General features: G+C 41.9%; 2 protein-coding genes and 1 long non-coding RNA gene across 7 annotated transcripts in view; 1 reads left to right on the top strand and 2 right to left on the bottom strand.

Moving 5' to 3' along the window:
• The window catches only part of wscd1b (WSC domain sialate O sulfotransferase 1b), a 19831-nt gene extending 6372 nt beyond the window's left edge, over window positions 1-13459 (top strand). The window contains exons 3-9 of the mRNA XM_086307833.1: window positions 1391-1505; window positions 2601-2785; window positions 8899-9020; window positions 9837-10014; window positions 10430-10594; window positions 10701-10901; window positions 12643-13459. Coding sequence (XP_086163959.1) covers window positions 1391-1505; window positions 2601-2785; window positions 8899-9020; window positions 9837-10014; window positions 10430-10594; window positions 10701-10901; window positions 12643-12995 — 1319 coding nt within the window. The 3' untranslated portion in view covers window positions 12996-13459. The remainder of the gene's footprint in view (window positions 1-1390; window positions 1506-2600; window positions 2786-8898; window positions 9021-9836; window positions 10015-10429; window positions 10595-10700; window positions 10902-12642) is intronic.
• Window positions 13460-40265: 26806 nt separating this feature from the next.
• LOC147320036 (uncharacterized) lies at window positions 40266-85494 on the bottom strand. The gene is made up of 3 exons (XR_015131197.1): window positions 84955-85494; window positions 54682-54754; window positions 40266-42116 (listed from the first exon to the last, which is right to left on the bottom strand). It is a non-coding gene; the product is annotated as an uncharacterized LOC147320036 (long non-coding RNA).
• Window positions 85495-105534: 20040 nt separating this feature from the next.
• On the bottom strand, window positions 105535-143893 carry usp25 (ubiquitin specific peptidase 25). 5 transcript variants are annotated; one of them, XM_086307820.1, is made up of 26 exons: window positions 143645-143893; window positions 134364-134441; window positions 133935-134079; window positions 131341-131464; window positions 129613-129775; window positions 127728-127814; window positions 125483-125620; window positions 122566-122642; window positions 122061-122134; window positions 120457-120608; window positions 117879-118006; window positions 117685-117780; window positions 117353-117517; window positions 116600-116838; window positions 116384-116454; window positions 116078-116306; window positions 115503-115766; window positions 114604-114743; window positions 112545-112718; window positions 111380-111475; window positions 110936-111114; window positions 110193-110271; window positions 110015-110094; window positions 109618-109741; window positions 107482-107674; window positions 105535-106432 (listed from the first exon to the last, which is right to left on the bottom strand). In XM_086307820.1, exons 1-26 carry the CDS (start codon window positions 143684-143686, stop codon window positions 106260-106262), a joined length of 3510 nt encoding a protein of 1169 aa, XP_086163946.1. In that variant the 5' UTR covers window positions 143687-143893; the 3' UTR covers window positions 105535-106259. The 5 variants fall into 5 exon arrangements, with proteins under 5 accessions (XP_086163946.1, XP_086163948.1, XP_086163947.1 ...); XM_086307822.1 differs by having other exon boundaries at window positions 112608-112718; XM_086307821.1 differs by having other exon boundaries at window positions 122566-122639.
• Between the last annotated feature and the right edge of the window lie 286 nt (window positions 143894-144179).

Genomic DNA, 144179 nt, shown 5'->3' with positions numbered 1-144179 from the left:
GGCGCCGGCGGCTGGTGACTCAGCCTGACTCCAGCACAACAGGCTGGACGAGCTTCAGAAGACATTGCAGACTGATTGAATCACAAATTCGATACGGTGATGCTTGGCCTGCCAGAGATTTCACAGCCCATTGCGTGTTTCTGTCTTGTCTGCTCACCTTGCTGCACATTCCATCAGTCCCCGTCACATGCACCTCCAACACTTATTAAATCCTCTCTTTGACCAGTTGGCATCGGCCTATTTCGCCGCTGGTAGTAAAGTGAAAACAGAAAGCCAAGCCCCTCGTGTCCTTAAAACCTATAAACATCGATACACGTAAATTCATGTTAGGGATTGCAAAATAAACCTAAAAGCCAAGTATGTGCACGCACTCCATCCACCAAAAACTCAGTTCCTAAAGGACTAACAACATCTAGCATGTGGCCTCAAAACATAATAGTGTCAGACTCGAGGAGGAAGATGGAAATTAAATCTGCACACAAAGAAATGCATCAGCTCCCTCGCACGCTGAAAATTAAATTTATAAAGAAAACTTTAATGTGTCAGCTGAGCAGAGTTTGATGTTGCAATGTGGCAAAGACAGGGATTACATCAAAGACTGAATCTGGGTTACATCTTATATGGTGCCTTAATCTTGTCAGCACATCATAATAGTCTGCTGTAGCCTATTATGCGTTACATCCTTCTTTCTGCACGGGTGATTTTTATTCTAGTGGAAGTAAATAGGTTCACAGTAATGCAGAAATACCAATCATCTACATTGCTGGATAAATCAAGCCTTGCCATGTTATAATTTAGTTGGATGTTATGGCTCACGATACATGCTGCTGTGCATAATAACCGTGAGTAAGTGATGACGCAAAGGCTGTTTTGGTTCTGCCAGTCTTGGAGAATGTGTCCGGAGCCAAACCGAAGATGCCATATCAAGTTGCAGAGGAGTGTGTCAACATGTGTGTGTGTGTGCAACATGGACCAAACACAAACATGGACATACACAATTTGTCTCATTTCTGTTTGATTTTAAAAAACAAATGTGTTCTAAGTTTGCGAGGCACTACGTAGGACATTATTTAGTTTGTCAATGGTGCTAATGGTGAGTATTTTTATACCTTATGAGTCTGTCACTCAGTTTAATTTGGCCAATAAAGGATGATAGGCGAAAACTAAGGGAAAATTCCAAGGTCAAATCAAAGAAAAAAGAAATGCGTTGCTGGAAATCTGTCCGATTCTTGAATGACAAGTGCCCGATTCCTGTTTTATTATTAGATTTGACCATAAATGTGTACTTTTCATTCAGCTGCCTTGGTTTTGTGATTGCGCACGCTGAGTGCCACCACAGGACTTTTCTGCCTGAATGAATTTTAATTTCACATTTCTTTTCTTCATATAGGAACCTACATCGGATGCTTCCTTCACAACGCCAGCGATCGAGCCCTGGGAGGGACCATGCTTTACGACCTGCGCAAAATGACCAGTTCTTTGTGTCAAGACACCTGCTCGGAAAGGTAATGCGTTCACAGCGGGCTCCTGTGAAGGGACCACAGAAAGCTCGCTGTGTGAGTAAATGCTTTGGATCTCAGTCTCCTCCATGAATGCCTCCTGTGTTTTGAGCTATAGCGGAGAGCCAGGTGGCTGGATGACAGTAAAAGATGAGGGGGTGAGGAGTGAGAGAGGGGAGAATGAAGAGCAGGCCAGGACAGAAGGCTCGATCTGTTGCAGAAAAAGGAAGAAGGGAGGTGTTTGTGTGTGTGTTATAGAACGCTTAATGAGCTGAGTCCAGCAGTTGGTGAATAAATCAGTGGTTAGATATGTGCTTTTCCTGTGGACGTGCTGTGGTGTGGAAGTCTCTGACTGGGTCAGTGTGAGCCGAGTAATCAGCGCTGCCACATCCTCAACAAACCTGTTATTAAACATGTAGAGACAGGTGGAATTTTTCAAACACAACTCAAGGAATGACCTGCTTGAATTATTCCTTTTTATATGTTAGCAGCCAGGAAGCAGTGCATCCCCAGTGAAACGGGAACAGCCGAGGACAGATGGATGCTGCCAGGCGGATAGCTGGCGCTTCCATCTCAAATGCAAACCCGCCCTCTGCCTGTCCACATGGAAGGCAGTCTCGTTACCTGAGCGAGCCAATTACCGCAATGAGCAAAAGTAAAAAGTCAAGGCAATTTATGAGCAAGCTTCAAAGGACATACATGAAAAGGTCAGTTTTGATGAGGTCTCTGTCTTTCCCAAGGAGCCTGGATAAAGGAAGAGGAAAGGGGGATGAGTCACAAGAGCCTTGATATGTAAAGTACAGATCAGAGGTGACTGCACTGCAGCCAGAAGAAGGCATTACACAGTCAGGAGAGTGCAGAATGAAAAGCACTGATGGCTATCACGGGGAAACTGTATGTGTAAGCCCAGTAACTTTGAGTTAAATGATAAGTTTGAAATGTTATCGAAAGTCCTGTGGGAGAGCATAGCCAGAGGGCAATAGCTTCAGGTTATGGATTGCCATTGGCTAGGGCAATAACTATCAGTGTGTGTGTGTGTGTGTGTGTGTGTGTGCGTGTGTGTGTGTGTGTGTGTGTGTGTGTGTGTGTGTGTGTGTGTAGTGGTTACCAGTTTGCAGGTCTGGAGTACGGAGCCGAGTGCCACTGCGGGAATCGGATTAGCAGCCCTCGGGCTCCGGAAGAGGATTGTAGTCTGGTGTGTCGGGGTGAGAGGGGGTCTCCCTGTGGCGGCGTGGGCCGTCTCTCCATATACAAGGTGGAGGAGCAGCTGCCAGGTCACAGAAAATGTGAGTTGACTTCCCTCAGGGAAGACACGGCACCGTTTACTATTTATACCCTACACGGGCTCCGCAGATGAGTGAAGAAATGACTGAAGTTAAATTCTCAAAACACAACAACACAGAAAAGTTAAAGCTATGCACTCCCCACACCACCATCTATAACGCTGCCACATGCCGCTGTGCAACCAAAGCCTTATACATACAGCACATTTGATTCCTCTGTCCAGGAACTAACTTAGAGAAAGCGCCAACAATCAGATGACTGGTATAGATAGCAGTTGTGTTATTGTAAGGGTTGACCTTACCACATAAAGGACCTTGTTGTGATTTGGTGCTGTATGAATTCAATAGAGTTTAAATTGAACTGAATTTAGTACCACAGGATCCAAAGTTTCTACTGTCTCAACTCAACATTTTCTTCTTTGGTGAATCCAACGTTTCAGAGGTATACTGCCATCAGTTTTTGTTGTTTTCTTTTCTCTAGTGCAGGGTGTCCAACTCCCACACAGCTGAATCAAATGGTTGGATTACCTCTTCAGCATGCCATCAAGTTTGGCAAAGGCCGGGTAACTAGTCATTCATTTGATTCAGATGTGTCGGAACAAGGATGTGTCTAAAAGCTGCAGGACAGTAGCTCTCGAGGACTGGAGTTGGACACCCCTGCTCTAGAGATGTTGTCAAGTTGGTCAGCGTGTCACTTCCACGGTGCATTATTCATATTTTGTTGGTCAGTGAGGATGCATTGTCGATGCGATGAGGGAGAATTGTTTTGGAGACACAACCAGAGAAGCATCTTTCACATTCATCATCTTTTGTCTGGAACCACCCAACATTACTCATATTTTGAAGGTTTTATCGTCATTTACTTCCTCTAAATGTGTCTACATATACTTAACCATAACTTTGCTTTGTCTAACCCAGTGTTGGCCAATTACTTGAATAAAGTACTTAGTTACTAATTGTTGATTACATCTCCAAGAAAATAATCCCATTACTTTACTGATTATTTATTTTCAAAAGTAATTAGTTACTTTATTACTTAGATACTTTTTAAAAACATGATACACAACCTGAATAAGTAATAAAGCATTAGGCCTTTCAACCCAAATCGATCTTTGTCTGCATAATCCATCATATAAAATTGAATCAAATGGAAAAGTCACTTTTAAAAAATTGTTTTATTAGTTTTAAACTTTTATGCATCAAGCAAAAATTAAATTATATCCAACAGTCTCTGATTGTTGCATATAACATTTAAACCTATTTTCTGCATTTTCCAAGATATACAATAAAATAATGTTCAGAATCAAAGATTCAGCAGCACTAAGTCCTGTCGCTCTTGAATCTATTTTCAGTTGTTTAGCAGGAGTGGGGCCTGTGGAGGTTTGCCCGGAGCCGCTGCGGTCATGTCATGGAGGGGAATGGGAATTTCACATTCCCGTGGTGGCGTGCTGGGTGCTTGATCAGATTTGAAGTTAAATTTTTCGCTGTTCCTGCCACGGACATCGCACGCTCGTACGCCATTGTCATGAGACACTTTCACAAACAAAATCATGGTTTAGTAATGCAGTAATGCAGCGTGCTTACTAGAAAGTAACAGTAATCTATTACTTTATTCCAATAGTAATCACTTACTTTACTCATTACTTGAAAAAAGTGGTCGCATTACAAGTAATGCGTTACTGCCCATCTCTGGTCTAACCTAACCACTCCGGAAAAAATGAAAGCGTCTGATATGAACCAAAGAATCAGATAACTTTTGGGATTCACAGCTAGGAGCAAAGAAGAAAGTTAAGTGAATTACAATGAAAAGCACAGCAGGATAGGATAAGGATTTGTCTTAGTGCACAGTGTTACAGAAGGAAAGGGGAAGGTGTGTGAAACGGTGGGGGCTTTATTCAAGAAAGATTATCATAAAAAGGTATTTATCAGCCCGCACATCAACACGCACACACACACACACACACACACACACACACACACACACACACACACACACACACACACATATACACACACACACACACACACACACACACACACACACACACACACACAAACAGCTTGAGCTGATTTGCATAAATGAACCGATGCCACTTGTGACTAAAATGATGCATTGTGTTAGGTTTACACCTAATGCAAACGAAATTAAGTAATAAATGGAGCAACAGCGAGCACATATTTAAACCATGAATAAATAATGAGCAAACATTTAATATGCTACTAACAAAAAAAACAAAAAACTGAACTCCTTCCGTAATAAAATGTAAGCATGTAATAGTGTTTACTCTCCACTCTAAAAGTCCTTGTCTGAGTCATCTCAGACTGTGTGACAGACTGGCTGAGATGTGTCAGCATTTCTTTGGCTGATGTTTAAATTGACAAATCCTTCCATCGCCGTTCCTGCGGTCATCATATTTGTCTGATGCACACCTAGAAAGCGGGCTGCATTGCTGCGACAGCCATCTGCGAGTTGGTTCTGGTATTGTTGTAGTATTTGTAATGCAAAATAATAAGAAAAATATAACACAGCAACATCCTGTTCTTTGTTATTTTTCATGCCATTGCTTCCTCTGGGAAGATGGTCTTGACAAAATTGTGTTACTGTGTAACTGGCAACTGTGCTTTGTTGTTATTCCACTCCTTTGCTTCTTTGCAGTATTATGCCAAGTGTAGCTTTAAATGGTGATTTTTTTGGAGTCAAGTCCAGTTCTTGGGTTTGTCACCCCCAAACATGTCTCTTTTCATTATGGAGAAATAGCAAAAGTTTTGATGTGACCATAATAGTTTATCTCTGTGATCATCTGCAAATTTCAGTTTGAAGAAGCAAGAATTTCTTTCCTGGTCGACACCGTCTTAGACCATGGCAATGTGAATCTTGCTTCACTGTAGACAGTGACGCTGGTGTTCCAGCGGTTTTCAGTTCATGACAGGTTTGAGCGTTGGTGGTTACTGAATACACCCATTCGATTTCCTCTCATATGCCCACATAGCAAAATTGGAAAGGCCCGGATCTGGCCCACACAATGTGCTTACACATGGTCCACATACTGCAAAGAATGACGGCCCTTTGTTGGCCCAGATCTGGTTTGCCAGAGGTGGCCCACACATTGGCCAGCACAAGGCCAGTTGCAGACACACTGGTGGTCCTGTGCTGGCCCAGAACAGTTTCAGATCTGGCCCCAGATGTCAGCCTAACGTGTACTTGAATCAGCCCATATGATAACAACATGTGCCAGAACATAATAGTGCAAAAGTAACATGACAGTGAATCTTATATAGCGCTTTTCTGCTCAAAGTGCTCTATACAACATGCCACATTCACCCAATCACGCACTTTCTCTAAACTGAGAGCTTCCTAACTGCATTCATACACATTCACACTCTTGACATGCCGACTGGAAGAGCCAGGGATCAAACCACTAATCTTCAATTCAATTCAATTCAATTCAATTTTATTTATATAGCGCCGAATCACAACAAAAGTCGCCTCAAGGCGCTTCATAATCTTCCGATCAGTAGGTGACCTGCTCAACCTCCTGACCTACAGCCAGTGTTGGGAAGGTTACTTTTAAAATGTATTCCATTACAGAATACAGAATACATGCCTCAAAATGTATTCTGTAACGTATTCCGTTACGTTACTCAATGACAGTAACGTATTCTGGATACTTTGGATTACTTAATATATTATCATGCTTTTTACAACTACGTGAATGTACTATTGCTGTGTGATTTATTACTATTACTGAAGGTCCGCGGCTCCGAACCGTAGTAAAGGGACCTCTGGCTAATATGTCGGGTTCGTGTCGGGCTCATAGCCGAAAAATAGCTTTACTTTGTTGTCTGGGTCAACTTTGCTAGCAGAGACAGAGAGAGGCGTTGAAAGGCTCCAATGGAACTTATTGTTTTCGGAGGAAAACACGAACACTGTGTACAGTCGAGTCTTAATAGCTTACTTACAACTGGGCTCGTCAGGCATTCTGTTTGGCTGCAGTGGTTATTATTATATTTACATGCTTCCAGCTCCCGTTTTTGCTCGATGACAACTCGTACTTTTCCTTTTTCTCCCTCCTCGCGCTCACAGACACATAACGTGTTTGGCAGTCCATTCTCCCTGCAGCACGGACTACACTGCCCATGATGCTACATTCTTTAGAGCTATGCTTGTAGCATTCTGCATGTTAGCTTAGCACAACAACAACAAAAAGGCGCTCTCTCACCCAGGAAACACAGAGAGAGAGCGTCACCCTGTAACCATGGCAACCGTAACGCTGCCGCCTGGAACAACGGCACGTAGCTGTCAAACAAAACCCAAACAGTCCTGACCCGCGAAAAAATGAAACAGGGAAGTACCGCAGTGTAATCCATTTATTTCAACAAAGTATTCTGAATACCACCTTTTTAAACGGTAACTGTAACGGAATACAGGTACTCATGTTTTGTATTTTAAATACGTAACGGCGGTACATGTATTCCGTTACTCCCCAACACTGCCTACAACTACCTGGTGATGAACATGAGTAAACCCTCACTAGGTTTTGGATAAAGTGTACACTCACAAGCCTGTCAAACCTGCATTTGAAACCATACCATAGCAGTATAGTATTGCAACATGGCATTTGGGTCTTCTAACTAAAATAGGAAAATAGGAACATAAATAGCGCCATCATTGCCAGACCTGGCCCACATCTGGTTGACATACACCCTGCCATGACACCAGTCAGTCAGAAGAGCCAGCTTGATGCCGGATCTGGGGAAGACCTGCTTTCTATGAGCCTGGGCCACATAAACCAAACCATGGGCCTGGCCCATATCTGGATGACATACCACTTACCATGCCAGAAGTCAGCCAGCAGTGCCGGCTTGAGACCAGATCCGGGCCAGACCTGTCTGCTATGTGGGTGAGGCTGAGAGTTTAGGTCTTCTTCCATATCCTGGCAAAGTGGTGACACATCTATATAACTTGTACATAAAATTGTTTGAACTGATGATCTTGGAATGTGCAGTTATTTAGAAATGGTTGTAAGAGACCATGCTACTCATGCTGATCTACAGCTCCCCTTCTTGCTGTTATCGCTGTGAGTCTTGGTCAGTCCAGTCACGTCTGTCAAATTAAATCATTTTTGTGCTGGCAAAGAGAAACTACCAGTATAGTCTACCATGATTGCTAGCAAAGAGTTAATTACATTGGTCTTGTTAAAAGTTAAAAATCAGCATAGAACTTTTAGCACCACTTATTAAAATATTTAAGAGTATATATCTACGTACTTCAGCCTGTATGTGTACTTTTGAGTCTGTGTGCATTAGGGAAAATCCAAAATAAATGTAAACTTATTTTTATAGTCATTAAAGACGTATCCTTTATTCCACCCTGAAAAACAAACAGTTCAAAGACATCATTAAAAGCTTCAAATTACCATGACATTCATGCCCATGATGAGTGTACATAAACCTCTGACTGTATATTATTTGACATTTATATTTAAGTAAATACTTAAAGTTGTATTATCTTAGCAGGATGTTGCACAAAGTTAATGTGCCACTTTTAAAATGTCAAGCTTTTAACCTGTGTTGCTGTTCTGGATGGTCCTTAATGCTTCATTTTAAAACCTTTTTGACAGCTCATTACTCTTCTTTGTTTTATGACTAAACTCTTGACTCAACTAAACTAATTGTGTATTAGCCCCACAATGACCACGACAAATCCAGCTATAATGATTATCCATAACTTTTTCTTATAAAAACAGTTTTCACTTGTGTAAAGATTTGCTCCCTCCTCCTGTTGCAGTCAAGGGCGAATCTATTATATAAGCAGCTGATGATCATAAACAATATTAATATTCATGACTGGAAGCTTCGGCGTCTCTGGAGATTTGCAGCTGACTTGTGAATGTATTACACTGTGTACCAGAATTCAGCCAAGTATGGAAAGATAATTATCGCAGAAACCCTTTGCATGTACATTTCTTTGAAAATCTGACATTTGCTACTTGTTTGTATAGAAATAAATGCTCCCCAATGTTGACCAAAGCAAGGCAAACCCTTCAAATGTGTTTTGCAGTCACTAGCAGAGCGCTATTCCTTATCATCCCCGTGTGCGTTTTTCCTCCTTGCAGTCAGAAATGTGCACTACCGGGGTTGCTTCAAGTTGCTGAAAAGCATCATCGGCACCTTCCCCGTCTACTCCTTTCAGCCGAACCTAACCACGCAGTCCTGCATCGAGACGTGCACTGATAAGGTTTGAATTTCTCCTCTGCAAATTACAGCAATGATGATCAATTTATTGCACACTCTACTTGTGGTTCTCCACTCAGGGAGCTGTCTTCTCTCCCTGGAGAACACATGTAGGAGCACAGAGCTCTCTGGATTTTTGCTGAATATTTTAGGTTTAATGTGTCTGTAATGAGATGTAGATACTCTGCATCCTGCACTGAGATCTTACTCTGTGCAGCTGTGTCGCCTCCAAAAAACAGAAATATGGATGGTAGAAATATTGGCAGTGACTGCAATATGATTAATTCTCACCGTGCGGTGTGTGTTTATGCATGCATATCAGTTCCAAAAAAGTTTCACTCCAGTGTCCTCGTGTTGTGACATTGAGCATTCTAACCTCCTGCTACCTGGCAGAGTGAGGAAAAATAAGAGAGTTGGGATGTTCTGCAGATTCAGCTGAGTAAATGGTAAATGGACTGGTTCTTATATAGCACTTTTCTACTCTGTCTGAGCACTCAAAGCGCTTTACACAACGAATTCATTCACCCAATCACACAAGCACTTCTTCTAAGCTCTTAAATGCTCTATCTAACATTCACACTCCGATGGATGCATCGGAGAGCAACATCGGGTTAGTTTCTTGCCCAAGGATATTTGGATTGCAGCCTGGGCTTGAACCACCGACCTTCTGGTTAGTGGCTGACCTGCTCTGCCACCTGTCAGGTGGCATCTGAGCTGAGATGACAGATCACCCTTAGCTAGATTAGAAGTCTTTGGAGAGAAAAATTGGTGTGATGAGTCATATGACAACCTGAAGAACATTTGTGCTTTTGGTTTGTAGGAGCTCCCACTGGCTGTGTTCAAGAAACCCCACTGTTTCTGTACATGGACGTCATCTCTTTTCAGTCTCAACCAGCAGTCGGACAACCAGCAGTGTGTGGGGAACCACACCATCGCCTCTGCACTCACAGCGTCCACAGAGCCTGACCACTACCAAGTTTACCATACCCCTGTGCTTGGTGAGATATTTGTTACACAATGCAAAAATGTGTTAGTCATCTGCACGTGTTTTTATTTGTAAATGTATTATTTTGAGCCCATCCCACTGTGCCGTGTCAGTCATTTTTTGCTGATCATGCAGTGTAGCTAAAGTTCCAGTCTTGCATTAATTCTAAGTCCCAACTGAGAGACTTTCTGTGACCACTGTGTTGTTTTCTTGGGGTCAGATGCTTAGTAAAAATGAAAACAGTCTTCATCCCAAATTTCAGCTCTGATCTGTGACTTGTAATCCTACTGCAATTTGTGCCACGTAAAGAAAAAACTCCATTTCAGGCTCTCTGCTACAATACTTACTATATATTCTCATACATATTCTGATATATTCTGATATTCTGCTGATATACAACAGCTGAAACAAAAAAACTGTGCTTCCAGACTCCAGGTGCAAAGAGAGGATGTTTCTGCCTCAAAGATCCAGTTCCCTTGTGGCTCTCTCTAGTTTTCCCGGGGCAGGCAACACCTGGGTACGACACCTGATCGAGCTTGTGACCGGCTACTACACTGGCAGCTTCTATTTCGATGGCACGCTGTACAACAGAGGTGGGGAGAGCACAGTCCGTGTCCTGAAATGAGAGTTTAAGTGGGTGCTTGATGAAATATTGCCCTACAGCTGACTGTTATCTATTCATTTATTCATTGGTACCAGGTTTCAAAGGCGAGAAGGACTACTGGAAGAGTGGCCGCAGCATTTGCGTAAAGACCCATGAAAGTGGGCAGAAAGAAATTGAGATGTTTGACTCTGCCATCCTGCTGATTCGCAACCCTTACCGCTCCTTAATGGCTGAATTCAACCGCAAGTGCGCCGGACACTTAGGACACGCCACAGATGCCCAGTGGAAGAGTAAAGGTGATGTAGTCCAATAGAATGAAGTGGTTTATGGCTCAGCTGAAGGTTGCTATAGTTACTGCTGCATAATGTCCTACTGTTGATGATACAACAAGAGTAGACAAGAGATGAATGTCGTGAAGCACCTTTATATTTACAGGCCAGCACTCAAGACTCACTCCTGAGCACCAGACAGCCACCCTTTAAGAAAAGTCAAACTTTGTCTAAACTTTGTTCAAAAGTTGTCTTTTTACTTTGTTCCACTAAACAATTATCTGTTGAGTAAAGTCTAAAAAATGGAATGTAGCATTCAGGCATAGCAGACATCAGATCACACCCTTCATTGTGTCTCGTTTGTGGCTTTTTGGGCGAGTCTCTGCATGGTCATATTGTTCCCACGTACTTGGGCGGTATAGCGAGATTTATGGTCGAGCATAGGTGATGTGTTCACTGTCCACTCCAGCCAGGAGACCGCTTTCCAAGCAGATGCTTGCGTTACCTGTGACAATCAGAAGCAATGGGAATCTTGGAGGGCTGGATAGGAGTGGTTGAAACCGTAAACGTGTACGCAGACGGACCTTTGCGGGATCGTAAATCTCGTTATTGGCGCCGCTGCGGTTAGGGTCGTCATTTCACAGGAAGAAGGTTCTTGGTTGGTTGTAGCTTTATGCTTTTCACGTCTCTTTAATATCTCTCCTCACAGGTTTTAATTCAACTTTTTTACAAGTCGCTTGAACTGAAATGAGTTTACGGGGACTACATTCACCTATTTAATAGTTTTTATTTGCTCTGAGTTTTTAAATGCCTTCTCTCCATACCGTGGGGTTAAAGAAGACAACATTCATGTTGCTCACAGCACTGAAAATATTTGATTTTCAAAAGACAGTGAAAAAGCAGTTTCTTGGTCCCACTGAAAGCTGTTGACAGAGTGTTCTGAGGATAATGCAGAATACAGATGAGTGTGGACTGAAAGCTACTGCTGTGGCATCATGCTGCTAAACCATCACCATGCTGCACTACTTCTTGACAGTTTTTTTCTTTGTTTCTTACAAAATGTAACTACAATGTCTCATGTATAGTTTAAGAACGTAATGAATGTTATAGAAAAAAAGTTAAAATATCTCATTTCAGTCACAGTCTCAAGCTTAAAAACACCTCGATGCGCTCATCAACCCTTGTATGTGGCTATTGGCTGCTCTTACACAAAAAACGCAAACAAAATAAAACACCAGTTCCAACAACCAGTTAGTTAGAGACCCAACAACGAGCCAGCCTGTCTATACCACAGGCATATACACACACATGCTGCATTGTCTCCTCTCTGCCTGCTTTCTGGCTGACATTCCAGTTTCTCTTTTTTTTCACACGATGATGAATGATGTTTATCATCTGATTGCAGTGCATGAAATCATTTGATTTATAGTCTTCACCTTGGGAGTAACTATGTTGAAGTTGTACTGCCGTTTGATATCCACACAGTGGAGCTCTCCACAGTTTTTATGCATATTTTTTTCCATAGTTTGTGTCATAACCAGTTGAGTCGCGTCTTCCACATTCACACAGATAAACATTCACTCAGATGATCATTTGGGACACGTACATTTTTTTTACTTAGTTCTGCAATCAGTTATTCAACACTGACACAGACACAAAAATGAAAATTCTCAGAAGCATGCAGTATATTGATAAAATCCAACGTCTATGTGTGATTCCTGATCAAATTAGCTAAAAATAATCCAACTGTACCCTCTTTCACTTGCAGAATGGCCAGAGTTTGTCTCCAGCTATGCCCCCTGGTGGGCATCTCATGCTGTGAGCTGGCTGAAGTTTGGCCGTCGCCTCCTGGTGGTGCATTATGAGGAGCTGCAGCGAGATCTCCTCCCCCAGCTCCGGCTCATCACAGCCTTTCTAAACGTCACTATGACAGAGGAGAGGTTTCTGTGTGCAGAGAGCAACCAAGACGGGCATTTCAAACGCTCAGGGGCTCAGCGGCCCTCTTTTGACCCATTCACTCCCGACATGAGACAGATGATTGACTCCCACATTCATGCTGTTGACCAGGCGCTGCAGAGCAGGAACTTTAGCGGACTTCCACAAGATTACCTCCCCAGATGATGATGTGAAAAGGTCATGAGGTAGTTCTTTAAATGACTGGTACAGCAGAGGTGTGTGAGAGGAAAGGTTTCCACCGAGTGCTACGTGGGGAGCAGACACACGCTGGCCAATGTAAGCGGCCCACCTGACTCTTTAATAAGCCAGTCACACTGTGAATGCCCGTAGAATCAGAGAAACTCTTTAGAGGTCACTGGAGAAACATTTCAGTTCATTGTGAAATTCTACAGAGAACAGGTATGAAAGCGTCAAGGCCAGGACTGCCTCTATGCAAGCAGCAAATATGATGATTACTCAGAAAGGATTTGTTAGGCAGTAGATCTGGATGTATCTGTATGTCCTTCAGAGCTGCTGCATGCTGTTATATGGACATGAACTCAGAAATATGGTGATGACAATGAAAACTTCTCCAAACTGTATGAAATGTTTCTATTAGCATTTTATTTCATTAAATGCGTTTACTTTGAGCTGGGTGCAGTTGCGTACACTGGCATCACTTGAAACGTGTTTCACTTTATTGTTACCAGGTGAGGACAGGTGTGTCTCCATTTCCAAGGTGACATTGGGAGGGTTTGTGTATCTGCTGTTCAGCTTGTCACAAAGAAAGCAAACACGTGTGTGCGCTGTAGATCTCTTAGCAAAGGACTCGCATATTGCTCAAGTGCAGATGTTTTTCAATCGTTCCTGGAATAACCTGGGAGAACAGTGCCACCTGGTGGTTGAATTTGCACCTATCAGTACTACGAACACTGGTGCAAATTCCTTTCTCTGCATTCACCATTACATTTTTATTTTTTATTTGAGTCACGTTCTTGTATCTGATATTAATATGAAATACACCAAGGAGACATAAATTGAATGAATTTCACCATAGACTGCTCAGAAACTGTAGCACAATCAGCACCTCTCTGACAATGCTAAAAAAATAACACCTCTGAAAATGAAAGATTCATGCAGGGCTGCTGTCACTGTGTTCATTCACTGCAACAGAGATGCAAACAACTGATTCCAGCAACGAGCTAAATGTATGCCTCCTCTATCAGCCACATGTGAATGTAAGCTTTTACTCCAAAATCCAGTCCCTGCTTCTATGAGCTCATTGTGGACTACTAACCACTTAGAACTTTGTTTTTTGTAACAAGTATCCCATTTCACTGCTGACAATATCTACAATCTGGACCTCTTCTTTGTCTGCTAACACTAGATAACCTCACCAACACCTGTCTGATACAGTACGTCAGAACATACAGGTGAGTACAAAGAGAAGATTTGAGACAGTAGAAAGCTTCTAAAATCAGGCACAGAAAAAAGAGACAGAATACAAGAAGGTGGACATGCTGCTGCTAACGAGGTGGTTTTACAGGGGAGATTCTCCAGACAACACAAAGCACAGCCTCACACCAACATCACATTACAATAGAAACTTTGTGTGTTGTGCAATAATTCACACACATACTCATGAAAAAGAAGTCCGTCCAGTGTTCGGATTAGGATGGTATAGACAGAAAGAAAATATGCTCTTTCAGGTGGATACATGCATATATATCCATCTTCTATGAAACAACTAAGTCCCCTTTAGCCACCGTGTGGCTTAAACATCAGCTAGTGTCTGACATCAGTCTGCTACAAGTTGTTTTAGAAATTCCGTCCACGTGCTACATCTCTCTCAAACCCTCCAACAGTGTGACGGGTTTCAAATCTGCATTGTGACTAAACCAGCCAATGACTCTGCCTTCTTTCTGAACCAGTGTTTTTGTCCCGTTGAACCGTCTACTTCTAGTCCATCTTGGATAGCTTTTACCAGCCTGTTTTTCAAAGGATGTAGGGTTCATAGATGAATAACCAACTGCTGAGTCTCCAAGGCAGCCAAGCAAACCCAAACAAGAACACGTCTATGCTTCAAAATTACTCTCCAGAATAGTTCCCCTTCATTTGAGCCAAACAAGACTGCTGTTATTGTGGTCAAACAAATTTCTCTTTCATGTCCAGACTGCATTACTTCAAAAGGCCAGGTCTTTACCTCCATGTTCACAAAGTGTTGTTCAGCTCCACTGTTCCTGTTGGACAGCAAAGACGTTTTCTGGGACACCACTCGTGCATATATGATCGCGGACACATGCATTCTGATACTAACAGTTACCTGATGGGGATCCTGGAGTCTTCTTTTCACATTAAACAGTAGACTAGTTAGGCTGAATTTCACACAAATTGGCAGTCATTTACAATCCACTTGTAGGTGATTGTCTTTACGGTGGAATTATTCATTTAAAATAATTTGCAGCTCTTTTTCGTATCCTTTGCCAGATGAACAGACAGGTTGAAGAGCTCTTCAGTCCTCGGCATGATGACACCAGACACTTCAAAATCAAAGAGGACATCACTGCCAGAGGTTTGAATATGTCACGTTTCTAACTCAAAGAAAGCTGTACACACTGGAAACTAATCTAAAAGTCACTATTTAAATAATATGGATGATTTAAAAAATCATGTAAAGTTGTTGAATACTGTGTGCCATGTGTTAGTGTACCATCTTCACTGATTTGTTTCAAAGAGGATCAAATGTTTATTTATTAAAATACAAAAAAAGTGAACAATCCATTCAAAATTTCATTTAGTGTTGTTAATTTTTTACATCATCTAGTGTTAATACGTATTTATTAGTAACAGTCAATGACATCTTAATCAATAATATTCAGTGACTGGCAAATAGTTGGCTTATAAAATAACTTTTCAGTAATTATCCAAATGATGTTCAGTATATGATACTTGGGACAGCTCGGTGACACAGTGCCATGCTGTCTTGAAGCAAGAACGCCCTGGGTTCATCATACAACATTCAGCATCATTAAAAAAGTCCTGGAAGTCTGTGGAGTTTGCATGTTCTCCCCCTTGCATGTGTGGGTTCTGTCCAGGTAGTCCGCCTACTCCAACTTCCTTTAGCTGAAAACATTGGAAGAGCCGTTTTGCCGACCATCCAAAGGTCCAGCACCCTCAGCAGCTACAGCCTCCACTTCACAATCACCGCAGCACATGTCCAGCTAAATCGCTGCACATGCTGGTAGGCAAGAAGTGAAGCAGCTCATGGTGGTGAGAAGTGACCGTCAAGGGAGAGCAGATGCAACCTGACCACCACCGGCACACTTTAGCGCCGGAGGTTTTCGTAAAGCTTTTATTTTGGTATTTCCGTTGACCCGTTCAATAAATTTGCACGTTAGCTAAATATTTAGTTTCCTGTAACATTTAACATTTAGATTTAAATATTATATTTAGATTTAAGATTTAACATTTAATATGGTGTTTTAAATATAAGAAGTTACAAACATTTTAGTAAATGTTAAGAAAAATGACTCGAAAAAAACATGTTTTTATAAGGTTTTGAGCTAAATGTGGAAAAATGTTGCCGTTGATTTCAGCGTGTTTCTGTTTACAAACGGTGCCCCATAGCTGTCTCACCCCTGTAGAGGCTGGGATAGGTGTGTGAATTTGATAAGTGGAAGAGAATGGATGGATAGCTAACACTAGCATTTGCCTGCATGCATGACATTCGAAAAGTTTCAACGATTCATTAGTCAAAAACTGACAAGATTCTTCAAGGCTAAATAGAGCTATTAAAAGCTGTTTCTTACTGTCATTGTATTGACACCATATAGAAAATGATTTATGAGGATTTTAAATATCAAATTACTTTGGACTTTTGACCTCTTTTTCAATTCAATTCAATTCAGTTTTATTTATATAGTGCTAAATCACAACAACAGTCGCCTCAAGGTGCTTTATATTGCACAGTGGATCATACAATAATAGATACAGAGAAAAACCCAACAATCATATGACCCCCTATGAGCAAGCACTTTGGTGACCGTGGGAAGGAAAAACTCCCTTTTAACAGGAAGAAACCTCCGGCAGAACCAGGCTCAGGGAGGGGCGGGGCCATCTGCTGCGACTGGTTGGGGAGAGAGAAGGAAGACAGGATAAAAGACATGCTGTGGAAGAGAGACAGAGGTTAATAACAGATATGATTCAATGCAGAGAGGTCTATTAACACATAGTGAGTGAGAAAGGTGACTGGAAAGGAAAAACTCAATGCATCATGGGAATCCCCGACAGCCTACGTCTATTGCAGCATAACTAAGGGAGGATTCAGGATCACCTGGTCCAGCCCTAACTATATGCTTTAGCAAAAAGAAAGGTTTTAAGCCTAATCTTAAAAGTAGAGATAGTGTCTGTCTCCTGAATCCAAAGAAGGAAGAAGGAAGCTTTCAAAATCAAACTCAGGTCATATTTTGTTATATTATAATTTGCATCCAAATATCATGCCACATTTGACCTCTGACCTCACTTTAACATTTTACATCGCATTTCTTTCAAGATGACCCCAAAACATGTCCTATCTTTAAAGAAAGGGTTGTCAAGAAAAAGAGAATGAACTGCCAAGTTAGTCATGCTACGCTTTTTATTGCCCCACAAACTTCCGACATTACATCTAAAAAGAACAGATGAAACAAAAATGAAACAAAATTAATATATAAAAAAATTAAATAATTGCCCCTTAAAAGTAAACACTACCCAGCGAGTGAGCTGCTGTGGCGGAGGTTTGAGCTCTCTGAGTGCTTCTTGTTTCTGAAGTACACGGTCATATTTCGAATCCTGAAATCCCACCATGTTGTTTCCTACCTTGGTGTTAGCATCACTGCTTATCCACTATTTTTTGCCGAAATAATATTTGTGAAGTTATTTGATAAATATTTGAGATCCAGTTGCACGCAGACGTTAAATAAAGACTGTTTCTGGTGGGGAACCAAATCAGCTGCTAAAGCTGAAGTAGTTCACCGGTGGTGAGTTGACAAGCCTCATCATGTTGATTGTCTGTAACAGTTGTGTTACTCCCAGAGGACTGAACGAGTTTGAAAGTTAGCTCAATTAGCGAAGCAATGCCATAAGGCCTCACAGTCAGCTGTCTGTCATAAACACTGCATGGACTGACAGCTAGACTGGGTTATATTAAGACATGCAGCAACATCTGCTTAAACAGTATGAGATGTCAGAAGTAGTTCCTTTATTGGCTTTTTCTCCTACTGATTTGCAGACATAAAAATCATTAAAAGTGCAAAAAAAAAGAAGATTTTTTTCACTGAAAGCAGAAAATTCCACAGGAAGAAGAAACTGAAGATGCAGCCAGACTGCAGATGCTGTTGCACTCAGTCCGGTCACACAGACACGACCAGGCTTGTTACTTGACCAGCACAGACAGTGGGACGAGACAGTCCTGACAGCTCATGAGGGATCTCAAAGGACATGCAATGTCACTGTCAGTAAGGCTTCAGTGTAGTCACAAAGTACGGCGAGGAAAGAAGAGTTTCTGTGACAATAAAAAGAGTTAATGCATAAAACCCCAAATACTGAAGCCACAAAAGCCTTGTAGTCAACACGGGAAGCAGTGCCCTTTCTACTTCTACATGTGGCACAGCATTCAGCAATAGTAACTATTATATCCTTAAATATATTATACTTTCAAATGACACTTTACACACATATTTTCAACTCTATATTTTGTACAAGAAGCTGATCCTGATATCAGTTATAGCTCATATGTAGGTGTGCTGTGGTATCTGCACCAAGATGTTAGAAACAGATCCTTTAAGTCCTTTAAGTTGCAAGGCGGGGTCTCCATGGACCAAACTTGTTTGTCCAGCACATCACACAGATGCTCAATTGGACTGAGATCTTTGGAATTTGGAGGCCAAGTCAACACCTCAAACTCACTGTTACCAAACCATTCCTGAGCCATTTTTGCTTTGTAGGGGAGAAAATTATCTTGCTGAAAGAGGCCACAGTTATCAGGGAGGTGACTGATGGTCTGATTAAAGTGGTCTTCCACTTGGATCAGTTTTCAGTTAAATTTGGAAACTACATCACGTCATGGTTATTTAACAGGATGACGACGTGTGTTTAGGATCTATGGCTACATTCACTCTGCAGGCAAAAGCACATCAAATCTGACTTTTTTTGACCCTATGCGACCCATATCCGATCATGGTATGACAGTATGAACGGCACAAATCCGATATTTTCAAATCCGATCTGGGTCACTTTCATGTGTGGTGCTGAATCCGAAACATATCCGATGTTTTAGAAAGCGACTGCTGTTTGAACGGTCATGTCGCATTAAATCCGTCTTTTACGTCACTGACACGACAGACGCCAATTATCAGCGCCGGAAAAGCGCCCGATAAGACATCGCGAACGCTTCTTGGCCATCCAGTGTAGATGTTAGTGAAACTGTTGGGAAGACAATGTTGGAGAAACGTGAACATTTTATTCGTACTGTATAATCTGCAGCTATCCTTTGAAGCACCGCTCCTCTAAAACAGCAATAAGGATAATTATTAATTCAATTCAATTCAATTCAATTTTATTTATATAGCGCCAAATCACAACAAAAGTCGCCTCAAGGCACTTCATAGATACAGAGAAAAACCCAACAATCATATGACCCCCTATGAGCAAGCACTTTGGCGACAGTGGGAAGGAAAAACTCCCTTTTAACAGGAAGAAACCTCCGGCAGAACCAGGCTCAGGGAGCCATCTGCTACGACCGGTTGGGGTGAGAGAAGGAAGACAGGATAAAGACATGCTGTGGAAGAGAGACAGAGGTTAATAACAGATATGATTCAATGCAGAGAGGTCTGTTAACACATAGTGAGTGAGAAAGGTGACTGGAAAGGAAAAACTCAATGCATCATGGGAATCCCCCGGCAGTTTTAAGCCTAATCTTAAAAGTAGAGATAGTGTCTGTCTCCTGAATCCAAACTGGAAGCTGGTTCCACAGAAGAGGGGCCTGAAAACTGAAGGCTCTGCCTCCCATTCTACTTTTAAATACTCTAGGAACAACAAGTAGGCCTGCAGAGCGAGAGCGAAGTGCTCTAATAGGGTGATATGGTACTACAAGGTCATTAAGATAAGATGGGGCCTGATTATTTAAGACCTTGTATGTGAGGAGCAGGATTTTGAATTCAATTCTGGATTTAACAGGAAGCCAATGAAGGGAAGCCAAAACAGGAGAAATCTGCTCTCTCTTTCTAGTCCCTGTCAGTACTCTTGCTGCAGCATTTTGGATTAGCTGAAGGCTTTTCAGTGAGTTTTTTGGACATCCTGATAATAATGAATTACAGTCGTCCAGCCTGGAAGTAATAAATGCATGAACTAGTTTTTCAGCGTCACTCTGAGACAGGATATTTCTAACTTTAGAGATGTTGCACAAATGGAAGAACGCAGTCTTACATATTTGTTTAAAAAATGATTCCAAGGTTCCTCACAGCGTTACTGGAGGCCAAGGTAATGCCATCCAGAGTAAGAATCTGGTTAGATACCATATTTCTAAGATTTTCAGGGCCGAGTACAATAACCTCAGTTTTATCTGAATTAAGAAGCAGAAAGTTAGCGGCCATCCAGGTCTTTATGTCTTTAAGACATTCCTGCAGTTTAACTAATTGGTGTGTGTTATCTGGCTTCATGGACAGATAGAGCTGGGTGCCATCTGCATAGCAGTGAAAATGTATGCTATGTCTTCTAATGATGCTGCCTAAGGGAAGCATGTATAATGTAAACAGAATTGGTCCTAGCACTGAACCCTGTGGAACTCCATAATTAACCTCAGTGTGTGAAGAGGACTCTCTATTTACAAACTGGAGTCTATTAGATAAATATGATACAAACCACTGCAGCACAGTACCTGTAATACCTACAGCATGTTCTAATCGCTCTAATAGGATATTATGGTCGACAGTATCGAACGCTGCACTGAGGTCTAGCAGGACAAGCACAGAGATGAGTCCACTGTCAGAGGCCATAAGAAGATCATTTGTAACCTTCACTAAAGCTGTTTCTGTGCTGTGATGAGCTCTGAAACCTGACTGAAACTCTTCAAATAAACCATTCCTCTGCAGATGATCTGTTAGCTGTTTGACAACTACTCTTTCAAGGATTTTTGATATGAAAGGAAGGTTGGAGATTGGCATGTAATTAGCTAACACTGCTGGGTCTAGAGATGGCTTTTTGAGTAAAGGTTTAACTACAGCTAGCTTGAAGGCCTGTGGTCCATAGCCGATTATTAGAGATAGGTTGATCATATTTAAGATCGAAGAATTAATTAATGGCAGGACTTCTTTGAGCAGTTTTGTAGGAATGGGGTCTAAAAGACACGTTGATGGTTTGGAGGAAGTAATTATTGAAGTTAACTCAGAAAGATCAATTGGAGAAAAAGAGTCTAACTTAACATCAATGGTACTAAGAGTAGCTGTAGATAATATTACATCTGTGGGATGATTATGGGTAATTTTTTCTCTAATGATAAAAATTTTATTCGTGAAGAAGTTCATGAAGTCATTACTAGTTAACGTTAAAGGGATTGTTGGCTCAAAAGAGCTCTGACTCTTTGTCAGCCTGGCTACAGTGCTGAAGAGAAACCTGGGGTTGTTCTTATTTTCTTCAATCAGTGATGAATAGTAAGATGTTCTGGCTTTGCGGAGGGCTTTCTTATAAAGCAGCAAACTATTTCTCCAGGCTAAATGATGATCCTCTAGATTTGTGACACGCCATTTCCTCTCCAGATTACGAGTCATCTGCTTTAGGCTACGTGTTTGAGAATTATACCACGGAGTCAGGTACTTCTGATTAGAGACCTTAGTTTTCACAGGAGCTACAGTATCCAGAGTCGTACGTAGTGAGGAGGTGAAATTATTAACAAGATAATCGACCTCTGTTGGAGTAGCATTCAGATAGCTGCTCTGCTCTATGTTGGTACAGGGCATTGAAGATGATAACAGTGGGTGGATTATATTCTTAAACTTAGTTACAGCGCTTTCAGAAAGACATCTACTGCGATAAAGTCTACTCCCCACTGCCGTGTAATCAATTATTGTAAATGTAAATGTTATCAGGAAATGATCAGACAGGAGAGGGTTTTCAGGAAACACTGTTAAATGTTCAGTTTCTATGCCATATGTTAAAACAAGATCTAGAGTGTGATTAAAGTGGTGGGTGGGTTCTTAGGCCATATGTAAATAACAAAATAACTTTATAACTTAAAGCAAAATTGTGAAACGTAAAGTCCGAAGTCTTTATATTAAGGGCCACCAGTCAAACAATACTGTTCGGTCTGGGTCTAAATAGAGCTCGTTGCGTGTGACGTCTTCTTTTGCGCATGCGGGCTTTGAGGGTTCACACTAGAGCGCGTTTGCTGTCACATTTTATTTGTAGTGTGAACAACCAGACAAAAAAATCGGATTTGATCAAAAAATCAGAATTGAGCATTAAGACCTGCAGTGTGAACGTAGCCTAAGAGAGTGTGATGGCAGATGTTGCTGAGGTGTGTCTGCTGTGTTGAAAATACAACGCCAAACACTTTGAACCATTTATTTTTACCTGGCTGCTTTAAACAGACATACTAAAGGAGATAATAAAGAACATACTAAGTGCTTAATGATTTGTTTTTCTCTCTGCCACCCAGACACTTCATTCAGTTAGCTAGTTGACTGCAACCTATGTCTCTGTGTGTTCAGTAATTAATAATTGTTATGAGTAATTAACAATGCGATCACTCTGTCGTGTACATCTCTCACCTTGGAGGCACAAATACATAGTGTATGAAGCTGCAGGTCTTCAATAAGCTGGAAGCACAAATACATCTTCAGATCCATGAATGTTTTCTCAAAGAAGGATTAGGCTCACTGGTGCGTGTCATTAATAATGAAATGTGAAAAAAGCTGATGTCAAGATTAAAAGTGTGTGTCATGTTTTTGTCACATAAGACTGGATTTGAGGCTGCTTTTTATTTCACATGAGATCCATTCGGGTAGATTGTTGGAGGGTGTGACTGAAATCAAAGGCCTGCTCCTCATGCTGGAAGCGCGACAGCTGGCAAATCTGGATACACATATCAATCACTCCAGGAGGCAGACTGTCATAACTAGCACAGCACAGCACGTTTAGGTCCATAAAGCTCATTAAAAAATCTCCATAATTTTTCCAAATACTGTTTATTTTGCTGCTTCATTAAATCAACAGTATTACTGGATTACAGTTGTGATTTCCACTTTGTCATTTGTTTTCTTGCCTGTGTTTGTCTCGAAACCCTAAAGAAAAACTTAGATCAGCCAACTGATCTGGCAGCACAGGCCAAAAGGCTCCCTGACACCCATTAGCTCAGCCTCAGTTGTTCCAGAGGACAGTTTGAAATGTGTCTGCTCGTACTGATGTTCAAAACATAATATTGTCTGTAAGTCATCCTGCCCCCTAATGTCTAATTGGATGGACCCGCATTGAATACACTCTTTTATTTTGCTGACTTGTTAATTCACTCCGTTCAGCTCACTCTACAGTGACAAAAAAAAATTGACTTAATAAGAAACAGAGAATCAGTAAAAGCACAAGTGTGAACAGCTGCTCTGAGAAGTTTGTTTGGACTGTTATCAGTTGGAGATGAGAATTCCAGTTGAAGTTAATAAAGGAAAACTAAATTAGATAAATCAGAGGAACTGGTTTAATAATCAAAACAAATAATTAACAAGAAAATAACAAGAAAATAAAACTAGATTTTAAATAGCAGCTTATTTCTAGGCTAGCGTTGGATTGGATGATCGTAAAAGGGGTTCCCAACCAAAAAGTGACAGTGCTTGTTGACCTAAACACATATAACATTTCACTCGCTGGGCCCACGTCCTCATTTTAGGTTTGACAGTGTTTTAGTAGGTAAAGGTGAACGCTTGGATGTGAATTGAGCTGCGCTTTGGAGAAGGCCTCGAAGGGGACTGGCGACGGCTCCCGGGCCTGGCAGATCCCCGTGTACTAAATAGAACTGAAGAAGTTAAGGAATTGAAAACAAGGAAGGAGGGAGGGAGGGGCACGTAAAGGAGAATGAACAGCTTGCAGAACTGGGGGAACCTAGATAGATGACAACCAGAAGGAGCGTGTTCGATGGTCCTGCTCCTGAAATTCTGAAACATATTCTCCTATAAAAAACGTTGTTACAACGGCACCTGTCAAGTGAACACCCACTTCTTGAAGGTGATTTGCTGGAAGAGGAAAAAGACAGCGACAGAACGACCCTGGCTCAGAGCATCATCAAAACAACAGGTGTTCTGGACCGGCCCCTTTATATGGTGGTTTGCATCTAAACCATACTAAGGAAGAAGCACCGAGATGGTGACAGCATCGTGTGCATCCACACGACTGAGGTTTGTTGATCTGATGCATCATTAACCTTCACATGAGTATAAGATTTGAAAAAGGAATATCTCATAGTGATGAACCCACAGAGAACCTGCAGCTGATGATCAGAGATTTCTGGAACTGGTAAGCAGATTGATAGGCTCCGGCCCATCTGGTCGACCCCAAAGATCGACCTGGCAACGAAGATTCGTCTGCTCAACTCCATCGTTATACCCATGCTGGTAAGACATAGAAAACATCAGTGAAAATCGGCAAAAGACTCAACATGACTCAACAGCGACGGCTAAGCAGGATCCTGCGGGTCTCTTACCGGGACCATGTCACTGCCACACGTCCCCTCCATGACACTGTGCCTGAGTGGCGTACGTGCTTTGGAGGTCACATTCTGCACCAACTCCCGCATCGACTGCCCAAGATTGCCATCATGTGGAACCCACCCCACGGAAAAATGCAAACCTGAACAACATGATGAGGACTTTCATCGATGATGAATGCACTTTTGGTCAGCTGCAGCTGCTTCAGCGCCGAACGGTGCAGGAGGACCTAAGTCTAAGTCTAAGTAAGCAGATTGATAACAACAGCTCAGTATTTTTTGCTGTGTTGGTTATTGCACTGCTTTCAGACAAACATGAGCTCTGCTGCTATTTTGCTAGATTCCAGCTAAGTTGGTGGCACCTATATTTAAAGTCACTGACTGATTTGTTAACCCTAATTACATAAACATTAAAAGAGGAAAAATGGATGCATCTGTATTATTGCATCACATCAACATGACTCATTACTAATTAAGTACTATACATGTTTGTTGTCCTGTTACAGGTCTCACCACTTCAGTGTAACTCCTGATGTTTTCATGATTCATCTTTCCAGCATTTGCATTTGAGTGTTTGTAATTGGTGATGTGGACAGCTGGGTAATTGCATGTCATTCACCTGAGGAAGAGATGACAGCCGGATGCCCTATGTGCAGAAGGCAAGTGAACTGGGGCAGTGTGATGCCGTGGACATGCGGCTGGGTTCTGGCACTGAAGTAAAAGTTATTTTCACACAGGCTACTTTCTCTGTTGCAGACCATGTACACCACTTCATGGCAGCAGTATTCCCTGCAGGAAGCGGCCTCTTTTAGCAGAATATTGCACCATGTCACACTGCAAAGTGTGCAGCTTACACAACCTGAACTCCCCAAAACTCTAGATGCCTTATCTCACAGACACTTTGAGAGATTTTGTGGAGTTCATGTCTCGAAGAGTATCCAAAATAAATAAACTCTGTGCAATTTTGCATTATTACATTACTTCTAATTAGAAGGTAATGACTCCAAAACTGTGAATGTTACACTGCATAAACGCCTTTTTTAGGGAAACCACATTTTGTGCATAGTCCAGCAGCGTGACTCTGCAATAGTGTAGTACACTTTTTGTAACATAACGTGCAATTTAGCTCAGTGGGTGAGGAGGTGACTATTACTGCATGGCCAAAATGTAGCACCACAGGTTCAAGTCTGATACACAGCCTTTTTCTGTGTATCTTTCCTCTTTCTCCCTACTGTTGAGTTTGTCTTGTCGGGTCAACTATCCAATAAAAACAAAAACAAAAACACCCAAATAATAATAATAAAAAAACTAATTTGGAGATGTATATATATATATATATATATATATATATATATATAAAACACCCAGCACGCCCCTGCGGGCGGTTTATCCTTCAAGCTCGGGTCCTCTACCAGAGGCCTGGGAGCTTGAGGGTCCTGCGCAGTATCTTAGCTGTTCCCAGGACTGCGCTCTTCTGGACAGAGATCTCCGATGTTATTCCCGGGATCTGCTGGAGCCACTCGCCTAGCTTGGGAGTCACCGCACCTAGTGCTCCGATTACCACGGGGACCACCGTTACCTTCACCCTCCACATCCTCTCGAGCTCTTCTCTGAGCCCTTGGTATTTCTCCAGCTTCTCGTGTTCCTTCTTCCTGATATTGCTGTCATTCGGAACCGCTACATCGATCACTACGGCCGTCTTCTTCTGTTTGTCTACCACCACTATGTCCGGTTGGTTAGCCACCACCATTTTGTCCGTCTGTATCTGGAAGTCCCACAGGATCTTAGCTCGGTCATTCTCCACCACCCTTGGGGGCATCTCCCATTTTGACCTCGGGACTTCTAGGTTATACTCGGCACAGATGTTCCTGTACACTATGCCGGCCACTTGGTTATGGCGTTCCATGTATGCCTTGCCTGCTAGCATCTTGCACCCTGCTGTTATGTGCTGGATTGTCTCTGGGGCATCTTTACACAGCCTGCACCTGGGGTCTTGCCTGGTGTGATAGACCCCAGCCTCTATGGATCTTGTACTCAGAGCTTGTTCTTGTGCTGCCATGATTAGTGCCTCTGTGCTGTCTTTCAGTCCAGCTTTGTCCAGCCACTGGTAGGATTTCTGGATATCAGCCACCTCCTCTATCTGCCGGTGGTACATACCGTGCAGGGGCCTGTCCTTCCATGATGGTTCCTCGTCTCCCTCCTCTTTCTTGGGTTTCTGCTGCCTGAGGTATATATATATATATATATATATATATATATATATATATATATATATATATATATATATATATATATATATATATATATATATGTGTGTATATATGTGTGTGTGTGTGTGTGTGTGTGTGTGTGTATATATATATTGAACTGTTGCACCTTTACCACACTGTAAATAAATCCACTGTCTTCTCCAAAAGGAGTCCTGCATACGAGTCCTGTTTCTGCTGCTATCTTGGAAATTTGGAGCCAGAATAAGATGATCAGGTAACACCGACACACCTATTTAGCATCCATCAACTATAAGGATGCAATGACATTTTAGAGACTTTAATATAGTGTACAAAGACTACTGTGATGCACAAAGGCCATTGATTTTTGGTGTTGGGTTCTGTAAATGAGTCTGGTCATGCATAATCAGAGTCATGGAGAGTATTTGTGATTTATTATTGTTGACAGCATGTTGAGAATACCAATATCTTTGTGTATAAACCACATTTTTACAGACAAATCTAGAGGTCTGCTTTGAAAACACTGATGCGCCTTGTTCAGTCTGATCTCTCTATCCTCCTTTCAGAAACGAGCTACACCAGCTCCGTGGAGGAATGCACTTTTCAGAGAATCAGTATTAATGGACTGCATTGCATTGTCTCTCTTGACTGCCTGATGCTCAGAAAAACTTGAAACCTGATGTAGAATATTTGAAGGCCAAGAGCAGTGCCAAGTTTTAGGACAAACATCCAGAGGCTGCTGAGAGATAATGGCCTGTTGTTTGTTGCCTTGTTTGCTGCCATATTCCCCAGCATCCGACCTCCCTCTTTATTGTTTTTTTTTTATGCGGGGGATAAAGCAGCAGGAGCTACGGGATGCAAAAACCACAAAAGTAAATAAATAATAAGATCTTCAGATTCTCTCGGTGTAAGTTCAAGTATAATCTTCCGGCTAGACTTGTAACACAACGCTTTATGATAATGTCTGAATCATCACTCTGATGTCCCAGTTTACTCTGGTAAAAAAAAAAGGAAAAAAAGCCAGAGAAGACACAAGCCCTTCTGCCTGAGTGCCCTTTTACTCTTAATTCCCGTCAGCACTCCACCAGCATGAGTAAAAGGTTAGGATGACCTGCATTAGAGAAGAGGTACGCCTGCATTACTAACAAAAAACCTTACATACAGACAAAAACAAGGTCAGTAGAAATTTAAGAGGTGCCACTTTAACTAAGTTTCAGGCATAAATCATGGTTAATGTGTTAATTGCAGCATAGCATTATTCATCCTCACATTCCAACTTCCTGACTTCAAAGTGACCTCTCTCCTGCAGCACTTTCTGAAAGGTTCTAAACAAATTTCTGCTCCATGCAGACACCACAGATGGTGCTAGGAACATTTGGCTTCTTACCTCAGAAGGTAAATGATTAATTCTTCATCTTAACAATGATGGCAGTGATGTAGTGTTCAAAGTTCAACAACCTGGCAATTACTCTAGTTGCTGCCCCAGTGCTGTAACTATCTGGGAGAAGTAATGGGTTCTTTGTTGAGTTTTGAATTTAAAAAGTAGTCATTCCACGTTGTTGTAATGTGTAGTCCTACTTCACACGTAACGAAAACAAATACTGTATATACAAAGTAGGGCTGGGTATCGTCACCGATTTCTAGAATCGATTCGATTCCGATTCACGAGGTCCCGAATCGATTCGATCCAGGATTCGATTCAATTCGATTTGATTCAATTCGATTTGAATCTGGGAAATTTTGCGTCAGACACTCAGAAATATTATAATTCAGATCAGTACATTTACATATTTTTGTATCTATAAAAAGGAAGCTGACACTTTCCAGACTTTATTAAAGGAGTGAGCATCACAGCAGATGCCTTTGTGTCAAAGCAGCTGAAGATAAAACACAGAAAAACATGAAGGTGATTTTCCTGGCCTGGATTTTATAAAAATATTCTGCAGTACATCAAAAACGAAAGAAAACCATTAATCAACTTATGAACATTACCTCTGACGTTACAGCGGTTTTATTAGAGACACGGTTAAGCGTTTTGCATTTTGCATAATGTTAAAAAGTTTACATTTGTTCAGAAGCCTATTGAATGGCAGAAATTAGGTTTTCTTTTCAGAAGTAAGTAAAAGAAAAAAAAACAGCGGCCGACAGCGCTGTAAACAACGGTAGACTTGTGCGTAACAAGCAAGCGAATAATGCAGAAAACAGATTTTTAGACGGGAAACTGTTATTGAAGTACAGAGAGAGAGAGAGAGAGAGAGAGCTCTGCATGAAGTGTGATTTTATCATGGTGGAAGCAAAACAGCAAAAGTCAGAGGGAATTCATGACGATGTTTTTGTGAAGCGTAGGTTGGATCTTCTTTTGCTGCTGGTTCGGTCAATATTGTTTGGAGAGAGATCAAACTAACAGCTTTAGAATCAGTGCAAAAAGGGCGTAAACACAAAGCGCGGACCCGCCGAAACTTCAGAATCAGCGAGCTGTCGGCTTTCAGCCCCGACCGTGTCCGTGCCGTCGGGTGAGTGACATCTCACTGATTCTGATCCGTCGGCGGGTCCGCGCTTTGTGTTTACGTCTTTGCGCAGAATCCGTGTACCTGCTCTCATTTACTGTTTTAAATGTTTGGTGGTTGTTGAAATTTGGTGAGGTTTAACCTGAGATTCTGGCGTAAATAAATTTATATTAAACAATCAATTCAGGATTTTAATGAATCGATATCACGTTATCCAAGCCAGAATCGATTTTAATCGATTTTAATCGATTATCAAAACCCACCCCTAATACAAAGGTATCCTCTTAAAAATTAGCTTGTTTTAGCTAAGCTAAGTTTTAGCTTACCTTAGCAATGCAGCTGCACTTTAGGGAAATGCCCCCAAAAAAGAATGCTAAGATGGTGCTCTTCACATATCATCACAATAGCTTAGTGTGTTAGCGTGCTATCCATCCATCCATCCGCTTATCCTTTTCAGGGTCGCGGGGGGCGCTGGCGCCTATCCCAGCTGTCATAGGGCGAGAGGCAGGGTACACCATGGACAGGTCGCCAGTATGTCGCAGGGCCAACACACAGGGACAGACAGACACTCACACATTCACACCTAGTGACAATTTGGATTATCCAATTAACCTATCCCCACAAGCTGCATGTCTTTGGGAGGAAGCCGGAGTACCCGGAGGGAACCCACGCAAACACGGGGAGAACATGCAAACTCCACACAGAAAGACCCCGGCCTGATGTTGGAATTGAACTCAGGACCTTCTTGCTGTGCGGCAACAGTGCTAACCACTGTGCCACCGCGCTGCCTGTGTTAGCGTGCTAAATATTCCTAAATTAAGGTGTTAGCATGCTAACTATCTGAGTGGAAAAGACAGGCCCACATATCTGTTTATTAATGTAGCTGTCTAACAAAATACTACACTAAAACACTTACCAAAAATTTTAAATGCAAACTTGTATGGTCTGTACTTCACAGAAAGCAACATTATTCATGACACAGTTCCATTAATAATTCAATTCAGTTTTATTTACAAAGTGTTGAATCACAACAACAGTTGTCTCAATGTGCTTTGTGTTGTAGGGTAAAGATAGAAAAACAAAGCTTACAAAGACAATAAATAATAAAATAATAATCCAGTAATTACATAAAGTAGCTATAAAAATTAACAAAAGTTGCTCATTTAAAAAATAAATCTGTGGATGGATAGATGGTAAAATCATTCACCGTCATTTCCAGAGCTAATGTTACACAAAATGCTTAACAGTTACCAGGTGACGTTGATGACATGCATGCACAGTGTGAAACATGGACGTAGCATCCAGACTGGAAAAATCGAAACTAATGTCGAGGCACCTAAAAAGCTGCAATCTGTGAGAAGCCCTCTACAAAAAGACACAGAGTCCTGGGTTTAAAGCTGATACTTGACTGCTAACTCATGATGTTAAGTTGTCCACCATTTTGTAAGTGTTAAAATGTAAGATCAGGTAAAGTGTTCAAAATTGTGCCTTTTGAAAGATGTTGGGTGCAGCACTGAGACACAACTTTTACTTCTCTCTTTGCATGGCACAGCTCAGCGAGCAGTGAGGGAGTGTTTACAGACAAACACGAGTTGGTCTACAGGCAACTGGTGCAAACTGCTCGTAACCAAAGCAAACGCTGGGAGGTTTTTGTGCAGCAGCAGTCAGGGAACACATATATTTCCCTAGCAACCGGTGGTTGTGTCTCATCCAATAAGGTGTACAACTCTAAAGCAGTGTGTGGATGATGTCACATGAACAGAAGTCAATAGAGAAACAGCTGTCTGACCTGATCGCTCTAAACACGTTCATGGACTCACTCACTCTAGAAAATAGACAAAATGAGTTCATAAATCTAAGTCGTGTTTAAAAATGGAGGATTATCTGTGCTATGAAACTGTATGCTTATTGGCTAATGAGTTATCAATGACGAGTAGGTGATTTCACACTCACACCCAGCTTTTTTTACAACCAAACAAACAGTGATGCTGCAGTAGATCCATTCATCTTTTATACTATTTATGACATCGGCCCCAAACCTTTTTAGTGCCACGGACTGGTTTATGTCTGACAATATATTCACAGACCTGCCTTTAAGGTGTCACTGATAAATACAACAAAATAAAACCAGTACCGGTACCAAGAAAAAGAAGATTTATTCATAACACACAGGAAAAGACCCGGGGAAATCGAGTTAACGATATTTTCCTCTATAAACTTTAGCTGACTTTTACAGTGGCCTATTTTGTTAATGGCATGAGTTCTATCAAAAAAATTTCTCCCCTTTAGCATTTGGCATTTCCCCAACAATATAATGTACTGCCATAATCTACACCCAGTCAATAAAACAAAATTTTCTTAAAGCAAACATCAGCAACCCAAAATCAGCAGCCAAAGGATTAAGTCTGCAAAGCATCCCCTTTCTCTCCCCAACAGAGTCAATTGTTTGCCCCCCTTTATTCGTGCTAACCCTCATTCACTCATTCACACGCATTCACTCAAAAGAAAAACAATTGTCTATTATTTTTGGTCTGGATTGACACGCGGCAATCCTTCTAGACCGGAACTCCAGGTTCCCACAGGTGGCCTTCTCCTCAGCCAGTTGTAATCTGGAAAAGGTCACCTTATATTTGCTCTCCCGAAAATTTTTTTAGCGCTGCCTACAAAAAATGAGAAAAAAGAGAGCTGATTATTAGCTCATCAAAACAGGTTTTCTCTAAGTGCACTGTTACAATTTTAAAGGGCCCAATTCTAGACATGTCCATGTTTACTAAAACTCCCTCTTTTTAAAATAAGAAAACAACCCAAACCTCACTGACACAATCAACCCATCACTCAAACAACAACCCCAAAGATCTACCTTAGGAGGTAGAGCCATCAGAAGGTTGGTTGTCAAAAGTATCCTCGAGTAAGATAGAGTTGCTCAGAGTTGTTCCCAATGTGCTCATCTGTGTGTGAATGTCATATAGAGAGCACTCTGAGTGCTCGCAGAGTGGAAAGGCGGTCAAGTAAGAACCAGTCCATTTACCATGCTAAAATGTGTTTATGTGAGAAACTCATAGATGGCTTCTTTTCTTTTTTGGCTAATCCTACTACTATTACAGTCAAACAATGCATTTCTTTGACAAGGGACTCCAAGAGCTGTCTGACTCACTTTACAGTTGAGTCCTTAGTGAGAAATGAGAGAGGTGACAGGAACACCAAAGAAGCATTACCTAAACTCTTAAATGACGGGTTTACTGCATCATGTTGGGGACAGAGGGAAAATCAGCAGGACACCATGACAGGAAATGTTGGGCTTATTGTTGAATTCACTGGGATTCATCTTCTGAAATATTTCAGTTTCCATTATCTGTCAACACATTATTCTCATTCAGGCTTGCTGCAGATATCAGATGCACAGTATAACTTTCAGTGTGTCTTCTGTGGAGTGATTCGGGGTGTGATCCAACTTTGAACAACTGTTCACTTTACTTCTTTGAGTAAATACTCAGTAATCTGCAAAGTGACGGCTCACTTCATTTTCTCCTGCTGTGCTGATTGAGCGCTGATTCCCAGACAGTCCCAGCACTCCCTGCTCTCGCAAACACATCAGTGATGAGACGCAAAGTTAATGATATACATCTTTATAAGAGTATACACGCAACATCAGACTGAAGAAGAGGGCGAGCTCGTTGGGAGGGTGTTTGCATAAAGAGGCATACTGAACCCAGCTGCAGTGACAAACAAACCCATTGCAGTCGGTCACGATTTAAAAAGGTGCATTACCGTCACCTGCTGGCAGATCACTGTGAGGAAGAGCAATGACAGGCTAACAGCGTGGCAGCAAGAAGAGCTTGTTCTTCTTCTGAACTTGTAAACACAGCGGTTCTGCACATTAACTTAATTTACATCTTTAAGCTTTTTGTGGTCGCTCAATTCTTCCCACAGCTGGGAACAATCCCAGCATGCTTGTTTACTCTCTGACACATTTAAAGCTAAAATGTGTTGCATGTCTTTTGTATGAACATCATAAAAGGAGCTGCAACAGCACCGCGAGTTGAATTAAGGAGGAGCACAGCGGGTTGACAAAACGTCTTTTGTCAACTTCTAAGTTAGAAAAGTCATCTTAGAGCCGAGTCTGCCTGGGCTGACAAGCTACAATGACAAGCTGAAGCCCAGCGATGACTTTCCCCCATACCTTACCTTCTTCAAAGAACCAAAGAGAACCAAAAATTCCTTCCGAACATCCAATAAAAGAAAATTAAGAAAAGTCCAACCAAAACACAGCGGGGGCCTGTGCTATTCAAGATATCCTCATATTTATCTGGGTTAGCTTACCTTTATGCTTCATCCATCAGTGGTGAACCAGGGAAGGTTCGCCACAGCTCTAAGTTTCCTTGTGGCTCCCAGTGTGGTTTACTGGAGTCTCAACGTCTTAGAAATGGTTTGTAACCCTTGATCAATGCAAGAGAGATACATGCATAGTCATAGCTTGCTGTCTTCCCCATGAATGAGGTTAGTTCGGGAAACAATGGCACCTGGACTGATGTACGATATGGTCTGTCTTATTTTGGAAAAACCTCCAAATTGAATGAAAGCATGACTGAGGACCTGTCATTTTAGGAGCTTGGAAGAGCATTCTGTGCTCCCATTTGTCAGTTGTCATATGAGGCCAGTCTCCAATATCTGGCATGTCCTCTATCGGCCGTTTTTTCAGAACATACTCTGGCTACTGGTGTGGGATGAACTCATGGCAGACCTCTCATTTGCATAGCACGAACAAAATGCAGAAATAAACTGGACCGAGGACATAAACAGAGAGAAAAAGGAAAAAATAAATAAAACAATAACTAAGACAGAAAACTGAGATATTAGAGGGATTATATCATCAGTTCTTGTCCTGTCTTTGTGAGTGAATGTGGCGTTTTTAAGGTTACAGTAGTGTTGCTGGGTTTGATAAGATAAGATAAGATAAGATAAGACTTTATTGATCCCACAACGGGGAAATTTTTGCTCAGGTACAGATATCGGAAGGAAATACAAAAATACAAATAAGTACAATCAGTGAAAAAAGTAAGATAATACACTATATATAATGGTAGCACACACAGTATGTGAGTATGGTTGGAAATATGGAAGACATAAACTATATAGCTTGACATAACTATTGTACCACTACTATTCCTATTTATAGACATGTACACACACACATGTACACACTAAATATACATATACATACATATATACCTGCACATGTCCGTACACATGGAAGGTCCATTATGCATGAAGTGGTGACCGTGGATGTTCACAGTGTCCAGTGACTTATGACATCGTGAATGAGGAGTTATAGAGTCTAACTGCTGTTGGGATGAATGATCTGTGAAAGCGCTCCTTCCTGCAGCGAGGGTGTTTCAGTCTCTGACTAAAGGAGCTGCTCAGCCCACTCACATACTCATGCAGTGGGTGATGTGGGTTGTTCATGATGGATGTCAGCTTTACTAACACCCTCCTCTCGCCAACCACCTCCACAGACTCCAGGGGACGTCCCAGCACAGAGCTAGACCTCCGCACCAGTTTGTCATTATATTGAGCCTGTCATTATCACTCCTTATTACATAAATGAATCTTCTTCCTTTAAACTAGAGCATCTCTAGTTTGGTCATGTTAAATACTACTACAACTGTAATACTGTTATTATTACAGTTTCTGCCTTGAAAAGTGTGCCACAAGATGGTGCCAGAGCTCTCTGCAGACAGCAATGCAGGTCTATCACTCAATCAGCTGGCAGTGCAATGTTCACAACACTCAGGCCTGAGCGATAACACCACTGACTCTGTGTTATGATACCGATGACCGCTATTTGAAGCTGAGGAACATCCGATATGGAAATTTAGCATGCCTGACAACTGAAATGCCTTCTGCGAGGTTTGCAGACTATACATGTGTTCAGTGAGTACAGAGGTCTGCAGTGTGAGGAGCTGTCAGTCACATTCTCTGCCAGAGAAGACGTGATCATCTTCACACTGAATCTCGATGATAAAGCGCCTCCTTAACACACCGAGAACACAGCAGCTCTGTGTTATCTGTTCCAGCCGCTAATTCTGACACAAGTCTGTCCTCTCATTCAGTCGTTCACATCAGACGGAGCCGCAGTGCTGTACCCTCCGTCTCTGCACTGATGGATGAGCGTCTGACAGGCTGTAGTCTGAGAAGCAGCAGCAGTAACGCTGCGTGCAGGCACCAGTGAGCCTGTGAGGGACAGAAACATCTGTATATTCGAGCTTTCTACTCCTGCGGCGTGCTGCTCGGTGCGCGTGGCAGGACAGGAGGAGGTACACGCTCGCCTGGCTGCGTGGCGAGCCGTGGCCACCATCATTGTTGTGTGAGACTGTGAAATAAAGATGAATCAATACACTGCAGAGATACACTGTCTATAGAACATGCACATATAGGGATGTGACACACATGTGGACATATACATGTGTATGTGTGTCTTTAGTGCAGGAGTCTGTAGGAGTTTGCTGGCCTAAAACAAATGTTGTGATTTTATTCTCTTCTTGGTTGTTGCGGTCGTGGTTTTCACATCATTTTCAATCACAGGTCATTTTCCATCTTAGTAAAGCTGCCTTTTAGAGAGTGAAGCAGGAAAGAAAAGAATGGAAAAAATGAACGGATCAAATGGATTAAAATCAATTTTGTCGATTTATTTAAAAAAACAAAAATGGCCTCTATGAGGTGTCCCGTTCCTCCCTGGAGCTGCCTCAGTACCAGGCTGTATACATACATGAATAAAAGATTGCTTACTGCAGCACAGGAGAGGCAGGCCAGTGTTACGAACATCAAAGTGGAACAGTTGTTGCGCTTCGTGACATTTTGTAGAGTTTACCGTTTGAAGGATGCTATTTATTCTGAATGCTATATGCTCTGATTTCAATATGCAGAAGTGAAAATCTCACTTTGCCAGACTTTTTCAGGTCTGGCTCTGACCTGGTGATGGGACGCAGAAAGCCTTCATTTCCACACGTGTCTGCTCCACAGAGCCCAGGGTGGCTCATTTCGGTTTCTGAACTCAGGAGTGCCACTCAAGCAGAAACTGCCTAAGGCTTTAGGAATGAAATGAAATACAAAATGAGATGCTATAATGTTGTTTTATTGTGTTCTTTATATCACAGTGTGAAAAAAGGCTTGTTCAGTAGAACCAAATTAAAAAAATAAATAATAATAATAATAAAAGTCATTTATTTTTATTTATGTATTTGTATTATACCTGCTAGCAGCTTTGTAAGGCTGTGTACTGACAGTGTTCAGCAGGTATAATAATGTTGGCAGACATTTGTTTGCGTCTGATGTGTGTCATTAGACTTCTTTTCTCCATTTTTGCTTTATTCTTCTAATGCACTGTATTTTAGGTGAGACAATATTTCTTACTCTTTAATATCTATTTGATACAGAAAGATATATCTACTGTATATATAGCATTTATGTTCAGTGTTGTTTAGCCTGTGGAATAAACAACACTAGATAACAAAAGCAGTGCTGTTTAAGAGCTGTTAGCTGCTCCGCCAGAGATACAATATCACTCAGTGCCTTCATTTTAAATAAAACTGTTTGAGGCCCAAAGAGGTCAGTGTAGCTGATATTTCATATGAAAGCAGGAAGCTCCATGTCTGAAAAAATAAATAGAAATCTGAGAAGTAGAACTTTGTTTTTCTCCCTGCCTCATTAATCATCCTAATCACCACACAACCCCTCTGATTTACCCCGTGATCCGGAAATGGCACTAAACTACCTGTAAACATGGCTGCAGCGGCGATGTGCCCCTCACACACTGACACAACAGTACTAACAGTCTACTATGTGTCTCATGTGAAAGTCTCAGGTTTTCATGATGCTGGTGCTCTGTTGAAAGTTCATGAACATGGATAACTTCAAAATCTTAGCAGCTGTGTGTTTTTTAAGCTAATTCACTGAGTATAATAAATGTCAACCATTTGCTTGCACCACAGGAAAACTCAGGGATCACTAAAGTTAGTATGAGTTATACTCCGGGGAAGCTGTGAGGAGGCACGCTGAAAGCACTGCTGCAAAAGTGGCACAAAGAAAGATTTGAAACTGTGTCTTCCAGTGATTGTGGCAATAATTATATTATTTACAGGAGTTTTGTAATCCCGCTCCTTAAGGGGGAAATAACTGTGTAAATGAAAATAATAATAAAAATAAATAAAAAGAGTCTGAGCAGTCACTTTGGAAACAATACACAAAAACTGAAAACCATCAGAAAACTCCAAAACAAACTTTTTCAGAAGAAAATGTTGTGTTGTTTACTCTGCTGCATTTATTTGATCGCCTGACTTCTTTTTTAAAAAATCATAATTTTTGCTTGTTAGAAACTGTGCCTCATTTTAATTTATCCATCAGTGTGTTTTACACGAGTAAAGCTGAAAGATGGTAATTTAGGTTCGTTTTCATGCAAAGGAAATTCCACCTTGTCAATTGTGATCATTGGATGTCCTTTCAATCATAATATTAGATTTTTAAAAAATATCGTAAATTATAGTTTGTTTGTTTGTGCACTGTGTATCTTCTGTGGAAATGAGCCGCCTGAATTGCTGCATCATCGCTTGATATTACTCAGTCCTCCTACCACTATAAAGTGGGTGGATTCATCATCTGAGCATAGATGCTCATGAATATAGTTTTGCAAACGAAGAGTTTGTGTGTTTTCGACCTCATTAGCAACATCTGAGAATTTTTTAACCCCTCAGTCTGAGTGTGAGAATCCCCGAGGCCACTTCCACAGACACAGTCAGAGGATTGTGATCGCATGCACAAGCATGTTTGTGTGACTCATCATCACAAATCAAAGTTGCGTTTGCGCTGAGCGGGCCTCGGATTCCCAGGCTCAGCTTTTCCGACCCGTGACCCGATCAGCATCGTGCACATGCAGAGGAGTGCTGCGCACGAAGCGACGTCAACTTCACCCGTGACTGAGGAGATGGCCGGTCGGAATAAAGGCTGCTGTGAGGCTGCAGTGACGCGGCGATTGCAGCTGTGTGTAAAGTAAGCTCCTTCACATGTGCGCTTGATTAGGGAGTTCATGTTTTACAGCGAGCCAAACATAGAAATGTAAACCACAAATGACAAATCCAGAAAGCTCAATGCGCTCGTGTTTTTGTCTCTTTTCATGTCAGGAAAAAAAGCAGAGAGAGAGAGACAGAGGTCATGCGGTTCTTTGGGTTTATTTTAGGTGGATGTATCACTTCGCTCCCCCCACTTACCATATTTCATAGTTGCTGACACTCGGGAGGCGCAATCGACATGTATGACTGAAACTCATTTCCCATGAAGCATTTATGACCCCAAAGCACGAAGCTCTGATTTACTACTTAACCCTTAAGACCTGAATGCAGCATCTCTGCCGAGAAGGGAATCTTTTTACCTGTGCTGGTTTTCATGGTTTATTAATAAAGAACCAGAGATTTATTTTACCCTAAAATTCGACTTAATAAGTGAATCATTAACAAAATAATATTGTTTTTCCAAGATGATGTTATGGCTTTTTTGTTAAGTGCATTTATGTGTGTGCTGTTTCACACACTCAAAAGATGTTAAAATGATAAAAAAAAACAAAAAAAAACATCATCAGCAAATGAATCTAAAATGATCAATAAATGTGTTTCAAACCTTGGAGGGCCACTTACCGTGCCAGATCTCTTCCTGAGCTTCCAGCTGCAGCTGCTGGCTTTCATCAGCCAGTAGAGTTTGTCCAGAGTATAAATGAGCACTTCATTACTACATGAAGTACAAACTGGTAAATGTCACTGAACACATATATTAGTGTTTTTCTTTAACATCACTCACTATCTGTATGAGTTACATCTGCCTTCAAACGCACTGAGCAAGTTCTGAAACATAAGAATGCAGGAGAGGGCGGCTCCTCTGTGTACCCTGCAGTACCTGCCTAACACGCTCTGCCTCCCACCCAACATGTGCGGTCTTTGTTCGGTACCGAACACGTTTGATCCCGACGCTGCGTTCCACTGATTTGTTAACAATGATCAAAGATCTAAAGCAGGCCTCGTCCTCGCGTCTTTGATCATAAATTCATCAATTCAAGCTCTTTACAGCACGTTCCCATATCAGCCCTGATGTGGGACAAGATTAAACTCTCTGTTACACTGCTTACTACCATCTTCTGTCTTCATGGAAAATATTACATTTATTTGGCACCATCGACTCTTCACTCAGCTTTATTTCTTTTAATGAAAATTTTAAAAAGACTTCTTTTTAGTTCCTACTGAAATTCTGAATTCCTACTGCGAAATCCTGCAGTGCAATTTCAGAGAGTAAGCAACAATAGTGTTGCTTACAAAGAAAACAATTTCATTGGAAATTCTAGGAGCTGGGATGTGATTATGTCTGCAGAAAAATAACTAAATAAGCTCTGTGTGTAATTTTAGCATTAAGTTCTAGTGAAACTCGTGAAATTAATACATGAACTCTTAAAATAGACATTTGACACACTGGATACTAAACGATGCACTTATGTAACAAAAAAAAGGCTTTACTAACTAACATTCTTTCACGTTTCTATTGTGTGTTTAACTCAAAGCACGTTTGATCAGTCATCATATGTTCATCAGACCTGGAATCTATTAAACATTTGCGCGTCTTAACTCGGCTCTGAATGCTTGGTTTTCCTTAAAGTGCTGAAACTTTAAAACCAAAGTCGGCACGAGTGGAAAAAAGACTAACGTTCACACACTTCCTTCATGTTAATGAGTCCTGATTTAATCTTGGTGCCAGTGTTTAACTCCCAGGATCAGGGAGGAGATGCAGAAACACTTAGAGAGTGCTGGCGTGTGTAACAAAAGCCATAGAATATCTGACAACAGCTTTATAACAAAATTAGTCATGGCTAAGCAGAAAGCATGTAATCCAGTTAGAACAGCTTTTGCCACGAGCTCTTTTATTTTGAAAATGCACTTCACAAATTAAATCACTGCGCTGTCATCAAGTATCTGTCAGTAATGCGAGCTCCTCATCAGATACACCTTTAGAGCTGGTCCGTGCTCCTCGCCGCGTTCAGCCGTACCTCTGCAGGCCCGGAGCGCTTCGGAAAGACGAGTTCAGGCGGAACGTTTCTGCTCGGAGTTACGGCTGCAGGATGATGGGAGCCGATGTGACTCGCAGCCAACGGTGGCCCGGGCCGAGCTCCGTGCTTTGTTCCCAGATCGAGGGGTTAATGGCTTTCCGTACTGGGCGGTGAGGGAGGAGAGGCGCAGCTTTTTTCAGGCATTCTCTGTCGGAAAATTAGGATGCAGCCTCTGTTGTCATAGCCAGGGAGCTGTCTGCCACTTTCCCAGCAGCCCTTGGGCCTGTGACAGGGAGATGGATGATATCTGCAGCCTGGCCGCACTGCTCCCCAAACACACACACACAGTTTGTCTCTGTTTCACACACACACAAACACCTATGCATGCACACACACACACTCTCTTTCTTGCACTTTTTTCCTTCCTTATTCTCATATTGTTGGCTTCTCTGACACACACGTACAGAGTGCGACTGTTTGTGTAGTACGCCCCTCTATTTGCTGCCTTTGGCAACAAAACCAATATCCTACATATCACGGGGAATCAAAATCGCACAAGTGAAAACAATGAAACTGTTTTGAGGGAAACTGCAGGATTCCTCCGCTGTTTGCTTACATGGAGTAAAAATATTATATTTCGAAATAACCGAACACACGCAGCATAATCAACAGAGGTGTTTATTAAAATCAGCAGAAAGAGCAGACGCTCCAACATCTACATTTAATGCTCGTGAATTCATGAATTGTTCAAACTGTGTACAGAGAAGTGCGGGATATTTCATTAACGAGGAAAATTGCGTGGATGTGCTTTGCAAACGATGACTTAACTTGCACGGCTCAGCTCACAGCAGTAGACGCTTTAATTAAAGAAGCTGGATTTGGATTGCAGCAGTGTATACAAGTCCATGCCCCATCCCACCACCTTCGTCTTCTCCTTTCCTCCACGCCGTTCCGTTCTCATTGTCCTTACCTGCTATCCCACTCTCCACCGTGCTGCTGATGTTCCTGCAGTTGGGATGGAATCCAGTGGCCATGTCACCTGAGCGACAGCCGGTGCATACTAATGAGGAGCCGAGGGGGCGCGGGGCTCGAGTCTGCTCTTCTCAAACTGGCAGGATTAAAAAAAAAAAGACAGGGGAAAAAAAAAAGTCTCCTTCACCACTTCACTTTAAATCCCCCCCTTCCCCCTTTTCTCCACACCTTTCTTCCTCCTCTTCCCTCTCATCACTTTGGAATAACAGAGAGAATGGGAGCTGTAAGAGGCAGACGAGGGTAGAAAAACAAGGAGAGGAGAAGGGACAAACAAGGCGCTGCAAGCAGAGGACAGAAGTGAGGGAAATGGTGACATGGGAGAGGGACGGGTGGAGAGGAAAGGAGAATGAGAGCCGGTAGGGAGCAGGGAGTAAAGGGAAACATCCATCACTGTTTTAAGTGACTGCAGTGGGACGGAGCTGAGTAAAAGGTCGCCTGGTCTCTTCCTGAGCAGAGTGGGCACCTGGGCAGAGCTGAGCGCCTTCCAAATGACTCCGGGCTAATTATCTCGCGCAGGCCGTCTGTTACGGCGGTCTGACACTTTTACTGACTCACTCGTCTACTGCAAGCAAAACAAGGCAGTCACACAACTAAACTCTCATCTGCTGCTGTCTGCTGGCATAATGGATCAGACTGAATAAGACTAGAAAAGTAAGGATTTTGTTGATGGTGTTGCAGATGCAAGTGGTATCTGTCTTACCTTAAAGCATGGAGAATGGCAGACAATTGCCGGGGCTCCTAGACGAGGAGAGATAATGATAGCAATTTAGCATAAATGTAGGAACACAGAAACTCCACCAACCTTCTTTTACACAAGAGAATCTGTGAAACGTTAAGCCTTTTGTACTGAAAGATACAAATCCATCCATGCAAACTCTGAAGAAACACAGTTTTATTATCTAAGGATCCACCTGCTCAGGGGATCAGTGGATACACTTGAGGACACACGAGGAATTCCGAGTCATGGCCTGTTTCAGCATGAACAGAAAGCACGCTGAACATGTGTCTGCTGGAGTTACAGGCGTAGGCTTAACTGAATCTTTAGCTACAAAAGCAACGACGTGGCTACAGAAGCAGGAGTTCCAGTAAGTGTAAACTCAAACTGGACATCAGTGCCAAAGTTACCACAGCCCAAATGTCTGGCAGCCAAGGGGTTAAAAACATTTAGCCTGCGGTGACAATGCCGGCTAGCTATAGGTCACATTCAAGTCCCAGCCACTGGACAGCCAGCCGGCAAGACAGAGCGTAATTATCCCAGCCAGTTACAGTTCAATAACTCCATCAAGCCGCTAGCCAGATACCAGGTTTCCCTGGCAACGCCTCCGAAGTGAATCGCAGATCAGAGAGAGAGAGAGAGAGAATGGCGAGAAAACACGGGACCCGAGCAGGGAGCAGGGCCAGGAGACACCCTCGAATACTGTGGACCTGCGCACAGCACAAACACTCGCAACCAACCAGGTCTGCGAGCATTCCAGTTGGCTAAGCCGAGACCTCTGCTCTGCCAGGCCGTCAGTCTGCTCCCTCGGAGCTTTGTTGTTTGCTTTTTAATCATCGGCCCCACTTTTCCACAATCCTGCTCCGTGCCCACGGGCCCGCCGCGAAAATCCTCGAGTCTCAGCACAGATCGCTTGTCCTTTCAACAGACAGCCGCACCTCCCACAGCACTTACTATAATCTGTAATAGTTAATGGAGTTTATCTCCCGTCGCCCTGAGAATAATAAAGAAACTTTTGTGCTTTCCATGCATGAGGATAATTACATTACAAGTGGCACTATGATTTATACTCCTTGATTGAATTAAAAACAAAATTGAATAGGCTGTGTACAAAAATGTGTGTATTTCTCCATTATTTGTGTGTGTCGCTTTGTCGCTAATGCACTTCTACGTGTGTGCGTTTAGGTGACTGTCTGGCCTCCTGCCGCAGTGTCTGGAAACTCAGACACTCCCCCCCCTCCATTCTGTACTGCCCCACTATCGGGCATACCTGATACCCCCCACCCCCAAACACACACACCTACACACTGACCACCACCACCTGCGCCTCCTCCCCACCCTGCTGCGATAAGAGATCCTCCAACAGGAAAGCCTGACAATCGAAAACAACCAAAAATCAAAAACAAGCCATCTAATTCACAAAATCCACCTGATTTCCATGTCGCTCCAGCCCAAATCCTAACGTGCCGAATAAATGTTAATCTGGCCTTATTGCTTTTAAAGCTGAGCGACGCGGCGGCGGAGTGTGTTACATGACCACCTCTGAACAATGGAGCGTAATCTCTCACACACACTCGGGCCATCAGCTGGAGTCTTTAGTTTATCTCCACCTATTCAAGGTCTGGATCAATGTTTCCTGCAGGAGCTTGAAGACTTGGCGAGAACAGAAACCTCATACCGACAGCTGTTTGTTTAACACGAGTGCAGATAAAAGCGCATCGCAACATATTAATATACGAGATCTGCTGATCCGTGCAGCAATTTCAATTATTTCGCTTTAATCAGTCCAAACATAATATTTAACATCCTGTGTCTAAACCGGCACCAGGAAAAGTCTTTTGATTGGCTCGGCATAAACACGGTGCATAAACGTTTTGTTTTTTTTAAAACAGAAACAGAAAAGAAAAGCTAATATTGCCCCTCGCTGTTAGATAGTGCAACCTTGACAGACACTTTCAGATCTACTATAACTGCAACCTGATTAAGAGTTCATTAAAAAAAGTTTTAACAATTTGAATCAGCTCTTATTTTAAATTAACCCATTTTTTAAAGTCACACTTTATACACTTCAATAATAAGTAATAACAAAACTGACACTGACAAAATAAAAGACTTTTAATGAGGAACATATTAATCCCAAAGTGTCAATGTTTTCCCTCAGCACAATGCCTACAGGCTTGGATCTGTTCACTTTCAATAAAATCACGACTTTTACAGCGTTAAAGCTTTAGCAGCATTTTCCTGAACGACACTTCCTGCCTTCGCTGCTACGTCCGATGCAGTGTGTGATGTGTGATGGCAGAATCGAGATCAATTTAGCGGTAGCTCATTGAGAACTAGTTTGACTTTGAACAAAGTTTGTATTCCCCATTGAGCGCAGTTACAAACCAGCTGGGAGCTGATTTTTACGGGGTGATATTTATTGGATCCTTGGTGGATTGCTCTGAGCGTGCTGCTTTGTTACTGTTGGAGGGGGGTGGGGGGGTGGTTGTTTCATCAGTGGGCTCGGGTGCTGCCAGACTTTGCTGCGTGTCAGACAGACCCTAATAAAACTGTCTGGCTGTTTTGTGGGCACCAGCTCCGCTCTGCCTGTGCTGCGTCTGACTGCTCAGCACTTGTCGCACTGTGCCTGCCTGTTTGGTATTCATGGGGCATGGCGCTCCTTCAGCTGTTGCTGGGGGCTCTGTGGCATAGGCACAGACTATTAGTTGGCATCGGCATTGTTCGCTATGAAACCAAATAGGGAGACGAGAAAAAAAAAACATAATTAGGGAGAGAGAAAGACTGGAGACTGGGAGAGAGTTGGAGAGGAGGGCATTAGAGAGAAAATCAATTGTTTTGAACTGTATTCCTAATACGAGTAATTTAGCAGAAATTAGGTTTTCAGAAAAGCATGCCGTCTTGGGAAAAACTGAAAGTTTAAAAACCAGGTCAAGCTGTAATTGTAAATGAATTCACACCTTTCTCTGGCACAAAAGGAAAAGAACCGATTTTTTTTTTTTATGCAGACCTAATTTATTGTAATTGCACTTCTATAGTCATGTTTATAAGAGACGGGTCCAGTGTTTTCATTTTCTATTCAGCATTCAATCTTGTCCTTTTCTCTTTAAGAGCCTGTCTTAATGAATTACGATGTCTGTCTGCGCTGAGCTACGCCTCCCGTTTAAATATTGATTGAGATCATTAACCAATTTGGTCGTTTCATCTCACCACAATCGCAGATTTCAACAGAAATATTCAGATGAAGAGAGCAACTCGGTTTCTGTTGACCCGATTCCACATTTTCAAAGCGTGGCCATAGGTTTTTATTTCACATACTGCATGGTATCTTTCTTTATTTCCCCTGATTTGAACAATCGGGACCTTTCAAAATCAATTAAATATAGAAAGATATAAAGTCATTAGAGTATTTTTTGTTTATGTATCTGGTTTATGTGCATACTTCTAACTAAAAAAAAAAAAAAAGTAGAAGTGAATTATAATTAGAAGAATTATTTTGAGGCTAATGTAGAAAATTTATATTCTAACAGTAAAATATTTGAAGACTTTCTGACATCTGGCTGAGAAATGTATCAATTGATGAAGCAGATAAGTGAAATTATCAACTATGAAAAATGTAAAGAAAAAAATGTTTTTGAACTTGTGTGTTTTAGCTCTCCAGTGCTCACAGCGGCAGCAGATGTGGCATTAGTCCTTTTGCTCCTATAGCGTCTAGACTTATCAATTTCAGAGTGACTGCTCTGGTAATGGAGGATCAGATATATTGGCTGTGTGGAGGTGGTGACAGGGGTTAATCAACATGAGCCTGGGGTGTGGTGGTTTGGACTGGTTGGTGTCCTGTCATTTCTAATCAGATCATGTGTTACTAGAATTGTATTCAAACACAGATGTTGACACAAAGAGAGATTACGGTGCCGGTTGACAGCCCAGTGCAGAATCGATGGGTATTTTTCGCTTTAATGGCGGCGGTACTGGCGCCATTACGAAAGGCGTCCTTCATGATTTTGGGGGGAAAAACAAACAAAAAAATTTCAAACAAGCGCAGCCCTGCAGATGCAGTCGCATCAGTGCTGCAGTTTTCCTTAACGGGTTCATATACGATGTCACGGAGGAGCCAACAGAACATAAACCCTTCACATATGTGCTTTTTTTTTTACTGCGCTAAGCTATTTCCTTTCTGTGTGTTAGCCATTCTCTGCACCGTCCCATCCATACATGCATTTTTAAAAGAAAATCAGCCGCTGATTCTTTCCGATTCCATGTGAAACATTCGGCAGAAAGTCGATTGTGCCGTCCGCCCGCGTCCCAAGAGCCTAACCCGTGATTTTTCATCAAGAGAGCTCACAAGTTAGGGTCTCAGGGAGCAGGTGAAGTACGACAGAGTCTACAGAGGAGCCGCAGTCAGCTGCAGGGCACTGACACCTTTCTTTCTCTCTTACTCACTCACACACAAATGCACACACACACTCACACACACACACTGTCTCTTCGTCAACCAGTGCCACTTAAACGTACCAAATTTCTATCAAAAGGCACCGAAAGCTACAAAGTGTCTATAGTTTAAATATAGTTGAAACTATAGGCACAGGCTGCAATTAAAAAACAAAGTAGCTCTGCACAGATATATGCTCCAGCGTTCCTCCGTTCTTCCACTGCGGACAACTTTTTTTTTCTCGACGGCTTGGTTTGATTCCTGTGCACACAAAGACCTGCAAAGGTAGACAGATTTTCAGGCATATGTTTAAATACACTAAAAAACAACAAAGCAGCAGACAGCAGCAGTGGCAGCAGTAGGCTGCAGAGATGACAAAGAAAGACAAAGCAGGGATTTCGCCGGAGACGGCCAGACCTAAATGATCTTCGTGGCAGTGCCCAGACAGAAGCAGAAGCAGAGGCTCAGACAAACAGACAAGCCTGCACTGCCTGCTCTGTGCTAACTAGCCTTTGTGCTGAGGAAGGAAAAGCCCCCTAGCCAAGCAGCTGGGCTCGCCTTTGTCCTAAAGAGCATCAGCTGATCATCAGTCTAAATTTCTCGCTTCCAGGGTGGCGGGACCAGGACCTGGCTGGCAGACTCTGCTCGACTGATGGATGCAGAGAGCCACCAGCAGCAGCCTCACCCTCTGGCTTTCCATCACAGCAGCCCCTACGGATAGGTACGGTTAGACACTGAATCCAAAAAAATAAAAAACGCACGGCACTTTGAGCTGCTCAGCATTACACAGAATGCGGGTAAATTTCCAGAAAAATCATCTTTTCACAAAAGCAGTACGAACGAGAGAAGGGCGGGTTCGTCTTCAGCACAGGTACCGAAACTTGCCTCCCTTCCCATATTTCACTTTCCACTGCTGACTGCAATACCCTCGACACCAGACTCTACCACCTACCAGCCCAACTCTGCCGCCACAGCAGCAAGCTTGGCGATAAGTTATCAGTGTCAGAAGGCACGGCGCTTCAGCGAGACAATTAACTGGAAAGCAGCTCCAGCCCGGCCGGAGCCAAACAGTCACAATCCAGACCTTAGCTGCACTTAAAAATGCCAAACTGCAGTAAATGCTAAAGCAATACTGAAAACATTCCCATATCGTTTTCACCGGTCGTGTACCCAAACACACCAGTGAATGCCCCCCCCCCACTCCCCCCGCCCGCCCCCCCCCCCCTCCTCCCAATCATCCCACAACTCCTCCTCCTCAGACCAGGAGAAGAAAAAAAAGCAGCCGGATAGATGTCTCTGACTGTCTCCTTCTCTCTGGGGAACGCCAGGCAAAGTGGAGGCTTCCGGAAATGAATGCGCCGCGCCACCCGACGCGTTGCCTCGCATGCTCACTCTTCTGTCTGCCACCGACTACGCCTTTTGTTATCCGCCTCTGAGCTGAGGATGATGAAGAACAGAACGAGGGGGGGGAAAAAAGGGCAGTGGCAGAAGAAAGGAGGGGGAGACGGTGGGGGGCGGCGCGGGTGCCGGTAAAGGCTGAGGTGTCCGCGGGAAGCTGCAGCCAGACGCAGGTCAGTGAGGTGGGACGTCTCCGCCACCCCACCCCTCACCCCCACCCACTACTCCCCAGCACACAGCATCCCTCCTTTCCAATTGCATTGTCAGCTCCATCTCAGCATCTCAACCCCCACCCCTCCACAGCACCAATACCACCACCAGAACTACTCATTCTCCTCCTACCTGCTCATGACGATGGGACATCAGCCATGTCGTGACACTGTTATCTACACCCTCTACTTTTATTTTTCTTCCCTGTCTTCTTCTCTCTCGTACCCATCGCAGGTCCGACGCGTCACGCTGCCGTTGCCAAACAAACAACGGGATATAAAAAAATTAAAATGAGAAACCCCAAAACATTTGCTCCCTCTAGCTGCCGCTGCCGCCGGAACCCGCTACTTTGCTTTCACTCATCCCCCTCCCCCATCTGACCCTTGCACCCCAAGCCCTACCTTCTATTACTATCTCCACCCCACCCCCTCCCACCACCCATCCCCTCCCATCACTCCAGGTCTGTACCTGTCTGCTTGTCTGTTTCTCCCTGTCTGCAGCTGCTTGCCCAAAGTGAGATACTGCAGCAGGAGTCTGCAGCGACAGCCCTCGCTCTTTCTCTCCCCCCTCTCTCTTTCTCTCTCTCTCTCTCTCACACACACACACACCCTCCATCCAGCCTTTGCTGGTGAACACGTTCCTCCCTGTGCTGATCAATTTCTTCTCTTTTTCAGCAGCACACACACACACACACACACACGCGTGCACACTGCAGTGGACTGGTTGGCCGTGGTGGAGGATGCACTGTAGCTATCCCACTGTCTTGTAGCATCGGTGCAGCTGGTACAGTCACATCCAAACACATGCACAGCAGAGGTAGCCACTGACACAAAATTACCATCTCAGACAGAGAGCACACAAATGGCATTGCACACACACAACATAGGCAGCAACAAACTAACAAGACCCCCACACCCCAAAAACCAGACAGAGAACAGTGAGACAGAGTGACACTCCAGCTGCTTTGCTTAGCTCTCTCTCTCACACACACACACACACACACACACACACACACACACACACACACACACACACACACACACACACACACACACACACAGCAATGTGGTCAGCACAAGCACGAACACAAACTGTCACTGTCACAATATTGTGACCGAGGCTTGACAGCAGCGAGCGGCAGCATAAGGCACACGGCTGTTTGAGTCAGACACAAAAGCAAATATCTGGTCCAAGAATTTCCTCATCGTTCTTGTCAAGTGTTACATTTTCAGATCATGCTTTTTGGATCCTGCACGATCACACGCAAAATACAGAAACGTGTCACTGTGCCGCCCAGCACTACATCTATGTCTATGTGGAAATATACATAATGGAGCTCAGCAAGCATAATTTCGAGTCAGACTGATTAACTCGAAGGGTCACAAAAACATCAAACCTACTTTCAGCGTTTGCCAGAATTCTTCACTGTTCGTAGCCAAAGCAGCATTTGGTCATTTTAATGTTTAAAAACCTCAACAATAGAAAGAAATGTGACATACATTTGTCTTTATGTAATTAAGATATTTTGTTTGAGATACCGAGGGACAAACCCGTAGAGAGTACATTTTAAAAATATGACATTTTACTCATTCTCATTCAGCCTGAACCAGATCTGCCCTCGACAGCTTGCGCTAATCTCAAACCTTAATCACCTTCAACACCGTGGATAGATTAGGGTTACGACCCTGTGCCACAAAGAGGGGCCAGAGAAAGAGAGAGAGAGGTCTGCAAATGTTATCATTGATTGATTATGCCCTTTAATTCAAATGGAAAGCATCAGCTTCCCAACTCTGCTGCAGTGCAGGAAAAAGGCTCTCACAGCAAATGTCACTTCATCAAAGATGTCAAATTCGTCTGTACCTTTCCGTCCTGCAGAAACACACAGAAACATGGCGAGCTAAGCGCCGAAGAGGTGCACAAGTAAATCCTGCTGCCAATGTCAAAATCGTGGCTATGGGGGATGGTTGGTCCTTGTGGATCGGCTCGGCGATGGTGGCGGTGACGCAGAGACGGGGCGGGGGGGATTTTGTTGTATGCTACAGCCAGTGGGGCCAGCAGGCGGCCATATAGGTGATCAATCAGCTCCATTACAGCAGTGTCACTGCCGAGTCTGGAGTTATCCTGCCCATCACCCCTCCACAATACACGCAAACATCGCCTGTTTCTAGTCTAGACTGGAAAATAGAATCCCGCAGCGTGATGAAACTGGTCCATGAGAGTAAACACAGTGAAAAAACAGATGAGTTTCTGCTGTGTATCAGTGACATATTCTCAGATTCAGAATCAGGGCATGCGCATGTATAATACTAGGATGGGATTCACCTCCAATCAGAGGATGCATAAAGTTGTTTTGACAGAGATGAAGCAGATTCTGATACACTTGCTTTGAATTGCATCAAGACACAGCTTTTCAAAGCAACCAAAAATAGGATCGGCTCCATTGTGATTGGTAAGTAGCTCGCACAATGAGCCCAAAGACATTATGCAGCAGACACTCGCAATGACACTGTTCATGTTTCTACACTCAGCTCAGAATATCTCCATGCAGCCTGGAGATGCATATCTGTGCTGGCAGATGCCAGGCGAGCATTAGACAGGTATCCCACTGATGGAGTTATCTCAGTCAGCTGAAGCAGCACAGACTGGGACCATGGAGCAGCACAAGTAGGAGGAGGGAAAGAGAAGAGTGAAGGAGAAAGATGGAGGCTGGAAGGGGAGGAGAGCGGGCGGCGGGGAATATGTGATGCACAGCACCTCGCAGCCAGCCAGCCAGCCAGCCAGCCAGCCAGCGGGACATTAATGACGATCATGTCTTGTCACACTGCTGTCGGCCAGTCAGCAGATCTTGCCCTTGTCCCTGCCCTTCTCCAATCAATTGCATCGATCTGTCCCAGGGGTCAAGGGGCAAGAGCGTATCAATAGGGGGAGAGCGGCTGATGCAGCAGGCAGAGAGGGGCGCACTCCAGACAGATCGATGACACCCCACCCCCATGTGTCTGTGTGTGTGTCTGTGTGTGTTTGGGGGGCGGGTGAAAGTAGTTATGATTATTCATTTGCCATTAACCCGAATGCATTAAGGGAATATGTTTCCTTGGGAAGAAATGGTGCTCGAGGCTGCTCATTTTTATAGGGAAGTGAGATTTTATGAGTTGGGGAGCTAGAGTAGCGTTCTGGCCAGAACCGACAGCGTTCTGGTCTCAGACGATTTGTTACCAAGGTTTCCACCCATTGGTGACGTCAAAAGCAAGAAGCCAATCTCTGCTCTCAGAGAGATTACAGATGTAAGCAGCAGTTGGCTGATTTTCCAATGTTTTGTGCCTGAGTGTCACTGTCTGCAATACAACTAAACGGCTCACAGAACTTTGAGTATCACAAAGTGTATTAGTCTCGTGTGATGGGTCTCTTGCTTTGAATATACAGTTTCTCTGACATCGAAACAAAAATGCAGGACAATCTGCAATCTGATCACAATGTAAACATTGCATCCACTCCACAGGCGGTAACATAAATTCACTTTAGGGACTGTTTATTTTTGTTTTGAGCTCAGTGAGATTTATCTTCATATGGAGCTTTAAAGAGCAGCAGCATTTGCTAGCGTTTAGCTGAACACATGCAACAGGAAACAACTATAAACTGGCCAAAAAAGAAGAAAAATCATCCAAAATGAATTATTATTCTAGGTTTCAGCAACTTTCCTTATTGCTGGTCTAATACACGCACTCTTTAGGTTTCTGGCTGCCTTCACTGATGAAATGTAGAGCAAATGTGATGCTCCATGATTGGCTGTCTGCGCAGTGCTGCCAGCTCTTCCTGCTGTACATCATTTGGACTGCAGCACACCAAATTCAATCAAGGCAATCTTTATTTTATTAATTCTTAAAGTCATCTGAAGAACCTTGAAGTTCCTTGCCAGCGTACTTCTCAAAGGGGCTGTTATAGCAGTGGGGGCAGAAAAAAATTAATAAATCAGCAACCTAAACCGGCCCTATCTAATCCCATAATTTATTTGTTTAACCATCCCATAAATGAAGGCCCAGCTGGAACCAATGACCAGCTGGACAGAAGAGTGCTGAGGCAGCATGATTCTCAGCAGCAACGCTTTCCTCGACACATCTGGAGGAACGACTGAAGTTCAGAGGTGAGGAAAGATGAGAAAATCGCAGCTCTTGAAATAAACACTAGTGAGGCACATCTTGATTCTGCATACTCTGTTAAATTTGTAAGAGCTAAAGACGAAGGAAACAAAGTTTGCATTTGTGATTAAATAAAGAAGCTACATTTGGTGCTGCCTGAACTAACTCTTCATTCCAAGCTGACTGGCATGAGATCCCCTCTGCGTTCCTCAGCACACTGTCCACTTTTCAACACTTCTTCTGACTCTTCTTCCTGTGAGTGGGTCAGAACAGCAGCAGCAGCAGCAGCAATGTGAAACCCGGTGGTGTGTAGCTGAATAAGGAGGCGTGATCTTCCTGACAGTGGGATTACAAAATGGAAGATAAAAGGCCTTCTTTGGTTTCCAGGGATTTACCAGGATCATATTCCCACACAGAAACCTGTTTGATGACAGTGACTCTACCGGCCATGCAATGCTGACAAGGATCGCTGGATTTCAACGGTGTTAGTTTCCCTCCAGATTTAATTACTGATGATCTAAAAATAGCCAATTAATTCCATTCAATAGCTGCACTGATAGGAAACAGGTAAGGGGTTTTCCGCAACTGTTCACACTGGAAGAGCAGGCTAACTTTGCAGACAACCCTTCAGCCAAAGAAATTCTTCAACATCTTAACATCAAATATTTCAGAGTGGAACAGCATATCTGGCTAAGCATGAGCGCAATTCAATGGAAACTCTGAGCATCAAACAATGAAAAAGATACAAGCTCGTTGGATAAATGACAAAGGTTGCAGAAGGGCAGCCTGCTCAGCTTCAGCTCCAAACATTGTAACATCTGTGTCATCAATAAAAAAAAACCCTATCACAATGATGAAGAACTACAGCAGAATTTACAACAAAGCTCCAGCTCGAGCAGGCAGCTTGCTTACATCAAACCGTCCTGAAGAGTAACAATCTCAAGCTGATCTGCCAGGCCGTTTTTCTCTTGTGTGGTGCTTTGGAGTCATTTTACAAGCTGTGGCTGAATGCCAGACACAGATGTAGTCTGACGCAGTCAGTCAGTGGACAAGTCCACAGTAAACAGAGACTCTAGTGTCGCTGAGGCAAGCTTCAACCTGAAACTGGACCTCATATCACAAATGCACATAGTATGGAACTGTGGACAATGTATCACAAGACTTGGCAACAACCTATAAACATCCAACTGCAATAATAGAGTGGGGCTGCGTTGGGTAGACAGTTTTAGGAAGTGTTAGGTGTGTCAATTAGACCTAACCTGAGTCAGCTGTTCAAAATATGTGTGCAAATGGCAATCACAGAGCATCTGCTAAATATAACAAGTCTGATTATTATATTTTATACTTTCTGTTTACAGCGAACCCTCTGTGTATCATAATATTTGGCACGCAGCACACATTAGAAAGACGCCACAGCCGTGTTGAATAAAAAGGCCGACGTGTAATACTAGGCCGCAAAGATGAAGCGGCGGTTTGAAACACGAGGCCATCACGGTGTGAAATAGGTTCCACCACGCAATTACACCTCAGCGAGTAGAAAGCACTTCAAAATAAGACAATATGGCATATTTTTATATTTTAGCACCCTGTTTAACTCATACTGAATTTCACAACTGTTTATAACTGGAGCAACTCCTAACATCTTTTATGTTAGCACTTAAAAGGCAGATGAAGACAAGCAGTAAGCCTGAGTACAATGTGTTCTAACTAGAACTCTAGCAGGGCCATAGTGAGCTGGCAGGCCCGCCATGAAACAAAAACCACATGTGAGCCAGAGTTACATTATTCTAAAGATCAGCATCACTTTAGAGGTGCTGCATGTTCAAACTGCAAACTGATGTCATACGTGTACTCCAAGGAAAGCTAGAAGGTTGTACAGTTAACTCCCAGGGTGTAATTCTAAACCATACAACCTACTACCTCAACCCGGATGCACACATTTTCAACTAGGGTTCCTCTCGTCTATGTACTGAATAAAGTCATCCTCAAGCCAAACTGTGTCTCATCACTATCACCACATTTCAGGTTTACGCTTGGAGAAAGATTGAATATTAATATATGGAGCAGTTTAAAACCTAAATTATTAAAGAAAAAAAAAGGTTCAAGCACGACGATCGCACCACAATGACAAAGACCCACAGAGGCGAGCTTGTGCTGTCAGATTCGCCACAAGATCGGATCTACGGGTTTGTGCCAAATGGTTATGGCCAAAGTAGCAAAATAATTCAATAAAGGACTAATACTGCCTCGCAGCTATAGCAACACAGGTGTAAAAAAGCAGGACGCGTGTGCTGAACACTGGCGTTCATGCAGATCACGGCAGTGCCAGTGAATACACCGCAGCTAGCAGCAAGACATTCGCCCCACACGATCAAAGTTCATCAAACAGATGGTGACAGCATTGTGGTAACTTACCCATCGTGGCTGCATCTTGCTCTGAGGATGGGTCGCTGGGCCAGTGGGTTCTCTAGGGTGGCCATTTATTTATCTAAAAACAGGAAAAGAGAATTGCTTTTAAATACCACACAATGCTTTGCATCTGCCAGGACCTGCAGCTTAATGCTACGATTCACTTTTAACAATGACTCTTATCGTTGTGAGAAAAGAAAAAAAAAGGTTCACAGTTACATGTCAGTAACTGTTCTGACAACATCACATCCACACGGGAAAGAAGAAAAACACAAACACAAATGTGTGTATATCGGTAAGTTTCTGTGCCTCAGTTTGGGAGTGTCATATGTCTCTGCAGTTCCCAGCTACAAAATTAAATCCATAATAATAACAATCTGCTGTGGACTTGTATCCCAAACTAGCCCACAGAATTGCCAGAGCGGTCCTCCTCCTGGCCAACAGCAATGTGGCTGTGGTGAGAGCTTAGCTCAACTTAGTCAAGACCGCAGATAGCAGAGAGCAGAGAGCAGAGCCTGAGAGGGATGCCAGTGTAATCAAGCATGCCACGGTCAGCTACCATTAACTGTGCCAGTGCCACAGAGCCACAAACAACAGAATATTCCTACGGCCGCAGTGCGACAAAGGAAAACCTGGAATAAGAGAACAGAAAATGCCACTTACCTACGTCTCTACTATTCTGTCAGACTTTATGTTTCTATCTTTCTGTATCCACACTTTCTACTTGGGTGTGAGCTATGCGCAGTGGGTGCTAGGACCATTGGTTTATTACTTTGCTAAATGGAGGAATGATGAAAAGACCGAGGCACACTTCTAAACTGAGCTCACTGAAATCACGGCTTCAGTTCAGCGATGTGCTGTCCGCCATTTTCTCCGAAACAAAGTAGAAGAGAAAAAAATTGTATAAAAATGATTTGCTGGCATCATTATTCAAAGTTTTCCCCTTTTCTCCCTCCGTGTGTGAGTCTCTCTCTCCCTCTGCCTCGCCTGGCACCATCACAAAACCTTGGCTGGAAAGATCACATGATTTCCTACCAGAAAGCCACAGCATTCCCAGTTAGTATTCTGCTGACACTGTAAAGACATCTTTTGTCTAAATCAACGCGTGGCCTGCCCCCTCCCAAAATCTCGCACCTTCTGGGAGGGGGTGGGGGGGTTAGGCAGTGTAAAGGGCGGTGTTAGAAGCCATAGCAACCTCTACCTGGCAGGCTGCCCAACACACGAGCACTGCGGGCTAATATGGAGTGGAGCAGGAATGCTTATCGCCTTCCAAAGTCAACTCCATGGGCGTGCTGGTTGCTTAAGATTTCAGTGCTGATGCCAGATTTTTTCTTTTTCTTGACAAAGTAAATAAAATCGTCTAGATACATGACAAACTGACGACACGCTCACACTGCACCTCCTGATTGAAATAAAGTTCACATGCTTCTGTTTTAAAATGCTATTCATCAAAATCATGTGAGCTCTTTCAGTAAACACAAACACTGGATCAAATTCGTCACACATCAAATAAAACACTTTATGTGGCTTTGCTGGAAAGTATTAAAAAACATAAAAAAGGACACTCGGTAGTATAAGGAATCTTCTGCAAACTTCTGCAATGATTCTTTCAAGCAGACGAGACGAGCTCTGTCTTACACGCTGGGATATAGTGTATCAATCGCTCATGCATCATCAGCAGCGTGTTTTCCTGTGCCGCACACTTCTGCAGTTTAGCCAGAAAAGTAGCCAAGCACAGTCAGGTGGTTTGTTACCGTAACACAAGCATATGTCATAGACCTGTGACTCACTAAAGAGAAAGGTATCCGCCAGAGACCACACTACAGTTCTGTGCTGAGAGCATCTCACACGCCGGCCTCCTCACTCAGCTTAACGCCAGACTGTTGAGCATCTGCCTTACTTGCTCAGCTCTGACTTCAAGGAAACGATCAGTGTAGCAATGACTCCCGACCTCTGTATTTTCAATCACCGCGTTACTTTAATTTAACACAAAATGTGGAGAAATACTTCACATTTTGCACATAATCTAAAACCTTCGTTTCCACAGTGTAGCAGTCATTCAAAGAAAAGTTCACCAGTATGGATGGATAAGACAGTAAGATGCAGCGGCAACATATAAAATATTTCTGTGCATATCTTAGCCTTTATTTAAATTATATGATGCTCATTTTCATAGTGGATTAGGACATCGTTTGAAGTTATAACTGTAGACCTGCTGCAAGAAAGGACAATTTCAAACTGGCATTAAAATAAAGAAGAAAAACAGAATCAAATTTAGAGAAGACAGCGTGATAAGAACACAGGTGGAGGAGAGGCACAAAACATTTGCAGATGCATGCAAATAAAAACACAAAACAAGAAATGATCTGTTTTTTTAATGTTACCCATTTCATATTCTCGTGACAAATGAGACCAAGTCAGAAACACCGCACTGACACGACGGTACAGAATAAACGTTGAGCAAACACTTCGATCAGGCTCCAACCGATAGATCAACATCAAAGATGCCGGCGTAATGGGATTGTAATGCCAGTAAGCAGTCTGTTCTGAGCTGAAGATTAATGTGTGTTTCCCCCCATTATTTGTCATCAAGAGCAGCCTGTAGCAAACAACTCACCTTCACTTGATTAAATCCCTGGAAACAGAAAGAAGAAGGACAGCAGCGTGCTACACCTGTTGTCTAACTTGTGCAACGCTATCATCAGAATCTAATGTGGTTACATTTATTAAATCGTGTGCAGTCAACACCTCGCTGGTGCAAAACAAGCACACAAACGTCGACACTTCTCTGTCGACAATTCAGACTGTTCACTTAGATCTGACGGTGCTATTTACTGATAGGAAAAGGCGGCATCCTAATGTTCTTCTTGGAGAAACTGCTGTGTGCCGTTTTCATCTTTCCCCATAATTAGGTCATCTTTATTAACCACCACACAATATCCATTTCACAACTCTCTCACACATACTATGTTGTGGAAAGGGAAAAATAAGTGCACAGGTCTGCATAGCTACGAGACAGCTAGCTCTGCGATGTAGAAGAAAATGGCCATGCGGCCACCTGAGCGCCTCATCTGATACGTCAGCCACGCTCAGCCAAAACATTCCCCCAATGAGGGGGTCAGTTCATGTCCTGAAAGGCAGAAGGCCAGGGTCAAAGTTCAAATGAGAACCAGAGGGGTGGGGGTTTGAAGGACTTCCCTTGGGTATGGAACGTACCATTATGAACCAGACAGGGGTGGAAAAAATCAACACTGTCATCGACAATGCAATAAAGTCAGCGGGGGAGGAAACGACATGATTTACATGTGCGAGGATATAAGAAAGGCTGAGAAAAGCTAGTGTTTGTTTTTATCGAATGGCCTGTTATACACTGATGGGAACCCTGTTATACTGTGAAGGCAACATACATCTGTGTAGGTACACAAACACTATATCAGTGGTTATGACGACCAAACCAGACTCCACCTGAGACATCCTTTTGTGAAGGAAAAAATAAGCATTACATCTTTATAAGCCTGAAAATGTAAAAGCTGTGTTAAGCAGCTATTCATTTAGAAACGTGGCATTTTCAAAGTGTATAAAACACTATACGTTTTGTTATCTTTACCAAAACTTTGCATACTGGCAGCCAAAACTAAGCAGGAAGATAATTTGTGCTACTTTATTCTCTGCAGGCACACCAGAGACAGGGGGTTATTTTTGGCTCAAAGCTCTTATCTCCATTAATTTAATGTTGCCTCAAGCCGTGACAGAAAAACAGTCAACAGGTTAATCCAGACAGAGTTTGTGCAGTTCGCATTAATGAAACGTACCCATCCAGCCACTTCATTATGAGACTTGATCTTGCCAAGGACAAGAACCCAATACAAAGCCCAAATATTGAAATCTAACATCGTGCATGGAATATTTTTGGATAGCTCTGTTTGCTGAGTGTTTTAGTATACTGGGAAAACACCCTGCACACTATTACTGGCAAAGAAAGCGAACAGAGTCGAGGCAGTACACAGGATTTACTTTTTCTCTGTTTCCCCTGTAGAGAGGCCTCATCTTACTGTGCCCTGCTCTGGCGCCTCTTTCTCAGCGTTCAGCTACAAGGACTGACAAAGGAATAAGATGACTTAAAAAAAAGCCAATTAGCTGATATGAACAAGTGAATTAAAAGCAACACGGTCAGGCGTGTGAAACCTGCTACTGCTGCTACGACACAGGCAAACACATGTATGTGTAAAGAGCAATAAGAAATTCAGCTTAATTAGACAGAAAAGCCAAAAGAAAGAGTCGAGCACATGCTTCTGAGCATTGGGGCTTAACATAGCAGTTGCTCACAAACATGGGCTAACCTGTTTGGGATTACAGAAATACTGCCGTGTTACTATTAACTTAGGGTAATGTTGCTTTAAAAGCTAACGCAGCTTTTCTGTGCAGCCAGCCACGGCAATGACTTTGCCCGACCCACCTGTCTGTTGATCCTACTGCCTAGCACCAGACTAAACACTGAGATTTTCAAAATGGCTTATTGGCTGCAACTGACTAACAGGCAGCCAATCAGTGCGCAAGGAGGCATGGATGGAGGACAAGAATCAGTCAGTGAGAGCAGAGGAGAGAGGAAGAGGCTGTGCAGAGACAACCGAACCTCGTACAAACTCAAGAGGGGAAAAGAACGCAAAGGCAGAAGAAAAGCTCGACAAATAAACAGTAAATTCAAAGTTACTCTGTGACAGAGATATGAGTGGGGGTTTTTTGGGGTTTTTTTTGCTGCAGTATCAAATGTTGATGCAGAACAATAATAAAGTAAAAGGGCATTTGTTTTCTGAATGGCACTGAATTGATTACCTGGCTTCAGACAAGGCTGCTATCAGACCCTGCGTTTACCATCGCTAACAGGGATCAATAGCTAATGAATTCCAAACGGCCAAGTTTCAGAAGCATAAACGTATCCTACACGACTGCATAAAGTAACCTCTACGGATCAATGAATATGACATCACGCGCAGCCGGAGGAATGCATCTTTTTAATCGACCTGAGGGTTCTCAAATTAATTCAAACGACAATTAAAATGGATCGGACTGCGTGGCACCTTCGTCCTGGAATCTCACAGAAGGTTTTTATTGTGCGTTTGGCTCCCCTCACGGCCCGCCCCCGTGCTTTAATTACCGCTGTCTCCTATCAGGCTGCTCAGATGGTAAAAACAATAGAGACACGAAAGGCTCGGGTTACCATTTACATACTGATGGAAAGAGCACTAAGCAAACGTGTTGTCATTCAAAGAAATACACTAATGTTTGAACCCTAATGGTCTAATCACTGATGAGCTGGTGAACATTTATGTGATTTGTCACAGATGTTGATGTCTATTAAAAATCCGGTTCAAAAAATCCAATCAGTTTTTAAAATACAGCCACCTTTTAAAATATGATTCACACAGTGTGAACAGCTTTAAAATGATTAACTTGTACTTCAGTACATTCTCTGATCATTACAGGCTTTTCAGAACATTTTAACATCGCGTCATTCATGTTGTCGTTCACTAGAAAGACGCTGTGTGCTATGATCTATGTGCTCAACATTAAAAAGCAAAGGAACATTTATATGTAGGTGCATTACTGCTACTAAGGGAAATTATCAGGCACAACATCGGTGCAGGTGAGCTATAACTGAAAGGACTCGTAAACAAAATATCCAAAACACTTCACCCTGAAGGAGACACAAAGGGCGACACTGCTATTGTTTATTAGTTTAAGTTTGAGGTTGGTACATCTCTTACAGAGACCGTTCAGTCCTGTGTTGTAGTTATAGATGCTTCTTTGTGCCACATAATATCATAGAGACAGGTGTGCAAATTTCACAGAACCTCAGAACATTATATGGCACAAATAATTTTGCGCAGGCTTTCTCTAGAGGTGCAGACCGTAATCGACTACTTTAAGGATGACTTCTCATTTAGGAGGCAGAGAAAGCAGTTATCATAATGATACCTTTTCTCTGTGTGTCCTCACCAAATGCTTTCTCCAAGATAATCCCCCTGCACAGCCGCTCATTATCAAAGCAATCGTCTGACAATGGGAAGGAGAACACTGGAAATTACGGGAATTAGTATAGGACTATGGAAAAATGATTGGTGATTCAAGACCTTAATTAGGCCCTTGCAAAACAATCAGACACAATTAGGAGGTACCAGTCAATAAGCCGAAAACTCAAAAGCAAGAGGAGAGGAATTAATATCTGATGATTTTTAAATGGCTATTGGAGCTCAGATGACTTTCACTCACAGTCGGGTACCAGACAGTTGGAAGCCTTCACGGCTCTTATTGTGGCAAATAAAGCCGGGGACTAGCAGGTAAATCAGCAGGTGAATCAGCCCTGCCTTCCAAAGAAAATGACCATTAAGGGGTAATCGAGCAACATCTGAGTGGGTCCGGAAACATGTCGGGAATCTAAAGATGCCCACGGTGCACCTTAAGAGCAGCAAGGTCAAACAGTAGCTTGAAACCGTTACGCTCCAGAAATCCTACGAGAAACAGCCGCGTCCGTTTCTCTGGGTGAATAATTTCAAATGAGCAAACATTACAAGTTTCGGATTGTCATTTCCCCTCTCATAATTAACAACGCTCAAGCAGTTAATTACTTCTTGCCAAATAGAAAATAATGCCCAAAATATTATTATATCACCATATTTCTCATGACAATCCACCACAACAGCAAACGCTTGAGCCTTTGGTTTAAACCAAATTGAGTTTTCAAGATATGTGTGCATAGCGATGCTTGTGCAGTGCAGAACGTGAATACTAAAGTTAGTTAAAATACCTTGAGCCGACAAACAGAACCTCTCCAGATAGTTTGCTCACAATGAAATGTGGCTTACTGACCTAAACTGCTTCATAATCTCACAAAGAAAGTGAAAATCGATGTTTTGAACGAGTGAAACATGGCCGTGCATTTGAAAGACGAGAATTAAATACACATTTTAGCCTGAATCACTGCCTGAAAACAAAAAGATCTTTTACCAGTGAAAAACCACATCTGTGCAGGCTCTAATCAAAGAAAATAAAGCTGCCACAATTTATCTTTTTTAACAGAATGCAGTTGCTCATTCAGACAGAAAAGGCTATGCTATTAGAAAAAAGTCAGACTGTAACTGGCCAAGTATAACACGCAAAAGATATACTGCAAACATCAGTGGAACTGACATCTGTAACGCTGTATTATGAACTGGATTTATTCTGCTTGGCCTCTATGATCTCCAGCACGCAACCAGATCCTTACAGCACATGTTGCCCTACAATAGACTGCATGATGCTTCCATATATGTGTGCTAGATCAGGGCTTACAGCATGAAATCACATGCAGCTGGTCAAGACAATAAAGACAGGCATCTGTCCAAAGTTCATGTCCATCCACTGGGAATCAAAGCATTTGTCTTTAATTATCATTTTTCATTGACAACTTGGACAAAAGCGTGAGGTGTGCTGACACAGCCTGGAGGTGTGTGTGTGTGTGTGTGTGTGTGTGTGTGTGTGTGTGTGTGTGTGTGTGTGTGTGTGTGAGAGTTGGTGGAGGAAATTCTGCCGAGACCAGCTGAAAACACGTGGCTCCTCTCACCCCAGAGCCATGTCGACTTACAGGGTGCATGTCAGTCATCTGTGATTGCAGAGCAGAGCAAACGGGATGGGACAGCATGAGGATTATAAGGCAGCCTGGTGTTTCCACTGGGGTCTCCCCTGCTGGGTTACATGGTCCCAGCTCCCTTTGTCTGCTGTTAACCCGTTAAATCCCGCGGAAGAGCCCATTCACAAATGTGTCACACACCCCGGGGGTGCATTTTGTGCGGAATAATGATCTTAAAGGGGTTATACGGCATTGTCACTGATTCCAACTTACCCGTTAACCCCCCCACAGCACACATGCATACTTCCATTTGTTTCCTGGCGTGTTTGTGGTTTTAATTATTGTCAACTCTTAAGCTCTTAACACCACCTTCAAACAACATTCCTTAAGAGGATGTTCCACTGTAGTCAATCATCAGCAACAGTTACTGGTGAAACACAGCCGCTCTCTACAAACGCACCTAAAAGGGATTTTGACCACTGCATTTTCTGAGCACCCTTTAAACTCGTTCTTTTCTATTCGAAACTAGAGTGCAATATTTTAACAATACAGACACAGCAGCCCTCCCCTGCCGTTGTGCCGAGCATACTTTGCAGCTAACTGTGTTTGCGTTATATGTTGCGGGTTCACTGAGAGAAAGTGTAATTACACTGCAGTAATGCCCTCCATGATTAATGATGTGGGCCTCTGAAACCAAACCATCAGGCCAATGGCAAATTACCACTATAAAAATAAACCATGATGTGAACAGGTCAGCCAGGCCGGAGCACAAAATGTCTTAGTGTGTATTTATATATAGGGTATGAGCGAATAGGGAACGAGCTCTAGTAACCCAATTAGTGTTGGTCCAGTGTCAGAGCCCAGCTCTAGCAATGCTCCGCGGCTCTGCAGTCACACAGAAAAATGTATTTTCTTGAACTTTTTGAATTTAGATGAGACATTTTTGAGAGGCAGAGATGAGCTCGCACGTATGCAATTAGAGGGAGAAAAAAACAGCTGGAACATCACTTCTTGTTGGATGAAGTGCTTAGCTGGACCGATCGGGTCGAGAGCTTGAAAAAGAAAAAAAGGGAGAGAAAGAAACAACCATTTCTTTTTAATTGCTGTCGACGCTGTCACATCATCGCTGCTCCGCTAGGGCACGTCTTCCAAATGAATATGGAATATACAACCGGATGACCTAATCCTTATGGCGCAAACCCCTTTCCAGAAATAACCCAACTTTGGCTAAATCTCAAGAGCACATGCACCTATACTCCCAAAGGCTCTCTGTAGTCAAGTTCACATTTCTTGTCTAACACTGACTACGCTGCTCAGCACATAAACACATCTGATTAGTCCTCCACAGCCTCCTCCACTACCCAACAACTCCTCCCTTCCCACTTCTCAGATGGAGAGCACTTGACTCTTGCCTAAATTGAACTCTTATGCACTCTACTTTTTTGTAGTTTAACTGAAATGGAGTATTTCATTGAGAGCAAAGCACTTGGACTAACACCAACCAAGGATTCTTGTGGTTATCAGTTGACATTTGGAAATGACTGAACTGGTGTCATAAATACAACAATATGGCAAATATTTACCCATGTGCAAAGACACTTGTCAAATTAATTTTCTATATCTATTGAAGTCCCTGCCACAAGTAAAACCACTACCAATAAAAACTGTGGGAGAAAGAAAAAAATCATCCTGCTGGTAATCACAAAGCCTAAGGACACCATCTTTTTGCTCCTTTGCCGAAAGCTGCAATCGGATCACGGAAGTGAATCCTTGAGCGGTGAATAAAGAGCTACCTGTCCGGACATCACGCTACACCCATCATTATCTCAGCTGTGGCAGTGATTTTTGTTTTCGATGATTCATTCGTGAGGTCTGAAATGGAGTTTCACACCTGTCAGCACATCCTTAAGTGGCTTCTGTATAAATTCCAGCATCCACACATTAAATGAAATGAACAAAACACAACCTTTCAGTGCAGATAATCCATCTAAGTTTATTGCACATTCAAACACATAATTAATGAGCCATTAAGTGCACAGACGTGGGCCTTTTTTTTCTTTTTAAGAGTATTAAATTGAAGTGTGCATGCATCTTAGCATCAATCAGATGGAAGGCTGACAAACAGCCCCATTCTTTTTTAATAACAATAAATCAAAGCCTGCACATGGCTGTCTCTCTGAGACAGAGATGATCAAAAGCAGAGGGTGAGATGGCCAAACATCATGTCTAATGTCTCAACAAACTGAGGATCAACTGTTTCCAATTAGGATTACAAAGACATATGAAAAAAAAAAAACTGAACCCATCCACCCTGCTCTCCTTTGCACACATACAAAGAAAAATAACAATATACAAAGCATGTTTGTTGTGTTTAAAAGCTCTAAATTTAAACACTGAATCAGTTTCTGCGGGTCTCAGTTTGTCCCTTTTTTCCACTGCTAAACAAGATGTGAGTCAAATGCTCGCAATCGTACAAAGCTCCGTGCACCGTGCTCTGTGTTAGTTTTAATTTCTCATTTCTTTCACTGCCGTTTAATCCAGTCACATCAGCTCCCCGAGCAGGTGAAGTCAGCCAAAGACTTTCCCACGGTCTGAGAGCAAATCCAACGCCCCGAGCCCTTCCTGAGGGCCGGCCATCTGTTCATTCTGTTTGGAGTGTTTTAAGGGGTAAAGCGTCAGCTGCATGACCAAATTCAACGTTCCAACACAGCCCGCCTTCGTGAAGAAAAGCCCAAAGCATCCATTCAACTCGGCACACACGCACGCGTGCACACGAGCACACAGACACGCACACACAGCTTGTGCCCAAACACAAACAAATCAACAAATAAACAGACAGATGTGACTCCTCACATTTGACTGGTTTGCAATCCAAAACCATCACACACACGTTGTGCTAAAGTAACAAATATGCACATTTCACTAGAGCTGATTTGAATTTGAAATCACTGGCAAAAAAAAAAAAAAGAAAGGAAAAAAAAAGAAAGAAATGAAAACGTCTTTCCTGCGGAAGAAATTTAAAAAAGGTTATTTTGTTTCCATTTTTCTGCTGCTTTGGGAGAATCCTCATTAAGATATCGGACCATATAAACCTTGACCTTTGCTCCCTCTGAGGATAAATCATTTGTGCCACGAACTTGTACAAAACCACATCATTTCACCACCAAAGCCGCTAAAAACACACATCGGGCGCATTTGTGAAAATCACTGCAGCTCGCGGGAAAAAAACAAACACCTTACTTTGAATTAGGATTTCAATCATGTGACGCATTTCTTTCTTTTCCAAGCACATGCTGCCACCCCCATCCCAAAGGCCCCCCCACACACTCTTTTTGCACCCCTCAAACAGACGTGCTATCATTTTATTTCCACACTGAAAGAGCGACTCTGCCGCTGGTGGATGTGGTCCTCGCCCCGGCCTGACGCATTTTTAAAATGCGTGACATTGCCTCTGTGGGAGCATGAGAACGGAGCTTCCTCAATTGTAGGGTCCCCATACCCGGCCTGTAACCATGGAAGCAGATGCCTGCCCTCCCGGCCCTCCTTACCTCCTGTCGATCGCGAGCTGTGAGCTGCTTCGGCAGTGAAAAGAGGCTGTGCCTGCCTTTCTCCTCGCTCTGACCGAACTTGCCCCACTCCTCAAAAGGAGCCATTGAACAGGTCACTGGTCTAGACTTGTTTGCACGGTCCAGAGAGCAGCCTTGATGTAACCCTTGCTCTCCCCTCTCTCTCTTTCTCTCTCTGTTTGCCACACCAGCCGCCCAGCGACTGCAGACTGTGGAGGGGCGGCAGGGAGAGGTGGGTGGGTGGGGGGGGGACACTGGAGACGTGGATTTGAAAAGGAGCCTGTCCGATTTTGCCATTGTGCCTTTTCATTCATCGATCGAATGAATATCGAACCTTCTGTCCCCGCGTGTGTGAAACGGATAGCTTAGCCAGCATTTTTTTCCCCTCTCTTCTCAGGTTTGTGTTGTGGGCCCAGAGCTGTGATTCCTTTTCTTAATACTTGTAAGAATATCTATCTATCTATCCTTATAATTATATATATATATATATATATTTTTTTTTTTTTTTGCAAAGAAAATGTCATCTTTAACAGTTGTTGCCAAGTTTATTCCTGATGTGGTCTGGTATTTTGCTAAAGTGATGAATGCAGAAAAGAGCTGAGTTGCTTTCTTCACCCCTCACTGATCACTGGATGATCCAACATGCTTGATTTCTATAGTATTCTCTAGTATTATATTTATATTAGCGTGCTATGATTACAAATGAATTTTTAGTTATTAATTAATTAAACTTCTGCAAAAAAAACCTGTCTAAAAATAAAAAAAACAAAAAGGAAAATTGGTTGAATCGAAAAAATCTGCAACTAAAATTTATAAATAGACATAAAGCACTTAAATATTAATTGTTTAATGCAATTGCAACATTTGTAAAACAAATGTAAACTATTTACATGAATGACTCCAGTCATATGTAAAGGAACAAAACAACTATACAAAATAGAAAATTGAAAAAATATGAACTGCTCAGTTATATTCTGAGGAATTAGCTGTACGTACAAAATAAATAAATTAAGTAACACATACATTACTGCATTACTTGGCTCATTATTAGACCCAATGACAATATGATTTCAAGTCAAAACCACTCGACCTGTCAAGTCCTGGTAATTAATTAAATACAATCATTATGTGAAGGCAGCTAAAACGATGTGCTTTTATTAACGTCAAGTGTGTGTGTGTGTGTGTGTGTGTGTGTGTGTGTGTGTGTGTGTGTGTGTGTGTGTGTGTGTGTGTGTGTGTGTGTGTGTGTGTGTGTGTGTGTTTACATATTGAACTGCTGCAGTAAATGGTTATGGATGAGCATATGTGCACTTGACTGGGCCAAAGAGAGAAGGCAGTGAGAGGCTTGATGACAGTAAAAGGTGGCACGATCAGTGTCAACATATCAGCATTGTACAGTCATATAAGGTGATTGTTGTGATTCATAAAGAAAAACTCATTTTGTTATTTCACATATGGATTTATGGTTTTATTTGATTATTTTTTATTTTGAAAGTAGAAAAGTAATTGTTAGATTTTTTTTTATCTCATGTACTTATTTTACAATAATTTATTTTTGATTTAACATTATTAATAAGTGGTTTGAATTTATTTAATTGTGTTAACATCTTTTTTTTAAATATTTTAAATGTTTAAAAACAATACTTAAAAACAGTTAATGCTAAAAGAATTTTTCTAACTGCATTTAATTGGATAAAACATGTTACAAAAATTAAGTGCAGAAATGTACCACTTCGCATTGAATTTAAAAAGCAAAAGGTTCAGAGAGGAGCAGTTATAGACTACACGCTCCATGTGACAAGTTGCTATGTAGGGGCCAATCAAAGGGGGCGATGGGGGGAACAAAACAGGGCAGAAAATGAGCAAATTCAAAGGCAGGGGAAGCAAAGCAAAAGAAGCAGTGAAGTAAGGACGCAAAGGCATTGTGTTCGCACAACAATTGAGGCTGATCCCACAGCGACTACCGGGCCTTCCTCCGAAAATACCGCTGCTGCCAGAGCCCACATCCTAACAGCACAGAACCAGAGCAGCTGGAGGTCTCGCCCTGCTTGAAGAAAAATCTGCTTTCATGTGAAATTAAATGTTATAATTAAACAGACAAAAAAAAAGCAGTTTGCCAGCTGATTGCAAACAGTGCATCTCCTCTGTAGTCTGGGTTTCTATGATTAAAACTCAGTTCCAGTTTATGTTGTGACAAAAAATTAAACTAACAAGAATAACTCTTAAAATGTTGATTGAAACAAATAATAGCTGCTAACTGCGTGATAAACATCTCACTACAGATACAATGTTATAATTTCAAAATTATTAAATTGCTTTAAAAAAATTATAATTTATTTTCAATCTTATTTAGGAAACATTTTAAAAAATTACAAAAGAGTAAAATATGCAACATAAATTCATTTTCATTTAATTGTTTTTTACATTAAACATAATCTGAAAGGGAAGATAAACTAGATAAATAACATGAGACAAGGCCTGAAAATAAAAAGGACATTATTCATCCTGGATATGAAACCAAAAAAAAGGCTGCATGTAAAAAACAGAGCTGACTGATGTTAGCAGGAACAATGGCAGAGATGGGACCATGGGGTGGAGGGGAGGGGATTCTTCACTGAACCTTTATACGACACAGTGACGGGGACAAGTCGGCCAAATCTGCCACAAAGACAAGCTCAACATTCCCGTCTCATGTTACGCACTCACACGATCCAATCTTTAAAAAGACACAACAGAATTATGAAACAATGTGAAAATAAATACGTCAGGGAAGCCTTTTACATATTTTTCCTTCAAGTTAAAATATTTTTTGAATTCTTTAAATCAATTATTTCTGGAATGTGTGTCAAAATACCCCATGATGAAATAAAAACAGAAAAACATCTTTTATTCCTTTTGATCAAGTGTGTGTGTGTGTGTGTGTGTGTGTGTGTGTGTGTGTGTGTGTGTGTGTGTGTGTGTGTGTGTGTGTGTGTGTGTGTGTGTGTGTGTTTCTTCTCTATCATCTGAAACTATCCTCTCCTCTCTAATGGATCCAAAAGCAAATAATTTTTCCACTGTTCATACTAGAACAACTGGCAGTAAATGAGACAATAAATAAATGCGTTTGATTTCTCTGCACCACACATTTACCAGCACACACTCAACCAAACAGCAGCTTTGGCAGATGTTTCCTGGAACACACAGGTAAACCAGCAACCCACCATCACCATCGTCCTGCCTGGAATCGGTGGCAGCTGAATGCCAGAGTGCTGCTCCACCACGTCTGCTCTCACAGCTCATGATGAGGCAGCAGAGCTAACCAAACAACCAAAAACCCCTCGATCGCTGAGTGACCCTGTCAGATATTCCTGTAAGAGATTGTGACTGCAGCTTACATATCTAAAAAAAAACTACCATTCACTTTAATGTCAGCTGTGCACAGGAGAACAGAAGCAATGAGGATTACCACTGTCATAAATTAAAGGTGGACTGAGGGAAATATCATATTATCTTGTGTGCTAGCTAATGCTATTCTTTTAGGGTTGTCAAGGGGAGAAACGTGACCAATTCCTAGGCACTAAAATATCAGGTGATGGCAAAAACTTTAATAATTAACTTACAGAGAAACAAACAATAACACAAAGATTACACTGGATTCTATATAAACTGTAATAATATAACTTTAGAGAACAGTTACCACCTCAAATCTAGATTCTATCCAAAAGAAAGTGCAAACTCTGAACCGACTTCAGATGTGTTGTCCCTTCTCAGGGCCGCAAAGTCTCCCTCCCTCAGGTCAAGCCCATAGGCTGTTACACAAAGCAGAGGGCATCATAATCTCCTCACCCCCCAGCAGTCAGTCCTGCTCAAAACCTACAACACTAAGCAGATCCACAACATTTTCACTCTGTCATCTATCTCACATTGTTTCACTACATTTTCACTGTGGGAGGGAAAAACAAACAAACTCACATTTCTTTTGTTTTTTAATGAATCAATCACTTTATTAATTGGGTGATTAAGTTAAAAATGTGCAGCAATTCGCTGGGCATGTCTGTAGGTCCCAGCTATGATCATCGTATATGAAAGGCAGCTGCTGCATTTGTCACAGAGAGGCTGGGTCTAACCTCCACTGTCACCAAAGTCAAACACTAAGCTTTCCAAGGTGCTTTAGAAGGTGGACTGGAACAAAGGGCCCCTCACCACAACCACTACCCAAAGCACTATTTAATTAGGTGTGCAGCAACAAATCCTCCCTATTCAGTGGCTGGACACTTGTGGTATTGGAGTGTAGTGTATCGGTGGTGAAAGCCCCATAACACTAGAGGAGTGTCCCCTCCCTCACAAAGACACACACTAATTCACTAATGCCTGTGTGTTAACAAGCCCATCGTCTGCTCCTCTAACTCTTTGTCTCTGAATGGGTGCTAATGGAGAGACAAAACAGCACGCACACACACTGAGGCCCTCCTTCAACACATTGCTCTTTTAACAGACAGAGGCTGGACCTTGGTGTTAAAGCGGACATGCCATGCTTCAGCAGGCAAAATATTTAACTCTGCCTAAATTTAACCATAAACTCGGAAAACAGAACAAAACGGCCACCAGGGAGAAAGCGAAGATAATCTAGCAGATGAAATGCACAGCAGCAGAACAAATACTTTCATGAAGGAAATTTAATAGCAAAAAAAGTTTAATTTCAGGTTAAATATTAAGCACAAAATTTTTTTAAATAAATGTTATTAATTTATCTTAAAATAGGTGCTGAATACTTGTGAAAAAATCTTTTAATATCCTAATAAAACCGAGTAAGAACAATGAATCGGTTCTTTCTACTTTATCTACTTGATTTTATTTTTTTAAATGTCTATGTTATTGAAATAAGCCTAATTGCAGTTATCATATTTTAGAAACATTATTTTAAAAAAGAGAGAGACGATGCATTACTAAATGAATTAAAACTCTACAGCCACGCTTTCAGGGACTGTCTAGTTTGATAAAAGACAAAGTAACTCAGACCAGGGTTGAATATGGGTGGTGGGCTCTAATTCTTGAGCACAAAACCAGCATATCCACCGAGACAAATCTTGTTTGATGGATTCCTGCTGCTAGATCCAACTGCAATAGTTCGGTCTGGGAGGCCCATTGTACCAGACGTGCCCGGGAAGGAAACACACTCAAAATTTATTAGAAACGGGACTCCTCACATACAATATTAATTCACAGACAGCGTAGAAAAAGCATATTACCTTAATCCAACCGATGCCTGTGCATTTTCTCAGGGTTACAGTATTACATAACACAAAACCACAAAAACCTTAAAGCTAAAATTTTCTTTTCTTTTTTTAATGTGAAATATTTTATATTTCACATGGAAAATTATATTTGTGTTTTAACTGCAGCAACTCTAACTCTGCATTTATGTAAACAGACATCTATTTGTCCTGTTTAATTGTAAGATGTAGGGAAATATTGTAATAAAATATTTTAAGCATCTTTCATTGGCCCAAAACTAAATGGAAGCATAAAGTCAAACTTCCTTAATAATGCTAAAGGAGGCCCATCATCATGACATCCGTTTTGCTGGGAAAAAGAGGGTGAGTGAGGATTTAATAAAAAAGAAAAAAAAAAGGATTTGCGAGAAAGGAAGAAAAAAAAAGACGAGCGTATTGCGACACTAACGTCTCCCTGGGATCTGGCGTGGCTGTCTGTATATGTGCAACACAGAGACAGTGACAGAGAATGAGACAGCGTTCTGTCTTCCTAAGTGCTCGAGTGTAACTAATTGTATGAGTACAATTATGAGCATCTGCTTTTTCATCTTTGGTGGAAGCGCGCGTGTGTGGACGAACACGTGTGCGTCGCAGCTGAAAATGTGCTCGGCTCTGCGGTCTTAGAGCAGAGGCTGGGCAGTGCCTTTAAGGCAGCGCTGGGTCAGTCCAAACACACTGGCAGCTATTCATGGCCCAATCAAATTGATGTGAGATTCTGTCCCTCATCTGCCCCTTATTTCCATATGAATGCAGAATATGCTAAAGCAAAAAAAAAGAAAAGAAAAGAGAAATCTACAAGATCCTTGTCCCATGGAGCCACTGCAGGGAAAACAGATTTGCAGGGAGAACTCTACATGCTCCTTTACTGCAGATAACAGGAATCGTGGCATCATAAGCACTTTTAGACAGAACAATAAAAAAGAAAAAACTCCTTTCACACACGCATAAATGCTCTCCTCACACACATTTCAACAAAGCCAAGGTCAATGCTGCAGTCTGTCCTAGCAGCTTATGAATCGAAAACACACATATTCAGAGATGGTCTATCGTGAATGGACACAAACACGTACACAGGCATAAGAACAGATCCACGGAGGCTCCATCCCAGCCCCTCTGTGTTAAAGGCTTCAGCCAGACAAAGGGTTTGTCGTCAAAGACAAACAGCGGGAAGCATGGAAACGGCAATGAACGTGATGTGGAGACGGATGCCTCGGCGCGAAGCCACGTTTGACAAACGGCAGTGGCTTAAAAAGAAAAAGAGGAAAAAATGTGCAGATGTGCATACCCTGGATGTCCCGTGTTCCCTCTCTGCTACCTGGCAGGCACAGGTAAAGGCAGCTGTGGGAAGAGAACACCATCACGTGTTTGTACGTATGTTTCAGACAGACGTCGGTCTCCTAACACACACCAGACAATGTCACACACTCCTATTGTTCCACTCCACCGCTTGGCCCGAGACAAACCCCAGTCCTGTCTAGCTGTTTAAAGGTGGGCTCAAGCTCAAAGCGAGGAGGCCATCTATTACCAGGAGGGATGAGGGGAGGGGAGTCAGAGACCCCCAAATAGAAGGTGGGGTGGGGTGTGTGTGTGTGTGTGTGGGAGTGGGGGTGTCTCAGTTGGCAAGGTTCTTAACTGCAGATGAGCACAGGAGCTCAAAACCTGCCACCTCATTCTGACGAGCAGACGATGGAGTGCCGCATGCAGCAGTCGGTCTGAAAAAGCTGTTTTTGCCTGAAAAAATCCAAAAATATAGAAAATCTGAACTTTCTCTGGGAGTTGGCTGCTGAGTCAGGGAATGAAGATGAAGCGAACAGACTAAACCAGAAATTTAACATCATCAGAATAAATGTCACAAAGCCTTTCAGACACATTTCTTGAGGTAAAATGCCTAATAGTGCAGAAAATTAAAGTAATCCTCACAACATTTAGGGCAATTTAGAAGATATTACAGGGTTTGTCCAGGCTCAGAAATGGGCCTTTGGGGCGCGAGTACAAATATACTAACAAACATATATGACTGGGGCAATGAGCTGTGTTGGCTCACTTATTTATAAGGCAATGCATTTCCTGTTATTTCTGGATATATAAAACAAAAATATATTTGTTAAGTAAATAAAAATACGCACACAAAAAAATACTAGTACTTTAACTCTGGTTTTCCTTTGCAGGAAGGCCGTGGTTTTTCTTTTTTGTTTTTCTAAAACAAAAATACAACCATTTATATGACAGAATAATAAACACCTAACATGTGCAGTATATTTGGCTTTATTCTTTAATTTAACTACAATTCCAATTGAAAAGATTTGATTTTATCTTTATGTTGTCATTTTTTATTTCAAGCATTAATGCAGCAAAAGTGCTATTTTTAAAGAAGATGTTTCTGTCTAATCATATTTTTGTAAGTTTAGGGAAAATATTTACGTAAATGTGAAAGAAAAGAAGGTTTGCCCATGCTGCTGTTTTGGAGTTGGCTCATTGTTCTGGCAATGTGAAAACGCTCAGCTGTATGATGTTTCAAGCGAACATGGCAAGGTTTAGAAAATAGGCTTTGTTTATGCGTGACATTACAGCAGTGATTTCTTTTCCATGCACACATCAGTCCGGTCTGGTTACCATCAGCCCAGCATCAGCCACCTGTGCTCAGGCTCTCCTGTATTTACGTTGTGATAATCACAAAGCGGGATCTCGACCAGATTGTGTGTTTTATCTACAAAGAGTGCCTCCTCGCTCTGGGTCGCAAAGCGTCACAGGACACTCGAACAGATTAAAAACACGGACTGTTGGTACAAGATTTCGAATCATCGTGTCAAAGCAGAATCAGAGGAAAAAGCAGAAACCAGAGTTTTTGGAGCAGGCAGGAACTTTCTGGCAGCGTCCCACAGGGCTGTTCTGCTCTCGACTAAGTCATAGTGTGCGACTCTCTCCAGCAGCTCTGCCAGCTACACAAACAGTGAGAGAGAGCATGACATCACCCCTCTATCATCCACAAGACACACTCAAGGCTCACAGTTCAGCAGGTTCAAATGCTCGATGCAGATGGAAGCAAAGAGGTCCTTCATATTATAGCCTGCCTTTTTAAAAGTCACCCTCTGCCTCCCCACTGTAAGGTCTGGCCTGCTTGATGGGTCCATTATACTTGCCAGTAACAGTAACATTGCTGCTGCAGCGCCGTACCATTTATACCAGCTCTGAGGGCACGAGTACTCACTGCAGTGTTCACCTGAACGATAAGCGTTTCCACTCAGACAAAGCTCCACATTATAGGAAGAGAAGAAGTCAAAGCCTCATCGTTTCAAACTGTGGCATCATCATCTGCCTCTGTATGGTCTGTGAATCTCTGAGCTTCATTAAACCAGCAGCAAAAACTGACACAACCGTACACTCGTGTGTTCACTCTGGTGGTGTTGGCAGGTTAAGAGGTTCACGGCTGAAACGACAACAAAGTGTGGCTTGCGACGGCAAGGGTGATGTCACTTTTGGCATGCTGCACCATTCCCAAGGGTGAGAACGGCAGGTACAGCGGACCCTAACACACAATGGAAGTCATTAGAAAGGGGCTACGTTACACTTTAGTTTGAAGCGATTCCTGTTCCCGTCTCTGCTTTCCCCTGCTAAAAGTCACTAAACTGTTGACGCACACCAGTTTGATCGTTTTAAATCAACGCTGGCAGTGCATCTAAAGGGAATCTCTCTGGGCCATAAGATTCAGCAAGTACTTGGAAGGTGTTACCTACTCTGTGGGCCCACTGCAGCAAGCACGAGCAACCTCAGCACCAATAAACACAGACACAAATCTTCCTTCCCCCCTGGGCAGCTCAGGCTAGAGCCATCAATTCCCACACGTGGTCACCACGTCTCCATTCAAACACATTTCATTAGACTCGCATCGCACTCTGCAGCAGGTAGCATGTGGCAATGATTTCAGACTTTGTCTGCTTTTAATAAACTGACCCCGAATGATGACTCGAACCAGTGTAGTGTTTGTTTTTGTAATGGTTGACTCTTAAAACGGGCTGCCATTATCACAATGTAAAACTGTCATGACCCTACAGTACATTTTTGTAATTTACCTGTAACATGTAAAACATCAGCTTCTCACAAGGAAAGTACGAGCTCGTCTAAGAAGATGGAAGAAGATTAAAAAAAAGAAAAACAAAGTAGTCCACCGTGTGGCCCACAATCTATTCATTGCTCCTGTTTAATGTCTTTTGGATGCATAATCCTTTCAGTTTCAATTGCAAATTTAACAGTCCCCAAGGCCCAAGCACCAGACTGGTCAATACAAAACCAGACAACTAATTACCGAGCACACCGTGCTCTCCTATATCCCCTCCTCCTTTCTTCCTCCATTTTTCTCTCCCCAGTTTCTCTCCCTCTCTGTCCAGCAGCTGTGGGGTTCATGTACACAAGAGCAGCAGTCAGGCAGTATTAGGTTTCCACTTCCCAGATCTCCCTTAAAAGCCTGTCCCATAATGGTCCTTCAGCCACACAAACACGCATAAGGTTTCAAAAAACAAAAAAAAGGAGAAGAAGCGCAATAAGTGAATATGGAGACATTTAGTTGAGCTTTTTGGCAAAAAGATTTCTGCTTTTCTTTTCTAGCTTTTCCCTCCATCAATTTTCTTCAGTGATTTTTCAGTGAAATCTTTTAAAATTTGTTAACGACAGGTTAATTGCTTTGATCGCACTGTTTCCTTATGGTTGAACACCCCAATAAATTAAATGTTTAGTGAGAAACAAAGACATAAATGTTCATAATGTCCAGCAGTTAAGCAGTAGCTTTAACAGCGTGTAATTACCACGTAATTGACACTCTGTTTTCAAGCAATAAATTAGAGTGGAACGTGACAAGCTGCTTAGCTCATAAAAAATACTAAAAGCTGACCTACGTCTCAGCTCTAAAGTGGTTAGCAAATATGGGAGTGTCTAAATAAATTAGTGATGTTAAAAAATCCTTTGGTGGTTATTTTAATGATAAATTATTTAAGTAAATTATTAATTCAAGCTAAATATACTGTATAGCCCAAATCTCTGAACAGCAGATTAGACAACAACTATACAAAGTCATACTAGAAAGGTAAAACCTAATGTTGTACTATATCCAAAGAAAACACAATTACAAAAACCTAGATGATAATTTGACACAATGAAACTGAAACACAATTTTGTTATTCTATATAAAAAAAGATAACTGATGCCAATTTTTATTAGAGGTGTAGCATGATTATAGATTGGCTCGCCTTAGAACACACGTGTATGGTGCAGAAACACTCAGCTGACCATATGACATACGGTGCTTGTGCTGTTTTTAGTGCAGATGAGAAAGAAGTTATCCTCTGCTTCCCATGAGTAAATATCCCGACTGTGACAATGATAACACGGTCATGATAGCACTCTCAGCGCTAACCCAGCCTCATGTTGTGCTGTGTTGTGACTGCTGTCCTTTGCTTTACGGCCTTCCTCTTTAAACAGACCCACTCTTGAGGCTTTGATCATGACCCGAACGCACACCAGCAGCTCAGCGCTGCCCCTAATTTGCTGATGGGTTTAAAAAGTCCCTCAGTTAAGATCACTTCCCTTAGATAATGGGAAGAGCTGCCCCCCCTGTGACCTAAGCGGAGTGTCCTTTGTCTCACTCCTAATGTTTGCCTTAGCCCATTGTGTCTGCATTATCCAACACCTCCACCCCTCCTTGTACCACAGCTTTGACGCGACAACCCTGCTGCACCACAAAGAGGAAACGCTAAATGTATGGAAACCATTTCCCAGGGAGCCCCCTGAGCTCTATATGGACTCCCCTCCCCCAACAACCCCCCCACAGCACTTATATGCGTGCCCGCCATAGAGAGCGCGGTGGTTAAAGAAGCCAAGCTGTTTAAAATAGTGCAGAGTCGAGGGGCTGGAAACACTAGACCTGACATATGCGCACACGCACATAAACACACGCAGACACACGTACGATGCCACAAAGAAGTCCCGCGACCCTTTGTCTGCACAGAAGAACGAACTCCTGTTGGCTCAAAGACAAGCAGACAAATTGCCAATGATCCTTTGACCCAGGAAATGGGCAACTGTCCAGAATAAAATTGCTGAAACACTAAATAAGATAATAAATATGTAAATTGGATTAGTGAAAGTACAAAGATGAGCACTTTTTCAAATAAGGTGTTCAAATAGCAAAACTGCAGAAGCAGTCTGGTGTGAGCACCTCACAGTAAGCACTGGGATGCTGTTTAATCAGCGTCCTAGACGCGGTCACTCCAACAACCGCCTTCTGGTATACAGTAGAAACACAATGTTTGACTTGTGCTCTTTTATTTCCCTCCTTACATTTGTGCAGCAAAGGACAGAAAATATCAAATGGGCAAAAACAAATGAAGAAAAAAAAACATCGTATCAATAACTAAAACCTTTTAATGGCAGGTATAAAGTGAGCTGGAGGTGAAAGGAATGTAAAATAATCTTGCATCTTTATATCCGTCTTTCTTTTGTTCTTCCTTTCTGCTAAGTAGCACAAAGGACAGCTGGGTAAGAAATGGATCACTGGTAAAGAGACACAGCCTCCATCACAGACATGACATCACCCCCTTTATAAACAACCCTTTGGGGGCCATTTGTGCCAGAATCCAATGCTGCATGTGTGCTCATGTGTATGTGTGTATCTACTCTTGCTTTGCTTTTTAGATAATATTTTTTTCACATCACTTTAAGTTCAAAGACCGACATGTTGTTCTACTTTTCTTCTTCGTGTGGTAATAATAGGTTGAACTGAAAACTGTAGCCATGGGGATTAATTTATCACAGCGAACAATCCCAAACACTAAACATCTGTGTTATTTTCCATTGGCAATGCTCAAGACTTCGCTCAGGTCATTAATAATTCAATAATGAGTGACTTATGACGCATATCATCTGTCATCATTATTGTAGTGTTGAATGACACTTAGCATCCTCTTGCACTTCGTGCTATTTGTCAAAGTAAGTCATGCTAATCGCCCATAAAGTCATGACTTTCTTTTACCATATAAGTAAAGAGTAAACAACCCCTATGACTTTCCTCAAATACTAAAAAAATATCCAATGACAAATTATTGCACTTAAAAATGAAATCTCTGTCCTAAGAATACGTCCTAACATGTGAACTAACAGTTTAATGGTGCATCATCCTCGTGGAGGGCTACATGTGCATTGTGTACTAAAGGAGAGGGAGTGTCAACTCTGTAAAACAAACAGACTTGTCAAACTGGCATGCATAAATAAGTAAACCTGCATCTCAGAGTTTGGGCACATGCTAAAGGACGGGAGAGTTTTACTACATCCAGCAGGTGACCTTTTTAAGAAACATAATGTGATGTTTGTAACATTAGCCAATCAGAGAAGCAGATTCCCACCTTGGACAGAAACTATGGTGCTAATAGAATAGAACAGAATGCAATAGAATCCGTTCATTTATCATTGAATGGGTGTACTAACAGTTGCACGCTCAAAAGCTTCTGCTGGTGCATGAAAGAGTTTGCCAGTCATTTTAAAAGTTTGGCTTTAACGGTGGTTCCACCCCAGTTTGCAATTGTGCTCATATGGATGATCGTGTTTTTTGGACAGTGTTATTGGGATGAGGCACGAGCCACCAGCTCGATTAAGAAACTGAAGATGTCTTTCTGTGGAAGTCACGATTGCACCAATCATATCAGTAAACACTGAGACGATTTGCTGGTAGTGTTTTGCCATCTTTACAGTCTGGCCAGTAGACCACATGGTCCTCTCTGCTGGGACTCACAGATGGAATATTTGGATCCCCAACCCAAAAAACTGGATCATGTATCAATAAAGGCATCCTAACCTGTTCTTTGCTTATTACGTGAGTAACAGTTAGATGGAAAGCTAAAGTAGAATGGTAAAATCTAGAGCAGGGCGATATGACCAAAAATATTTATCATGGTATACATTTGAAAATTTGCGATACCGATATAACTGACGATATAATTGACACTAGACAAAATACTTTACAACTCCACAACTTTATTAGTGCAAAAAAAAAAACCATCAATGTATTTTCACTTAAACAAGCAGCTGTTTTTTCTGTGCATTAAAGTTATATAAAAATTTAACAGTGCAAATGCAAATTCCTTGCTGACAGTTTAACCAAAAGGCATTTCAGTGGAAACTGGCCGACACATCCTCAGCATAACCATGTATAATATCCACACAACTTAAAAAGAGGTCATACACACACAATACGGTAACATTATGTTGAAGCGCAGTACGTATCACTCCGCGAGGCTCCGCCTACGACAGCCGTAATGCTCCGACAATCCATCAAGCGGTGCGGCTTCGTAGCTTAGCAAAGTCGTACTGAAACATTTGACAGATTTTCGAGCGCCGTGCACATAAAATCGTTTCGAGGTCAGTAAACACGACCAGAATTCATACATAAGGCACACGGGATTATAAGGGGCTCTGTCGACTTTCAGAAAAATCAAAGGATTGATTTTAAGTGTGACGTATTTTCCAAAAAACACGGTAATAACGACGGCCCGCTAGCATGCGCTACCAAAAATAGTGCTTTGTTGTGTATCTGACGGACGAAAGCTAAACCAGTTCCACACCAGTGAAGCTGCAGCATTTTTACAAACCAGTTCTGGTTCATCGTTTCATTCAACGATCCACTTTCGCTCTTATATTCTCCGTCGCCGCCATGCTTTTTCCGCCATGTGCGTATGAAAACAAAGGCACTGCGCATGTGCATTTTACCCATATTCTATCGTGATATTTCATTTTCTTATCATTGCCCAACATTATACCGGTATTACTGTGAACGGTATGATATGGCCCAGCCCTAGTAAAATCTCTTTGAAACGCTGCAGTAGTTTGGAGCCATTTCATGCTCCTTTTTTTCTATGTTTGAAAAAGTTTTTTATTTAACTGCTGCAAACTTTGGTCAAGACAGTTGACACAACCGAACAGGCTTCTCTCTCTCTCATTAACTTTCAGGGAGAGACAGCAATTACGAACAGAAGCTAGAAGGTCTTTGGTTCATTTTAACACTTGCAGGGAAGATTTTATTCCACTTAAAATAACAGAAAGTGTTGTTGTCAACTCAGTTAATATTAGTTCACTTCACCATGGAATGGATGGCAACCTGTCAAGGGTGTACCCCGCCACTCAGCCAGTGACAGCTGGAATAGGCCCCAACCCTGGTTAAGAAAATAAATGAATGGATGGATGTCAGCTCCACGCCCGATGTGTGTGTGTGTGTGTGTGTGTGTGTGTGTGTGTGTGTGTGTGTGTGTGTGTGTGTGTGTGTGTGTGTGTGAGAGAGAGAGAGAGAGAGAGTGTGAGAGACAAAAAAGGAAAATAGTATAACTACAAGAGACTCTCACTTTGAGCTGAAATGTGATAAATGCAATGATTTTTATGTTGTAATTACTTTTTAATTATTCCTGTTTTCACTTACTAATTTACTAGCAAATACAAATCCAGTAAGTTTTTATTCTTGGATATAAATTGTGACATATCAGATGATAAAGTTATAAAAGCAATAATTTTGAATTATTCAGAGTCTCAAAATGAAGAAAACTACTATTAAATGCTTGCATCAGGAAATTGCCTAAGCCCAGATATCAGTATCATAACAGAAACGCTGGATTGGGCCTATTTTTGCAGTCGAATCGAGGCCAGTGTCACTAAGGTCTGCATTCAATTTGTATCTTGCTTTTATTTTGAAAGTTCTGATCAGAAGTGCTGTTTCTGGGACTCCTTTGTTGCTCGCTGCTATTCTTCATCTGCCATACTGTCTCTGGTTTACAATAAACTCTAATTAATGATCCAAGGAGTCATAACCAATCATGCTTTTGTCTACATCACACAGAGAAGGGAATGTCATTTAATGACACAAACTTTATGACTTTAAAGCAGATATGCCAAGTTAAGATTGTTCACAATACATGATCGTCACATTGCTCAGGCCTAAGAAGCACCTGTAAAGCTCCTCTCTTCTCGGCCTTCGGGGATACGAACTCCTGCTCTATGAACAGCTGCATTGTTGGAGGAGTTATTTTGATCATATTTCTTCCTGGAACAGCATGAATTAACTGTACGCCACACTGTGTGCCTACATTAGTCAGCAAAATTCAACTAGAAACTGTCTCCTAGTTAGCCATTCTCAAAAACAAACAAACAAAGCAATGACGACTAAAAACTTCTTACTGTCCACACTTGCAACAGCACGAGCCTCCCTGAATTCAGCCTGGTGATATCCAGGCTTTGTTACAACAATTCATGTGTCAGAGGTAAAAACTGGAGCAGCCTGCTTGGTAAACAGAGACAAACAGGGCTTCCACTCACTGGTTTTACATGCACTCTAGTAATTTGATCATAACCCGAGTAAGACAATACTCACATTATTGGGACTGTCATACAAACATCTTAACAAAATTATCTTACTTGCATTAAGGCCGTAATCGGAGTAAGCAAAACTCGATTTACAGAAGTAATCGATTTTTAGATGAGCCTGACCACGTATAGAGCATATAGCACAGTATGTATACAGCTGCCACACGAGTCATAGAGTGAAGCACATGCAAGGTGGTGTGTTTGGAAAGAGAAGGAGCCAGGTGAGCAGCAGTGAGCAATAAAACACGGTTTTCAGGCAACATCACATAGATGATTACCAGCACACAGGTTCGCACAGGTTGCATTATGATGAGGTACAAACATATTTATCTGAAACATAAGGGAGACGTGGCATAGCTGAGATGAAGTCAGTGGGAAAATGCACAACAGCAAACAGGGTGGAAGACGTGGGTGGAAGGGCTTGTTTAAAGCTTTTAAACCCTTATAAGTAAGTGTTTGATCTAAGGATTCAACGAATGCAGTTCTTAATGAAAGTTCATTTAGCTAAATGCCCTCTGACAATTCAAGGTGGATGCTGAGTGGAAAGACTTAAGTTTTAGAAAGATTTTAGTATTTCATTTTTATTTCCTGTTTGTCTCTCATCTTATGGATTTTAACAAACAAACAACTTAGGAACGTCGCAGACAATTACCTTAAAACCCTTGAAAATCATAGTAAATAGTACAGTGTGGCACTAACAGGCTCTGAGAATGACTCAAACACTACTTGGCAGGAATACTCAAATGTAAATCATGCAACTTCTCTCCTGGTTGAGTGGCAGAAAAGGAAACCACCTCCTATTTCCTGAACCAGTCGGATCTCGCCTGCGTTCTGGGTTTCTGTTTTCATCCTGAATGACACCTCTGTCAGTCACATGACAGTGGAAGCCTAACAGCTAATAAATCACTGCTCCTAACTGAGCTTTTCCTTTTCACTGCCTGCGCACAAGAACCAGGCTAATTTATAACTAGAACAGGCTTGCAGGAGAGGCTAAAATTGGCCCGGGGAGGTCAGGGAGGTTATCTGACGACATGTCGTTACTTGGCTTAAAAAACAGCAGTGGAGATTGCCAGCAGACATACTACTGGAAAACATACACAAATGCATCCCAGAGAGGAGTAGAGAGGGTTTCCGATTAGACGATGAACTGCACCGTACCAACTGATTAATAGTCATAGAAGACAACTGCAGTCTTCTTCACTAGCACTGAATTCTGGGAGCTGAGAAACTCAAGTAAAGTTTTTTGTCATTTTTACAAATCAGATTTTTACTTTATTATTTAATAAGTGCATTTTATAATTTGTAAAAAAAGAAAAAAAGTAATTTTAATCCAAAAATTCTGCCATTACCTCCTAAAAAGGGTCAAAAAATATTTCTGAGCACAGCTGGAATTTTTACATTATTTTAATATTTGTTCAAGCTAACACTGGGAGAGAAAAGCAAAAGCTGCAAGTGTGTAAAGAGCCATTCACCAAGAAGAAACCGATCGACAGCATCATCCTCAGTGCTGAGCAGTCACTTTAAGTTTCTATTTACTCTCATATTACGCTGCTGAAGCTGGAAATCCAACTTTCTGACAGACTTTTTTTCCAAGAAGATGTGCAGTTCTGTGCTCCTTCACAACACTATGACCCACATAATCAAAATAAAGAACCAGACCCTGCAGCACAGCTCGTGTGCATGCATAAAGGAGCTATGGTAGCAGCTAGGCTTCATCCTGCATACTATAAATTCAACTGTGTTCAGAGAACGCCATAAATAAATTAAAAGAGGCACATCTGAGGCTTTTAAAACGTGGCTCTAAAAACTACCTTTCACAGGAGAAATAAGCCCATTACAGCCAGTCGAGACACTCAATTCCCATGTTACTGAGATGTCTAATGAACAAAGGGAACGAGGGAGGCACAGAGTGAGGCGGTCAGAGAAACGGGTTCTGATTTCCTCAAAGAGTGAGGTCAAAAACCCCAAACTGCCAGTGAACCATCAAGGTGAGACACATAAATCACGGCTCTAAAGTTCAGTAGCTTCCTAAAATGAGTTTCTTGCTCAACTCAGCTAATTTCTCAAGACTCTCACAAACCACAGCTTTCTCTGTGCAAATGAGTGAAAAGGCTTACTTTATTAAACTGACACTTTACATAGTTTGTCAGACCCTTAAAGAATATTTGCACATCAAAAAAAATTAAAGTAAAATAAAATGTGAATTTTAAATGATGCTAGTGATATATTTCATGTAACTGATGATTTACATTCAGGAAACAAGAAGCTTTTTTTTAACTGCACCAACATTTGTGAGTTTAAATGAGCTACAACATTACTTAAAATAAATAGGTAACAATATTCTTTCTAAATTACAATTCAGAGGATTTTTTAATTCAAACTAAATCTTAAGTCCTATCATATATTATTATCAACTAATTATTGAGCAATAACATATCTCAAATATATAAATAATGTTCATTATTATAAATGTTGGTCCAGTGCTTCTCACATATGTGAAATGTGAGGTCCCCCTAACATTTCACACAATGGAGTTATTCGGGGGGCAGTAAAGTATTACTTTCCCTGTAACCTGCATTATTTATTCCTTCAACAGCACTACAACAAAAAATCTGAATTCCTCAAGCGCTTCATCAAAGGCCGATGAAATGTGGATCGAAGCTTAGCCCACCGTATCCACTGCAAACTTAGGAACTTCTCTTTCTCTCTCTCTATGATTTTGTATCAAAACATTTGCTCATTGTCTCATTTCTTTTCTCTTGTTCATCACTTCGTTCCTGTAAAAGCAGTGACGGTGTAAAATACACGAGACATGAACAGTTTTGTCGGTTGGTGAGGCTGACGGTGTCTCAAATACTGTGCGGTGTCTCACAACTGCACTCCACCCCATTTAAAAAACAAATTAAAAAATTCCAAACTCATAAAAAAGTGAAGCTACTGAGCAGCTGATAAATTGAATTAGCTAAAATAAATGGCCTCCACAGCAAGCCTCCTTGGAGTCGAGCACGGGTCCCTGGCTACAAACGGACACATGTTTCACAGAGGCGTAACTAAATGACTAGTAAAGTTTTCACAACCATTGTTCTGTCCGAGCCGTTCTCTTTGACCTCTTCAAAATCCCTTCCCCCAGTCAACTGCCCCCACCCCATCTCTCCACCTCGCCCCCCCTCCCACCAAATAAAATAAAAAAATGTTTTAAAAATCATTAAAAATCATTGGGACACAAATTCAAAGATCTAGCCTCTCCTGTCACCAAATTAATTTAAGACTGACAAGAAATATAAGGAAAATCAGGCTTATTTTGTTAATACTTGGGAACGGAGTTTAAAGTCCAACTAAAGAAGTTAAAGCAGGCAACAAATGAATCAATAGAGCCATGAAGAGTGCTCCTGAGATTTCAGGCAGATGGATTCTTCTTAGGGACAGAACTTGTCAAAAGTGCTAAGAGGAAAGCACTTACCACACAGATCCTGACGTCCGAGCCCAAGAACGAAAGCTTCCTATCTTGTCTGTCTCCAATCCACTTCCATTTTTCTGAGTTACTATATTGCAACTCCCACCCCACGGAGAGCCGGATAGCAGAGAGTGCGACAGAGAGAGGGAGAGAGTCAAACACACACACACACACACTGGGGTGGGTCGGTGGGGGGGCTTAGTCCTGGTGTGGAGATGGAGGGGACCATTGCAGCTGTGCACTTCGTCAGTATCTCCTCAAATCCAATCCTCTGCTCCATGTGTGTCTGCAGCACCGCGGAAAAAGGCAACGGAAACAAAGTGATCCTCTTACACACAGCCCAGAGAGAGAGAGAGAGAGGGAGAGAGACGAACAAGGCGAGGAGCAAGAAAGAGTGCGAGAAACATACGCGGGGAAGGGTAGGGAAAGAAAACAAGTGAGCTCGTTTGAAGGCCGAGGAAGCTCGAGTATAAGCAGGTTCAAGTTTTCAGCGTTTTCTTTTACTTTGCCACAGAATGCCGGCCGAGTGGGAGGGAACAAGTGAGAGCTTCTAGGAAGGCAAGGAAATAGTGCATAATACCTTCCAGCTTCCTTCAACCCCCCCTTCTCCCTCCCTCCCTCCCTCTCTCCCTCCCTCTGTCGCTTTTCTCTCCCTCTCTATCAGTCTTTCTTTCAGTCTCTCAGTCCAGTAATAACCCTGTCTGTGGCAACCCCCCTCCACTGGGTGCAGGAATGCAAAGCAAGAGTTTCAAGAGGCCCAGTTAGACAACCTCAGAGTCACTGCACCTTGACCCGCAGGTCAGACGCAGGGCGTGTGTATATATATATATATATATATATATATACACATACGTGTGTGTGTGTGTGTGTGTGTGTGTGTGTGTGTGTGTGTGTGTGTGTGTGTGTGTGTGTGTGTGTGTGTGTGTGTGTGTGTGTGCATGCGTGTGCACACGTTAAGGGGTGTGGAGCTTTTAGTTGTGTCTGTGTGTACCTAAATCTGTGGGGCAGCTTTACCTCACAAGATCATATAACCATACCTGGACAGCCACTTGACAGAGATAATACTGGTGGACACTTACACCACTGCCGCAATCAGGGTAACACTTACTGCTGCTACATGGCAACAATGACTGCCTTCACTCAGCAAGATTAATTGTATTAAATTGTTCTGGACCTTTCCAAATGACCAAATAACTCAAATTAAAACATCCACTCGTGGTGCTCTTCTGAATTAATCTGAAGAAGCTGCTGTTTCTGGACAGCCCACAGTGTTGGAGTGAAGCACATTCAATCACACAGGTTTACAAAGGAGTGTCAATTTGGGAATTTATTTACACGTGTATGTCATAATTTCATCATTTGCTGTTTAAAGTTCACTCCAAATAGCAAATATCACAAACAACACACACATGCAAAATGAAAAAAAAACATTAATGGGATCCCTCTTTCTTTTTTTTTAGCAATTCAAAGATGACATGAGACACGGCTGGAGCTGAAGTTAGCTTTTGTTTTTTTACTTTCAGATTACTGGCAGTTAAACAGACACACACACTCTGGAGTGAACTTGGTTTTGCTTGGACAGTGTGCTGAAACAAGCGTTTAAATCCCGCCAATCAGGCAGGTTTGCATCATTTGAATGAGACAAGCTGGTACAGTCCTCCAGTCGGTGCCCAGTATTGTCGCTGTCCTGCATGTTTAAAACCTATTCTTCTAATTCATTCAAGTGTTCCTATTAATATGGGTCCATCCTGCCCCCTCCCAGTCTATTTGCCAATCCCTCAAACGAACACAGTTCCCATAGCTTATGAACAAAAAACACTGCATACAGAAAGTTTACCATTGTTTGTTTAAATCATTAATGCAAATATTATAGATTTACTTTTGTTTTGAAGACTTCCATCTCCGTATGGACACCTTTTATCAATAAAAAGTACTAAAAGTCTCCATGAGCTGTTTGCAATACAGCTGTTATAATGGATAGTTAACAAGGAAAGTTGTGAAAAGCCTCTCACATACACTCAAACACATCAGTGATGGAACAACAAACGCTAAAAAAAAGGATCGTATCACTTACCAGTTGACATTTCATATTTGTGCATCAGTCTCCATCAGCAGAATAGCACTGACTGGGTGATGAAAGGCATACTTTACTTTATGCATCCACTTATAAGACCCATCTGTGCTCATATCACAAAGTAAGGTTTAATGAGGTTACAGGACCCCACATAAAAGGAGACAGCTTGCTCAATTGGACACTTGAATGCTTACATAAAACCCAGGTTCCATATATTTGCATTTCTGAAGAAGCTTGCATAACCATGATTTTGTTTTCAGATGCAAATGATTTGGTACAATATATATATATATTTGTCAAGGTGCAGTGACTCTTTATATATATATGTATATACAGATAGATAGATAGATAGATAGATAGATAGATAGATAGATAGATAGATAGATAGATAGATAGATAGATAGATAGATAGATAGATAGATAGATAGATAGATAGATAGATAGATAGATAGATAGATAGATAGATAGATAGATAGATAGATAGATATACACATATATAACCCTAAAAAGATTTTAGCTTTGCTGCTAACAGAAAAATCACCAGGTAGAACAGGAAGACACATGTCACCCTGTCACCCTGTAAAACACTCACTGCCTTCACTAAGTGCAGGCCAGTTGTGCTAATGTGCAGTCGCTTCACAAAGAGGCAGAAAAAATCCTGTTAGCGTGTGTGATGATAAATATTTAGAGATCGTGAAAATAAACAGATATTATCGCACTATATTTGAGTCCATTTTAGTCCTCTCGGGGCGACAATGAAAGCAGAAGAAGGATTTTAAAAGATTTCTGTTAAAGCAAAGAAAGCTGCTTATTAGTAAATGGTTCACAACGGAGACTTTGTGAGAGGGAGACGCAGCCCCTAAAAAAAACATTTTTAAATTCTAAATTTTTCTTATTTGGAGAAAAAAAAGTTTTCATAAACTGTCTCTATGTGCATTAGGGCTGCCACGATTAGTCGACTATTAAAATAATTGTTTGTGGCAGCCCTGATGTGCATGCAGTTTTAATGTCTTGGTTACCACTGAAATCAAAGTACATTTAGTCAATATTCCAAATACACACTGGCTGGAAGCCTTCCAATATGGCTGACAAGTGAGCTAACTATTAAGGACCTAATACAGGTTTAGTAAACCAAGAATATTTTCTTGTGAAACTTTGTAAATTTTAAATTTATTTTTAATCATCATAATAAATATTGACCACTTTATTCATGATAATTATTTCTGGATCTTTACCCTACAATATGAAGCACCTTGAGGGTGATGTTGTTGTGATTTGGCACTATATGATGACCAAGCTAATTAACTCCTATCATCAGTGCTAGACCACAGTCATTTTTAAAACTGTGAGCACAAGGCAGAAGAATAAAAAAAAATTTGTTATTTATCACCATCTTCTGAGTAAAATGTAAAATACATTGTTACAAGTTACTGAATTTCTATGAAAAATGATATAAAATAATTTCTGTTTAACGCCTTTTCATGTGTTTTTGACCAGTGATGACTGTCTGGAAGATTCTGGTCTTTTGTCCAATTTGGTGGAACCACTTTGGGTTGTCTCTTGGACCTCATCCTGCCTTGACTTTCACTGCTTTCTCTGCATAATTTCATTCACAAACATCAGTAGCATTGTTGTGCTGACAGAATCATCATTCACCTAGAAACCAAACTGACAGCTGTGAGTCACGAACACTGAATGAATATCAAACAGAGCAAAGCTAGCCATCCTTTACACAGTAAACGGCTTTGGATTGTGCCATGTTAACTACAGATGTAAACTTCTTTGAAAATTATTTGTTGCCCCACAATTTTTCTTAATGGAAATTTAGAGCTGGAAACAGCTCTAAATGCTAACCACAATAAAGAAAGAATTAGGATAATTTGAACACAAACTTAAGGTAAGTCGTGTTTGACATAAGTACTAAAATTCCTATATGTGCCAAATAAAAGGATATTTAATATACTTGCCAGTAAATAATATGATTGGACGTTGGTTTAAATAGGTGACCATGGCTCAGGAGGTAGAGTAGATCATCTACTAATTGGAAGGTTGATGGTTTGATCCCTAGCTGCTCCAATCTGCATGCCAAAGTATCCTTATGCAAGATACTGAACGTGTGAAAGCACTTGTGTGATGCTACCAATGTTACCAATGTCCAGTTTCTTCATCCATCCATTTTCTTCTGCTTATCCAATTCACAGTTGCACGGGGATCAGAGCCTATTCCAGCAGTCACTGGGGTCAGTTTCTTCATATTGGAGTTAAAAATGAAAATAAAACAATTTTCTGCTGCTTTTGAATTTTCAGCCTCTTACTAAGTGCTGGTCGCTCTTCTCTCTGCTAGTCCTTTTCAACAGCATGTAGAGCAGGACATTAATACATAGCCTACAGTTAAACCTTATTGTCCTATGGCGAGTCTGCCCAAACTGGATTAGCTTCAGCTCTAAATAAATAATAATAATATAGTAGCATTTTAGAATAATAGTAAAAACGCTGGGCCAAGTTTGAAGTTGTATAGAGCTGCATTGGGATTTTTGTTCTCCTTCTCCGTTCTTATTCTTCTTTTCACTCTGGAGGTAGCTCAGATATATCTCTAGCCTGCTGCTGCCCTCCACAGGTAACGAACAGCCACACAATTCAGTCAGTGTTTCAACTGCATGAGAAAAAGCAATAAATAGTCCCAATACTGTTCACATGCATGTGCTTCTGGAGGAATTGAAATTCATACAGCTCATAAAGCACGTGGGCTGGATAGATATTTACAAAAATATAAGATATGCTATTATAATTCAGATCCAACCTTACTGGGACTTAGTGAAGCTAAACTGTGTGCTTAACATTTTTATTCTCTCATTATCATTTTATGTAGAGCATGCTGAATTTCCTGCGCTAACATGGGCAGGAAACATCTGACAGCATCTGTTTGTTTGATCCTTAACGTGTGACGCAATCACTGTTAAGATTTCACGGCAGCTTGGAGGTGTTCAAACCTCTCACAGCCCTCCTCTGCTGTATGGGAAAACTGAGTGTTTAAATACTACACGCAGAGCGAGTCCTGATCCATAAACAGTCAAAGGAATGTGTGGAGCAGTCTACACAGTCTGTCCCTTTGTTTCTCACAAACACACATTAGCAATATCTTAAAGTTTCTCTGTCCTTTTACTGAACCAATCCAGGGTTGAAAGGGGGAAATATCCAAATGCCAATAAAAATGAAAAACTTACTTGTTTACATGAACGATGAGCTCAGCACCATGACACAGCAGAGATGCATCACTGTGCTCTCCATGCTGTGAAAACAACGACATTTAGTGAGGGCAGATTAGAGGATGTCATGTGTGGTATCTTAGTACAGTGCCTCAATTCACTTTATTCAGTATTCAGCTTTTAAAGTATCTCACACACTCAAACAGTGTGCGGAAAGCCGTGGGCTACAATCATTTATATATTATTCTTTCTATTTTTGTGGCTCTTGAAAATGACCGAGGACACCTGAGTTATACACAATAATGTTTGGTGTTCCGGCCTAAAAGAAAGTATGGTGTCAGGGAATTCATATTTTAAATCATTCACTAAAATCCCAAACATTTAAGGGAATGTGTGCCTGAATAAGTAAAAACACTGGAAGAAAAGATATCAAAAAACTCAAATGAAAAATATTTTGCATTTTTCCGGAACTTCTCAACCCTGTCTCCCAGTAAATTAAAGAAGCCAAAATCTTCAACATCTTCAACAAAGATGATTAGAACAAAACAGAAAGTCAAGACAAATTTCCTTTGTTTGATTAGACCAGAATGTATCTTTGACAAATTCAAGTCAAAAATAGCAGCAAATAGAAGGAAAGAAAAGTTATCTGATGAAAATGTATTTATTTAAAAAGATATTTTACTGCTAACAGCAGCTGGTTGAACTCACCCTGTAGTTTCCTCTGTTGTTTTCCTCCAAATGAGGGAGAGGAAGGATCCAAGGCTTTCTTGGCTGATGCAGCATTTTTCCTGGCAGCTTTGATGCTGCTTTTCATTGTAGAAATGTATGGCCTTTGCTCTACACACCAATATCAACCTTTCAAATTAATTCTACCTATAAAATAAAACTTTATCGTTAAGCAAACCATAGCTAATGCATCCGGTAAACTAGCTAAGTTTTAAGCTAAGCTAATTAACGCAACAATTAATAAAATTGTAATTTTGATGTAAATTTACACTTTAATTAGCATCCAAAGAACAAATAAGATACATAATAAGATGTTAAGAGTCTTTCAGAGATGCAGGGAAACACTGAAAAAAGACGTGAAAAGTGCAGATGGTTAGCTGCAGCTAACAGGTACATACATCAACCTGACAGTCACAGAAGCCAGAGCAGAGGGCCTGGTGCAAAGGTGCTGTATGTAACTGTGAGAGAGCCCAGGTAATGGGATAGACAGTTTGATGGATAACTGTACTATCTATGATAACTACTAAGAATGAAAATAAATATGTATCCTGTAAACCTGGAGGTTCTTATTCTGCAGTTTTGTCATTCTGAGTCATCCCTCCTGTCTACCAAGTTATTTTTTCACAAATAAATGTGCTATATTTTCTCTCTCTCTCTTGTTCTTTTCTGTGGTTCAGACATGTGTGAGTCACTTCATTTGTGCTTGGCTATAATTTTCCATTAGTGCAAGAAATCCCATGTACACTGTCCATGTGAAAATATTTGCCAGTCTTTTTAAATTCAAACTACAGATGTAACACAAAGGGTTTAAGTCGGACTCAGAGTCCTTGACTAAGTCAAATTCCATTCAGTGGCTCTGGCTGGACTTATGCCCGTGAGGCGTGGGACCCCTGGAGGTGTTCTGTGGGGTCTGACTGAGGGAGATTGGTAGAGGATGCTTTGGGGCGTTTGCAGAAGTAGAGTTTTAAGTGCTGAGGATAAATTTGGCAGCGCGTTTATAGGTTCTTGAAAATTTAGGCTATTTTTTGTTACATTATCTACAATTACACGGGCTATGCAGTAATTTTTTTTTTTACTTTAGTGACCTCTGTGGTTTTACATCAACCTCAAAAAATAACCACTTGCTAGTACCTGATTTTAAAAAAAGGATAATAATATTAGACACTATAAAAATGTTCAAATCAATAAAAAATACAATTTTTACAATCTTCATATATAACCTATGATACAGTAGTGTGCGCAGTACACATTTAAATGTGCTATGACAGTAACTGTTAGCAGTTCCGATAATGTGTGGAATACTATTAATGATGTGTTAGAAATATTTACAACAGGAATGCATTTAAAGCTCACAGGTACGTACATGGGCTCCACTCCAGCAGTCACATTGCGGCCTGTGAAAGAGGTGTGAATAAAACATAACTACGCCTACTAATAACCTTTTTGTCAGACCTTAGTGAAGCAAACGGAAACTTTTTTTCATTTAAACACATATGCACGTAATGTCAGATTAGTGGTGGGGATAATTTGTCGTGCTGAGAGTTGCAGGCTCTTCCCAGGATTGGACATGTTTGGCGAGGTGTGAGTGTGTCTTGGAGGCCAGGTCAACGCCTTGAGCTCATTGTCATCTGTCTGTAGACATGTTTTGATCAGAAACCATAGCAGCCACACAGAGATGGTCGAAAAAATCCTCCCCCTCACCCCAACAGTTGACAGCAGATGGCTGCCCCTCCCTGAAACTGGTTCTGCTGTTAAAAGGGAGTTTTTTCTTCCCACTGTTGCCTAAGTGCTTGCTCAAAAAGGGTCATATGATTATTGGGGTTTCGCTGTATTATTGTAGGGTCTTTACATTACAATATAGAGTGCCTTGAGGCAAGTGTTGCTATGATTTGGCACTATATAAATAAAACTAAAAAACCAAATAAGGTTTTTGCATGTCCTGATACACAATGCCAAAGGTAGTCTGATTACAAATGTTAGTCAGTTAGTAATGTTATTGAAACTGCACTTGTGTCAGGCCACAGTAGCTGTGCAGCCATGGGTCCTGCTGAAATGGGGGTATAGCCTGTTACTGGATCTGCTTTTGGATCACCAAATTCGAAGTGAAGTTGGAGAGTCCCGGTTATTCTTTTCTCACTAGCTGAATTCTTTTTCATAACTTCAGGTTTTCTTCAGCTTGGCCTGATGCATGTTGCAATAATTCACCGGTGTGAAGAAAAAGAGGAATAAAAAAGAACAGACTGTTGAGCTGTTTAAAAGCCTTTTATTTCTGCCTCCACCCTTCATTTATTCTTCATACCTACAGAGTGCCCTGGGTAGTATATCCAGACTCCTTCAGAGCAGGATTAGGTATTTGTATATATTCAGAATAGCCTAAAAACCTTCCATAAAAAAGTGCCTGCACTCAAACACTCAAACTCCCTTCGCTTTGCAGAATGGTCCAACAATCTGTTTTCTGCTTATACACATAAGCCATCATAAAAAAATATCGATTTTGTCTTAATTATAAGCTTCTTGCAGACTTGTAATTATAAATGGCCCGGTGATTTAGGTAGTTCCCAAACGTAGTGAAAATCAGTGTGTTTAAAAGCTACTATAATTAATACATGTTGGCTTGGCAGCTATCGTACCCACCATCAGTCATGCAGACAAGTTTTTCATAGCTGCTGCCAATATCAAGTTCCCTGTCATATGCATTAGTCAAACTGTTGATATAAAGAAAGGTTCTTTAAGGACAGCCTCATAAATACCTTTAACATTGCTTATTCTCTCCTCCTGCCAAACAGCCAGAGGGTTCAAAATAAAACTAGATATGCTAAGTGAGCTGGCAGGAAGACAATGGTCTTAGTGAGCTCCTCGGTGATCTGGGCCATGAGCTGGTGGGGGGGAGGGGGACAAATTAAAGAAGAACACCGTGGACCAAAAGGGCTTAAGGTAATGATTTATGGTCCCGGGATCCAGCAAATGTTTCGTCATGTATTAATAGCATCTTCATTTTTTCCCCTTTTAATCGACTGGAAGCCAAGACGCTCTTTTTGCTGATTGTGACTTTGCCTAAATGGGAAGCTGAATGTTAAACATCTGGAGTACTCACTGCGGCCTCTTCACTGTGCATTTGTGACTTCATTTCTTAGCAGCTGCTTCTAAAAAGGAAAAGGATTCACTGCCACTTTAGCCTTACCTCATAGACACCAATTAAAAACTTAGTGCAGGAGATTAACCGGAAAAACTAATGTGCTTTACTGCAGTGACTAACAAGTGGCAAATTACAGTCATGAAAAAACATGTAACAGCTGCCACTATTGAACGCTGATGTGCATTTATTTAAGTAACTACAGTCATAGTTTGTACACATTATTCTTGAACACATTTTATTCATACCAGGCCTGTTTTACCTTACTGTTGGTTAGCAATGTGTCAAAACTACGGTGTCATTTTAAGTACAACGACACAAAATTAAGCAACGACAAAAAGAAAAACACAAAAACATCTCAGGAAATACAACATTAAATAAAACACACACGCAACATTTAACAAAAGAACAACGCTACCAAAAAGACGATATATATTAGCAAGATATTATATCCTCACTACATACGACTCTGGATACTGTAGCTCCTGTGAAAACTAAGGCCTCAAATCAGAAGTACCTGACTCCGTGGTATAATTCTCAAACACGTAGCCTAAAGCAGATGACTCGTAAGCTGGAGAGGAAATGGATGTCACAAATTTAGAGGATCATCATTTAGCCTGGAGAAATAGTTTCTCTTCAGCTGTTGAGCCAACCATCCCTTTAACGTTAACTAGTAATGACTTCATGAACTTCTTCACAAATAAAATTTTAATCATTAAAGAAAAAATTACCAATAATATTATAATATTATTATAATAATATTATCTACAGCTGCTTTCAGTACCACTGATATTCATTTAGACTCTTTTTCTCCAGTTGATCTTTCTGAGTTAACTTCAATAATTACTTCCTCCAAACCATCAACGTGTCTTTTAGACCCCATTCCTACAAAACTGCTCAAAGAAGTCCTGCCATTAATTAATTCTTCAATCTTAAATATGATCAACCTATCTCTAATAATCGGCTATGTACCACAGGCCTTCAAGCTGGCTGTAGTTAAACCTGTACTTAAAATCTCTAGACCCAGCTGTCTTAGCTAATTATAGGCCAATCTCCAACCTTCCTTTCATATCAAAAATCCTTGAAAGAGTAGTTGTCAAACAGCTAACAGACTCCAATTTGTGCATGTAAATGGAGAGTCCTCTTCACACACTAAGGTCAATTATGGAGTTCCACAGGGTTCAGTGCTAGGACCAATTCTGTTTACATTATACATGCTTCCCTTAGGCAGCATCATTAGAAGACATAGCATACATTTTCACTGCTATGCAGATGACACCCATCCAAAATGCTGCAGCAAGAGTACTGACAGGGACTAGAAAGAGAGAGCAGATTTCTCCTGTATTGGCTTCCCTTCATTGGCTTCCTGTTAAATCCAGAATTGAATTCAAAATCCTGCTCCTCACATACAAGGTCTTAAATAATCAGGCCCCATCTTATCTTAATGACCTTGTAGTACCATATCACCCTATTAGAGCACTTCGCTCTCACACTGCAGGCCTACTTGTTGTTCCTAGAGTATTTAAAGTAGAATGGGAGGCAGAGCCTTCAGTTTTCAGGCCCCTCTTCTGTGGAACCAGCTTCCAGTTTGTATTCGGGAGATAGACACTATCTCTATGTGGCGGGAGGTGTGGTCCCGGGTGCGGCTGCAGGGGAGGAGTGGTGCAGTGAGCTCAACGGGGCGGTGCTGGAGATGCCGGTGAGAACAGCTGATGGCGATTTGGACTGATGGTGGTTTCCTTCCCTTTTTATAGTGAGACGGAGAGGAGCGGAGGGAGAGGGAAATCAGCTGGGACCGACAGCTGTCAGACTGTGTTCAGTCATAACCTGGGAAAACTATAAATAAATGTGGAATCTGGTGATAAAGACCTGTGTGTGTGTGTACCTGTGTGTAGTGCATTTCACACTCTACTTTTAAGATTAGGCTTCAAACTTTCCTTTTTGCTAAAGCATATAGTTAGGGCTGGACCAGGTGACCCTGAATCCTCCCTTAGTTATGCTGCAATAGACGTAGGCTGCCGGGGGATTCCCATGATGCATTGAGTTTTTCCTTTCCAGTCACCTTTCTCACTCACTATGTGTTAACAGACCTCTCTGCATTGAATCATATCTGTTATTAACCTCTGTCTCTCTTCCACAGCATGTCTTTATCCTGTCTTCCTTCTCTCACCCCAACCAATCACAGCAGATGGCCCCGCCCCTCCCTGAGCCTGGTTCTGCTGGAGGTTTCTTCCTGTTAAAAGGGAGTTTTTCCTTCCCACTGTCGCCAAAGTGCTTGGTCATAGGGGGTCATATGATTGTTGGGTTTTTCTTTGTATGTATTATTGTACAATCTACTGTGCAATATAAAGCACCTTGAGGCGACTGCTGTTGTGATTTGGCGCTGTGTAAATAAAACTGAATTGAATTGAACTGAATAAAAAAAAAAACTATTGCAATTTTTGTATTTATTTGCAGGGTGTTTTTACAAGTTTGAAAAGTAAAGTTTTGTTGTTGTTTTTCAGAGTATTCACGATTGTTGTTTTTGTAATGTTGTGTTTGCGCTCGTTGTCATTAGCATAAAGATTTGCAGCTTTGCAGCAGCCCGTACAAATGTCTGTGACACAGCTGTTGGTCAAGTTCCCAGAGGTAGTCGTTTCTGGAGATCTATTGTCTCATTACCCTCTCTGTCTTCTGTTGGTTTTCTGGTTCCTTTGCATTTTCAGTTACTTCTTGTCTTATTTTGAAAAGCTGTGCATCTCCAGTGGAGCTTTGTTGTGTTTGTTTTCACCTATGTGTCACCTGTTTGCTCTCTCGTTGTCTGTGTTTCATGAGCCTCTTCTTGGACTCCTGTTTCCTTGTAACTGCAGGTTGGACTTTGTGTTTAACTGGTTATTGGATCAGCCATTAAAGGCTCACTTTTTGTTTATTTAACCTGCCTCTGTTATCCTACACTTGGGTCCTCTCTCCTGTGAACCCTGACCCTGATTTTAAATACATCTTTTCTTCAGCGCTAAACCAGCATGAACACAAGTAGCCTTCAATTCTTCGTGCCAATGTGTAGTTAGAGAACACGTGAAGAGTCAGGAGAGGTGAGATGGCTCCCTTCTTTCTGAGTGGACACGTGAAAGTCAAGGTAGAATATTAAACAAAACAGAGGTGAAAAATGATGGAGAGCGTGTTCACTTTTGAGGTGAAAGTTCAATCCAATCGAATAAAAAATTTGAGGAAAAGGGCAAACAGACCACAGACTGCCACCTTTACAGTGAGATGCTTATTTCCTAGGCAACAGAGCCGAGAGCAACAACATAACCAGTCCCACAAGAAAAGATTTACGCTCAACATCACTCATTACCACGAGATGTTGATAAGCGTTGCCCACACTGACGGCCCAAAGAAGAACATCTCAGCAGACTGACAGAGGCTGCTGGGCTCTCAGTAATGAGGGAGCCAGACAGCCGCCTCACCTCCTATTTGTCGACTGATGGAAGTCTTGTTTGGCCCAGCTGCGTCTCCATGGAAGTGGCACCTTGAGGGGCTGCTCCCCGCCCCACCTCATCCCTCACCCTCCCACCAAGTTTCTCATCACATCCTGGTGAGAGGCTGGAGCTGCTGTGAAACACCAGCCCCTTGGCACAGAGCCCAGATGGAATTATTTCCCCTGCACGACTTTTATCTGACCATAAAGCACAACCCAACAAGGGCAGAACCCTCAGAAAAGCACCATTAAATGCTGAGTGAACAGAGAGCAATTTAAAATCCCCCCTCTTCTTCTTCTTCTCCCTTTTTTTCAGCCTCCCTTTCTTTACCATAAGCTATTCTCAAACCTGACTATAAAGAAGGCGGCTGTTAATTGATATTCAGCTTGGGGGATTAAAGACCTACGTGGACAAAGCTGTTAAATATGTGCTCAGAATGGCGATGTGAAGAATGCTCTCTGATGCTTTCTATTCATGTGACGGCTGCAAATTGCCTGCAGTGTGATCTTGGAACAGCTTTTCCTGAATCAGCCCTACAGCAGCAGAAGGCTGAGCCCCTGCGCTCCACATTTATTTATTTATTTATTTATTTTTTCACATTTCTACAGTTAAAACTCTTTGACAATGCCGACTCAGCTGGAAGACGAGTCTCACAGTTGGTGAGGGAAGCTTGCGTAACATATACGAGCTGTTTAAACCCTAAACTGTCTATCAGCTTCTAGGGGTTCACTCACTGTCACTGCAGTAGCACGACGGGGTGGGAGTGTGTGAGTTCCTGCATGTTTAGCGTGGGAAGCAAAAAACTGTTGATTGCAGCTCATTTAGTCTAACCTGCATACATTTAACAACACGCTGAACAACGACAAAAGTAGGTAACATCAAAGGTGAGGATAAACCGACGCTGAAACTCTAATGGGCAAATGAGGCTTGTACGAAATGACTAAATGAAGATATACGCTCTGCGTGCACACAAAGGCTCTCGAGACATGCACCTGCTGCTTCCCACGCAAAAAAAAGTTGGCAAAAAAAGTTGAGAGCAGATGTAGGGATGCTCTGACCCATACTGGAGAAATTGGTGATGGTGGTGTTGAAGAAGTGAACTTCATACTTCATAGCTCAGGTGGTAGAGCAGGACAGCTACTGATTGGAAGGTTGGTGGTTCGATCCATGGCTCCCCTATTCTGCATGCCAAATATCCTTGGGTAAGATACTAACCCCCAGTTGCTCTCTGATGTAGCCATCTGAGTGTGAATGTTTGCTAAACAGCACTAAAGAAAAAGAAGGAAATGCTTGTATGGGTGTGATTGGGTGAGTGAGGCATGTTGTATAGAGCACTTTGGGAGAGTAGAAAAGCACTAAATAAGAATCAGTCCATTTTACCATCTCGCAGCTTCTTTTCAACCATTTATTCAGTAATTCTCCTAAAGTGAGGCCCTCATTTTTACTACCACCAGATAGACTTTGTGGCTCCGTGATGTAGTGGTAAACATTTGCCTTATATGTGAAAAATAGCGGTTTGATTCAAGGAGACACAAACTTAGCCTCAGGAGGTCATAAGCTAGTCTACTCCTAGTGCTGATCCCAAGCCTGGATAAACAGCAGGGCTGTGTCAGGAAGGACAGGAAGGTCATGTCTCTGCCAAGTCAAATATGCACTTTGGCAACCCCCTGGAAAATGAGGGAGCAGCCCAAGTCACCTTTTCCTAATAATACTCAAACATCTAGAAAGCAGAACGAGAGATAAAAGGATTCTTTTCATATCTTTAGTAGAACTACAAGTATTATTAGGGGTTTGGGTTCTGTTATCAGTTATCCTATTCCTACACTCTTACAAACTGCCAGTTGTTACTCCCATGTCCTACTGTATGTACACCATATTGACAAATTACTCACCCATCCATCATCATTGAATTTCAATCACTTGCACGGCCACAGGAGTATGAAATCAAACACCTCGGCATCTACAAACATTTGGGAAAGAATGGCTCGCCCTCAGAAGTACTGCGATAGGATGTCACCTGCAGTTCAGCTGTGAAATTTCTTCACTACTAAATATTCTACAGTAGGCTGTTGGTGGTATTATAACAAAGTGATTGAGAATGACAGCAACTCAGCCACGAAGTGGTAAAATCACAGCGTGAGGTCAGCAGATGCTGAGGTCTGCAGAGTCGATCGCTACAGAGATCCAAACTTCATGTGGCCTTCAGATTAGCTCAACAACAGTGTGTAGAGCAGTTGCACCCAAGCCTTCCATCACCAGGAACAATGCAAATGCCACAACTGGACTCTAGAGAAGTGGAGATGAATTCTCCAAAGTGGCAAATCACGCTTCTTTCTGATGGAAGAGTTCGGCTTTGTTGTTAAACCCTCTGGATTAAGAATCAGAGTCACTAAAGTTCATGTGCACATGAAAGTAGATGAACAAATACTTTTGACAATGTAGTGTACATTTGAAGTATCATTAAGAACCAGCAAGTATTTTAAAGTACTGAAGATTACACACTAAATTCAGAAGAATTACATAGAATTCTATATTAAATATCTACCCGGTTCCCACCCAGTCTCATATGTTGTGATTTTGTTTGTAAGACACTGACAGTTTACAGTACATGGACAAAAATGTGAAGAGCATAATGTCTAACCTGGTAATTACGTGACATGTTGATAAAGAAGGCAGATCCATAGATAGATGAACGATAGATGTTAGTTACATTTGTTACAACCACTGGCTTTATTTTTATTCTTAGACTTGAGTGCCTTTGTGTAATAGATTACTATCGTTTACAATCAAAATCACTTTATTTTCTTTCCTCTTCCTTTGTATCAGCTTTGTTTTGAACCGTGTGTTTCATTTCAGATGCATCAGAGTGCCCAGCCTTCTTTGACTCACTGGGTGGGGCGCTGGAGAGTGCTTCATCTGGAGACTCCAATGCAACACTGGAGGGGTGTGATTGGGAGGAACAGCCTGATCTAAACCCAAATGGTGTTTTATTGTTGGTCTTCATCATGCACCGGGCGTGGGATGCTTCTGGGATGGTGCTGAACTCAACTGAGGATATGGTCAGGCAGTGGAAAGAAGACTTTGAGGATCTCCTCAATCCCACTGACACACCTGTAGTGGGAGCAGAGTCAGTGGACGATGAGGAAGACTCACACATTGTGGCTGAGTAATGCTTCCTAAAGCCCTGTAGGGCTGTCCTGGCTAACATGTCTGCAACATTGTGTGGAGGTCTGCGGCGGTGCCTCTAAATGGGTAACTAGAAGGGGATCACACTCCGCAGCCTCCCCAGGAAGATCCGTGCCAGGGTGCTGGACAGGAGAATCCGTCCATCAGTAAAACACGGCATTTGGTTATTTCCACGCTTCAGGCAGTCACTGCAATCACAAAGGTTTTGTTTGCAAGTATGAAGAATATTATTTAGATTCATAATTGATTTTGTTTGTTGAATTATTGAGTCTTTACAACAAATGACATTATTATTTTTGTCAAACCACTAGAACTAAAAGATCTCGATGGCCTCCTTTCACTCCATTGTGAGGCAAAATCACAAAAATCGTGTCCTTGTCCAAATACTTATGGTCCTGACTGCATAATTAGACAGACTTGGCAGAGGTGTATGCATATTGTTTCAGCTGTTTTCCCTATTAACAACTGCAGGTCATGAATTGGGTCTGTGGGGGCTTAAATTTGGATGCAGTTGGAAAACCAGTTGAAACCACTAATTAAGCCTGTCCATCAGTATCATGGGCCACATAAACTGCCACTGTTTCTACTCTATAATCAAAGCTTGGCTTCATGCCCCACTTTAAGTCAATAGAAATAATGAGCAAAATTAGGGGATGCCTCTGCCAATAATGATAATTAATGCCCCATAAACATTTGCAAGCCAACAAGGTCTACTTAGACAGGTCAATCAAAAGGCCAACTCAAAGGTGGTTACACACAAACCGCACATGCACTGTGATGCAGATGAGAGCCCCTGCCTGCTGTTTCTGCAAGGGTGAAATAAGGATAACACACGCAGCAGAGAGAGAGAGAGAGACTCATATTGCTTCTCAGGTCCTATGACAGAGGTTAAAGTATTCAAAAACAGGGGTGGATTATTGATTTTTACATAGAAATGAAACACTGTGGGATGAGATGAAGATCAGATGTGATGAAGAGCACAGACAAGGTAGCCTTGTCTGAAAATTTCAGAGCAGAGGAATTAAAAGATGGTAGTTTATTTGACAGACTGGTTTGAGCATGTTAATGTATTTCCACGCTGTCTAATATTGATTCCTTATTTGGGTTTGTGTGACAAACGAGCCTCAGTCTGAGCAGCAACGTTACGGAAACCTGGTCTTACTATAATATATTAAAGTGCATAAGGGGAAAAAACCCTGATCAGATTATTCACTTTAAACTAAAGAACAATCAAACTCATGTAAATAGTGTGAGCTTCTATTTATTGCCTAAGAGGGCTCATTTTTATTTGGGAATCTTTCACTTTTTCTCTAAGTAGTGCACTGTGTGTGATACAGTGGAAACAAGTCATCTCAAGTTATTTTGGAGAATTACTTTTCTTGCCCAGCAGTTTCCCTGTCCACGTGTGGCTTAATCTTTCCTTACACTCAAAGTGTGCATACCTCATTCCCTTTTGGTTACAAAAACCATCTTCTTTACAGTTTTCTCTTCTACTAATATTAACAGTTTCGATGCTATAAGAGAAACGCCACTGGCTAGCACATCGGTGCCAGAATGATTCTGGCTGCATGATGCATTGAGTTCTTCCTTTCCAGTCACTTTTCTCACTCACTATGTGTTAATAGACCTCTCTGCATTGAATCACACTTGTTATTAATCTCTGTCTCTCTTCCACAGCATGTCTTTATCCTGTCTTCCTTCTCTCACCCCAACCAATCACAGCAGATGGCCCCGCCCCTCCCTGAGCCTGGTTCTGCAGGAGGTTTCTTCCTGTTAAAAGGGAGTTTTTCCTTCCCACTGTCGCCAAAGAGCTTGCGCATAGGGGATCATATGATTGTTGGGTTTTTCTCTGTATGTATTATTGTAGGGTCTACCTTACAATATAAAGCGCCTTGATGCAGCTGTTGTGATTTGATGCTGTATAAATAAAATTGAATTTTGAACTCATACCGGTGAGCAGACATTAAAGCTGAGTGTTGAAAAGCATCATTGATCATCAGCAGGACTTGGAAATAGAACCGTGAGGGCAAAGACAACAAACTGTTCAGACTCTCATATTTATGTTGTGGTCCTCTGGAATGACCCAAACCCCAGACTGGACACTCAATTAGTGAAATAGGTATTGATCCCCTACATTCTGGCACACACAGATAGGCTGTGTGCGTATGTGGTACACAGATTGCAATCAATCCATCAGTTACTCAAGATGCTTATGATCTCGTTTTGTGTATAAAGCACACCTGACAATAGAATTTCTTCCATTCTGACTCCTCCACCACCATGTGCAAAACCAAAGAGGTGTTAAAGGAAAGATTTTAGACCTGCACAACACCATCAGCAATTGTGATTGTATATATCAGTCGCCTTCAGTCTGGAGCTCCATCAAAGATCTTGCCTGAAGGTTAAGGATGATCATGGAGGACAAAACTACAAAGGAGGAGCCTGTGATTCCCCTGCTCAGGAAGGCACATGTACAGGCCTGTCTTAAGTTTGCCTGTGAATATGTAAGTGATTGAGAAGGCTTGAATCACATGCACACACAGAGGTTGAAAGATTATGGTTTGGGGCTGTTTCTCTGCTAAGTGTACAGGAGGACTTCACCGCATTGAGAAGCCAGTGGGCATTGCTGTGCACCATCAAATCTTTGATAAGAAACTTTTCCCCTGAACATAGAAGATGAATCATGGGTGGGTTTTCCAGCATGACAGTAACCCAAAACATACCACCAAGGCAACAGTGGTCAACTGGAAGATGTGAATTTCCCCAGTGAGGGACAATAAAGGATATTTCTATTAAAAAAGATGCACATTTAGGTCATGGAGTAGTTGAGCCAGTATGCAGACCTCAAACCTACAGAAAATCTGTAGAGGGAGCTGAAACTTCAAATTGCCAAGCAGCAGCCATGAAACCTAAAGGATTTAGAGAGTTCCTGTATAGACGAGTGGACAAAATCCCCCCTGAGATGTGTGCAAACCTGGTGATGAACTACAAGAAACATCTTACTGCTGTGCTTGCCACCAAGGGTTTCACCGCCAAGTATTAAGTTTGTATGTTTTGCTTGGGGATAAAATACTTTTTTAACTTAATGGCATCCAGTAAATGTTTATCTTTTATGCTTTGTGTTTTGCTTCTTTCCTTTAAAATAAAACTACCATAAAAATGATAGACTGTTGGGAGTGAGCACGGGTACTTAAAAGGTTCTAAACACTTCAAAGACTGTCATTCATAAGCAGTGAATGTTCTTATTTAATGTTTTAAACTTTTGACAAAGACTAAGTCAGCGTGCCTGTCAATAATGTGCCATGTGCCAAAAGATCAGGCTACAAACTGCCCTAAATGCTCATCATTTTCTACTCGAGTTGAGCCAATACCAGCTTGGCACTGGTTTCCTGATATGGTCATTTCCAACACGAGAAGGTGGAGCTTTAAAATACTGCCCCCAGTCTGTGGAAGCTAGAAAAGGGGCAGTCAAACCGAATCAGGTGGGCTTCTGTGACGGAGGAGGTTAAATTTCCAGTTCACCCTCTGAAACAAGCGGTTTTAGCTCTGTGGAGGCTGCATAAAGGTCAGTGTTTTATATACGTGCGTGTGTGTGTAATAAACTCGAGCAAAACTACTCCACAGCAACAAAAACAGTGCTGGAAAAAAGCACAATAGGCCGCTTTAATATGGATCCGTTTGACTCGAAACAGCTTGAGCTCTTGTGCAGGATCAAACATGTCAATATGGCTGACAGTCAAACTGTTTCCACTTGTAGGTTCTCCGTGCAAACGGCTTATGTACAGCAGCACTGGCTCAGCCATCAAAGGGCCAATGATGTGACAGGCCTGTGGCTGAAAATGTGGCTCATTGATTAAAAAGAAAGAAAGAAAAAGAGTTCAGAGGAGGCAGACACAACTGTAGCAGACTGTCAGCTAACAGCCGAGCACTGGTTCAGACAGACGTGCAGGAATGCACGAGCAATTGGAACTTGTGCTTCACACTGGGCCAATGACAGACACAGCACAAATGCAAACCACTGGAGTGTGCTCGCCAAGCTGCTTTTCAGCCTTCACCAAAGTTATTTGCCTTTATGCAAAAGTTTGGCTTATTTTATGATCCTGCACAGCTGTTAATATCAATACTTAGGAACCGGTATATTGTAGAAACCTAATTCTCTACAAATCATTCCCAGTGTAATGAAATGAATCTGTTTTTTTCCCATGCCTTATAGACTGCATCATCTTGTTGCCTTACTACGGCAGAGTCCACGTTGTGATCTGGATGGCGTTAAATCTTTAAAAGGATATTGAGCTGATAAATAAAACGTGTCACTTAAATTGAGTTTCGGACAAAGCTGCGCTCCTTCACCGATGAGGTCAGGAGCGGGAAGCTCGAAATAAAATCCGAAGCATGGTGCGGCATCTCTCAGGATGACGTGCATCTTGAGATATGCGCAATGCTGGGAGCGATGTTTGGGAAAGACTTCTGAGAATGCTTCCTGGCGTCATCACATGGGCTGTTTGCAGTAATCTGTGTTCCTGGAAATTAGTATTACTCCAGGAAATTAGACCTAAGTCACATCATTAAAAAGCTCCACTTTCAAGCTGCTAAAACAGAGTCCCCGTTTCGTATTCTTATTATTGCGACCACATGCTGCACGCTTTGGAGTTTGCATCCGCACATTAATGAAAGCCTGCTTCTAATAAGCTGCAGAACAGCAGCTGAAGCAGCACAGCAGGACAGCACGGAGGGGCGAGACGAAGTGAAGTGCACTGGGATTTTTGTGCAAACAAATGAAAAGTCAACATCAGGCAAAAACATGTTTATGTGGCCTAAAAGGGCCATAAATAAAATTTTATTCTCTCAATTTATTAACAAGCCACAGGAAGTCCATGACCGTCTACCACAGCACTTAAAACATCTCATTCTGGCGCAGTCCACAAAGACATGAGACCCATTTGAGATCCTCTCGAGCCGCTGATAAATCTGGAGGCTCTCTTCCTCGCTCTGACTTCCTTAGAAAAATAAAACAAAACGTGGAAATACTGTACCAAACTGGAGGCGGAGCGGCAGGGTGATCCTTTTCACACTGAGAAGGGTGCGTTAGAAAGGGCTATGAGTGCGTTCGGGGAAGCTTGAATCAAACGGCAACAACAACAATAATAAACTAGGAAAAACCCTCAAACTTTTTTTTGTGTGTATGTTTCGTTTCGTTTTTGCTAAGCTGAAGCAGAACATGTTTCGCTTTCAACCACTTCAGGATCGCCACCGTTTATCCATCAACTTCTTCTCTCACGTTACGTTTCCCCCTCCCAGCAGTCTGCCCTCTCCTCCAGAGCCCTCTATCGTGTTTTGCTTAAAATAAAAGTGAAATAATATTTATAATGATAAAACCTATAGCAGCAAAAGAGTAACAGAGGAATAACAGCTAGAAGCGAGTGACCCCTGGATTGATAAGGAAGGCATGGGTTAAAGAGAGGTCCATGAATTTCTGCCCGGCGTGTCGGGCCTGCGATGAGGGAGAGGCACCTCGGCGACCCTCTGAGCTCATCTTCCCTCGGTGGGCACCCTGCCGAGGGCGGCCATGATGCGGCTGAACCGTTCGCACAGCTCCAGGGTGGAGTAGGTGGGCAGCTTGGGAGGGTCGTGGAAGCTTTTGATCTCCGTTGAGCAGTCCAGCAACTTTGGGAGGAAGTCTGTCAGCTTCTCCTGGAGGTTAGCTGCAGTCAAGAAGTGAACAGACAGAAAATAAGGAACTGTCACCATGCAGTGAAAATCAGATTTTCAGGGCCATTTCATTAGTTAGAAAGGATGTCACGGTCACTGAGATTTTTAGTAGATCGATTTAAAAGTCATATATTTAAGGACGTTTTTCCTTCCCACTGTCTCCAAGTGCTTGCTGTTGGAGGTTTCTCTCTACTATTTTACCCCACAATATACAGTGATTTAGAGCAGCGGTCCCCAACCCCCAGGCTTCGGACCGGTACCTATCTGTGAGTCGGTACCAGGCCGCGAGAGTTGAGGCTCGTGTGTGAAATTTATGGTTTTCAACGTTTTTATCGTTAACTCTGTTTCCCTGGGTTTTTTCCCGTGTTGTAGTTGTGTGTCTTATTTTGAAAGAAATATTTACACGTTACCATAGCGACCAGAAAGCATTAAGGGGAAGAGAGGAGGATGTTACTCTCGATGTTGTTGGTGCATCTTAGGAGGACGCTGCTAATAAAGTTACACAATTACACAGTGAATTCGCGTTTATTATTATATTTATAAAATACCACAGTTTTTGTCTTGGTTGTATCATTTTGTTTTGTTGTATTTATCCGCGACACCTTAAAGGCCGGCCCGTGAAACTATTGTCTGACATTAAACCGGTCCGTGGCACAAAAAGGTTGGGGACCGCTGGTTTAGAGTGACTGTTGTTGTGATTTAGCATTTATCTTACAGCTACAGTGGCTACAGGTAGGTCCAAGTGTTTATTAGTGCAGAGTTCTGTGTTGTATTGTCATGACATTGAAATGCCATCATAGGAGAAATCATAATACAATACACTAGTATTTCTATCTACTTACAAACATTAGTATTGTATAAAATGTTATCTTTAGGTGATCTTTTTCTGTCAGACTTGTGCCTTCTGATACGTGACCTGAGCCGCGGCCTGATTATGGCGATCTTCGGCAGGGGTACGAGGGAATGCACTAGTAACCTAAGCCTTCAACTCTCCAGAAATATCTAATAGGCTAAGTGTGTTTCTTCTCCCTTAAGGACTCACATTCCATCTCTTGGCCCAGGTAGGAGCACCAGCGGTTCCTCATGTCCTCCACCGCCAACAGGTCTCTCACTGCGTCGTGGACCAGCAGCAGAGGGATGCAGGGCACCACCAGCTCATTCATGATGCCCAGGCCTGTGGTCACCTCAGGCTCTTCTCCCGACTCAAACATGGCGGCCGCTTGCTCATTTAGTTTCTGTGGGGCGGGGGGGAGGGACACTGATGAGTCTTTTATATCAAAGCTTTTATTAGTTACTCACACATTCATTTTGGACTAATATCATAGCTTGCTGTGTGGTACAGACCACCCAAGAAGTTTCTTTTGGAGAGTAAAATTCTCTTCTTTTATTAGTCTGTTACTTAGGACTAATGAGCAGCTGTGTGCGTGTGTGTGCGCGCGTGTGTGTGCACACTGCACTTTGAGTTTTTAGCTGATAAGTCAAAATGCCAGCGTTCAAAATGCAAAACCACAGGGTGACATCACTGTGGCTACATCCAGTTTTTCTATATCATCTATCAGCAGAGGGGGTTTAAGAATACTGAAACAAAAGGGCACATTTAATGTTTTTAAATAGATTTACAAAAGCCTGAGGAATCTGTGAGGTCCACTAAATGGGATGAATGGCCTGTTTTCAGCGTCTTTTTTCTGCAGGATGATTGCATTTGTCTCTGCCTATCAGGGACCCTCACACTGACATATGCCAGCTCGCCCAACGTCAATAACCCCACAAACATCGCTGCTGTTTAGATTTCTATCTTCATTCATTTCCAAAGTAATAGGAAAACTGCATATTTTAGTTTTATAGAAATCCCTCAGTCAGAACATGGTATATCAACCTCAGATGGAAACTAGCGAGCTAATTTCCAAGTCCTTTAAACCTCGTAAATCCTCTTTTTCATGGATGCCATGATGTCAAACTTCACTGTAACACCCCAGAGAGAAGCCACATTGAACATTTTGGGAAACGGAGAAGAGTTTGGCCCTGGAAATGCCTAATGACGTCAGGCTTAAGAGGAGGATTGACGAGCAGGCTGCTAGAACAAACCTCTTGTTGCTGTCGCAGCACTGGTGTGCTCCCGTCCCTCTGACTTACACAGAATCAGTGCCTCACACCTGTCCCTTCACACCCTGCTCCCTCACAAATCAACTCCCCCGTAGTCTGAAAACCTCAGCAAAACTTTCTTTACTCTAAATTGTGTCGTTTCCTTTTCTTCTGTTAGACGAGTACTCAACAGTAATCCCAGGTATCATTAATATCACAGAATATCTTTAAGTCGCTGGAACTAAAGGATCCTGACATTTAACAGGTAAGCTTTTCTCTCTGGTCGAGGCCTCAAACACCTTGCTGTCACACGCAAACTCTCTGACCTTGTCTCTGAAGAAACGAGCTGTCTGGAATCAGAGACTGCAGGGTGGAATTGCAAAACATCCAAATACATTGACTGTGTCAATGTTAGCAGTGTTTTCAATTAAAACAAGAGCTGAAGGTAAACAGCTGAGTGCACACAGCTAGACGTTCTGGCCAGAGAACTAAGATGGGCAATCGCCCTGCACAGTCCTGAGGTTTGAGGTTAGCTGAGGACACGCTCGTGTCTCATGGTAATGTGTTTACACTCACTGGCCCTCCTGCTTCCTATTCCCACTCCAGTGATTACATTACAAGCACAATGCCAGTGTAAGGTTACTGAGTGCAGCAGCGAGAGGGCTGCTAAAGACCAGTATGAGGCTGATCGGACCAAACTACCTCCAGCCCTAACCAATAATACCCGAGCATAGCCTGGAGCTTGGTGGGAGTGAAATGAAAAGGGGCTCACTTCACAACGCTGAGAGGATTTTCATCTGTCAGTATCAGATGAAAAATCTTCAGTGGAATCTTTTGTGGGCTGCGAGCAAGCCAAAGCAATATCTCAGCAAAAGCAATTTGATTATGGTGCTCTGCTCGGTGTCGGAGGGGAACGTCTAGCCGTGAGAGTTTTGCTGAGTCACTTTAGCAGAGGATGTTTGACACAGAGGAAAGGGAGTGACACAGAAGAGACGGAGATCACAGAGAAGAGCTGCTTGATGCAAAGGCTTCCGTTCCAAGCAGCTTCTTTGAAGTCGCTTTGTTTAAGTCGGAAAACACGGCACACAGGGCTCACCAGCAAACACTCTCGACGGTAATGGCCGAGCAGCTCCTCGTCGTGCCCTCTGTACAGGCCTTTTAACAAAAGCTCCTTGTTGTACTGGTAGGCGTAAATCAGATACATGAGAGCCTCCACATAACTGGAAAGAAAGATATTACATTCAGATAAAACTGTAGCAAAGACACACTGGCGGGTCACAGAGTAACACAAAAAATGAACTCGGTGAACCCACTGCACAACTTTAAAGCTGGGGAGCTGCACGATTGTAAGCTGCTGCCCCCTGCAGGTAAACACCAAGATGGGAAATTACATGAAAATAAAGGAAAATGCGAAATCAGTTAAATCTCTACGGAGACGCTGGGTTTGTTTGTTTGAGGTTTTTTATACATTTGCTAAAGAGGCGTCAACATACTTTGTCTTCTGGAAGAGCTCCAAACCGGTCACCATGAGGATGGTGGTTTCACGAAAGTTCCTGTAGTCCTGATGCCATATCTGATGGAGACAAGCCAAAGTCAGATTGTCCAGCCAGTATGAATCTGCTCAAATGTACAGTTTTAGACGAACAAAAGACAGACGGCACAACTTCTGACCTCATATTCATCCATGTTGACCTCCTCGGGTTTAATCAGGTCCAGTTTGGCACGTGCCACATTCATAATGCTCTTACATCTGTGAGAGGAAGAGGGACGGGGGGTTACTGAAACGGAGCTGGTGAGTCATCGTGAGGTACTCCAGGAGATAAAACGCTCCACCCTGCCCCTAGGCCTTAACGTGGCTTAATGAATCACTCTTTAGTGCTGAGAGGACTAGTGAAGCACTCCTCCAGAGGCTCCTATTGAGGCCACATTCACACATAAATCTAATTATCTCGCTCAAAATAGAGGAGAAGGGAGAAATCAATTTTTCTCTCATGAATATGGATCGAGGCCAACAAGCATAGCTGAAAAGTTTTAAGAAATAGTAAGGGACATTACACACCCTAATGACACCAAAATGTCAGAGTTAAAAGAGGGGGGATCTTGATATACAGCAGTGGTAATTTGAAAAGAAAAAGTCAGTATTGGACATGTGCCTTGTATGATTTGTGTTCGAACAAAAGGCAGAAGGCGTGCAGATCAGAGAGGATTAGCAGCATGAAAGTGTTGCTCTGATGAGACACAGCCAGTCTGTGCTGAGAGTAAAACGGGAGCTCTTACAGTCTCTGCTACCCTCTGCTGGTCACTACGAAGAACCGATTTCAGGTAACCAACTCGATTCTGACACAGCCAGGGGAAAAAAAATGCAACATGATCATTTTTTAAATTACAAGCTTGTGGCAGAGTGAGGACTACACCTCTCATCGAAGGCGAGGTTCCTGTCAGCAAACTGTGTGAGCAGAGTCCTCTCCAGAATCTTCTTGGGTGCCTGGTTTTGGATGAAGTAAACGATGATGTGCTGTAGTCGGTAGTCATTCTCAACCGGCGTGTCTTCTTGGGCAAATCTCAAGAGACGTCCATACTCCATCTTGATGGCCTGAACAAAGAGACAAAGGAAAAATAAGCTACTTGTCACTGTGTGAGAGAGAAGTTACTTAAGTAAATGACAGCTTAATTTAAGCAGCACACCTGAGTGCCGCATGTGTACATGTAAGCCCCTAAAACTATTCCACTATCACAAACAGAATCCAAATCTGTGGGAAACACTGCAGTGGTCTGAGGAACAATGTTACACTGGAACACAATAACAGAAGAAGAGGTGAAGGAAGTGAGTGAGAGCGGAAAGGAGAGAGAGGTTGTACCTTAAAAAAGGCCGCCTCGGGCCCATTCTTTTCATACACGCTGCTGGATTTGCCAATGGCCATAATTACACCCTGCATGTCGGGGGTCATCATCGCCTGCCCAGGAAGCAGGAACCATGTTAAACAAGGCCCTGGTGATGAACTGAGCAAGGTCAGGCACTGTGTTATCTGCTCTAACTTTCTACAGCAAGGCGTACCATAGTCAGGACATGCCAAACATCACTCAGCAGTCCATGCACCGGTTGGTTAGACGGGCAAAAGTCGGCGGGGATGCGACCAGTCAGTTTAAGAGGCGGAACGCGCAGTGCTCACAAGGATAATGTGTAAAAACCAAGACAGCCTTATGAAAAATGTGTGACAGACAACCCAGAGTGCAGGAAGACAGGCTGGAGCAGCAGCCCTACAGAGGATATTCAGCACTCAGTACACACTGACCAGCAAACTACCACCAACATTTACAGAAACATTGATTCCATGATAGCTGCATGAAAGCTATCTGTTCATTTTTACCTCTGCCAAGGAGGGTTGATGTTTTTGGTAGCACTTGTGTGCGTGCGTGTCATTCTGTAAACACGGCAGCTCGAGAAGATTTGAATAAATGCTGATAAAACTTTCTTGGGGTGTAGGTGGGGTGGAGTTAACAATCCACGTTGAAAGAAAGGAGGAATATCGTTCTCGTTAGAGATACTTTAGCATCACATTATATAATAAACTCAAGTTAATCGGTCCGGTTATTTATCCATCACCTACTCCGACATAATGTTGGTGTAATCAAAGTCATGTCTGTCATGCTACATACAACTTCTTACACTGTTGTTTAAAAAGAACAAAACACAACACTGCCTCCTTAAAAGTACATAAGATTTAGCTGCCTTGGCGGAGGTTTGCGCTCTTGTGCAAGTAGCATCATACATATAAGAGCACATGTGCATCACAGTATGAAGCAGCAGTCTCGCCTGTCTCCACCTGACTTTGTGCCGCGATGTCGATGGCTCAACGAAAGACTTTTCACAAGAGTAACGCAGAGCAGCCAACAAAGGGGCCAACCTTACTGCACTGCATTGTGAAAAACCTTATGCTCTATGGAGCCAATACAATTGGGCAATGAACCTCTCATTCTATAGATCAAACAGGCTCAGACAACACTTGATGGAGCCAGAGCTACCTCATCATCATACCCCCCCTCCTCTGACTCAATGACAAATGTCCCCACATTAGGAATGGCCACCTCAACTGTGCGCTGGCCAGGGGACTCATCCTCTGTGACCAGGTCAGGAGGGGGGGTTACGGGAGTGTTCATCTGGACCTCAGGCTCAGGGGAGATGGGAGGGGGAAGAGACTGGAGAGAAAATGGGACAGATGAAACAGGAACGATGGAGGACTGATGGAAACAGAAGGAACATTATATAGGGCAAAGGTGAAACAGGAAGAGGAAAAAAGTTTTAATAAAACGAGCTCATTTTATATCTCCGCATAAGACTTTTCTAAACTATGCAAGTAACTCTGAATCCTTGTTAAAACTCAGTGGGCACAGTTGTGGAAAAGTGGGGCAGAAAGTTGAATAAACATGACACAGCAGTGTTTCCCCTAGGTGGGAAATAATCTTTTTGAGTTGCTGTAATTGTTCCTCCTCTCAGTACTGGCTGTGAAAAATTTCTAAATGGCTTATTTTATGTAAAAATTCACACTACAGACTTCAGTGGGCCAAGATGTCAAGCAGGTATCATCCATGGTGCACTTTAGGGCTGCCACAAACGATTATTCTGATAGTCGACTAGTCACCGATTATTTTTGCGATTAGTCGACTAATCAGATCATCATCCATTGGACGTAAAACGTACAGCTTATTGCACCAGCAGCATCTGCTCTTATATAACTATCATTAGCTTACAGCTTTAAGTGTTTAAGGTCTGTGCTAACTAAAAATAAAGAAAAATGATAGTTTATTAAATTTTAATGACATTTGCAGATTGTTTCGATGAAGTTTAATAAACTCCTTGCTATCTAAAATATAACAGCACACCGGAGTATATTCTCGAGCATCTCACACTTCTGATAATCAGCTGTCTGCTTGACGTTTATTCAGCTGTGTAAAAACTATAACTTTAATCTCAGACAAACCGATTTACTCAGGAACAAATAAAATACTGAAAAAGAACAAACAATAAATTTTTTAAGTTATTTAAGTGACTCATATATCACGTTTAACCTGAGTAGCGAAAGACGGCGGTGGGTTTGAAAACGATTTGCCGGGAGTCCGGTGTTCTCACGGCTCTAGGGCTCTAGTGACCTAGCCCCCGGCTAGCTATCGAGCTAGTGACTAACAGACGTCTCCGAAAACGTCGGAGCGCTTTTGAAAATATGCGGTGTCCTGATAAACTGAGCCGATATTTGAGGTTTACACAGCTACATTCTCGCCTGAAAATATGTTAAACGTTTATTTTGTGACCCAGAAAGAATAATAAGAGTAACATTAAAACTAACTAGCTGCCGCCATTGTTGGAAACTGAGCTGGGCCGCGCTATGAATTCTGGGACACAGCTTCTTCTTCTTCGGGGTTTAACGGCAACTGGCATCCTTGTACATACAGTGCTGCCATCTTCTGTTTCAGTCCGTTATTACACTCTTAAATCCTGCTACTTATTCCTGCGTCTTTTGTGATCTTACAAAGCTTCAAACGACACGTCGACTATTAAATCAGTCGTCGACGATTTTGATAGTCGACGTAATCGTGGCAGCCCTAGTGCACTTTACTTTAAGAAACTTAGTGAGCCTGTGAAAAATGCTTAACCTACCCATGTGATGCAGGGGCAGTAGAGTCCCACTGTACAAAAGCCATCCGACATTTATAAGCTAAATGCTCCTTTATGTTCACCAGCTGGTTTTTCTTCGTATCTGTGCAGCTTGGTGCTTGTATGTTTGGTACGGGGGAGGTTACAGTCTATTTTTTTTAAACCAACTGCCTGAGTGAACCAGGAGAACTAAACAGACCAGCGATGGCTCTTTGACTTCATCAAAATAAGCAACATATCTAACACAGAGGCATTCATGTGATCCACCGTTAATATGAAAGTACCGATTAAAGCAGTGTTTAAGTAACAGCTCTCGACTGACATAGCTTTTTGTTGAATACACATATGAATGTGACTTGTTTAGAATCAGAAAGCGCATGCATGACTTGTTGTGAGTCTTCTGTAATGTGTGTCTTTGCATGTTTTACATACAGCATTTAGTAACGCTTCAGGGCTCCTCTCCTCCTGTTCAGCAGCAGCCCTGGAGATGGCCCTCTCTGTGTCCTCCTGCAGGTGCTTGGAGTCATTCGTGGGTGATGGCTGCTCCATGTATTCAGGATCCTGCTGGGGAACTACAGAAGGAGCACACCACCATCATACAGAAGCAGCAACACTTCAGCACAGTCTAAGCGACAAAATCTGCATTTCTTTTAATGGCCACTTCAGGCTGGCCTCAAAGCACATCAGTCTCCAATTAACAGCATTAAAAACACACTGACAGTGCAACAATACTTTCACGCTGCAACAAGCAAATAACAATGCAAGCATGTTGACTGAGAGCGCTTGTGTGTCTGTGTGTGATATACACTTGCACAACCAATAGAAACACAGAACGAGGTATATGTAGTATCTATCTATAGGTATATGTATAAGATCGTGACACAGCAGAAGCAGAACACAAAGACCACCTCAACACAAATACTGGGTCACTCACTCAACCTAGTGGTTAGAGCAGGGCAAGCCAATCATGTGTGAAAGGACTTTAAAGCAGTGACACCTCTGCATCATTTCCTTATGTATATGACTCCATGCTTTTATTTTGGTGAGGTAACCAGAATGTGATTAAAAAGTGCTTTTACCTGAATAACAACAAATAACTATGCGTCACTGCCTAAGGGTGTATCCCATAATTCAGTACAACTGAAATACATGTACAGTTTTTTGTAATAACTCTATTCTGTTTTGCTATAAATATTGTATAATTTCACAGCGCACATTGCCAGCTCTTTTCCAGACTGTTTTACAACTCTTCAGGGAACAAAAGATTTTATATGTACTGCTGTTTCTTAATAAAGCATTCTACTCTCTATTGTGAGCGTTATGGCTCTGACCTGCATTGTCTGGAGGGCTGGACTCAATACTCATGGGCTGAGGGGAAGAGGAGGAAGTGGAAGTGCTGGATGCCGTGGAAGCAGCGGCGGCTGCTGCTGTGGCCAGTGCCAGCTTCTCCTGTTGGGCCTTGCGAGCCTGCATGATGTCCCACTCTTCAATCTCCTTATCAAACTGTTCATTATCCTCCTTCACATACTGCTTCAGGTCTGGCGGCAGTTTGTCCATGCCGCTGAGGATCTGCCCCGTTTCTTTGTCAAACTCCTCTGCAATGGAGAGTTAGGAAAAAGAAATATGAAGGTTTCCTAAATGTCTATTTGGGAATCAGTTCAGTTCAGAAGTATCAGGTGTAGCTTGGTCAAATCAGTATTTTGTGGCATAAAAGAATGTTTATTGTTTTATGAGCAAAGACAAACACATTTAGGTATCGATACAGAGAGAGGCTGATGACACAAAGTAATGTGATATAGAGCTCAAAACCCCCAAAGACAATCCAGCCAACATTCTGATACGAGTCACTTTTCTAATATGACAACCAAAAGAGAGATGCAAGCACCGGAGAAGAGTTCATTCTTACCTTCTGTGAGAAATGGCTTCTTGTCATTGATGTACATGAGACAGTAGGCACTAGCATTGCGGTAGCCTCCAAAAGAGTCCCTGACAAGCTCCTCCCAGGATGACTTTGTCACTGAAATATCATTGTACTTCATCCAGCAACGCTGATGTGGGTCATAGATGTAAGCCCAGTAGTGGCCTGCATTGGCCTGGCCTTCATGGACCAACACTGCGTGAAGCCGATATGGAACCTGCAGAAACGCAAACAAGGAAATGTGAGGGTTGGGTTTATTTTTACAAGTCAAGGTGAAAGGACTGGGTTGCTCACCTGCATCATAGATTTGTCCGAGTACATCAGCTCAATGGTTCTGTGAATTCTGGTAATACTCCCCTGCAGATCTGGAAGTAGAGGATCATATACGACCTATTAGCATGTGCCAAAATAATGGCCAGCATAGCGGTAGACAGATCAATCACGCTGAAATATACTCGTGCTATCACAACTGAGTGCAAATGACTGGATACAGAAGGAGCATAGCCCTACCACGAGTGTCATTTTCCACTTCACTCCTCCAACGGTGCAAGCAGCCCTCAAGCACTCTTAACTCTTCTTCGGTGATGTGGCGTGGGGCAGGGTGCATGGGGAGGTCGGGGGGTAGACGGGACTGCGTGAAGGGCTTATGAATGGGTACTCTCTGCTGCTGGGCTGCAGAGGGAGCAGTGGCAGGACCTGACGCAAGGCCCGAGCTCTCCAGAGGAGGTAAGGAGTCTTGCTCAGCTGAGCTGCAGGGTTAGAAATGTAAACTTTATGACATCTCTAAATAAATAAAAAAAAGTTCACACTGCAGATATTTTATAGTTTGAAATGACAGCTACTGCAACAAAAAACAAAACCATAAGAATCAAATCAAAAATTCTAAATGGATAGTTTATTCCATGTCCCTACAGCCACATTTGTCAACAGGAGAGCCAGGCCCTCTGCCTCTAACCGTCTGGGCTCTCTCTTACAGTGAGAAACTCTCTTACACTGCCATTTTGCTCGACTTTGACGTCACATCATGTGTTGCGTGACACAGCCCTCTCTTGTATGTCCCACTTTCCATATATTTTCAAAAACTGTGGAAGGACTGGACAAGTTTGTTCTGGTAACTGTGACTGACTTAATGTGATAATATTAACCTTTTATCATGTTTTGTCCCATTTGTTTTTTGCACCATCTAATCTTCAACTCGTTCATCTTCACCTTCTTTGTACAAATCTGACACACACTTCAGGCTTTTTTTTTTGTAAAACTCGCCTTGGTGGTGGCAGTTGTTGTCCTGTTGTTCCACCAGGGGGTGCTGATGTGTCAATATCTTCCACTGGGGAGGTACACACTGGTTTGCTGGAAGCAAACTCCATGGCATACTGGAGGACATCTGCCAGAGGAAACCTCTTGGGACCTGAGCCGTAACTCAGATACCTGAGAGAAAAACAGAGACGTAGCAGAGATGGAGGGAGGCAGACGGAGCAACAAAGTGGAAAGGGCAGAAGATGAAAGGGTGCAGTTTGAGTGAAAAATGACTGTGGCTGTCTGGCAAGTTCTGCTGACCTTGGCTGAATAATGGGGTATCAGTGGACAAGCCATACCTCTCCAGTCGCTGTTGGAGGAGCGTCAGATGCTCTTTCAGCCGTCTGATCTCCTCCCTCTTGATCCTGGTTATTTCCCTGTTCCTGTCCATGTACCTGACAACGCACACATATCACACCAGGAGCTTCAGGATTGCATATATATACACTAGAGGCTAACGGAGGTGGTAAAAAAGAAAGCCTGATTACGTTACCTATCCATGTAGAGCATAGAGGGGAACTCAAGCTTGTTGTGAATCTTCTCAGGACGTCCAAGTGCTTGGTTGAACTCAAATCTTGACAGTTCAAAGGTCAACACAGGAGGGAGTTCTGTGAACCAGTGCTGTAAGAAAATTGGATGTTAATGGATTTTGGTATTCAAAAACGATCGAATACAGACCCTCAGATACTCAGCAGCATCTGATGAACTGGAAATTTAAAGATCACATGTCATGTTCTCATTTTTAAAATCAGACATTGGATCTGTATCAGAATGTGAAATGTCCTGGAAAACAAACTGATCTATACTAACTTTGTGTTTCAAATACTTGAATATATTTGTTCCCACATTAGAAATGGGGTACAATGTCATGCAAGATAAACAGGTTAGCTTGCCGTACTGTGATGCAAAGTAAAGCACTGTGTTGGAGGAAAATCTTTTTTGTCACGGTCTGCGGAGGCAGACCGTGCGGAAATGTGTGTGGTGGACCCAGGAGCGAACACAAGCGAGGATGCAGGAGTGGAGTTAAACAAAAGCGAGCCTTTTATTCTGGCTGATGAAAGGAACAAAACAGAGTGAGGGCAGCATAAGAGTAATAGTTCAAACAGAAACCTAAACTGGACATAAACTAAGGAAAAGCTATGGCTGGAGATACGGAACACAGGGGGTGGTAACACAGACGACGCGACACAGACTACATGAAACACAGAGACTAAATACACAAGAGGGATGATCAGGGGAAGTGGCCACACATGGGAACACAGCTGACACAGATAAACATAACAAGACATGGCAGGAGTAAACAACACTGACGGGAGACTGTCAAAGTAAAACAGGAAGTACACAGAGGTGCAAACAGGAGGAGAGAGAGAGCGAGCACGGGCATAGTGGGCTGGGGAAACATGGAATGAAACACAAGGAGGGGAGATGAGGGCTCATAGAGGGGCACACAGGGGATAAAAGTCACAAGGGGAAGTCAAATAAGGAACAACACAACAGGACAACTCAGGAAACATGACCTAAATAAGGAACGAAATACAAAAATACAAGAAACTAAGAATACTGGGCCCACATGGCCCAGGACCATGACATTTTTTCCCATGCTGAGCCATTGCAACCAATCTTAAGGGTTGTTAAATATATCTGAGTTTAATACAAATCCTTGGTTTTGAGGTTTTCTCTTGTCTAAGTTTATTATTTCCCTTCCCCGTGCCTTAAAGCCAGCTTTTGTCTGATTGGCTATTTCTACAAATAAAACAGCTTGTTGTGGCTTGAGATGACCAAGTTAGTTGGCTGAGACTACGTCCACACTAATGCGTTTTTGTTTGGCCTCCCGTCCACACTGAGACGGCGTTTTTGCTCATGGAAAACGCAGCGTTTTTAAAATGCTCTCAAAAACGCATACATTTGAAAACGGTGCTTTCACATCACAGTGTGGACAGAGAGACCGTAGAAAACCATGACACATTTTAGTCGAGTGATGCAGTCAAGTGACCAATTAAACTAAGATAGCGGAGGGCGTTACACAGCAGTTGTTTTGTTTGCTCTCAGTGTTGACAGCCCTATTAAAGATTAATATCAGTCTGTATGTGCTCCAGAGAGCTTTTCTTCAAATTCTTCAATTCTCACTCGCTTTTGCAACTTTGTACTTTTGTGTTACTCGCAGCAACAACTCCACCTCATTGTTAGTCTATTTAAAAAAAACGACTTCGCGCTTTCCTCAACATTTTGCGGCGACGTTTCAAAGAGCCGGAAAGTAAATAAACAGCAGAAGGAAATGGCACAGGTCGAATCGTCTCACGTTTCACGCGTGCGCAGTACTGGAAGGTAAGTGTTTTTGGCCGTTTCAATGTGGACGCACAACTCTGTGAAAACGACTGAAAACGACAGTGTGGATGCAGAGCATTTTCAGACGAAGTAGCCGTTTTCAAATCTATCTGGGCTAACGTGGACATAGCCTCAGTCACCAACTAACACATTGTGTGACTTTGCACTTCTCATCTCTCTTAAGTTAAGTAATCTGCAAACCCTGCTACTGTGTATGATGTGAATGGCATTGTCTCCTTTCATTTCCAATGCTGATGGCTGGTGTTTTTTCCAGAGGGCTGGGTGCCATACTCATCTGCAAACCTGCTGGCCTGATAATTAGCTGCTCCAGGCAGCTCTGGGACAGTGCAGTCAAGGCTACAGCTAAGCTGAGGTCAAACCCAAAATAGTACAGGTGTCACATAAGGGCAAATCAGAATCAGAAACTTTATTGTCATTGTCATGAGAGGTTAGCCCTTTGGAGAGGAGCCAGCACATAATCTCTTACTTTTAACCTGATTGCTTTCTCTGTGCCACTGAGAGGTGAAGATGGCAAATAGAATTGTGGAATATATATATTGATGCAAACATGTAAAGCAAATGTTTCATATGCAGGTGTTTTTATTTAATGTGGCTTTCCAAGATGGAAAGATCAGACGGATATTAGAGATTTTTTTGTGACGTATAAAACACTTTCTGATGGAAAACCAATCTAAATCTAAAGTTCTTCTGCGGGAGCTTAACTGTTAGCGAGCTCTGGCACTTACTTCTTGTCCAGACCTGGCAGAATTCTCTGCTGAGTGCAGGGACTCGATCTCACCCTCGATCATTGCTGCCTCAAGACACTCGTGTAGGTCCTTGAACCCGTTGACCTGCAAGGGGTACTGTCCAAACATCTCTGTGTTTTCAAATTTTTTACCTGTGGGATTGCACACATACAACAGACATGGACAGATGAGTGCACTTGAAAGAGCGTCTGAGAAAAACCAGAGTGCACACTAAGTGCCTATTGTGTGGCCTATGCCCCCAAAACGCAACAGTAGAGGTATGAACATCACTTTGCAATATCACTAACATGATTCAAAGTTATATCAAATTCCAATAATTACATCACTTCAGGGATTAACTGTGTTATTCTGTAATTACAGAAAGCAACAGTTTTTTATATTAAATACTGGCCCCGTACTGGGAACAGCAGGAAGTATGTAAATCTTTTATTTTCTTAATGCTTTGTATTTCCACCTTTGTTCTGGATCACAGACTGAATCCTCTTCAGTAAGCAGAATGTCAGTGCTGCACAAATTTCTGAAGGGATACTCGGCCATTGTTCAGACTGGTTTTGTTTTTTAAAATCTGCTATCTGACTCACTTTTTTTTGTCTTTTTGTCGCTATATGCTTCTCTTTAAATTGTATTAGAGTTCACTGGGGTGTTTATTAACTAGTAGCTCTGAATAGTGTGGCTGGTTTTGCATGCAGTGTTAGGAAAACATGTTTTGAGAATGTAGTGCAGCTCCACATCTTTCAGTTATGGAATTTTGGGAAAATAGTTTCAAACTGGAAATAACATAAACGTCAGAGAAAAAAAAAGTTATACTAAAATGTGAAAAAGCTAGACCACAAAGTGTACATAAAAGATGGATACTGTATTACCATAGAAGTAATCTCAACCAAAGAGCCACATCTTATTCCAAAGCATGGGCCATAATTTAATGACATACTCAATTAATGGAGCGCTATCATTTAAATTATAATACATAAATGTTTTAGCTATTGCTTAAGTCAGGTTGGTCACTTGCTTTAATAGTCTTCTGGTGCCAGATGTCATTTTATTAGGGAAGTGTCCATGATGAGTATATTATATTATCTCCCAACATTCTGCATTAAAGGTGTTGGAAATTTTAAAAGAAAGACAAAGGTGCATGGTACCTTTTATACTTCTTTACATCCGAGGTGATTTTTACTTGTTCAGCACCCACATCCTCACAGTGACTAGGGTGAGGAAGTGACTTTAAAAAAAAAGGGTGCAGGACTGGAGTTGCTAGGGGACATGCAGATGAGGCATTAAGGTCGTTTTGTGAACAGCAGAGTTCATGGGCCCAGCTTTTGGTGGCTCTGGGCCAGTACTGTCATGCGTAATAAGCACAATGTCAATCAGCCGTCGAGGTCTTCCACAATCAATGCAAACACTCTCCTCTTTTGCATGGATCACATCTCATTAAGACAAGGTCACCTTTCATTACTAGGGGCAAGGACTTGCTTTGCTTTGCGGCTGCTGCAATCAGACTATGCTAACACTGTATTTCTCTGTGATACGACCAAGTATGCCTCTTTTTTTCTCTTTATTGGTTTCAATTAAACACCCCGTCTCACCTTCATGGACCCCCACAGCAAGGAAACGACCATAGAAAAGTTCCACCATTGGGTTCTTTGGCTTCTCACCCTCCCTGGAGAAAAATCAGGATAATGTTACAGGCCTCACTTCTTCACATTTCATGTAAACAAGGAAATTTTTTTATTGTGCCCTTTAAAATATGTCACATTCTAATGTCGGAATCAGATTACACAATAATCAGCCTGATTATGACACAACCCACATGAAGAAAGCCGCTGATTTGGTTTGGGAACAAAAATGGCTGCTTTGTGCAACTGTTTACCTCAGCTGTTTGAGGAAAAAAGGGAACCCTTGTGACAGTGTTTTTGCTCATTCCCTACCGTTCAGCTCTCTAAACCTGACTCTAATAGTCTAATCTGTCATATCACTTGAAAACACTGTGTAGTCTGAGACCGGCACAACATCAGCAAGTCAGACAACCTGCCTGACTATGGGGTCACTGTTTCCACAGCAACCTCTGGATCCAGGTACAGCTGAGCTTACCTGTCTTCTTCTGCCTTCATCTGGAAGGCATCCTCCAACCAGTCCAGCAGCTTGTGGGTGAACTCACTAACATCCTGCTGTTGAGCGAAGCACAGATAAAGAGTAAACAAATAAAAGTACAGAAAACCAATAATATGGAGGTCATTCAAATCAATGTCATCTATCATCTGCGTGCACTTTGGATGTAAGAGCAGCAGTCTTATTGGAGAATCTCGCAACCTGGTGAACTTCAAAGGTAACCCGTATGCCTCGAGGGCACTCTCTGGTAGATATCAATGTCATCTAGTAATTCAGGTTAATGTCTATCCAGCCTGAGTAATACGAAGGAGAGACATGACTGATGAGCACACGGGCCATGAGGCTGACCTCAGTTAACCCCTGGCCTAGCAAGGATGTCTGCGTAAGAAGAACAAATGCACCGTTTCGTACATTTTATGCATGTCTATCACATTTCGTGGATGAACACACAAATCAGATAATTAATGGCCAACGTAACTTTTGTGGCAGACTTCAGAGGGGACGAAGAAGGTTAATAGTCACTAAATAAAGGCGGATAAGTGTTTGGGGTTTTCTTTCCCAATATTCCCGACTGATGCAGTTAATACTATAATACTATTGCCGCCAGCGTTAATCTCGTTAAACTGACGTTAACGCCATAACCGCATTAACGCGGCAAATTTCCATTAGCGAGTTATTGCGGATCGCTGACAGCACTATATAATAAATTAATACTTTTATTAATATTCATCAGGAAAAGGGTGGCGTGCCCACTCCGGGTCAGGGACAAGACCCTGCCCCAAGTGGAGGAGTTTAAGTATCTCGGGGTCTTGTTCACCAGTGATGGGAGATCGGCAGATGGATTGGTGCAGCGGCTGCAGTGATGTGGACACTGTACCAGTCTGCTGTGGTGAAGAGAGAGCTGAGTGTAAAAGCGAAGCTCTCAATTTACCGGTCAATCTATGCACCTACCCTCACCTATAGTCACGAGCTGTGGGTAGTGACCGAAAGAACGAGATTGCGAATACAAACGGCGGAAATGAGCTTCCTCCGAAAGGTGGCTGGCCTCTCCCTTAGAGATAGGTTGAGAAGTTCGGCCATTCGGGAGGGGCTCAGAGTAGAGCCGCTGCTCCTCCACAGCCAGTTGAGGTGGTTCGGGCATCTGACAAGGATACCTCCTGGGCGCGGTTTTCCGGGCATGTCCCACCGGGAGGAGGCCCCGGGGCAGACCCAGGACATGCTGGAGAGATTAGATCTCTCGGCTGGCCTGGGAACGCCTTGGTGTTCCCCCGGATAAGCTTTGGAGAGGGAGGTCTGGGCTTCTCTGCTTGGGCTGCTGCCCCCGCGACCCGGCCACGGATAAGCGGAAGAAAATGGATGGATGGATGGATACTTTCATTATTCACAAAAACATTATCTGCCAAGCCATAGTTTTATGTCAGAGCTTCACATGTAACTGACACTTGGAGCTCAGATGTATTTGTGCAAGCTCAGCAGTTCATTCCTAGACTAATTCATCATAATCATCATCAAATAAGAGACAAAAAGAGGGGGATATTTCTGCTACTACTGTATGGAGGATATTGGTGCTAATGTAATGGCAGGATCCTCTGCTGCCTGGTGGTATTGGCATCGATCAGATGCCAATAATAAGATGAATGGACTATGGAAGCAATCGCCCAACTCTAATGCCTGACATCTAGGGTGACTGCTAACACCGCCCAAACTTTTGGGACTCCAAACGTTAGTCAACAGTAGCCTGCCTCCATAAAGTGGAACTGAGAATTACTCTAAGTAATTTGTATTTGCATATTTATCACAATTACACATTTGAGATGCTTAAACTAATTTTAATATTAGTAGACGTTAACCTGATGAAGCACAAAATGTAGTTTTTAAATGATGATTTCATTTATTAAGGGAAAGAAAGCTATGTTAGCCTACCTGATCCTGCATGGACAAAGTTGTTGCCCATAAACCTAAATGTGCCACCCTTACCCCAAGAACTGCAAGAAAATGTTTGTGATAACTGACAATGAATCGGTCACATCGCTGTGGAGGAATTTTGGTCCACTATCTCAGACTGAAGTCTGGACTTTGACTAGGCCACTCCAAAAACTTAATTTCATGTGTTTTTTTAAGGTGGACTTGCAGGTGTGTTATGGATCATTGTCCTGCTGTACAACCCAAGAACACTCAGGGTACAAACTGATAACTGGACATTTCCTTTCAGACTTTTCTGGTAAAGAGCAGAATTCATGGTTCCGTCAATAACAGCAAGTCGTCCAGGTCCTGAACATCCTGGTCCAGGTAAAGCAGCCCCACACCATCACACTACTCCAACCATGTTTTCTGCTGGTAAGAGGTTTTTGGGGTTTTTTCCAGATGAAATACTATATCAATTTTCTGCCAGGTGTAACAGAGCTCAGACCTTCCAAAAAGTGCAATATTCATCTCGTCAGTCGACAGAATTTAATTTTGTTACGCGGGTCATTCCTGAGAAGGTTCACCACTGTTCGACATTTTCTCCATTTATGGATAACGGCACTGGCAAAGCCTTAAACTCAGCTGTCCAAAAATGTGGTTAATTACAGTTCTTTCATGATTTAACAAAGGGGGCAATTACCTTTTCACTTGCCAGGTAGACTTAGCTAGCTTTTCCCTTAATACATGAAATCATTATTTAAAGGTTTTTGCATTTACTCTGGTTATCTTAATCTTTAATGCTCTGAAACGTGTAAATTTGACAATTTTGCAAGAAAACATGCAAATAGTTTTTCACAGCACCGTAAAATTTGAAAAATGCTTTCAGTCGCTTTGATTCGATGGACTAAGAACATAATCTCTGACCTCCTTGCAAAAAAGGTCTTTTCATTGGAGTGCTATTCTGCAAAGCAGGTTGTAACAGAAAGAGGCTTACCTGCTGTGACTCACTCGACTTAAAGGCATCTTTGAGGATTTCCACAGCTCGTGATGGATCTACATATTTCCTCTTAGAGCCCACCATGAGAGAGAAAAGGTTCCTCAGCTCCTGCATGAAGGGCAGGTTCCTGTGCTCCTGGACAAAGAATACAATCCGTGTCAACAATTGAGTGGATCAAACTTACTGAAGACAAGCAATCTAGGTCATAAACAAAAGGCATCTTCTCAATTATTATTAAAAAATGAAGGCAAAGCTAAAGTATCAAAAGTATGTTTCCATTAATATCCAAAAACGAATGCTAGGTGTCATTTTAAATGAATGGAGAGACTAAACTGGCTTTGATATCCATGTTTTTAAGATAAGATAAGATAAGATAAGATAAGATAGAACTTTATTAATCCCTCGGGTGGGTTCCTCTGGGAAATTCGACTTCCAAAAAAAGCACAGCAACGACCGAAGTTACAGTTACAGAATTGTTATATATACACACACACACACACACACACACACACACACACACACACACACACACACACACACACACACATATAAATACGGAGACAAATATAAATAAAATATACAAAGGGGATAAATAGAATAAATAGGAATAAAAAATAAAAATACAAGTGAATTGCACATTTCAAGTATTGAGTCTATTGCACTGTTGACTATTTACAAAAAGTATTGCACAAGGGGCAGCACGGTGGCACGGTGGTTAGCACTGTTGCCGCACAGCAAGAAGGTCCTGAGTTCAATTCCACCATCAGGCCGGGGTCTTTCTGTGTGGAGTTTGCATGTTCTCCCCGTGTTTGCGTGGGTTCTCTCCGGGTACTCCGGCTTCCTCCCACCGTCCAAAGACATGCAGCTTGTGGGGATAGGTTAATTGGATAATCCAAATTGTCACTAGGTGTGAATGTGAGTGCGAATGATTGTCTGTCCCTGTGTGTTGGCCCTGCGACAGACTGGCGACCTGTCCAGGGTGTACCCTGCCTCTCGCCCTATGTTCCTTTTGTTCCTTTTCAAGCGTTGTTTATTTCTGTCAGGCACTTGACATAATGCAGCATAACTGAGCTGCAGTTTGAATAAAACTGTAATATTTTAGTAATATTTTAGTAATCTGTCAATTACCTCTAATTAGCTGCTATGCCAAGCTATGCTAAGCTAGTTAGTGTTCCACCCTCTGACACGCTGCTGACATGTGGTCAACATCAAAACAACACAGCAGTGGCCAAAACAAAACTCTGAGGTTTCAAATATTGAGAAGGCTTCATTGGAGCCATCTTCTACCGTTCTTTTAAAATTTACATTTTAATATTACTCAACATAGGTTTGTGTTCATGCATATTATTTTAAATATATATATTTTTTGACTTTGTAATAGTTTCAACTGTGTTTTTCATAACATGTCAAAACACAGAGAAAATACATACAATCTTTAAGTAAAGAAATTATACATACAGACTTTGAGTTCCTTATCTTTAACATCAGCAATGACAGCGCAGTGACATAATGCCAACAAGATGCAGGGTTTGAAAGCAGACTACAAAAAGCTCACTTGTTTTTTTGTTCAGGGATATTTATGTAAAGATTAGATTCCAGCCTGTAGCAATGTAGCACTAAAGCAAAAGGTCAGTGATTAAAACAGAGGGAAGTGAGATGAAGGGATGACCACCCCAAACTATGCTTCTAGAGCAGAGGCTTAGACCAGATTAGCAACAGCCGACTAAACCTACGGTGAGGGCTCTGTAAGAAAAAGGTGTGAAGACATCCTGGGAACTACACTGCTAGTACATCGGTGTGTGTGTGTGACAAGATGAATTTGAAACAATTAATTATTTTTTTTAAAAAAGCTCCTGGATCAATCATAACACATCTGCTCTGCATGCTGATCTCTATCCTGGCAGATAAATACCAAGACTTCAAACATTTCACGCCAGTCGGCACTTCTTACAGCTTGCTAGCAGTCAGTTAAGTTAACTGTCAGGGGGCAAAATGATAAGCTGGAGTGACCTTAGGGCACGATCGCCAGCTGTTGAATGATGGCAAATGTTTCTAAGAAGGTCAAACCCTCAGAGCTAAAGCGCTTCTAGCTGTGACAGGCTGTAGTGGCACTGCTATTATATAAATGGGATATGAAGCAGGGCAGTCAACTGAACTTGAAAGCCTTGGACGACATCATGCACAGACTTAATAATCGGTGCTTCGCTTTACCCTGTCGGATCTGAAGAGGTAGGGCTCTCACCTTTTGATTACGAGGCAGGTCGTGGACTCTGGCTGGCGGTGAGTAATTGAGCACCAGCCTCTGGAACTCGAGCAAGTTGAACAGAGACTTGAGGTTGAAGAAGGATGAAGAAAAATGAGTGAAATCTTGCATACAGGAAGGTATGTATTACTGATGACAAATCTGCAATATCTGTGTGATGCTGTCGTATCAATATGCACCAAAATCTCTGAGGACTGTTTCCAGCATATAGTTGAATTTATACCACAAAGAATTAAAGAAGCTATGAAGCCAAACGGGCTTCTAACTCAATATTAACAAGGTACACCTAATAAAGTGGCCAGTCAGTGTACACTTCTATGATAAGCTGATTTATCCATGAATGTCTTTTGCATTTGTCACACAGAAAAAGTTTTACAACAAGAATTTGACTAAATCTAGTAAACATTTAAGAATATTATGTGATTAATATTAATAAGACACAGCCTGTAAGTACTTAAATATGTAAAACAAACATTTACCATGGAAGGGAATGGGATATACTCATACCCTTTATTCCTTTTTTCATATATGTTATTACTATAGAGACAAGAACATGGTCTATCAGAGATATCATATTTCATCTATAATTATTTTCCCCTTTCATCCTCATCCTCTTCTACCTCTGAGACCGTTTCCCTCCACTGCTGGAATCACTTTCAGCTCACCATTAAATTATATTAGTGAGCTGAATTATATTAGCAACAAGACAGAAAAAATGACTTTGGTTAAAATTATGGATCACAAGTATGTTGCTTTGCCTAGTGAGATTTACAAATTTCACCTGCAAATTGTGCTTAACTAGGTGAAAAAGATTTAACGTTTCACCAGAATGGCGATTCCCTCTAAAAGAAACCACATTTGGGTCACATAATAGAATTTAATGTTTTATTAATTCAGAAAACCTGTAAATAAACTGACAACTGATCTGTATTTGCCTGACGTGGCTTCAAATCTTTGTCATTACACAGAAGCTTTAGCAGTGAGCCGACTCCTTGGGTCACGTTGGGTTTATTTTCTACAACTTCCTAAATAAACAAATGCTTTCATTGAAAGCTCAAGTTGTTTACAGTTACATTCTGACTTCCCTTCCAGCTATCATGGCCCACCCCATTAAATACTGTGATAAAAGACACTAAAGAGGAAACGGTCACTACATCAGATTCTGGTGCGACTTGTTACAAATATGAAAACTATAAATATTGCAGAGCACGCAGCAAATTTATTGATGCTTTGTAAATGCATTTTTTTAATTAAAAGCCATTATAAATGTTTCTTTTTTTTCTTTTTTTTTTAAAGTCCACTGGAGCTCTTTGAACATAAAACATTATCATAATTTGAATTTAGAAAAGAGAAACTTGTTTACTCCTGTTCTTCTAACTGCAGTGGTGTCAGGTTTAAGGAGTACCTTCTACTCCACAGTAGGGGTAAGATTAAACACTGGTGCCAAGCACCATGTGATAGTGTATCCAATGTTGATCTACCATATTTCACCTTAGGTCACATTTTACCACTCAGTTCCCAGCATACAAGAAGCTGGGTCTTGTTGACATATTCTTGCACCCAGCATTAAGGATTTAGACTCTTTAACAGTCTATTCACTCCTACTTAAGCTGACTGCTGCAGATTACAGCAGTGATATTTGCTTCATAAGCAGGGATGCATTAAGGAATCTCAAGGCCAAGAACTCAAAAGCCTTCATAAATCTCCTTTAGCAAAAACAATTTTAAAAAAAGTTAATAAATAGCAGTAAAAGAAACAGCAAAGAGTCCAGCTGACAAACAAAAAGGGCTTTCAATTTGAAACAATCCTGTTCACTTGCTTTTGAGCCCTCAGGAAGTACATGTGTCCACTTGTGTGTGCCTACCTGAATGACCGCGCTGAACCAGCAGGTATTGCCGACATTTTTCAGACCCACAGGGCAGTTGTCTATCCTCTTCCTGTCGTGTGGGTTGGGTGAGTCGCTCCATACCTCTGTGTGAGTGCGCTTCAGACTCGCTTTGTTTTCTGCTATACTGGCCTCCAAAACTCTGGAAAAGCAGGAAGGAAATAAAAACAAGATAGAGGGAATGAACTTGTGTGTGGGTCACTACATCACCTGCTGCTGGTTATTTACTCTGCATCTCCCAAAAGGTCAAATTTCTTTCGCTCTACTCATCTGCTAAAAAACTGTCGGACAACAGAAAGGCTCATCCTGATGGCCACTGTGCTTCAGTTGAACTGGGGTTTAAAATGCAAAATAACCTCCACATACTTATTACATAGTAGCGGACCATCAAGTACCATTCTGGATGGTGGCCAAAAATATATAAATAATAAAACAAAATTATTGGTCAAATAGTCACTGCAGTATTACTCCTGAGAAATAGACGGGTTGTGTAACGCATGAATTTTCTCTCTGATATAAATTATTTACTATTAAACAGATAACATATGCTGCAAAGACACAGCAACTATTTGACCTGACCTAGTTCTATTTATTACAACAGGGATCATGTGTTTCACAATACAAGAGTAAGTATAGTACTTTCATACTTCTTCTCTTGGCTCTTGACGGAGGCGGTCGCACTTTCTTTCCTGCTTGGCTTCTCATGTCTATTGTATAGTCTCGCTTATTCTCTAACCCTAAGAGAGTCTCCCAGACTTGTTCTCTAAAAACCTAAAGAAGAATTATGGATTTGATCAACTGGTCCCTTAATGAAATTGACAACTCCTGGGAGAGCCCGATTGTCCTGCGGAGACGTTTGCTGCCGGATACTCGATGGTCGGTTGCGTCAGGTGTCTGGAGACACTCTTGATGGAGGACATTAAACGACATCTACCAATTCGGAACCATGATAACAGAGTTCTGGCTGACTGGAGCTGGCTCGGACCGGGCTTATCGAAGAACAAGAAGCAGCTACAGCTGTTCAAAATTCCACAAGGCTGGCCGACATGATAGACGATGGGCAGGGCTGTGAGTACTCAGACTGTGTTTTTGAACGCAATATGGATAAGATCTTGGAGAAGCTCATGGCTCTGCTATATGGATAACATCTTTAGGAAGAACAACAGGAATTGAGAGACCTGTGACCAGTGACGGACATTAGACCAATTGTAAAATTGGATGCAGTTTGTTCACACTAACCAAAACAACTACCATCTTCATCTCATGCGGCCCCCCTGGCACCAGCTGGATGCTCAAGGCAAAAGCTGACAGGAATAAAAATTCTCCTTTAGATAATAAGACTGTGGTGTGACTTTCTCCCTCCTCATTCAAGGCCCCTTGCGTCGACCGAAGATTGTTGACTTTTGCCTCACCGGGCGAAGGGACACTTTCTCTTGGCTGAACACGGAACACACACACACACACACACACACACTCCTACGCACACATATGCATGTACACTGACACAGACCTACACTCACCCCCCACCCCCTTCAAATGCCTTCGAAGCTTATGTCTTCTATGTAGTGAGTTTCCCACGCGTGGGACTAATAAAGGTTATCTTATCTTCATCACACTCAGGGAAAAGATAGAGACCGTGTGGGTGAAGTAAAGTGTGGATTTCTTAAAATATCGTTTCCTGTCAAAGTTGTTGTCAGTCGCTGATACCTGCTGATGGCCTGCTCTTCATCAGTGATGCCCGTCTCCCTGAATGCCCGGTTGGATTCCTCCAAGCTGAGGGCAATGGCCCTCTGCAAGTCATCTTTATCATCTCCAGTCAGGTCAATCACGTCTGCATCAACAAAGCACACACGACAGCAATTTGGTTTGGATCAACACTAACATGCAACCATCATTTACACTCTGGATACTTAGTGTCCTGGACTAAAACTTTGTGTTGGTCAAGTGTGGTGTGTTGAATAACACAATAATGATGTGAAACATGCCATTTTAATACAGATATTCAAGTTTCTCACACATTTAAATTCTAATTATGACAGGGTCCGGATACATGTGCACGTGTAACAGGAGGCAAATGTATGCTCTATTATATTAGTTATATGTTAACAACATTCATGAAATGCTCATTTTGCCAACTGAATCAGCCAGCTACCCATCCAGTGACAACCCTTGACCCGCAGACATAGTCCAACCACACTGGTAGCTGGTGCAGGGTCTGGGTATAGAGCATCTCCAGGGCTATTCAAGACTACTGTAGCAAGTATAGTCGTGGAATATGGACTTGGAGACAGTCCAGCCATGCTATGAGAGACTGGAAAAAATCCAAGTTGAATGATATGAAGGACTGCAACAGCAGTAACTTGTTCAGCAAATCATGTGATGAAGCAACCAAAGATGAGAAAGGGATGCTTGTTAGCAGTGACTGAAATTTGAAAATAAGAAGGAATGGTTTATTTGAAGAGTTTCAGTCAGGTTTCAGAGCTCAGCACAGCACAGAAACAGCTTTAGTGAAGGTTACAAATGATCTTCTTATGGCCTCTGACAGTGGACTCATCTCTGTGCTTGTCCTGCTAGACCTCAGTGCAGCGTTCGATACTGTTGATCATAATATCCTATTAGAGCGATTAGAACATGCTGTAGGTATTACAAGTACTGCGCTGCAGTGGTTTGTATCATATCTATCTAATAGACTCCAATTCGTGCATGTAAATGGAGAGTCCTCTTCACACACTGAGGTTAATTATGGAGTTCCACAGGGTTCAGTGCTAGGACCAATTCTGTTTACATTATACATGCTTCCCTTAGGCAGTATCATTAGAAGACATAGCATACATTTTCACTGCTATGCAGATGACACCCAGCTCTATCTGTCCATGAAGCCAGATAACACACACCAATTAGTTAAACTGCAGGAATGTCTTAAAGACATAAAGACCTGGATGGCCGCTAACTTTCTGCTTCTTAATTCAGATAAAACTGAGGTTATTGTACTCGGCCCTGAAAATCTTAGAAATATGGTATCTAATCAGATTCTTACTCTGGATGGCATTACCTTGGCCTCCAGTAACGCGGTGAGGAACCTTGGAGTCATTTTTGACCAGGACATGTCCTTCAACGCACATATTAAACAAATATGTAAGACTGCTTTCTTCCATTTGCGCAACATCTCTAAAATTAGAAATATCCTGTCTCAGAGTGACGCTGAAAAACTAGTTCATGCATTTATTACTTCCAGGCTGGACTACTGTAATTCATTATTATCAGGATGTCCAAAAAACTCACTGAAAAGCCTTCAGCTAATCCAAAATGCTGCAGCAAGAGTCCTGACAGGGACTAGAAAGAGAGAGCATATTTCTCCTGTTTTGGCTTCCCTTCATTGGCTTCCTGTTAAATCCAGAATTGAATTCAAAATCCTGCTCCTCACATACAAGGTCTTAAATAATCAGGCCCCATCTTATCTTAATGACCTTGTAGTACCATATCACCCTATTAGAGCGCTCCGCTCTCGCTCTGCAGGCCTACTTGTTGTTCCTAGAGTATTTAAAAGTAGAATGGGAGGGAGAGCCTTCAGTTTTCAGGCCCCTCTTCTGTGGAACCAGCTTCCAGTTTGGATTCGGGAGACAGACACTATCTCTACTTTTAAGATTAGGCTTAAAACTTTCCTTTTTTCTAAAGCATATAGTTAGGGCTGGACCAGGTGACCCTGAATCCTCCCTTTGTTATGCTGCAATAGATGTAGGCTGCCGGGGGATTCCCATGATGCATTGAGTTTTTCCTTTCCAGTCACCTTTCTCACTCACTATGTATTAATAGACCTCTCTGCATTGAATCATATCTGTTATTAACCTCTGTCTCTCTTCCACAGCATGTCTTTATCCTGTCTTCCTTCTCTCACCCCAACCGGTCGCAGCAGATGGCCGCCCCTCCCTGAGCCTGGTTCTGCCGGAGGTTTCTTCCTGTTAAAAGGGAGTTTTTCCTTCCCACTGTCGCCAAAGTGCTTGCTCATAGGGGGTCATATGATTGTTGGGTTTTTCTCTGTATCTATGAAGCGCCTTGAGGCGACTTTTGTTGTGATTTGGCGCTATATAAATAAAATTGAATTGAATTGAATTGAAAGAACAGGATTGTTTACAAGTGCATCAAAATGCTAAAATCCCCTTAAGTTAAATATACTTGATTAGCTTAGTCAGCTCTTAATTTATGTGAGTGTTGAAGTGAGCATGTCTACTTGTGGGACCACTGGATGTTGACGTGCTGTTCTGAAACTATAACAGCACCAAAACTTGAACCAAGCTACTCACTCGTGTCTGCCTGGCTGCCCACGCTGATGTATCTGTCGCTGGCCACCTGGGATGTCTGGTAGTAAGTGGTCTCATCTTGTTGAGGAACCTTGGCATTCTTCTCTGTCAGAAAGGCCACGGCTTCACCCAGGTCTCCATTACTCACCTGCAGCAACAGCATGTTTAGGTTAATGTCTCCATGTAATTTAAAGAAAATTATTAGCTGCAGGGAAAGACTAGAGAACCTCAAAAATGCCTGCATTTAATACAAAGTAAAACTTTGCTCTGGGAGAAATGACTGCACAGTGTAACTTGTGTCAACAGTCCCATTAGAATAAACTGACTGAGTTTAAGACAGAAAACTCTCACATTTCCCACTGAAAAAATATCTACTGTAAACACACAATATCCCTGACTTTTCCAGTTTTTAGCCTGTGTTTCAAAATGTACCTGCAGGGCCTGCTGAAGCAACTGTACATCTGTGGTGCCTGTGACCTCCCTCAACTGGTTCAGTAGTGTCTGCTGGTGCTGTTGAAGAAGAAAAATCATCAAGAGGGTGTTGATAACAGAGCCTGAAAATGATGGAAACTATATTTTACAGGTCCAACTTCTTCTTCAAAACACAAAAACCCCGTCACTGGCTTTCCCCCCTTAACTGGGATGAAAAGCCAGCAACTCAGTTAAATCAATAAATAACTTACTCTTAACTCATAAGAATGTACAGAAGTGTATTGGCAGCTAGATGATTTACAAAAAGCACAGCATGTTAATCAATCCCATCTAAGGGTATATGGGAAGGCTCGATATTTAGTGGGAGTTGTTTAATCATTTAATGATTTTATCATAATGGTCTCCGGGAAATTGTAGTTGGCATCTTTCAGTGTCCCTGCCACTTCATGGATAAAATGATTAAGAAAAAAAAATAGGCAGATTAACAATAACAAAATTATTCATTAGCTGGATTCCTCGGGGGAGGGCACAGACAAACATTGCACTAGCTGTCCACACCGTTCCTCAGAGACTGATTCAAATTATCAGGAGTGTTTAACTACCTTGAGCGCTCCTATCGCTCACCTGGTTGAGCAGGTAACACATATGCAGGAAGCCTGCAGGAGCATGGTTTTGACTCTGTCCCTTACCATTCACTGTTTCACAGTCCCATGTACTCTCGACTACGCTGTCCAATAAAAGGTAAAAAAAAAAAAAAAAAGGCCAACCCAATTAAAGAAAAAAGTGTTTAACTGAGCATTGATTAATCAATAACAACCACAGCCACACCAAAGTCACTTTTGCCTCACATTAAATGATCTTGAACAGTTCTCTTACATGATATTAGGCTAACAGCTGCAGTCAGGACACTATTTATGTAGACTGTATTATAGTAGTAATAATAATTACAAAATTAATAATACGCTGTCTGTCTATCTATAGATGGATAGTCTATTACAGACAGACAGATGCAATTCTTTAACTCAAATATAGTAACTTTTTAAAACTCAAAGTTCAAAAACGATTTTTAGTTATTTTCTGCTGGACCTTGCTGCAGCCCCCTAAACAAAAAAAACAACAACTTCCCACTATAAGTCTGCTTTCATTTGATTGGCTGCCTCTTGAAAACAACAACAGCAGGTGGTTGGAGCTTTGGCGTGTGCCTAAGACCACATCAGGCAAGGTTTCTGGATTGTGTTTGTTGCAGTAACAACGCAGTGTGAAAGGCAGTGCACCTGTGGTAAATGAAATTATTAATATCATGTAAATTTTGTAACGATAAACAACTTGAACATCCGATACAGACGTCATAAGTCTTGACTGAGAGGTCTACAGACTGTAGCTTTCACAGGTGGAACAGGCGACTGACAAGAATATTCGTTTAAAGGGCTCTTTCATGATTTAGGACTCATTATTGTATGTTATTTACACACTATAAGCTAATTGCACAACAAACACCCATGGCAACGTTGTGCACCACCTATGCGAAAAACATTTCTAAACACTTTCAATGGTGTTGCTCCAGCTACGACACAAAAAGCAGTGAAAAAGAGTGATGTCTGGGAGCACGGCATATCACAAAGCAGCAGGTGTTCTGAGCTATGCTGTTGCACAGTAAACAAACCAGGACAACAACTCCAATTACCAAAAATACTGAATTCTTAATCTTAGATATCAGAGCTGGAAAGCTTGTTGATGCATCGTATACTAATACCATGTAGTTGTGTTTTTGTAACTGCAATACACTACAGGAAGCTATGGGGGCAGTATCACCTCTATCGTCTGCCAAGACTGCACTCAGTACTAACGAAGAAGGACATAGCCTGAGCAGCAAGACAGGAGGAGAGAGAATTTAAAAAATGTGAAAGCATTTAACAGAAAACTAAGAGCTAAATGCAGACTGTGCAAAGTGGAACTTTCCTAACATGACAGCACTACTGCAGTGCACGAGTGTATCAAACACCAGCACCATGGAGCTGTGACCTCGAATGTGAATGGGTCCATTTTAGTGTGTCGCGTTGATACTTTGTTTATGTTAATATTGTACAGTTGGAAACTTCCCCGGATGATGGTTGCTAAACGAACCCCATTTCAGTTTAGTTAGCTAATGAGTGAAATGCGATAGTAAACCATTAAACAGGAGTAGTTACGCTGTCTCTTTGTTTTTGTTTTTTCTCATATTAATGTTAGCGTTTATTCTGAATAATAAACCTCTTCCACCTAATGTTAGGTAGTTAATCTGAGGGTTGGACAACACCACCTAATTATATACATATAATCAAATACACTGTTTAACTGGCATTAAACACTACACCATCTGAAAAACACACTGGTCATGGTCTTTTCTGATTCTGTTTGGTTGTTTTACTAGTATTAAGCAAAAGCGTATAGATGAATTTGCCCTGTAAAGAGGCTCATGCACTTCTCAAATGGAAGTCATGACAGAAAGCATCTTTAGCAGGTTTTCAGCAGCTGGGAACATCATCTCAAAGATAAGAGCAAGCCTCACTCCAGAGCATGTCCACTGCAATCGTGAATTCATGCACTGACTCATCTGTAAGTTATGGAAACGTGTTATTTTAGACTGAGAAAAAATCTTTTTGATTTAATTTGAAGCTTTATTTGACCTTATGGACAGAAACCATTTTATTTTCCTATTTGCACTTTAAATACTTTTTGTTTAAATACCACTAACACTTTAATTTGCATTATCCTTACTAATTTCATTTGTATTCTGACACTTCTATTGAGTAATGTTAAAGATACATTCAAATTCATATGTTTCCTGAATGATTATTTTCATTTGCTGTGGGACGAGACAACAGGGTGATACTGACAGGTGGGCAGACCTGAGCAGGTGAGGTACTGGAGTCTAGAACAGGAGGTTTTTTGCCCACAGGAAGCAGAGATAAGAGTTCTTGAAATAATTGCTGACTAATTAACAAATTGAATCATCATCAGAATGCATGATGATCAAAAGTAGGGCTGTGCCATATCATGACATCCAAAATAACCCAAAAGTTTCAAAGTGTTAATCAGGTATTATATACTTCTACGTAAACATTTCCAAACACTACAAAGTCTACTTGTGTGCCTACATTTGCTCTGTCACTACTATTGTCTATAATGCTGCTGGTAACTTGTAGCAACAGATTCACACTTCAGATTAGGTAGTGTGTCATCAATGACTGCAGCTCCTTAGAAAAGGAGGATGGAAAACTCCCCTCACTTGGTTTCTAGTAATAAATGCTACTGCCTGAAGGCTGCAAACACCAATAAACTTAGGTTTGTTTTTTCCTGTGTCGTCATATAATTACCACAAATTTCACTGAAATGTCATGATAGAATTTTGAGACCAAGACAGCTCTAAGACTAAGGCTGTTCAGTAAAAAACCTCAGATTTGCACCAGCCATATCTTATTATCCTCAAGTAAGATACTCACTTCCTCCAGCTCTAAGGAGGTTTTTCTCTACAAGGCTGGAGGCTTAACTTCTGTTTCTGATGGATGTTATGTGATTTTCCCTGTGCTTCTGTCAACCCTCAAGAGTAAATGTTTTTGCAGAGTCAGTCAATGTAGAGAATGAAGGAAAGTTAACACCTTGCAGCAACAGAATATACAACAAGTCCAATTTGCCTGCAATAACCTTTCAAGTTTATAAAACGAGAATACGCAGCTGACAGGAATACACGCTTCCTATCAACCTTCTAGAGGAAGTGATACTCTGACTTTTGGCCTGTCACTACAGAGAACAACTAATCTTACTTAAGCTTAACAAGTACTAACATGCGAGGACCAATGTCTAAAATAAAACATGAGTCAGAAACTGCTCATATGCTTCCTCACACCCGCTTCAGTTGTCATAACATTTAAACAATATTTGTAAGTCCACAGTGAAGACAGCTTTTCTCTAAGGCTTCTGTTACAGCAGGCCTGTTGTGAATGGTAAGGCATGGTGAGTGGTAAAGAAAGCACTGATACAAAGGTAGTCGTAGTGCGGTGGCTCATGCACCTATCCTAATCTAATGAAAACAGAGCTTCTGAAAAGGTTGTCCCAGAGTGAAAACCTTAGGAAGCTCTCATTTCTGTGTTTACATATGGATAAGGATAATGAAGCTCTTGTCTTGCATTCCTTAAAAACCTATGCACCTGTCTTTTTTTGACGTAAGAACTCTGTACCTTGTTTTTGTTGTTCCCGTTAGGCTTTTGACTGGCTGACATTTCACCACCTGTTGCTATGGCATAACCATGACATCCGGTTGTTCAGTCTGACGTCACTAGCCGTGTCTGGGTCTAAACTCCGCTGCAGGTCCATATATCAAACGATCACTGTGGCATTACTGAGAGTTGAAAAACTGTCTAAAGTCTTTCATCTTTAATAAAATGATCAGCGTTCTGCTCTACCAGGTGTAACAATTGAGTTTAACATCCAGGCATCCATGAAAACGGAATTTATGACATTTAACGGAGTTAGAAGTTAGCAGGGAGTTAGCTCGCTAGCTTCTATCTAAATATAATATAGCATGTCCTGACTGCGGGGTTTTGGAAACAAATTAAAACGTACAGCTCTGCTGTCACTTCCAACATAAATGAAGACAGAAAACTAAACAGCAGTGACGTTTGTAGGGTTACTGAAGTTGGGCTAGCTGGTATATAATGATGTGCTACGTGACCGCTAGCGACACAGCTATGTTAGCATAATATAAACAAGCTAACTTTTTTTCCACTCGATAAAAGTTAACGTGAGTGTTCTCGGTGGTCAGAAACAAATGTAATCGCATGGCAGGATGCTGTAAAAGGACCAAACTTCAGCCAGGAGAACAACTGAGATAATCCATCCACAATACGAGGTTAGTCATTCATATACTGCTGCATGGGCTGGGCTGTAGTTACATCCTAAGGTTTTAAAAACTGAGCTTAAATAAATGATTAGCGGTAATAAAAGCCGAGGGAGGTCAACAGGGATCACTGACTGTTTTAGGAGCTTTTTGAGATCAAATAGAAGAAAATACATAACATTAAACATGTTAACAACACAAAAGCCATATTAAACACAGACTACTTTAGACCCGGAAGTAGGATTCGTCGCGTCATCACTGAACAACCGGATTGTTCCTTTGCATTTTCACATGGATGTAGATTCTTTTGAAAATGAAAGCAGAAAATCCTTGTTTAAAAACAAAAAGATACCTATGTACATGTGGAAGCAGCCCAGGACAAGAAATGTGAAGGAAGTTGCACCTGTGACAGATATGGGCCAAGACTACCACAAGAACAGTTGCTCAGACACGCACACACGTTTTAAAGCAGATTTTTTTTTGTTTTTTTTAGGGGGGGGGGACACAACCAAAAATGAAGAAAAGAAATTGTACAGACAGGATCAGAAGTCTTTTCAAATTTTCTCATCTTGCTATCTACAGGTCTCTGCATGAAAACCAGCACCACACCCTGAGTGTTGATGGAGCACAACTGACTACAGCGATATCCCAAAACACACTACTCTGCTTTCAAAACAAATCAGACCCAAACTACTTTATACATATACTCCAATCAGAATCAGCAGAAACCCTACATATTTATTAACACAAGACAAACAATCTATTACAGTTAGGGCTGCCACGATTAGTCGACTAGTCACGATTACGTCGACTATCAAAATCGTCGACGACTAATTTAATAGTCGACGCCTCGTTTGAAGCTTTGTAAGATCACAAAAGACGCAGGAATAAGTAGCAGGATTTAAGAGTGTAAAAACGGACTGAAACAGAAGATGGTAGCACTGCACGTACAAGGATGCCAGCTGCCGTTAAACCCCGAAGAAGTAGCTCTGTCCCAGAATTCATAGCGCAGCCCAGCTCAGTTTCCAACTGTCACTGTCGCTACCCGAGCCGTAGCGGAAACCCGATCGGTACCCCGCATGCGCAAATCTTACGTCACTTCCTCTCTTTGCCAACATTGCGACATTCAATATATTTGAATGACATGGTTAGCGCCCAGTTAGCTCCTAGCATTTCTCAACAGCTCTGCCTCCTTTTCGACTACGGGGACATTTAAACAATGGATACCTCCGTATACAAACAAATTCACACTTTTCTCCTCAACAGAGAGCGTCCCCCGATTGAACAACAGCGCCGTAAAATAAGAAGAATGGCGCCTAATTACAGAGTTAATAATACAGACTTTGTAATATGTCACGTGAAGATTCATCAGCCAGATGAAGTGTTTACTGACAATTGACAGTGATAGCGCACATCATCATCACTATTCCAATCAATCCTCTCCACACAGACAAGCATAAACACACTCGACTATCACTAAATCAAATTTAACACACGTTTGTAATGACGCTAATTCAGTTTACAATAGGGTTCATTCACTCAGTCAGCAGGTGGCGGTATCCTCTTACACTGGGGAGTAAACTGCCATTAAACGGACAGAAGAAGAAAACCCCTGCACATGCGTGGTACGGATCGGGTAGACCCGATTTGTACGGTCCGACTTTGCACATGCGCAGTAAGGATCGGGGAGTCCTGATCCGTAACTATCTTTTTGTTTTTTGTTTTTGTCTACATTATATTGAAATGTTTCATTATTGGAAACATTTTAAGAGATACTTATTATCCTTAACATCTTAACAGATACTCTGACCCGTAACTATCGTAAAACGCTTCGACCGGAAGTAGACACCTTTCGCGCATGCGGGGTACCGATCGGGTTTCCGGTACGGATCGGGTAGTGACTGTCACGGTCCCCGTGCCTGCTCGGCTGGCCCTGTGTGGCTACATGTTATGTTTTGTCTTTTCTCTCTCTCCTCTCTCTCTGCTCGCTGCCTGGGCGGAGCTCATTGTGAGCTCCCGGCCTCCACCACCTGTAGGCAATCACCTGTGGCTCCTCACCCTGTTTGCTCCCGCTACTTAAGGCAGTGACTGAGAGCACCTCGCCGCTGGACTATTGAATAACGCTCGTCAGTGCTACTTTAGCCTCAGCCAGTTTTGAGCTCTGTCCGTAAAAGTTCCGTGCTAACCCTTGTTCTCTGTATGCAGATTTCTCGTGTTTTGGTTTGGAGACTCTGGACGCTTTTCCCGACCCCGCTCTGCACCCCTGGGAACCCTGGCCCCCTTCTCCCTCACCTGTATATAGTGCACCTGGAGTGTGTAAATAAACCTGTTTTTCTGAGACTTCAGTCTGCGCCGAGTCCTCCCTGCTCCTCCGTGACAAGTGACACCAACAATGGCAGCAGCTAGTTAGTTTTAATGTTACTCTTATTATTCTTTCTGGGTCACAAAATAAACGTTTAACATATTTTTAGGCGAGAATATAACTGTGTAAACCTCAAATATCTGCTCAGTTTATCAAGACACCACATATTTTCAAAAGCGCTCCGACGTTTTCGGAGACGTCTGTTACCCACCAGCTCGATAGCTAGCCGGGGGCAAGGCTCACTAGAGCCCGTGAGAACGGCAAATCGTCTTCTTCTTTTTTTCTTTTTTTTTTAGTAAGATACTCTACTCAGGTTAAACATAAATAAGTCACTTAGATAACTTAAAAATGTTATTGTTTGGCTTTTTTTTTGTATTTTATTTGTTCCTGAGTAAATCGGTTTGGCTGAGATTAAAGTTATAGTTTTTACACAGCTGAATAAACCTCAAGCAGACAGCTGATTATCAGAAGTGTGAGATGCTGGAGAATTTACTCCGGTGTCCTGTTATATTTTAGATAGCAATGAGTTTATTAAACTTCATCGAAACAATCTGCAAATTTCATTAAAATTTAATAAAGTATCATCTTGTCTTTATTTTTAGTTAGCACATACCTTAAACACTTAAAGCTGTAAGCTAATGCTAGTTATATAAGAGCAGATGGATGCTGGTGCAATAAGCTGTACGTTTTACGTCCAATGGATGCATGATCTGATTAGTCGACCAATCGCAAAAATAATCTGTGACTAGTCGACTATCAAAAATCATTTGTGGCAGCCCTAATTACAGTACACATTCAACAGCTGTTGTTGTAGTATGATGTCAGCCACTAATAAGGTCAGGCTGCTCAATAACAGAAAAAAATTCAAGTGTGAGCCATTACAGAGGCTCAAGTATTTAGTTTGCCTAAGACCGTAACTTGTGTAATGAGCCCACCATATGCCTGATGGTGCTTACTCATGTTTTAAAGGCTGGGGAGCTGATTTATTTGAACACAGCAGGCCTGCGCTGCAGAGCTCCTGGACTGTATGAAGTGTAGTAAAGCATCGCTGCAATTACATAAGACTTTTGCAAAAATATGATTTCTTTTACTCTGGACCCGCGGAGCAAACATCTAACCTATGATTAAGCAACATCACTCAAGTGGTTACATAAGTAACCAGAGCTATGCGGTACTGGGCATGGTGGCCACGGACTAAATCGCATAACTAGGCGTCTAAGCAGCGGATCTTAATGCACTTTGGTAAAATGAGAGCGGTGTGATCAAATGTAACATAATAATCTGCCTTCCCGGTTATGAACTGTCACACGCCTGGCTTGCAATCCGAACACTCAATCCCTGCCAAGCATCGTTGCTCGGGTGGGTTTCCACCTTCGCCGTTGGACATGCTTTGTAAACAAAGGTATCAGATATGTGATGAGTAACATAGGAAACATTTGCTCACACAAACAAAGAGTAAGCACTTGATCAAACTAAACATTAATTTATTTGGTGGTGATGGGGGGTAGTTTATCAGAAGACTTCAGCTAAAACCGTCAGAGAAATCAAAGCTTTACTTACTATGAAGACGTCGACAAGCTAACGTTAAATCTGTCACTGTCACTTAGCCTTGTTTATTTTAAGTGACGAATAGCCCATATTGCTGACGTTACCATGCAGAGCATCATGTTATAATATAGGAATAGCTAGCTTCTGTTAAACGTAACCCAGCGTAAAGGACGATGTTGGGGTTTCAGGTAACTTTACGTGGTACCGTTAGCTATCGCTAACGGCTACATTAGCACGTACACTGGCTAGCAAAATATTGAATAAAGCACTGACCCAGGGTAACGTAAGGCCCAGCTTACATGCAGTTATGTGGGATTTACAAACGGTTCTTCACAAAAGGGTGACGCACGACGTCTTTAAACAACAATTCAAGGTACACCCTACCAACCAAGGAACTAATTCACCCACCCTCTGCGTTCTTTGAGCTCCTAAACTATGTAGGAATACAGTTAAGCTAAAGTTAGCTAGCCACCAAGTTATCATATGGCAGCTTACCTTCTGAGAATGCTGCTGGAGGACATTCTGCTCCACGGTCATGGCCGGTTCAGTGGGAAATTTTGTTAAATTCAAACCAGGAGTAGCAAAATGCACGATATACCGTTCACCAAAGCGATATAAAAAGGAGATGCTACGATGTCCCCTCCTTAATCAGCGACATTACGGACGCCATGGCAGAGTGACTAGCGCAAGTCGTCAGTAGGCATGAAAACATTGCTCTTCGCTGCCTGTGAGCTGGGATCGATTACTCAGGTCTGTTGAACTGCGTTACCATCATGAACGGGACTTTTGGGGGAAATTAATGCAAACTACAATTATAGCCAGAAATTTTGCGATTCATTTGAACCACATTGTTATTGCTTAGCTTCAGCACATTTCTTAATGCACCAAATCGCCAAGGAATTCTTGATATTTTGTTTGTGTTTTAGTGTACTTGAAAACAGAATTTTTCAAGGAATATTATTATATATATATATATATATATATATATATATATATATATATATATATATATATATATATATATATATAT

The sequence above is a fragment of the Aulonocara sp. 'chitande type north' Nkhata Bay genome, linkage group LG10 (assembly GCF_057382095.1).
Source record: "Aulonocara sp. 'chitande type north' Nkhata Bay isolate Kocher_YH1m ecotype deep benthic linkage group LG10, A_spYH_male_GT1.1, whole genome shotgun sequence".
Lineage (NCBI taxonomy): Eukaryota > Metazoa > Chordata > Actinopteri > Cichliformes > Cichlidae > Aulonocara > Aulonocara sp. 'chitande type north' Nkhata Bay.
Note: the sequence above shows the minus strand (reverse complement) of the source record. Positions and strands in the feature narration are given on the sequence as shown.

Excerpts from the sequence above, each read along its gene's own strand:
- usp25 (XM_086307820.1), bottom strand. The coding sequence starts at position 143,686 with ATGACCGTGGAGCAGAATGTCCTCCAGCAGCATTCTCAGAAG. Across the intron at positions 116,455-116,599 it reads AGTGGAAAATGACACTCGTG|ATCTGCAGGGGAGTATTACC; the intron begins GTAGGGCTATGC and ends CTCTACTTCCAG. Across the intron at positions 115,767-116,077 it reads GAAGCCATTTCTCACAGAAG|AGGAGTTTGACAAAGAAACG; the intron begins GTAAGAATGAAC and ends TCTCCATTGCAG.